The following is a 122252-nucleotide window of genomic DNA, read 5'->3' on the forward strand; positions in this document are numbered from 1 at the left end:
TAATCATTTTTTTAATAAAAAAAAAAAAATCAAGCATTCTAAACCAACCAAATAGAAAAAGAAATAATCCAAACCATCCCAACTGTACTGGGTCATGACAGAAGTTGAAAATACTGTAAATATTGACAAAAAACTTTTGACCAACCCTACAGAAAAAATACTGAAAACATAGACATGCAACTAAGGTGTTCTAGACAAACCCAACATAAAAACAATTGGTCCAAACAAGTGATTCTCAAGCCTTTTTTCAATGATGTAACCCCTGTGAAATATTTACTCAGGCAAGTGCTCCCTAACCTGTGCAGAGCATTTTTTTAATGGAAAAAAAAATGACGCGTGTAAGTGTGTAAACATGCAAGTGGAACAGGCGAGCCTTGCAAAGAACAACTCATTTTGTAAACAAAATCCACTGGTTTAATGCTCGGCTAACAGCAGAACTTCCCAGTGGAGCACATAATTAGGGTGTCCAGAGGGTTGTTGTTGTCGTCGCTGCAACGCGCATGTCAGGGGACCTTTAAAACGTAGTGCTGTGCCATCAGTGTCTGTTTCATTAAACTTTGAGTCTCTATTTGTAGTTAAATCTCTTACACTATTTGGAAGATATAGCTAAATAAAATGAGCAAGACTTATAAATATCATCTTAAAAATCTAGTAAATAATTGACATTACCTATTGTCAATGCTGAATATCAATTTTTGCGCTGAATTGTGTGATTTTCCTTAGCGAGATATTATAGTGACGCACTTGAGCTTGTGCTTCACTGATGATCTATTGTCATTCTTGGTGACAGCTGTGATCAAGCACACGGAGGTTACTTTTTAAATATATTTTGAAATCTCACATACCCCCTGACGTGCATTCATGAACATCTACTTGAGAACCACTGGTCTAAACCAACCTAACTACATTTGGTCATGATGGAAACTGAAAATACTTGACATGTAGACAACGAACTAGGAGGTTGCAAACCAACTTAACAAAAAAGTAAGCAGTCTACACCAAACCAACAGAAAAATACGCAGAATTCATCAAACAGCCAAATAAAAGATCTCAGCCAAACCAAAAGAAATATAAATGATCTAAGCCATTGCAAAAATACTTTACTGAAAACGAAAGTATGAAAAAAAAATCAAAACACATTGAGAAGGAACTGAGATGTCTTAGAGCAACTAAACTAAAAAATAAATTAGCGAAACCAACACAACAAAATAATAAACAGCACTGTCCAACGGTACCTGGTCATGAAAGAATAACAAAAGCCTTTTAGCAAGAATGCAATTATCCAAAGGGGAGCTTGACCAACAGCAGAATAACAAGCCATTATCCACAGCATTATCCAACTTTGCTAAACTTTTATTGAATAGAAAAAAAAAAAATATATATATATATATAAATATAAATATATATATATATATCAGGAAAGGCAGCGGACCGAGCTATGTCTCTCTAAGTCTGCTTTAGCTGCACTTGTTCGTATCGGCTAATTAGCCTGCCGCGAAGCGCAACAGGTCATCACTGATGCATCCCAGTGCCGCATCGTTAGCAGACATCTTTGTGAAGTCTTGCTATTTTCTGATCACTGCCTTTAAAAATGTTAAATGTTGTCGTGTTTTTTTGGAAATGGGGTCGCTGACGGGGCAATTAATAGCTAGTGACATGAAAGCACTGTACCTCTGAGAGCACAATCAAAAGTCGGCCTGGTTACACAAGCGTCATGCATGTTTCATACATGCGCTGGATGCACATACACGAGACGGAGAGCGCGTGGGCGACGTCAAAGTTGCCGTCATGAATAAATGAAATGAAAGGCCTTCATGCCTCGTGATATACGCTCTACGAGCTGCACACTATATACAGTATACTCATTATATACCGGATGTACGATACACGCACTGGACACAGCATTAGGGACACTGTCCAATCTGTTGAAATCCAATGCAAAAAAATCTCACAAAAACACCACATTTAGATAAAGAATACTTAATTAATTGATTCATTAATTAATTCATTAATTCAATGAGACACATTTTTAGTGACAGAAATGGGATCGAAAATAATAAGGTAACCATACCAGATTTAGCTATAGGAAATGTATTCATCAATTTATTTATTGGCCCTTCATATGTATTTATTACAAATATTTTGATCTTGACTTGCCCCAACATCCCCAAATTGACTGAAATGGGTTACCAGATGAACACCAGGCCAATTAATATCATTTATTTTGGTTACCTAATGTTGCAAGGTTTAAAATATTAAATCTTAAATTCAAATAAAGTAATCTACTATGACTTATTGTGAAAAAAGAAAAAAAAACTAACAGCATTTTCCTTGATAAACTATTCACAACAATTGAACTAAAAATAAGAGTAAAATTAAATTAAACATAATTTATTTTTGCTTTGGAACTTATTGGACAGTATACTTAATTAAGTGTCCAGTGCAGTCCATTGACTTTGCATTAACAAGACATTTCCTGCCTTCTTTCAGCAATCGATGCTACATTTGACTCTCAGGTGTGAAAAGAACAAAAAAAAACAAGACGTAATACATGTACAAAGAATAACAGTGAAGAATACAAAAAGTCTGTCAGACCACCCTTTCATGCCGGCATTACACTAAACAAAGTGTTGGAGGGAACAATGCTACAGAGTGTCAGTGTTCACAATATACAGTTATAAAAAATACAGGCCTGTCGTTCATCATTTAAATATGAATAACTCAACATAGAAACACGGATAAGGCCTGTTAGTCATAATTTAAATATGATTACAGGCCTCAGTACAAAATATGATACATAAAGAAGCAGCATGTAATAATAAGATAAATATCATGAGCCCATACACCAAAAAAAGGCAGATATTTGAACCGTGTATAAATATATACTGTATTTATATGTATAAGAAAACATTTTACAAGCGTGTTATGGATGTGTATTTTGAGGCCTGACTTTAGAAAATGTTGTAAACCTTAATAACAGGTCCTAGATTTTTTTTTCCATACAGTGAAAAGGAAGAGAGTTGTTGCTTGTTTGCGCTTGACTTCACATTAAAACAAATAAAGAAAAAAATAAATGGAAAAAATAAATAAACAAATAAAACATGAGGGTTGTGGGTCAACGTGAGGGGGATTTTTTTTTCCTGAACTTTAATGGGGTGCAGCACAAATAATCACTCTCTACTATTTGAGCTTGGAAGTTTCCCTGAAAAGTAGGCAGCTGATAGCCAGAAAGACAAATTAACAAATCATTGAAATAGTTTATGCATCACAATATTAATATTAATATTATTATTATAAAGACCTTGGTGAGGAAATGTATCTGAACTTTTTGAAGCATTTATATTTGTCATGGTAAAATGCAAACACACTCAAAAGCTGAGTGTGTTTCTTTAAATAGCGGTTACAGTTTCCAGTATTGTGAACGTTTGTGAGTACTGCCACTTCTGTCTTGTAACACATTTATCAACAGTCTTGACAGTTATCATTAACTAAGAATCAACTAAGAATCGCCAGGTAAGACGCGTACCTACATTTATGATAGCTGTCATCAAATACAACCGGTTTTGTCTATTACAAGGGTGTCCTCAGTTATGACAGATATCAACAATTCTGGTACTGTCAATGATGATCGGTTCTGCCATTATGGCCCGTTATAATGGTTATAATAGATATTATCAATAATAAACATCACCAGTTAGAATGGGTATCGCTAATTAAAGTGGTTATAGTCAGTTACGAAAATGGGAGTCGTCAGTTAAGATGATATCAACGTTATGACAATTATTAATAGTGACAAATTTTTTTTCTCAATTTTGACGTTTACCATCAATTGTAACGGGCATTTCTCACCATTTATGGCAGGTATCGTGAGTTCCCTCCGTTATCGTCATGACGGTGGGTATCGTCAATTAAGATGGCTATCGTCAGTTACAATGTTCATCGTTATCTACTATGAGTATCATCAAATACATTTTTAGTTATGATCAGTCCCATTTATCAATGGATTTGCCAGTTATAAGGGGTACGAACTTTCGACGTGTATCCTTTAAGATGGTTATCGGTAGTAGTATATAATTTATCAGAGGCATCTTCTGCTACGACAGGTATCACCAGTTACGATAGGTATTGTGAGTTATCGTCAGCTGGATTAGCTGCAAACCTTTCAGCACCATCTGATACGCCAGTCCTGTATATTTCTCAAGAAGGGAAAATGTCTAAATCCGACCAGAACTACAGCAGTAACTTACTACTGGCTTCACTTCCTCATTGTGTTTTTTTGTAACCAATGGCCTTTGGATCAGATGAAGAAAAATCGTAAGAATTCCACAACAACAAAATAAAACAGACCAGCTAGCATGCTTTGGCAACACACTGAGAGGTAGGACGATAAAAAAAATATGCAAACCCAAAAAAATGATGACACGCTGTAGTCCTGTTTACAAGTGAAGGGCGTGGATTACTGCGTAGCTACGGTTCCAAAAAGCCGTGCGGAAGAACGCTGCCAAAAAGTAAGGCTGGTTCAAGTCGGTGGGGCAGGACAAAGCCCTGAGTGCAGGACGACAGTGCATGCTTCTCTTTAACTAGCACATGCTCCATTTAATAACATAGTAAATATGAAAAAGTCACACGCTCTGATACTGCATCCTCACATTGATTGGTAGTTTCATCCTTTTCCAGGCCTCAACTTGTAAACATTTATATATGGAGAGACACAATTTGGTGACAGAGGTGGGATCCAAATACAGTCTGTTCCTTTCATGCGGCTTTGCTCACACCCCTAAAACGGCTATCGTCCCCACTGTCCATTTGCGCAGCGTCCATCTGCATGGCGTTCCGACAACAGTGACCAGCCACCGTCTCAAATGCTTCCAGTGAAGATTTGGAAGAAGAAGAAGAAGAAGACGACGAGTCTTCGAAAGCTTAGATCCGGCTTACCCGTCTGGTGAGGAGAGGGTGAAGAGCTGGCGGAGGGCACAGTGTATAAGGGGGCGGCAGGGGTCCGGGTTTGATCCCCCGCGTCCGCATGTAAGACAGGAACTGGTCAGGGATTTCCGCCAGCACTTCCTTGGCCAGCCGGGCCATGCTGAGGATGTGATTGCCCCTGCGGTCGATGTAGTCCCGGAACGGAACAAACTTTAAGAGAAGAAATGCCAGAATAAACTGATAGCATGTTCACATTTGATCAACTATCCTTTTTAGCATCCGGCCATTAGGCATGTTGTACTGTATATCCTTACTTATTTTATTGAATTTATTTTGCTAAATGTTGCAAAATGTTTTTGACTTCAGGTAAAGCGCTGCTTGTACGGCTGTTGTCGTTGGATCTTGCCAGGTTTGAGCAAGATCTGCTAGCTAGCAGACTTGAGTATACACAAAGGAAAACACGGACAAGTTCTTAACAAGAATGCTAATAAAATTCCCCTTTATTTCAAAGTTCCTGTGAAGATTTTCTGCTGAGTCATACAAAACCAAGAGCCTGGGAATGTTTCATACCTGAACGATGTCCCGTTCAGCGAAACGTCCTTGGGAGGAGATCCTCTCTTCGTCACCATCCAGTTCGATCATTTCTTGGGGGGCAATTACATCAGAGAACACATCACACACAAATGTTAGCCTTTTAACCTATGCTTTATCCTCATTTGAAATACTGCCAAATTTCAGAATGAGCTATGAAATCCTTATCAATCTATGTTAGTGCTTTCTCTGCCCAGGTTGCTATATTTTAGCATATTAGCGTATTGTTAGCATATTAGCGTTTGATCCATTCGCATTACAAATAGAAACCGACTGTTAGTACATTCTCAATTTTAATTTAATAGTACCAAAATAGTGCACAATGTAAATTGTTGCTTTATGTTAGCATGCTAACTAATAACATGAGCATGATCAAAAATGCTCGCATTAGAAATAGTACTGAATTAAAGGGCAAGGGGTAAAATAGTTAGCAATCTGCCTTATCACTTTTTTTTACTTAGGTTGCTTTTTTGCTGCAGCAGACCAACTGCTTGCATTTAATCGATTCTCATCCGAAATAATGCTTGACTATAAGCATGATGTGTATTCCTCATCAATCTGCCTTAGCACTTTATGTACCCAGGCATCTTATCTACCGGTATTTTAGCATACCAATTGCAAGGAGGTTCGTGTTTTATTCATTCACATTCGAAAATAACACCCAATTAAAGTGGGAGATGTAAAATTCTTACCAAGCTGCATTTTCAGGTAACCATTGTGTTGTAGTTTAGCATACTAATCTTTCATTCTCATTCCAGAATAGTGCCTAATTAAAGGACTAAATCTAATTAATGTGCCTTAGCACATTCTGTTAAAACTTTGCAGGTTGCTAGATTGCTGTATTAAGGCACACTAGCAGTTAGCACATTTCACAACAGCCGGAACTGTAAGAAAGCGCTTTCCATATGCCGTCATATAATTAGAACACAAATTAAAACACATAAACGCAATGACAGTCTCATGTTGAGTCGAAAGCTAACGAATAAAAATGGGTCTTAAACGGGTTTTAAAAAATGGACAGTGGCTTCAATGTGAGCTCATTCCATATGGAAGGACCGGTAACAGAAAAGGCACAATCCCCCCCTGAGGGATCTTTTAGTTTAGTTTAGTTTTAGTATAACAGCTGTTTGTGTATCACTCCTTGATCGATTCACATCAGGAATAGTCTCCCACAACAGAACACGTCATGAAGTCTTTATCGATCTGTCTAAGCAGATTCCGTATTCAAGTTGCTATGTTGCTATGTTTTAGCCAACATACCAAATGTTTGCACGTTTGCGTTTAGTCCAGTATCATTACTCCTGCCCAATTCTATAAATAAAAACTCTACTGGGTGAGTGTTTTTGCAGCAATGTTACATGGGAAATAAGCAGTCATCCTCTGGCATGACAAGGGGGAATTTTCCCCTCAGCGGCGGCGTAGCTGGGAAGAGCAACAATTATCGAGAAGAGGGCATGGAGAGAAGTCTTGTGCCATGTGGGAGTGGAGATAGCGAGTATGGAATGGAGGATTAACGCCGTACACACACACACACATGTGCGCAATATGCATGTCGCTTACCATCAAATTCTGCTGGTCCGACCCCGACAATTATAATTGACATGGGCAGAGCGGCGGCCTGTGAGGGTGAGAGGAGAAAAGAAGGCATCAGAGACAACGAGGGGGATTTAGCGCTGTTTGCTATCTTTCGGGCTGCAGGCTGTCAGTGAAATAGTGCCGCTAATTACTGGCTGAGCCCATGAGAAAAAGGAAGCACCATTGTGGGGAAAAAAGACTAAAATCAATCTGCCTTTTTCTTGTCTGCTCACTTTTCTCATTTCGGTGTTGGTCGTTAAGCAGAGATTGGAAACTTCCGAAAAAGGTACTCGTTGGGCAGGGCGATATGGACTTTAAATTCAATCTAAGATTTATTTTTTTTTTCACAAAAATCAATTTTGTGAATTCACGTGCAGAAAAAAAATTAAAACAGCATCAGTTAAAACATAATTTGCTCAAACAAACAAGCATAACACACACACACACACACACACACACACACACACAAACAGCAATATGGCTTATTAATCTTTGCACAAGAACTGACAGTATAAAAACAAAAGCACTTACATTGACAATGGACTCTTTGGTCTGAGCCATGTCCGTGATGACGCCGTCCGAGATGATGAGCAGGATGAAGTACTGAGAGCCATCCGTCACTGCAGACGCATACCTGCAGGGGCGAGAGGAGAAAAGAAGAAAAAGGAAAATTCAGCCCCTAAGAACAGTTAGCACCATTAAATGTGGTTGCTATGTTTATCATGAGTAGTCTAAAAAAAATATTCCCAAAAATGCAGGAAGTCTACCATTTCGTTTTCAAGTCGACACTGAAGGTTCAGAAGTGCACACCAAAATTACGTAAAAACAATCAGCCCCTGAATCCAGTCTTAGCAGCAAAAACATTGGTGAACGTATTTCTCATGACTAGACCCACGAAAAAAGTCTAATGAAGCCATTTAGAAAGTCTAATTTTGGTTTGAAGTGGACATTTTAGGTTAAAGATAAGTGTGAAGTAATTTCAGAAAATGCCAAATAACGCACGGAAAAGATCATTTCTCTTTTGTATTTTCGACAAAGCAATCGTTTTCCCAAGGTGAGATCCTGGCTAGCGACAAACCCGCCAGTGTGATGTCATTCAAAAAACATCATTAGTGGAGCTCAACATGAAAAGTGTACAAAGCCAATCAGAAATTGACCCAGGAAGCGATATTTCAAATTTATCTGAGGGGATTCAGATGTTTCAATAGTTGGAGGAGGAGGTTGTAACTTGTTAGCATGACGTATGATGGACCATACATGTACGAACCAAATGCTCCGGATGCCAAAAATGTTGTGCCGGAACAACCGGTCATGGGGTGGAGATGAGACCCATCCAGATTGCAAGAAAGGTAAGATATATAGCCTGTGGTTATTAGCCCGGAGTTACTGTTTGAAATTGGATGATGTGCCGTGCTGTAAATTAGGCACGACTAGAGATTGATGAAGTGACTTTACAGAGAGATTGACTCGTGATTGGCAGTTTTCCAAGGAGGACGTGGCGTGGTCATTCATCAAACAAACATTCTAAGACACGACACTGTTTTCAAAATTGATTTTCATTACAACTTCCTTTTGGCAAACCCTTTATCATAAGCAAAACGGTTGAGAAAACAGACATCTTGGAAGTGCTTGTAACAAAGAACACTTCATCTCTTTTGGTCACTCAAACTTGGCCTGAATGTGAACAATGCACCGCCACACGGCACCGAGGCGTTTCACGGGAAAATGCGATAACAACGGCAAAGAGAAGTTAATGAGATACTTAACGATGTACTGCAATGGCTTTAAATGACGTCACTCGCTGGATATTAAAGAGACGAGCAAAACGGAATTGCAAACATTTGTTCTTTCTTCTTCATTGCGTGTGGGTGGAGCATGGCAATGAAGATTGATGATTGGCTATAAACCCTGAAAGACTTATTATCAGTACCTGGCCACATGGTTGATGACCGGGGAGAAGTGGGTGGGTCCGTAGAGGCGCACTGACTTGAGACTCTGGTAATAAGCCTCCATCACGCCCTCAATGCCGCTACAGTATGGATTTTGTGGGTTGCCATTCTGCACACACACACACGCACACACACACACACAAAAACGATGATGAAACAAACTAAGCAGGAATTTCTTAAAGGAGCCAGCGCTGCATTATTTAAGAGCTCCATAAGTGGGAGGCTTTCTAAGATCTGGTGTAATGATGTCACACGTGCAGCAGTGACTATAGAAAGATGACCACGTGTTCGTTCTTAGTGGCAAGATGGATGCATGTGCGCCTGTTAGAGCTAATGAGAAACATCTGGAAGGAAGAACTGACGAGCAGACACTGTCTGAATATCTGGTGCTGTGTTATGGGTGGAGATCCAGGCTTATGATTGGCATTAACAAATGACATCATACTTAAACTGCTTCTTCATCTTTTCAATTTGCCTCATGAGTCGGCCCGCAAAAAAAGGCTCATGAAAGCATGTTAGTTTTAGGTAAACACAGGAGGTTTAGTGTACCACAGAATTTTGGGAAAATTCATCCTCCAAAGGCAATTAGATTGAGCAACATGAAATTTCGGTAGGCATTTCTATTTTGAGTAGACCCACAAAAAAGTCTCAAGAAGCCCTGCCCAAAAAGACAGAGCTCAGCCTGCCATTTTGGTTTAACATGGACACTTGAGGTTCAGTACTTTACCCCAGAATGTTTGGAAAATTCCAGCCCCAAAGGCAGATTCACTTCGCAATATATCATTTGGTAGACTTTTCTATCATGAGTTGATCCACAAAAAAGTATCAAAGAAGCCCTGACCAATAAACCACAAGTCAGTCTGCATTTTGGTTTGAGGAGGACTCTTGCGGTTCAGTATTATACTCCAGATTTTTTGGGTCAAATTCATCCCCAAAGGCAGTTTGACTTAGCATAATGACATTTGGTGCCTCAGCGAGACCACTTCACAAGTTCAGCACCAACGTCTTCTGCTGAGGTGCAAGCAAAATGTAATCACAAATGACTTCTAGTATCCTCTCAAGTGACAAAGTAAGTGCATTGCATTTGTTACACATGCTGTAGTCACTGATCCAGCAAATTTGTCTTCGGGTGATTGTTTCCTTTGGGTCTTCGTAGCAGAAAGACGGCAGTGAAACATGGCAGCCTCCTGTATGGTGAGCCGCCACCCGTGTAATATAATTAGTGATTACTAGACCTATATTATATTAAAAAAACGTTGATGTGATAGAAAAATTTGGTTTAGCATATTATTGATATTAATTAAGGGTGGCACGGTGGAAGACTGGTTAGCATGATGGCCTCACAGTGTAGAGGTCGTGGGTTCGATTCCGGCTCTGGCGTTCCTGTGTGGAATTTGCCTGTGTGGGTTTTCTCCGGGTACTCCGGTTTCCTCCCACATTCCAAAAAACATGCATGGCAAGTTGATTGGACACTCTAAATTGCCCCTAGGTGTGTTTGTGAGCGCAGATGTTTGTTTATCTTTGTGTGCCCTGCAATTGGCTGGCATGATTTTTTTAAAGCACGATATTCTACACACTGTCCCTTTGAGGAGGGCACATGAAGTTCTGTAGTGTACCGCAAAATGTTTGGAAAATTCAGCCCACAAAGGCAGTTTGACTAACCAATAAGAAATTTTGTGGACTTATCCTTTCAATGAGTAGACCCACAAAAAGTGTCCGGAAAAAATGCCGGAAAAGACACCGGAAGTCTACCATTTTGGTTTGAAGTGGCGATTTTTGGTTCAGTTGTGCACTGCAGAATTTGGGGAAAATTCAGATCCCAAAGCCAGTCTCATTTACCTACAAGAAATTTGCGAGGCGTGTGTCATGAGTTCCCCCTCAAAAAAGTCTCTAAATGCAGTGCCTGAAATGTCACAGGATAATAAGACATTTTAGGATAATTTGGATGATTTTCAGAGAATTTGGGTGAAAATTCATGAGGTTGCATCCAATTTGATCTCCGGCTTAAGCATTTTTATCTGTCCCACATTATCAAAGTAGTTAATTTATTTTACTTAAATGTTCTGCGGTCCTCACCAGGGCAAATTCGTGCGAGACACGTCCATCGGGGGGTAGCTTGGCTCCAAAGCCGAGCGCCGGGAACATCTTGTCGCTGTCATAGTCCTGGATGATTTCGCCCACCGCCCGAAGCGCCATGGCGTAGTCGTTTAGCTGGTACGGACTCATGTAGTGCAAGGAGGTGGGCTGCGATGGGTTGCCTGCATGTGCATAGAACGGACACGTGTCAGCATTGTGCTGCAATTAGAATTGTACACGTCTCATACCACAGTCACATACATGCAAATCGCAAGTCAGTCTTACGTGTTAATCGTTTCAAGCATGTTCCAAGTTTCCGTGGGGAAAGTTGTGACGACAGTAAATTTCATTCACTTCCCCCCATTCTTTTGTGGAAAAACTGTATCTAAAAAATCTTATTATCCCCTGCAGTGATAACAAAGAAAAATGTTGCATTTTTCTACAGTATGAGAAATGACAGCCCCAAAAGTATCATATAAATAATCACACCCCGCCTCACACTTGAGCGCCTCTGAGTAGTTTTGTAATAAAAACTCACCGTGGCCTCTGGCCAAACTGCCAGGAATAAAACAATTATACTGCTAATATCACCATTTCTATGTGCAATCACACCAACCAGCGACGGGATGGCGGGGAGACGCACGGGCGTGCGGCCCCCAAAAGTTAATTACGTTTAATAACTCTGCTGCTGTTACGCATGTTTGTCTCCAGGCGCCTCATAAAGCTTCACTAGAGAAACATTATCAGTGCCTCAGAGTGCAAAGTTAGGCAAAACTAGGGCCTTTTACTTTTTCTTTTTTTGTGCACGTTTTTGTGATAGCGCCACATAACTTGGTACCAATTGCAAAAGAGGAAATGTAATGTAAATGATCTTTTTTTTTTTTTTATGTTTTGTTTGGATTTGCCTATTATGGAATGGAATGGGATTTAATTTATTGTCACAAGTACAGGGAAGCAAAATTCACTGAATAGTTGCAACCCATCCAAGAGACATAAATGACCAACGGAGGGAGATAAAACAGGAAGCCTGACGGGTCACCAAAATAGTGCCCTGATTTCTCAGATGAAAAAGAAAAACATAAAGAGGAGGGGAGGGTTAAAAAAAGAGCTAAACTATTTTCCACTCAGCAAACAACCAGATTGATACACAACAAACATAATTTTCTTTTTGTTCTTTTTTATTTTTTTAAAGAAAAAAAATCTAAATTTTAATTGCAATTAAAAACAGAATTAATTGTTAAATTTATATTTTTAGTGAGTGATGACTACAAATAAAAATGCAAGTTTAAAGAAAAAAAAAATCAATGTTGTTTAAATAAGACATTAAAATTCTAAAATATATTTTTTAAAGTATCAAATGTACAATACAATAAAATTCTAATCAAGCAAACATTTTTGCTGCAGTTGTGCATGCCAGAAATTTGAAACTTCAAGTCCCTTAAATCATCTTTTCTTCGCGATATTAAATCCTGTAGGCATGCACGTCCCAGTGGCATTTAATCAAAACTTTGCTCAATTTAAGTTCAATTTTCAAACAAAATAGGGCGGTGTCAATCTCAACAACGACATGTGAGTGATAAGGGAAACCCAGCGTGTTGCCTTCCAACACTTCAAGAGAGAAAACGCACTCACCATTTGATGCCGTGAAATCGATCGCCACCGTGAAATTAATCTGCGTCCTGCAAAGACAAAAAAGACTGGTTATTAAGTCAGCACCATCAATTTGTGATTGGTAGCATGTCATGCCGTTGCAATCGCCCGCAATTAAGAGGCCCGCAACGGCTCGCCTGTCTGTCTTCATTTTTGGCTTACCCGCCTCGGATGTAGTCCAGGAAGGACAGCTCAGTGTCCACCAGGCACGACAACAAGGTTACCTGTATTGAGCCAAGGCACATATTTTACGTCAAAAAATATCATTGCACACCATCAAATAGAAATGTCTTTGATTGTATGGTATGTACAGTATATTGAAATTACAATGCCGTCAAAAGTTAATTATGGACCAGCTACTATTAATGGAAGAGCATTGCATTGTTCTGCCTGTCACTTTATTATGCCAGATATATAGCTAGACGAACACAGATACAATATTTGTCATAAAAATATAATAATTCTTGGATCAATTAAGTGAATTTGGATAATTTCTTGCTGCATATTTGATGAACACTCACAGTTGGTGGCAAATGACTCATATAGAAATGGAAGGTGAAAGCATATCACTGGCATCATGCAAGAAACTCTTATGTCATAATTTGGCAGATTCCATATTTTTTTCGCAAACTTGCAGGCATTATTTTCACAAATTCTTGAGTAATCTAAAGTGTTGAATATGCATGCTCTCTTTGGCTTTTTTCCCACACACAAGAATAAAGTGTAATTGCACATGCATCCAGTGTGTGCGGGAGTATAATCAATGTTAAGTCAGTTCATCAGTAGATTCTTTTTTCTTTTTTGCTTTCTGTAATGTTTTTAAGGACATAATGTTATGCAAAGGTGCACTTAGAACAATTGTATAGAAAAAATATTCTATTCATAGCTGTGGAGGTGCAAAATATTTTTGTCTTCCAAGGGAGGTGTAATAGAAATCAATTGAGCAGCACAGTTTAATCATTTTTAGCAACCAATTCATGAATAGTTCTAACTTGTACCAGTCTTACGCCACTAAGGAATGAAATCAGAACTGTATTATCATTAGTTTATTTATACCCTTTTTATTTAGAAATTCATTCTTTTATGTATGCACTTTATGAATATGGACAAAATAAACCAATAAAGTATAATTGTTCAAATAAACAAACATAATAATAATAATAATAATAATAATAATAATAATAATAATAATAATAATTATTATTATTATAAAACTCACCGTCCCGGAATTTTGGTACTTTTTCTTCTTCTTCCCTTTCTTCTTTGGATTTAGCACCTGTGGAGGAAAACAACATTTGTTCAATTGATTATCTTATGTTGCCATGGTGACGCCTAATGAGCGAAGACTGTCAACATCCTGGTAACACCAACGGGCTGCCGTTATTTTGTTTTAATCCACCAGATGACTTCAATGTCAAACATCACTGGAATTCTTTTGCTGTGCTTCCGTTCATGTGCTGTAAATGTAAAGCGTGCGGAGCCTAACAAGCCAAGGAAACATGTTGTATAGAAGGCAGTGTCGACAAAATGCAGATGGCATGTTTGAGGGCATGCAAAGGAAGCGCCGCTCTTCTTCATCTTCTCCTCCTCGTCAGCGTTTTGTCTTGCTCTCGACCTTCGCTGATGGTATAATCAGAAAGACGAGGTCATCGAACTCCACTGAGTAATTAAGCAAGTGATGCTAGCCGTACGTACACCACCCTAATGCTGATATTTGCACTGAAGATAACACGTGTATGTGCCGACATCATCAGTTCATCACTTCATCAGGTGCACCTGCACCAACCAAATGACGACCAACACGCAATTAGGTTGTTTTGGTTTCACACTTGGGTGACATTTAAGAATGGCAAAAATGGCACTTGAAACAAAAAGTATTTCTGGTTCGTTTTCTACTGTGTGTGTTCTTTTTTCTTTGCGTGTGGGTGTGTGTGTGTACATAATACAGGTGTGTCCTTGTCTTTCTATCTTTGTGCGGGTGTGTTCTTCTCTTTCTATATTCATGTGAATAAGTGTGTGTTTGTCCTTGTCCTTCTATATTGGTTGGTGTGTTTTCTCATTTCTTATTTCTCATGATATGTGTGTGTGTATTCTTGTCTTTCTACCGTGAGACCGAGAGAGTGTGTGTGTGTGTTCTTGGCTTTCTATCGTTGTGTGCCACCACCCTCATGTGAGGACATTTTGGCTGTGTGTCTGCATGTAGGTAGGGGTGTGTGCTTGTGTGCGTGTGTGTGCAAGAGTGTGTGTGTATGCGTAAGACATTACCTCATAGATATGGAACTGTGACTGGCTTCTGGACATTTCTCTGTAGCTGGTGGTGAAGTCACCAATAAAGTCATGTCTGTTTGTGAGGAAGGACACGGACAGGGGCACACACACACACACGCCAACGCACACACACGCCCACACCCAAGCACGCACACGAACACGAGTCAACATTATCGCATTAAAAGCGTGTCATGCACCACATCATGCCAGCAGATACGAAGCATCCGCGCTAACGAGCCGATTGGTGGGTTGCATAATTGAGAGCATAGATGTTAATCGCTGCATTTGCAAATCAGACATTGGAAAATTGCGTAAAAAAATCATCAAACTTTAGCCATGTTAGTAGCTAATTGGGCTCATAAAGCTAACAGCACACTGAGTTCATATTGATCACCGCTCTGTTCTCTTTGCAACATGTCGCGTGTGTTTGTACGGACAATGAACCAAGACAAAGTGTGACAGCCATATTGGCCAGATGTTGCGTGATCTCACCCTCCGTCTCTGTCCCAGTCATACACTTCCACCTTGATGCTCCTACAAGATCAAAAGACACGACAGTTAAATGGCAAATTTTCACATTAAAACAAATTTTACACAATAAATTTAAAATATCTTTTCATATAATCGGAAGTGGAGATCAAGACTCGCACAATTCTTTCCTGACAGGTTATACAAGAACTGCCATCATATGATCTGATATTTAACCTTAAAATCATACATGAATAAAAAATGTGCTGCTGCAGGTTTAAGGTCAAGTCATTACAAATGCAAATCCCCTTTTTCTTTTTCTTTTTTCTAACAAGTGGGGGAGTCCAAGTAATCCACCACAAAGTGCAGTGTGAATGTGACACCATTCAAACCTGCTGTTCTTCTTCTTTTTAATCTCACGGGCAAAGGCTACGCTTTAATCTCTATCAAGTGCCGGATGTATGTAAATGAAATATATGACATGTACATTCTTAATATGATGGATTCCACCAGCCTGCAGACCTAAAAATATTCATCAGAGTAAAGAAGCTAAGTAACTCTGCCTTCTCCGTGACTCATTAACGAGCTAAATAGTGACCATTAATACAAATTAGAGTGCATGTAAAAGCTTTAACAATTCCTCATTCAAGATTTATTTGCTAGAAAGTCATAAGTGAATATACAAAATGATATTCTGTAATCTACTGAACTACATTAACATGACTATTAACGTCACAGTGGAAAAGCCCAATTACCATTTTATAATAATCATTGGTTTTTTTTGTATGACTAATAATTATATGATGAAATATTAAAAACACGTATTCCTTTATTATTTAGGATTTATCATTATTATTATTGTTCTGATTGATAAAACGTGGTGGTCTACCTATCGTAGTCGCCATTGCAGAGCGCCCTGACAGGAATCTTGAAGGCCTGCCAGACGGGATCCAGCGTGTTCTTCACCACTTCAGTCTTGTGGCAAATAGTGAACCTGCCAGGCGCACACACAAACACACACACACACACACACACGTTAAAGTCTATGTTCATTGTCAGAGCCACTCCGCATAGCATTTAGGCCGCCTCAGTGGACGCCAAAATGCGGACAAAAGCAGCGTTTGTTAAGTGGCAGGCCTGCTTTTGCCGCGGGGCCGACGACTTGCGTGTCACCATTTTCCTTTTTAAGTTTAGGGAATCTTTACAATGGCCACAGTTTGACCCAGGAAACCAAAGAGTTCTATTGTCATTATTCCCTACTGGGACATTTTTGTCACCACAATATCTTAGATTATTATAGGATTAAAACTATACACAATATTTTATAATCATTATTCGATTAGAATTCAAAGGATTACTTATAGTATTTAAATATTCAAATTGTAATAGACAGATTTCAATTTTGATGATTTTACATTACATTTTCAAATTAATGTTCATTATTTATTATTGAAGACATGATTTATCATTCTTTTTGTTTTTATATTGTTGTATTGCTTTTGTATGTTATATTTTCATATTTAAAAGAGTCATATATTATGAGATTGCTTACGATAGTCATGATTTAATATTGTGTAGTCATTGTCATTCGTTATTATTATTAACTTTTAAAGCACTAATGCACACCACACATGAATATATATACATCCAGTATAGAAGATTATATAAGAACAACGCATTTAGTGTTTAAAGAGTCTACATGGCAGCTTTCTGGAGCGTGAACAATCAGCGTCTACATTTGTACGTGTGCTTGCGTGTATGTGTGTGTTTGTGTGCGAGCGTGCGTTTGTGTTGTTAGATGAACAACAGTGGAGGCGAACAGCATCTTGTCAACTCACGATCCGTCTTCATTACTGCGGTAGAAGACGAGGAAAGGGTCCGACTTGCCAAAGAAATCCTTCTTGTCCAATTTGTTACCGCAGAACTGCAGCATGACCGACTCCTGCCAACATCACACACATGCGCACGCACACACAAACAGTGTGATGGCTGCCATGGTAACAAAGTACTTGTATGATGGGATGTTGTGAGGAGACAAGGAAGAGACCTGACTCTCTCTCGCTCTCTCGACTGAGAGACAAACTTTGTTTGCCAGGAAGGGTTTAGGTCAAGCCTGGGTTGGCAGTGAAGGCCAGGAAGAGTTTTTGCCGCATGCACATGGGTATTTTTTTTCAGTGTATTTTCCCCAATCATCTGAAAGCCATTTATTTTAAAGGATAATGTTGTAAAATTATTTTGAATGATAAAAATTGTAAATATTGCTTTTTTGGATACATTTAAATAACAGGGATTTGTTAACATTTTACAAGAACAAATTAGAATTGCTTTTCAATAATTTGATTATATAGATCACATTCCTGAGTATTCAATGAACATTTTTTTTTTCCTCATGATTTTATTAGTTCTGATCTTAACTATTGATATATAACACCACTAAACATGATTGTTCAACAACGTACTTTTTTAAACCCATAAATATTCACAATATAAATTATTAAAAAAATCGCACCTGAGGCCAAAATTCACAGACTCTTGTTACCAAGGCAACTAGCAACCAACTAGAACATAGGGAATTACTGTAGCTGCTGTGGATGCCATTACAGCGTCATTGTTGAATGCATCTATAACATACTGTAACAGAATGTCGAAGAGAAGCTGAATATTCCCAATAAAGAAACACTATACATGCTGACTTCATCATTTCTTCTTGTGCTGTATGTGGCAGAAGCAGCAGTGAGGGGCTATTTTTAGAAAGTCCACTTTTGGACACTCGCCTTCTAATTTTAGTCCCGTTGGGAGGGCCTACTGACAAACAAACTATCTCTGTGCTGCATTTAGAACATGAAGGACGTTTGCGTGTCAAAACCTAGCGGTGCCATGCATTCAGGGCAAATAGAATGTTTTTGTGTCATTGTGTCTATTGAGATACCCTTTCTGTGTGGCGTGTTTGGGACACAGGACATTTCTGTGCTGTGGCATCTTCTGACAAAGACTCCGTGTCGTGCATTGAGGTCACGTATGAGGTAGGATGTTTGTGTGTCATAGCGTCTCCTGACTAACAAACCTAAACAGTTTGGTGCATTTAGGACACAAAGGACATTTAAGTAAAGGCACATCTGGATTAATAAACATATTGATTATAACATATTGAATAATAAATCATCTCCTATTGAGGTGTGTTTACAACATGTCAGACATTTGTACGTCACGGGGTCAAGTGACAAACACTTTCTCTCTGGAGCGTTTAAGACAAGCAGGTTGATTGCGTTTCAAGTGTCTACAAACAAAAACTGTGTGGTGCATTTAGGAGACATCTACATTAAATTTCATAAAGTACATTTAACTCTTAAAAAAAACTATATTAGGTCATAGTAAACTTTGAGAGTGAAATATTCAGCGTAAAATTTACTCTGAGACTGCGATTAGCTGGCAACCAGTCCAGGATGTTACACAGCTAGGAGAGGAAACACTCGCGAGGAGAAGCCGATTGGATAATGGTTGGAGAGATTTACTGTCAATGTTACTCGAAAAATGTATTTTTAATACTGGGACCAAATGTAGTCTTTTTAGAGTAAAATGTACTGTATGAAATTTACAGTGTAAGACGTTCGTTTGTCTCACCCGACAGTTGCTCAATTCCTCGGCTCTCACAATCAACGTTCCGCATTTCTTCCCAGGAATACCCCTGCAACGCAACACACCGTAGCTTAGCTTAGCGTCACAAGACACTTTTTTGTTCCTTTGTTTTTCTGAAAAGTGGATCAATATCATCTCATGGGAGTAGATATTAGACAGCTGAGTTGGCATTAGTTTAGCATGCTAGCAGATCTTAGCTGGCTAGCTAGCTTACATGGCTGTCAGATGTTTTTTTGTCATTTGTTGACAATAGCATAGAATATATCAAATGGCTGGCGAAATGGTAAAGAGCAATTTGACATTGGAATCTTAGCAGACTGCAACAAGCTGTCTGAGAAAAGTAATTTCACGTTACTGTGCTAGAGGCAATAGCTGGCACACTGACAACCTGCAGTGGTCGTTACGCTTAATAAAAAGAGTTTAAATCATCACTATCCCTTTTATTTTGTTTTATACAATACACTTCTATTCTTCTTTAATGAAAATAGAAACAATTGTGATGAAATTTATTTGGAATATGTGCCAATTGATTCGTGAGCTTATTCACAAATTAAAGTTATAAGTGAAGGCCGTAATAGTTAGCAAAGCGCTATACATGTGAAAGACCATTAATACAAGTAAAAGGTTCCAGTATTGTACAGTCCATGTTGTTTTCCAACTCACATCAAAGCTTTCTCCAGACGGCTTCCCAGCGAGCCCACGATCTCGCCCAGCGTGCAAAAGGCTTGGCCTAAGAAGTCCTGGGCAAATAAAACCAACAAAAAAAAAAACATGTTACGCCACCAAAATCTTATAATTTACATACAAATATATCATGTTAAAAATTAGTCCAGTCAAGACCTTCACACTGTTCATGTGTTTTTTTTCATTTGTGGTATTGTTTGACTACTTTTCAATCGAAGCATGCTCACGTTAATTGATTCATTACCATGTATCAAGATGTGTTTCCAAAAAACAACATGCCCTGACATTGACTGGCAGTCCAGCTCCGGCTGCTAAAGAAAAAAATGGATGGATGGAATTTAGTTTGGTGCTTTAATGTATTTTCTCTTGTCTAAAGCCTTGAAATTCCCAGCTCTTTTGAATGCGGCGTGCTAGTTTTGACATGAGGTGGACCATTCGTAGTGTCCTTGTTCATTTCTGGGGGGCCTCCACAAGAGGATTGGCTTCAGTAGCGACAACAACAACAACAAGTGTGTGCAATGATATATACACACGCACACACACAACGCGTGTTCACGTCCCGCAGGCACAACTCTGCTCCAAAGACGCTGGCTAGAACGGAGCCACAACACAGCAAGGTCCTCCTCCTCTTGACGACTAAGAAACATGACAAAAAGCTGCGACCTTTCCAAGAGGGGCTCGCTGGAAATCAGATTCAACGACAAATGCACGGCCGAAAATGACCACAATGTATCCACTACGCACCTTGTGGGTTTTTGCTGGCTGACAAAAATCAAATCTTAAAATCTATGATTTAAAAAAAAATTTATTCATGAAATAAAATAATTCAACGGGTGTCAATTATGCATGGATTTTCGCAATGCACGAGCCTGCCGGGTCTCCATCCCTCGTGAATAGCAGGGGTCGACTGTATGGCCGAATTGAGTATTTTTTTCCCTTTTATTTCAATGCCTGGAGAAAATGCATGAGTTCATGAATTATTTTTTTTACAGCCATAGTGCAAATGTAAAAAAAAATGTGTGTCCAAATTGCTGGCATCAGGCTGAATTGTGTTATGTCATAATTTTGCACAAGCGAATTGTATTTTTTTTCCACGAAAAATTACAATTGGTTAGTCCACACGTGTGGTTGTTAATGACATATTACAAAACAATCTCAAGTATTGAAAACAGTTCGCGCTCTTTAATGATGCAATGTTAATGGTTGGACAAAAATGACATTTTTAGGTTCTAGGGCCTGAAAAGTGCTGAATTTGGAAGTACGAGGACTCCGGCCAACAATCGCGAAATGCTAGTCCACTCCCAGAAACAAGTAAAAAAAGCGGCAAAACTGGCTTTTGTTCAAAAAGCAATGACATGACCTAATGCTGGACATCTCATGAGCATTTCAGCATTACTTTGCAAAATAAATGAGATTGAAGTAGTGTTGCTATATGGTAGGACAAAAGAGAAAATAAGAGCTCTTAATTGCAAATTAGTGTATGTTCTGTCAGCACACGCGTACCCTGCAGCCATATCTGCACAAGGTACGTGATTAAAGCATATGGGCTGGAATAACTGAGATACTGTACTTGTCATCTCTGATGAAAAACATGATTTTTTTTGTTTGTTTGTTTTTTTGACGATAGTGTTATTTATAGCCAGGCAACTGGATAGGGGCACGTTTGTGGACAATGGGGCCACGAGCCCGATCTGCAATCCCACACATCCACAGCGATGACAGGACGCATCCAAGCATCCTCGGCCTTCATGCAGCGCTCAAATGGAGCCCCGGGGCATTATGGGTGGTAAAATATGTGGAAGGGGCTGAGAGGTTAGCACTCTCGGCCACAAAGATGATGAGGAGGAGGCGTGAGGGTGTGGAAGCGGGGATTCTATTTGGACAGGAATGAATAGGTGAGGGTGATAAAAGCATGTACAGTATCTCCTAAACTTGCAGTTTATTCTTGTAAATAAAATGCATCTGTCAACAGTTTTTTCTTTTTCCCATTTTATCGTAACTATCCGATAAAACGCATGTGCTGTGTCTCCAAATTTGGGATATCGTGACCATCCAATAGAAAGCATGCGTGTCCAAGATTTGCATCATTTTGTTTTATGGTTACTGTCCAATGAATAACACAATTCAATCATCATTTTTTTCATTTGATTGTCACCATCCAATCTAAAGCATATATTTGTAATTATTATTTTAATAGAACAGACATGAGATTAGACGTGAATGAAATAAACAGACAAACTCACATGTTTGGAGAGATTGTCACTCTTGCAGTCCAAGTCGTATCTGAGCAGAGAAGAGTGCAACAACAAAGTTTATATACAACCATTCCAATTGGATTTTGATAATGCCCCCCCCCCACACACAAAGTTTAAAACTCAAATGTTTCACAATTTGACATGGCCCATCGGTCTCGTATATGTGAGCCAATTTTGGTCGCAAAATGTCACCTGGAAATGGCCCAAATGAGCCTCAAATGACCATTTGAAACCAAAATGGCTGCCTTCTTGTGTCTTTTCGGGCACGGTTTCTGCAGACTTTTTTGTGGGTCTATTCGTAAAAGACATGCCTACCAAATTTCACGTTTAAGTGAAATTACCCTTTGGGGCTGAATTTCTCTTTTGGGGGAAAATAACTACAGTGTTTAACTTAAATTTTATTTCCATACGCGAGACATGAAAACAAACATACTAGTGCGCTTGTGCGTGTGTGTGCGCGCGTGCGTGTGACTGAGCGTGTGCTGGCGGCACAAGGCACAGGTGCGCTTTATGCGTTCTATTCGCCTCTGTCACTTTGGACGCCTCATGAATCATTCATGTGATCCCGTTTCATAATGAGACACACCGACAAGTATGCGCGCACGTGTGTGTGTGTGCGCTTGTGCGTGTGCACGAGAGAGAGAGAGAGAGCGAGAGCGAGAGCGAGAGAGAGAGAGAGAGAGAGAAGAGTGAAGGGAAGGGAGGCATTAAAAACAACAACATGATGGATGTATGTTGATTCGACCATGCTCTCACACATACGCAGATATCCCGCGGCACCTCGTGAGCACAAATTTGTGGATGACATCACTCGGCACCGCGCCAGAAAGGATTCCGCTTCCTATGCTGTCTGTTTTCTTATCAGGGGGCGGTGGCGTTTACCGACACACAAAAGCGGTAGCAAAACAACGCAATGGCATACACAAAGCTGTTTAAGCATTTATTTCATATCCTTGCGATGGTCATTCAAATCCATGTACCAGGACAGTAATCCCTAATTTCTTGCTGTTAATGGCGCACCCATATTTAAACCGCAGTAATTCTTTCTGAAAAAAAAAAAAAAATTAAAACGATATACAGGCCGCACCAGACTGTAAACCGCAGTTTTCTATGTTAAAAAAAATAGTTGTTCGAGATTTATTTAGCGCATTTTCTGAACTATAGAGTGTCCCCACCGGCGAAAGAAAAATCCACAGAAAAGGTGCACCTTTGTCTTAGCCGCATGGTTCAAAATCTAGGAAAAAAGTAACGGTTTTACGGTGCGGAAAATACGGTAGCTGTCCTGTTAGTACACTAAAACTGTCCTATAGGACCAGTATACTGGTGTGCGGAATACACGTTTATTCAATATCTTTGATGAGTCCCACTGCTCATTCATACTCTAAATATTCGGGAAAATAACATAAAACAACAACAAAAATACAAATGAATACTCATTAAGTGATTAATTTTGAAAATTGTATTTGCCATGTTTTTTATTTGTTTGATTTCTAGCATTTTAATGTTTAAATTTGTAAAATATGAGTTCAATTCAATTTTGTTTTGTGTTTACTTTGTTAAACTTTCAATGTTTTTCTGGTGGCTTTTATGCATAGACAGAGGATGGTTACAATTCCATCCATTATCGGTACCGCTTCTCCTCACAAGGGTCGCGGCATGGTTACAATCAAAAAATATATATTTAAAAAGGTTTACGCCACATGAAAAAAAAAAACTATTGAGAATTCATTTCCGCCTACCATATATTTGGTTCATTGAGTTTTGTCATGATGAAACTAACGACAATGATGAGTGGAGCTTGAAGTGTGCCATCTCCTCCACAAGATGTGTTCCTCGTGATGGACACCTCGGCATTCCCATCACCGTCTACACAAAACGCCTTCAAGACAAATTGACTTATTTTTCCTCTTCCGAGAGCAACCAAGCAGAATGAGAATGCTCCTCGGAAAAAAAAAATGTGACAAGAAAATGTGTCTTTTATTTAAAAGGCGGAATAACGTACATCTCCCTCCCGCACACTGCATGAATATTTCACGCTTAGCTTTGCTCCAATGCATGGAGAGCAGTGCACACACACGCACTCACACCCCCACTCGCAGACACACACACACACACACACGAATCAATGGTTAACTCACAGGTCAAAACGTAGATTCTGCCTCTCCTCAAAGAAATAATCCAAGACGAATTTGCGCACAAAGTCAGGGTTGAGCGTATTGTCGATTACTTCGGTCCTGCCAAACTGTTGGACAAAAAAGACAAATATATTGCATATTGTATCACATATGCAAATAGACAAAACTGCTAAATACAGTGGCACACTGCAAATTGGATGCTCAGATGCTAATTGTGACAGAAAGTGGTTCCAACTAAGAGCACTTTGTGTGTCTGAAATAATAATGATTACAAATAAACAATTCAAAATTGAAGTCTTAAAACAACAGTCAATTTAAAAAACATCCATTATTCAAGGCACTTCTTATCATGTTTCAAAAAATTTGATATTTTAATGAAGATTACATCATCAAACTGTTAAATATTAAACAAATAAAAAAATAGCTATACAAAATGTGAATTTTGTAAATACACATCCCTTGTCTGGACACCAAAACCGCAGGAAAATATTTGCGATTTTTTACTTTTTATGTTTTTAAGAAACCATCAACATGATTAATGGAATGAAAATAACACAATTAAAAAAAAAGAACTACAAAATGAATAACAAAATAAAATATACAAATAAATATATAAACTAAAAATAAAAAAGTGAGAATTTAAAAAAAAAAAAGTAATTTATATTTGGGGGGGTTTAGAAAAACAAAATAAAAATGTTAAGAAATTGCACTATTTTTCAATAGATTTATGATGAATTTAACAAATAAATCATAAAATTATAATCACAAAATTAAAGGGGAAATCAAGACAAAAATGTTCATTTCAATAATATGTTCTAGGTTGTCCCACTAGGGAATTCTGAATAATGTTGCATTTGAGGAATATGAATTAAGCAGCAAAAGCCAGCCATTTTCATCCATCTCAGGGCCCGGCCATTTTGCGTTGTATTGCCATTTGCTGTGGACTGAAAATGACGTCACAGTGCCTAAGGGGTCATCTTATGAACGACTCATGTCGAACCCATAAAACGAGGCAAAATGGCCGCGCATTAAAATGAATAAAAACAGGTGAATTTTGCTGCTTAATTGATATTCCACAAATACAACACTAATCATGATGTCCTAGTGAGGGTGCATAAAACGTATAAAGAACAAAGGAACATTTTTTACTTAACTTCCCCTTTCAATTAAAATTAGAAAGAAATAAGGCAAAAAAAAAATCCTGTTTAGATTTGGGGGGTTAAAAAACCTGTAACAGGGAACGTAACAATTTTTAATGAAAAAAAACCCCTTAATTTCTGTTTTAATTTTAAAATTTAACAAATAAAAAAGAAAACAAAAAATATTCCAAACACATAATACAAACATGTTTAAAAAAAAAAAAAAGATTTATAAAAATCTAAAACAATTTTATCTCCAGCATTGTACTAAACACGTGTTTTGAGTGAAAGTCAATCCAGTAGCCAGCGACTGTAACGCCAACGCATCCCACTGGGATGCAATTACACTAATACGGACTTTGCCCATTAGACGGCATCAAAGCAGCGCGTTAACCTGCTCGCTGGCATTTGGGAGCCTTCCCGTATGTGATGCATAAAACATTTGTTGACAAGAAAACACCACAAGAAACATTTCATCCTCTTGTGGCATAAAAACTGTGAAAACAACAGTCTTGTTCCTATTGTCAGCGTCTCAAAACCGTCAGCCGCCACCATTTTAGAGCAAAAAAATGCCATTTGTGACTCACCTCTCTCCATTCCCTGTTTGCTATCCCCTGCGTGTACAGCACACAGACTGCGGAGAGAAGGACGAAATGGAGAGAAGACTTGCAACAGAACATTTCAACAGTGACAACTTCATGCTGACGAGCTGAGAGCTTGTTTTCCCCCGGACGCCGTTGTGGCGGGAAAACTCCCTAATTAAATGTCACTAGAAGTTTGCCTTGCAGCGTGATGATATGTCAGTGGGGGGAGGATGGAGGGAGAAACGATGAAAGGGGGGGCAAGGTTGTTGTTTGCGTAGGTGGGAGAGGAAAAACGAGGTTAGAGTGCAGCGGAATGTCCTCCTTATCGAGTGAGGACGGTCGATATTATTGACATGTGAGCGTTTCCCGTCCCTAGGGGGGAGTCTCCGTGTTTTTTTTTTTTTTTAACCTCCCCGTTAAGACAGAGTGCTGGTGGAAAGGCAGAGCGAGGCGATCATCCGGCACTAAAGTGACATTTCATTAGCATTCGCGCCACCGCCGCTACCACTAACGTACTGGAGATGTGCTCGTCTCACCAAGTGCGAGGAAATGATGTCATAGAGAAGAAGGTTTGAGAACAGATTGCGATCATTACTTAGAATTCAGGGGTGGGCAAACTTTTTGATTGGCGGGCCAAAATGGGTTCTAAAATTTGACAAAAGGGGCGGACCAGGAGAGGATGGAAGGAGTGTTTTGGTAACCTCACCTCATCGGAGATAAAAAAAACATCTAATTTTAAATGAAAGTGAACAAAAGCGTTACAACAATATATGTCTTTGAAAAAACACAGTATTTAGAAAACAAAATATTAACACGGTTTATTCATTTAATTTTTTTCAAGTTAGACGGGCCGGATTAAAACGTTTAACGGGCCGCATGTGGCCCCCGGGCCGTAGTTTGCCCACGCTTGACTTCGATACTCTGAATGTGTTGATGCTCCATGTGTCGTAAAGTTGCAGTTCTTTGAACTTTCTGACTCATTTGCAAATCATTTGCTTTATTTCTTCCTACTCCTCCTTCTACAAACTCCATTTTGAACAAGTACAAAACAATTTTGCTTTAATTTTACTTAATGCTACTTTAATTTTTATCAGTTTTGTCGAACATTTATCGTCATTTTTACACGTTCAAAATAAAGAAATATGATGAATTCATTCATCAAGTGTGCCACAAATACAGAAAGGGCTTTACTCAAAAGTACCAACTGTTATTAATATAAGTACCAACTCTTATTAATTTAACAAAAGTACGAGTGGTATCTATACTTGGTATTTGTGTCAGTGAGTACTCAAAAATGAATACTCAAACTAGTATCAGTCTTGAAAAAAAGTGGTATCAAACCTCACTAATCATATCAGAGGAAGACTTTGCGTATGAATTAAAAAGCATGGCTCTCCAGGAAAGAAACATGAACGCACACAACATTGTGGAGTGAACTAGTCAGTCACTTGTAATGCTAATTGTCACTAATAAGATCTGAGCCTAAGCAGAACAAATAAGACATGTGGTCTAACTGCCAGTCAAACGGAAGACTAATCATCATTCACGGCGTCTTGATGACATAATGAAAGATCTGACGCAGACTGGGTGGAACAAATAAATTGCTAGAACATAAACATGAGGGGCACACAACATTGTGGAGTGACCTCTGCAGTTTACTGGAATGTTAAATGCTGTTTAAGACATTGTGCTAATTGATTTTTGGATGGAAAGATCAGAGTGTTTCCTTTTACGACTTTGGTCTCAGAACAAATTCAATTTGTAAGTCAAGGTTCCTCTTTTTGGGGAAGCGAGAGAGGAGGAGGAAGGATGAGCATCCTTGCCGGGGCCAACGTTTATACAAGGAGGCACTTGTGCTGCGTCCATGTCTCTGCTATGCTGACAGTCACTGGCCACAGTCACACAGCATTAGAGCGCCTCAGCACACACACACACACACACACGCATACATGCACGGCCACATATTCAGGGCCTTGGGCGCACACTGGCGTACCATATTCATATTAGCTTATAAAGCCGGATGAAATTCCACTGTTTGTGCATATTGCCCCTCTTATATACGCACACGTGTGCGTGGTGTGTTGAGTAAACTGGGCGGGATGAAATGGGGGCTATGGGAAAGGAAATATCCCCAAAGTCCAATAGGAATGATGTCACGGTCGCTTTTTATTTTGTTCAATGGGATGGCCCGGGCTCCAGTACAACCGAAACCCTCGTGAGGATTGATGCTTGGAATTATTTCTTCTAATAATAAAAATGGACTAACATTACGTTTCAGTTGTCTGGCCCTTGTTAAAGGGGACAATTCATAGTTTGGGATTGAAAAACAGCTTGGTGCCACACCTGGAACTTTTCGGACAGACCTTTTGGACCGTTTGGACAAATTATATTTGAGTGCCATAATTAAGTTTGAAGCGTGGTGATTTCACGCACGCGCACACATGTAAACACATAGCAATACAGATAGCACGTGTATTCTGATGTTTCATGTTGGATTAAAGGACGACGGCGCATATGCAACCAGATGAGACCCCAACATCCACAATGCAACATCAAATAGGAACATGCAACACTGTACATAAAAAGAAAACGCTACAAGAGTTGACTTGGTCTCTCCACTATGCTGTGCGCGTCTGTTTGAGTCCCAGAGAGCTATAGTATGCAATTGATGAATTCGACTCAGTTGGCCTTAAATTGTCAATTGTGTCAATAATGTGAGTTCGAGCATTTGCATCAGAGGTAATGTTATGGATTCATGGTGTTAACTACAATTTGGGTTCCAGTAGACTTTGACATGTGGTTGCTCCACGATGTTGTGTGTTTATGTTTTAGGGAACTACACGATTTACGAGTTCAGGAAGTATTTTTAGATCATGTGGAAATGGCTTCAATAAGTGTTAGTGTTCATGCAGACTCCGACAATCGCGCCACAATTTTGTGCGCATTCATTTTATGTTCCGTGACTTATTTGTCCAGCCCAGTCAGTGTCAGCTCTCACATTATGAGGAGACAACATCCTAAATGGCATTTAAGTACAATCTGACGAGAAGTCACTCCACAATGTCGTGCGCATCCACTCTGTAAAAAACACACTTTGTGTTTTGGTGGAGGCTAAAACAGTCATTTAAAATGGAAAACTGTCAAATGTAAATTATTGACATTTTTGGCGATAATGCTAGTGAGCACAACAAAGCAAGCAAAGCGAGTTGTTTTTACTTATATCTTTAGATTGGGGTTGACTCACATATTCCTTTTTCCACCCAGTCTGCCTCAAATCTTACACAAAGTGTAGATTATGCATGTTTGCTGATAATTAACATTCCGGTCGATTGAAAAGGTCATTTCACTATGTCGCGTGCATCCATGTTTGTGTTCCAGGGAACTACCTTATGTAAATTTTCTTAGATTATGCAAAGACTGCATCTTGATGGTTAAAGTTCCAGTAGCCTGTCAAGCGGTCACTCCACAATGTTGTGTCCATATTTATTTTAAGGGAACTACATGAATTAGGTATGCCAGTCGGCCAAGGATCTTATGTGGAGACATTTAAATGGGGGGGTGTATGCGCGTGTGCGTGTGCGTGCGTGTGTGTGTGTGCGTGTGTGTGCACGTGCATGCGCTTGCATCTTACTAGGATCCGATTTGGAGAAGGTGTCTCGGTCCAGCAGATTTCTAAAGAGCAAGAAAACAAGAGACAAACATTAGCGCTAATTGAAAAGCATCTTAATTAAGCATCCTCAGCAAACGCCAACAAACAAACAAAGACTCCTTTCTGACCGCCGGCCTTTGATTGGTCGCCACTGAGGCAAGAAGAATTAAAGAGACTCCAGAATGCAACATAAAGTGGAGCTTATTAAATATTTCAGGCGTAGGCAGCCTGTTTTCTCTCTCTTTTTGCTTTCCCTCAGCGCCATCAAATTTACATGACGCCGCCATCTTGGCTCTGCGGGACCGATGGGTTAGGACGATGAGGAGGAGGAGGATGAAGACAAGGAGGATGAGGAACACCCGACGCCGAGCAGCTGCTCTGAACTGAGGAAATCAATTAAAGACGAGCTTGGAGGGAAACCCAAAGTGTTGTGTCACATAGAAAACCAAAAGGGTTCTGCCATCACACAATTTGAAAAAAATAGGGTACTGATACGGCGGTCGACTGGTTAGCACGTCCACCTCAAAGTGTGGAGGTCATGAGTTCGATTTCAGATACTTTTCTGTGTGGAACTTACTCTCCATGTGCCTGTGTGGGTTTCCTCCCAAATTTCAAAAAGATGCTCGGTAGGTTGGTTGAAGACCCTAAGTGCGACTGTGAGTGTGAATGTTTTTTTTCGTCCACAGTATGTGTGTCCTGCAATTAGATGGAAACCAGTTGAGGCTGCCTCGAAGTCAACTGGGATAGGCTCCAGCATGCCCGCAACCCTCGTGAGGAGAAGCGATTCAGATAATGGATGGGAACTGATACGTGCAAATGAAAACCAAAAGGTTTCTGTTGTAACACAATTTAAAGCAATTGGGTGCTGATATAATGCAATGAAAATAATAGCCATATGACAATAAAAAAAACCAATAAGCTCATGATACAACACAATGAAAAATTACCGGGTTCTTGTGGAACATAATTGAAAATGATCTGGAAGCAGCATTATGTCTCACAGAAAGTAGCACAAAATAATTATGGACATCAGGAAGCAATGCAAGAATTGGCAGAGGAAGATATATTTTGCCAACCTATATGTCAGTCTACTGAACAGGAGCCAAACACAAGAAGTTGTGTTCTGGCTAACAGGAGATAACACAGAAAGAGGAATTATGGCCAGCAAAAGGCAGCACAGGATGTAGCACACCATGGAGAAATACATCTGACAGGAATTAGCACAGGGAGTAGCATAGAATGTACAAAAAAACTAAATCAGGAATTATCACAGCAAGTTGTATTATAGCCAACAGGAAGGAGAGCGGTATTATTTACGCGGAACAGGAGTATTGAAAGTGGTATTGTGGATGAAGTAGCGTGGGAAGTGGAATTACATTCAGGAGGAAGTGGTAGAGAAACGCAATTAGGCGTGACAGGAAGTAGTACAGGAAGTAGTATTGCAGTCGATAGGAAGTAACGCACGGGAGCACAGGAAGGCGGATTAAGGCTGATTGGAAGTCGTAGGGGGTGTACAATTACGATCAGACGAAAGCAGCACAGCAAGTCGATCAGAAGGTAGAATTATGGCGAACGGGAAGTTGCATTACATCTGACAGTATTTGTGTCCAAAAGGAATTTGTACAACGTCCAATGTAACACAAAGCATTAACATATCTCAAATAAAAACTTACATAGGGTGTCATTTTCCATTGACAGAGTGTGCGCGGATGTGATGTGCCAATGCCAGCAGTTGCTCTAAATTGCTGCAGGGGCTGTGAAGGGCTGTTTGGTGGGGGCGTCGGGGTTGTTTGGATGATGAAGCTATCATGCTAGCTGGGGGGCGAGCGCGGTGTCGCTCGTGTCCCGTCCTGTCCCGTCCCACTTGACAGGCGGCGAGCGCCGTGCAGCCGTTGATGTCAAGTGATGTTTCTGGATCAGGCTCACGGCTTCTGCTGATCCCAGCGTGGCCCAGATGGTACCATACCACCCCTCCACTCCCACCCCAACCCAATCCCCAAAACTAACCCTCCCTTAAATAAATGATAATAAGCCGACAGGATGGCATCCAAGAGCTTCGCGAGTGTGTGGGAGTGAGAAGTGGGAGACTTCACCTGCCAAACCAGATAAATGGCGGATAAAAAGCCAAGAAATAAGGCAGAAAACAACTACAATCAAAGTGTGTGTGTGCGTGTGTGTGTGTGTGTGCGTGCCTTTGTGAGTGTGCAGGTGTCCACCGTGTATTGGTTGAGACGTGCGTGTTTGTGAATACACACGTATCCGAAGGTGTCAACCAAGTCTTGGTAAAAGTGTGTGTGTGCGTGCATGCGTGCGCGGGGGTGGGGGGGTGTGTGTGTGTGTGTCTACACGTGTAAATGTGTATATCATACAGTACATGTGTGTGTAGACAAGTGTACCTAGTTTTTTGTACAAGTGTATTGGGGTGTGTGTGTGTGTGTGAAAATGTGCGTGAATATGTGTATAAGTGCACGTGCAGCATGTGTCATGTGTATTTGTTCATGCCAACCCGCTCGCTTTTGAAATGTAGCTAAATTAAAAAATGAAAAAAAAAAAAAAAAAAAAGAACTAGTGTCCCCTGGTGGGAGGCCCCGGCTGAGTGGCTCCGCGCTCATCAAACATTTACGGCAGTGTTCCCTCCAGACACCGAAATTACACTTGAATTACATTTGAACTCCCACCAGCGACCTGTCACGTGCTCGCCGCAACATGGCCGCCCGCTGCTTAAAAGCTGCTTTAGACGCAAAGCCAGATGAGACCAGACTTTCATTTCCATTATTGCAAAATAAAGTGCAAATTGACATACTACTTTTCTAGGTGAAAGTCTACAAATACACACATAACAACGGCGATGTATTAAAAGACTCAACTACAGTCAGAGGGAGGCATTAACTGGATGCAACATGGATGGACACAACATTGTGGGGCAAACCACCCGTCAGATTCTACCGAAATGCTAATTGTTGCTGAAGACGCCGTCTTCCGCACAAGATCCAAGGTAGACTTGGCAAAATTTTGAGTCATTCAAAAATGATGAGCTGCCGCCTCCTTGTAACGTAAGACTCAAGGGACACTTAACATAAAACGTGGAGGAACACAACACTGTGGAGCAACTACACGCTGGACTCTAGTGAGATGCTTACTGCCTGGAAAGATGCCGTCTCCATGACATAGGCTCCGAGGCAGACCGGATGGAACTAATAAGGAGCCTAGATCCCCAGAACATAAACATGGAGGCAGACAACATTGAGGAGCAACCACCTGTCACTCTACTGGAACATTAATTGCTTAAAATGACAATCGAACTCGACCTAAATACAAAAGGATGTCAGTCTAAACACATCTTAATTGTCTTAAAGACAGAAAGACTTAAGAAGAAGTAGAAGAAGACTTGGAGGCAGTCCAAAAGTTGCTCAAGCTAATTTGGAGTTCCATCATTTATGACGGAGAACACGGCACCGTGCGGGATAGAAGTGCGGCGGGAAAGTGGGTCAGACTGGAAAACAACTAACTCATTTTGACTTGAATGACCACAAGGGTGCCATTCGGTCCTAAGGTTTTAAAGACCCTATCAGCCAAGCTGTTACACTGAGCGTTTTTCTGCGTTTTCCAAGTACTTGCTCTGGATGAACTACACACAACACTGAATCATGACGTCAATATTTCACCTTTTGGAGGTGCTAAGAAAACCGTAATGACACTTGACACTCGCCTGATGTATTTTATACATGGCATCCAATCACGTTAAAGGGCATTCTGATTCTGATTCAGACATAGGCGCTGATGTCATTTACTGTCTTGGAATGAGAACACGCACAAAGATATGGAAATATCCTGCCTTTGCTGGGTTCTCTGTGAAAAGACTTTGAGGTGATTTGTGCAAAAGGCTTCAATATAAGGACACTTTGACATTGCTATCTGTCTTCGCTCGGTTCCGTGTGAAATGACAAAAGATTCAGCCATCTTTGGCATCTCTATGTGAAGTCTTAAACTCAAATTTTTTCTTCCCTGAGAGTACCCCTTCTTTCGTGTGGCTTAGCTGAGTTCTGTATGAAAGGGACCAAATATGATGTGCTCTGAAGAGGCAAATTTGCCTGTGTTAACGTCACAAAGTCTTAGACCCCATTTACCAGTCTGTGAAAGCATCAGTTTTGTGCCGCATTTTTTCCATGTTGTTTCACTGCATTCTGTGTGAAATTCACAAAAATACGTGATCTCCATTTATGGATCGGATGCAGCAATTTTGTGAAATATCTGTGTGAAAGTCTATGTTGTAAACCCATTTTAAACGGCCTGGAAAATCATGTTTTTTTTTTGCTGTTTTTTTTTTTTTTTTTTAAGTAGTTTTACTGAGTTCATATGAAACCCAAAATGAGGTATCAACTGTTTCGATTGAAGCAGTTTTGGGGGGAGAATGTGTGAAACACAAAGTCTTAAACCACTGACTATGCTAAAAAAATAAATAAAGCCACATGGGCTTCAGTGGCATCTCTAGGAAATTAATCATCTGTTGTGGCTTGGAAGTTAAAATTTTACAGGATCTCAGCGTGAAAGTCTAAGACTTAACCCCCCTTCAAAAGTGTCATTTTTTGTTGGAAAGAAAGACAAAATATACACCTATGACTTTTTTCAGTCAGAAACTCAATTTTACAATGCCTGTGCAACTGAAAATTTTGGGCGTGAAAGACATATATGCTATTTATGCAGTATTTTTTTGTTTGTTGTATTTTCAGTAATGTTCTGTGTGGGCTGCAATGCGCTGTATGAAAGACAAAATCGACAACATTTTTCCAATACATGTTCCTCGTACTTTTGGTGAAAAAAAAAAAAAACGCCAATACAGTAGAGCATATTGATTCCATCCCTTAAAGGTTCTTCCTCAGTGCTGTTGTTGCACGTATGGTGTCTCTTTTTTCACAGATGCGAGAAAAGCGCAACATTGGCACTGACACATCGACCCACCTCGCAGCGGGGTCGGCAGGGAGTCTTCAATGGAACTACATCTCAACGCGTCAATTCCTCCGCCTCGCCTTTTGTGGGCCCTAAATGTCACACGGCTCCAACTCCACAATGCGCTCGGACCCTGAGACAGGCGGCGGTCGTGAGATCTTTGACGCTCTGACTTTCCCAACATCTGCGTGGTTGCTCAATGGCGTCTGCTCGCAACACGCTGTCACTCAAACGTGTGTTTGTGCGTGTGCATGTCAGTCCTTCTGCTCCGATGTAAATGTGAACCATCTTCCAGACATTACGCACCACAGCAAAGTGAGAATATCACACCGCCTATCCAGCACATGCAGAAGGGTGGGAAGCCTGTGACTCTTGCCAGATAGGCCTCATCGTCAGACACGTGACATTCGTACATTTCATTTCAAAGAGCACTTTGACTTGAACGGTTCTCTGGAAATGGAAAATTTGGCCGCTTCAAATATGGCAGACTACAGGTGTCTTTTCGGGCATGGCTTCCTGATACTATGTTGTGAACCGATTTGTGATGGACCAAATTTCATATTAAGTGAAACTTTCTAGGGTGCACTACGACAGCCGCTTATACTTCCTGCGTCTTTTTGGGCACGGACTGTTGGTACTTTTTTGTGGGTCTACTTATGGTAGACATGCCTGACAAATCGTGTTGCCAAGTGAAATAAGTTTCCGGGTTCTGATTTTTTACTAACGTTATTGGGTGCCTTGTTGAACCAAAAATTGCTGCATCCTGTGTCTTTGTGGTCATGGTCAGTTTTTTTGTGCTTATCTATACAGACGTGCAAACCAAAGTCTTTTTCCCGATGAAACTGGTTTTAGGAGTTGAAATTTACAAAAATGAGAGGTTCCCTCTTGAACCAATGGCAAATGATAAAATTTCAACACCCTGCTCCATCCGCAGGCGATGACAAAAACTGGAAGGCTTCACGATTTATCGTCCGCCCATCTGTCTGGTATTTGGGATTCAAATTTGGTAGCAATCTGACAAAATCCATAGGGTGAGTTTGTCTTTGAGGAACATCTGCAAAATGACGGGGACTTCATGTGTCTTCAGGCATGCCTTCTTGAGACTTTTTTGGGGGATCTACACATGATATGCATTCCTACCAAATTCCCTGATGCTGAGTGAGATAAAAGCTGAAGGTGACTCTTGTCTACTGGCGTTAATCAAGCAAGCCAACCAAGCTGTCACTAATCGTTTGGTCATGTTTAGCTCATGTGAAACAGTCGCTGATAAATTTCAATTCCGTTGGCCAATCTTTGAAATATGAATGAAATTTACACACGGCTGGCCGGTACTACGATTTCTACTATGCTCGATGATAATATTAATCATTTTTTAATGTTGTGAGGATACAGTAATTTTTATTTGGTCCCCCTCGTGCCCAGTTTCCTCAGCTGCAACCGTTGAGGTGCTGCTGTATTGGTGAGCGACAGAGATTATTACCATTACTCCCTTTTTTCCCCCCAAAAGAGGAATTTTATTTTTCATTTGTTTTTCTTAAGTGAACCCGGTGACTAAACTGGGACGCAGACGCCGTCACAGAGGGACGCCCACTCTATTCATTGTGGGAGGAGGGGAATAAATCCATGTGCATCATGATAAACAATCGGGAATATGTAGTAGTTGTCTAGCACCATCTACACAACCTGGACACTTCATTAGGAACACCATCTCGTCAGATCCAATTAATAAAAAAATAAAAAAACGTCTGCCTTTAATACGGTATGCTGACTTTCAATTCAATCATACTGAGAGCAGTTTCTCATATTTTTGTGAGCCTGTTGAGCTGCACCAGAGGGTCAAAATATTAGGAACAGCTCTCAGTGTGACACATTGCTGTACACAACTAATAGCTAACACAATAATATTGAAATATAATATGACAGGTACAACACCTCATCAGATCGAATTAAAAAAAAAAAATCAACCTTTAATACAATACAGCTACAGTGGTACCCTAGTTAGCGTATCAGTCCCCCCAATGTACCGGTTTTTAAGAGCCTTCACTTCCAATTGTTTACTGAACAAACTAAAACATCAGCCACTAAAAGCTGCCATGAGCCACGACTCACACCCAGACACTCACACGCATGCCAACCGGCCAATCCGACTCAATTTGCCACACCCCTTGAAGGTACACACCCAACACACGGATTATGCGCCATAATATTATTCTCTTATGTCTTATACGATACAGTGTTATTTTCCCCTTATTAAAAAGGTCTAACCTAATTTTTTTGTGGTCTGGACAGAGTTATGGCATTTCAATTCTTTTAAACTGAGTTGTAAGCATGGTCACGGAATAAATCAACCTAATAAGTCAAGGCAGCGCCGTATAAAATTAACAATAATAAATAAAGCACAGTCTTGCCACCAATGTGAAACATCTCCACACGTGTCAGCTCACACACACACACACGACAGCTTCGCCCAAATTAAGCATCACATGCACACATACACATGAGAGTAAACGAGGCATGTTCTGTACCTGCATGACACTGTGAGTTCAACTTTGGTGGCGGGGATGGCCGCGGTGAAGGGGTCCGCGTCCCCGATGCACGCCATGCTCCAAGCTGCAGAAAAGCCTCAGTGGCGGGCATGAGAGGGACAGAAAGGAGCTGGATGATGATGATGGTGGTCGTGTCGCGGGGGAGAAGACGAATGGGAGTTGGTGGTGGTGGTGGAAGTGGTGGGACTGAGGACGAGGAAGGAGGAGGCTCCTCCGTCCGATGCTCCCGCCCGAGCGCCGACGTGTGGAAGCTTCCAAGCGCGGGAAAAGGATGGGAGTGTGTGACAACACTGAGGCAGAGAAAGAAAGAGTGGGGCAGGGAAGGGGGGGGCAGAGAGTGAGGGAAGGAAGGCTTTCAATTGGCTGAGGATTAAAGCAACTGTGTGTAATAATTACATTCATACCTGTAATATAGCACTCACGGTGAGAATGAGAGAGGGGGAATAAGGGAAGTCGAGAGGGAAGGTTAGTGCAACTCAGGGAGGGAGGGGAGATAGAGATGCTGAGAGAGGGAGAAAACAAGGAGAGTCAGAGATGGAAAGAAAGAAACAGAGAGAGTGAATGAGGCAACGTGAGTGATAGAGCAAGAGAGACAGAAAAAGAAAGAGTGGACACGAACAGAGAGGGAGAGAAGTTCAGAGACAAAGTAACGAAATACGGAAAAGAAAGGGAGAGGACAGGGGGGAGGGAGAGAAACAGAAAGAATATTGGAGAGAGAGGGATTGAGTGAGAGAGGGAAAGAGACAGAGAGAGAAGAGGCAGAGGGGAGAGGAAGAGAAAGAGAGAACAGGTGAGAGGCAGAGGCAGGGAAAGCACAGGAGAGAGTTAAGCGAGGAAAAGGGGAAGAGGCGAAGTGGCCAAACAGAGAATGACAGAAAGACAGAGGAAATTCACAATTCGCTAATGAGGGAGAAAGAAAAATAAAAAGAGAGAGAGAGAGAGAGATAAAAGAAGGAGAGAGAAGGGGCTTGAAGGTGAAAGAGGTTTCCATTTCAAGTGTCTGGATCAATATATGTAATTGATTGCAAGTGTAAAAATAAGTGAAGCACTCAAAACAAAATTTGACAAAGAGTGATGATTTACATGTGACATCACTTCCAAAAAAGCCCAAGAAAAAGCCGCACCTTGGAAAAGAAAGTCGTCAAAGTCACACTAGGGTGGTCCAGCCCAGCTGTGATTCGGCAGATGGTTCGCCATCGGGTACCATCTTGACCACCTCGGACACGCCCGGAGCAAAATGGCAGCGGTGCAACGCTAACCACTGTTAGCATCCATGCTAACCTCTCACAGAGAAGCCTTGTCTAGCCGACTGGGGGTTTCACTCTTCATCACAATCAGCAATAGCGACTCACTTTGGGGCACGGTTCCCAGTGTGACCAAAACAAAGATGGCGGTGAAGCTCTCTACATGATCTAGATGGCTGCTTGAGCAAGACAACGGTAATTAGCAAGCCCAGCATGAAGCTGAGAGGCAAACACTGGACATCTGTTAGTGCTAGTCAACATGGAGGTCATATTTCAGCAAAAGTCCCACCCATGAAAGATGCTGCGTAACAAGTGGCTTTTTTTTTTCGACACCATAACCTGAAGCTTATCATGACATTTAAAAAAAAAGCCAAAAGACACCAATTCCAAATATTCCAAATACATACAGTGAAAATATCTGCTGAGTTGACAGGAATGCAGCAGGCAGGTGAAAAGTCTCACATTTAATTGCATCAGGCCTTGAAGACAAGACAGTGAATCCACTTTATTATTAAACACAATGTAAGAAAAACATCAGTGACATTTTTGCATCAGCTGGACAGGTATGGGGGAAACCCCCCCATAATTTTCCTCATTAAAGATAGATAAAATAAGTTAACTACAATAACATTAAAACTGCCTTAACTTAGCATAGCACACTAAACAAAAGAAAGTAAGGTCTTAAATGAGAATCCCCGTGCCCTGAATTCAAAGGGTGTTCCCAATGAAAAGTTGCGCTGAGTTGGCATCTCCTCCCACATGTGCAATGCTGCAAAAAGGTCCGCGTGCTGCTGCTGCTGTTTTTAAATTAGGATGAATGAACGCCCGCGCTTTAATAAGCATCAACGTGTTGCCGCCCGGGAGGCTTTGAGGAAACAACAAGGCAAGTTGGACTGAAAGTTTGCAATGATACTTGTAGTTCCTGAACAGTAATATATTTGGTTCATTTAAAAACATTTGAAAATCAACCCTGAGGGAACAATGCAACTGTTTTTAACCCAATGTCTCTCCCCGATGTCTGTTTGTATTAGCTTGCCCGTGTAATGTCTACTGCTCTTCTTCACTTTTCGGAGTGTCAATTGTGTAGTGTGTGTCCTTGTTGTCTTTTTGTTTAATCTGCAGTTTTCTGCCGTCTGTCTTGGCTAAGAGTCCCCGTGAGAAGAGTAACTGTAACTCAACGGGACCTTTCCTGGTTAAATAAAAGAAACAATGAGATCCTTGTGATGCTATGGAAGCTCGCTGCGAATCATTGCTTGTGACAAAAGACGTGACCACTAAAATGTTCGTAAAAACCCACGAGAACCGTTTCATGTTATTAGAGGTAAATCAGAGGCATTTTAAATGGAGGCACTTGTGTGCTAAATCACACAATTTTGAATGGGACTGGTTAATTCCTAACGCTAACACAGTCATACCTCCCGTTATTAGAAGGTGCATGTGCACACCTGTGCTTCCAAATGAGCGCACTCGTTTATTTTTACTTACTTTCTCTTTAAGATTTGATTGAGTTTTTTTCCCAGTGGACTTGCACAGGTTAAACAATGTATATTAATGGCGGCTGATTTGTCTTTACCTCTTTTTTTAAATCACAAAACCTTACATTTTAACAGGGGTGTGTAGACTTTCTATCCACTCTAGATGTAGTGAGCAGGGACTATGTCAGCATACAAATAGCATGTGTAGAAGATGTCAACAGAGCATGGGCCATAATCAATGTACAGACACACTATCACATAGTTACATCATGCCTGTTGACGTGTTCTATGAGTCATGTCAACAGACTTGGCAAGCTTGTGACCATACTTACGTGGTAAACACAGACCAACTCAACATGCACGCAGAAAGTGTAGACCACAATCAACTGGGATGAACTTGTGTGACGTGTTTAGCTATTGAGACGCAGCACTGCCACTGGGTTCATTTTGTCTGCCTTAGCTGCTGCTGCCACCTGGTGGCTATGTTTGGTAATTTTTTCACAGGTATAGTACATCGCGCAATGTCATGGGTGCCTCTTCGGAACGTTAAATCTCCGAACCTTCATGGCACCATTGTTGGATTAGGCCATCAGGTCAAGGAGCTATGAAAACGTGCTTCCTTTCCTTGTTTCAATTGAATCCGACTACACTTTTCCTAACTAAGTCATTGTGAGTGTAGTAGGACATGCGTCTGACATGTTTGCAGGCAGTGTTGGATAGGTTTCCATTGTTACCATTTTTGGAAAATAGTGACAAGGGGAAGGAGGTAGATAAACAATAGGGGGCCTGGGACAGAGCCTTGGGGCACATCTGAGGTGACTGGGTGGGACTTAGATGAAAACGATATAAGAATTCAAAGAGGCCCCTAGTTTTGAAGAATGTGTCCTGTGGAAAGCAGGAATATTTATTTGTTCTCATACAGATTTTCACCCGAGTAGTTTGAGAGTATAAAAACTAAATTTGATGAGGGGGGAAAAAACAACAACAGTGTTTTGTGCAAAAATGAAAGCACGTGGGATCAGTTTTGTTTTTTGACAGATGGCGTTTATTCTCACGGGGCATCATCTGACATTAGAATAGCTACAGAGACGGACGGCCATTAGGAAGATGGCTTCTACAATTCCAAAAGGAGAGGGAACGTCCGGAATTACGCTGAACCAAACTGTTAACAACAAAAATAATCTAAGCGGGAATTAATTAAATAAAATCAGAAAGCGTTCCTAGTGGTGGTCCCAAAAGAAAACATTATCACATTTGCGTCGTCATCACCAAAACATTCATGAAATCTGAAGGCCTCGCCTCTACAAAAAGGTCTGTGACATAAAATGACATAAATAGCGATTTGCTATGCTAAAGAGTGAGCCTCACTCATAGCTCACGATAAGAAGCCCTCTGATAAAAGTGAGCAAGGCGAAAACAAGGGTGAGCATGCGGTCAATGCACAATAAGTGAGTGCAGACCACATCCATAGCCGTGTCTCCCGTAGGTGGAATGAGCACGGACCATGTGGTGTACTCATAATGAGCATGAAGCCTTTCCATATAAGCGTGATCACAGACACGAAGAGAGCGCAGACCATGACAACATGTAGTGAGAGTGGACTATATCAACATACACAAAGTGAGAACAGACCATATCAACATGGAGTGAGTCAATAACAATTGCACATGAAATGTGCATGGACCATGTCACATATACGTCGTGAGCACTAACCATGTCAATCTACATGTAGTGACGGTGTAACAACATTCGTGGAGGGACTACAGACCATGTGATCATCTTTGCAATGAGAACATAATCGCATCAACACGCGATGCGGGCATGGCCCATGTCAACATACGGTACATTAAGTGTTGTGAGCGTGGACTCAGACACAAAGGACTGAGCGGGCCAATGTGTGTATGAAGTGCAGAGCATGTCACCGTATGTAGCCTATATTGAGAATACATAGTGTTAAAGGCTTCATCCTTAAAAAAAAAAAAGAAAAAAAACCTCACTTTTAAGACTTACGTGCCAAGAAAACCAATTGCATTGCATGGTAATTTGAAGCCCGCACAACAAACAATCAAGCGTGGTCTACGTTTACATAAATATGACACATCCAGCATCGTTTTTCACATTTGGACACTTAATTAACAAAACCATGGATTTAAAAAGAAGAGTTAAGGAGACTTGTGGCTTTTTTGGGTCACATGAAGACACTTTTACAAGTGACTTGACTTGAGGACATCCAGCAACAGGAAGCGGCAGGGCTGGGTTGTTTAGACCGGCTAGCAACCCGACACCTTCCATCCAAGAATTCAGAGCACGAGCGGCAGCCATGTTGGACCACTATAATTCTTAAAGAAATCGCTAATGTTTGGAAAATGCACTTAAAGCAACCTTGATAAGTAGTTATCACTTAGTGGCCGTGTGTGTGTGTTGGGGCTTAGTACGGGCATAGAGATTAAGCATCAGGGGAATCAAAGTGCACATCATAACCGTGTCCATCAGAAGGTGCCTAAATGCCTTCAGTTCTCGCCACCTCGTCTGCTGCATTGTCAACCGCCTCCAAAGTGCCGTCCAGTCCGCCGCTGCGTGCACGCCAGATCTTCACTGTATGATCACTGAGGGACAAAAACAACCACAACAAAATCAAGCATTTGTTCTCATTTGAAATATCAAATGCACCCTCCTTCTCGAAAGAACACTCCTCACCCCCCCAAAAGAGACGTTAGCGATGATGTGTTGATAAATTTCCTCGTGCGACAAGTCCCTTAAAAGGTAGACATGGCATACTGTAACCACCATACAAGTCGAGCACGGACTATTATCATTCCTAAAGACGTATTTCGGTCTTCAACCCCAGATATTTTTTTTTTCTCAAGTGTTAGGGTAACGGAGGTTCTGAAAACTGCTGGCATTGAATAATAACTGACGTCGCTCTGCTTAGTGACTTAATCTAATCTGGACAAACCTAGAACAGCCCCACCTTTTTTTTATGCATTTCCATATAAAACAATGATAATGAAATCTAATCCCGACCCAAAAAAAAAAATTAAAAAAATGTTGGTTTTGTGAAATTTTTCTTTCTGCTGTAATGTTAAATTCACTATACAAAGCAATATATATTTTCAAAGTAATTGGCCACTTAATTTGTTATTGGAATTCTCCCCAATATCGGAATCAGCATTAAAAAAAAAAAATCCTCATCAGTTGTTCGCAAATGAATATGCAAACTCACTCAGAGGCGGTGAACAAGTGGCTGGAGTTTGTGGAGATGCCGTTGATGGGGCTGTCGTGACCCTTGAGCTCGCCCAGGCCAGCCAGACTGTCTGTGTGCCAGAGTTTGAGCACGCCTCCACGACAGCCACTCAGGAGGGCTGGCGAGCCGGGGACCACCCCCAGGGCACATACCCAGTCGCGGTGGGCATTCGGGACTTGCTGATGGGACAAAGGTTGAAGGGATTGATTAAAGAATTGGATCAAGGAGAGTTAAAAACAAAAATAATTATGATGAAATGTAGAAAAACAATGAAAATATGTAGCATAACACAACACTGTGGAGCAACCCAGACACAATATTGGATTGCTAATCATTGTTAAAGGCAATGTTTCAAAATAAATTTGGAGGTAAACTGGGTGGAACATAAACATGGACACACAACACTGTGGAGCAACCACACCTTTCATCAACTTTGACTCTAGCTTGCATTTAAATTTGTGTCTCCATATAATGCAAGGTTTGATGCAAGCTAGGCGGGAAGAAAAAAATATCTGCGCGGTACCTCACAGGAACACAAACGTGAGTGCCCACAAAATTGTAGAGCAATCGTGTCAGTTTCTAATGTACCACTAATCATGTGCCATTACGCAAGCAGCACCTGCAGCAAGTCCTTGCGGTCCAGGTCCCACTTCTTGATGCCGTTGTCGCGTGAGCCGCTAAAGAAGAAGTCGCCCTGGATTACCAGAGACTCAATCCCGTCATAGTGGGGGGGCTCAAAGTTGTGCGTTGGGCTGATGCTTCCAAGGGAGCCTTCAGTCACGTCAAAGAGCTACACACAAACATTAACACAAATGCAGAACCAATATTGAAGCTTTCATAGTGAGGGATAGAAGTGATTTGAGTGATTAAACCTTCTTATTTGACATGTCAGTCGACAGCAGGGATAGACAACTGGCGTCCCAGAACCACACTGATTTGCCTCTTGATTAATTTTAGAGGGAAAACAAATAAAATGAAAAATTGCTTCTTTTTTTTTTTAAACAAACTTGAAAAACGCTGAATAGGCAACATCTTAAAAACATTGAATATAGTTTTCCACACAAAACAGAGGGAAGAGGGAAATGGGAAAAACCAAAATCTGAAAAAATATGAGGGGAAAAAAAAAGCTTGCAAATCTGCGATTCCTGTTGGTTTCTTGTTTAGCAATTTTGTGCCAACCTTGAACGTAATTGTCACGCAAGAGAACCCTTTGCACTGAAAAAAAAAACGTATTTTGTCGTTTGCTTCAAAGCCTTTGTTGTTGGATTATAGGTTAGGGGATCTTTTATACATGCAATGGAAAAAGTAAGATGAAAATGTTTATATTTTAAGAATGCATATTTTGCAATACAGCACGTATTTTGTTTATATTAAAAATATATATTTTTTCATACATCTAGTTAGGAAGTGTGTGGTCCTATCAGTGCCCCCCAGTAGCACTGATGAAAAATTGTACCACCTGTCCAAGATTTAAGTTGACCATCCCTGGTTTACTGGAATAACAAACCTTGACATAGTGGTCTTTGGAGCCAGTGATCACCACGTCCTGGTTGTTCCCCGAATGGCCCACAGTCAAACACATAACAGGACCCTGGTGGCCAATGAGTTTCCCAGTGGATGCAAACCTACAGAAATAATTGATCATGGTCAATACATTGTATATTCTTAAACGGTATAGAGATGCAAAGAAAGGAACGGGAGTCGGGTCCCAAACCTTCGTAGATCCCACACCCTGACCGAGTTTCCGGCCGCGGCGTACAGGACCGTCCCGTTGGGGTTCAGTGCAATCTGGTTGATCAGGTTTTCACCCGCCGGGATGGTGACTGTACGGCTGGTGTTGGATGCACACACGTCGCCGACATTAATCTGACCGGAGGAGCTGTAGACAAAAAGGGGTACCAGTATATAGTGTTACAGAACACACACAACACTGTGGAGTGACCATGTCAGTTTACTGGACGAATAAGAGCAAAAGAAACTGCTCCACATATCGGAGGTTCTGAGATTCACTGCGTGGGAATGATGTGTTTAGCTTTCCAGAATGTAGTACTAGCACTCCACAATGTTGTGTGCCTCCATGTTTAGTGGGTTGAAATGCTAATTGTCGGAAAGAGTGGTAATAGTTCAGAAGTCATAAAGCTTTGGAGAACCAAAACATGGACGCACACAACATTATGGAGTAACCTCAGCAGTCTACAATAGTGCAAATGGGAAAATGAACTTTCCTCACATCGCGTAGCTCCCTGGAAAATAAATGTGGACACACGCATAACTCTGTTAGTTGACTGGAAGGCTAATTGGTGGCAAAGTCTCCAAAGAACGTACAACCTGAGACAAATGGGCAAAACTAATAACCAGGTTAGTCCACCATGTTGCGTGTCCATGTTAATCAACTAGAATGGAAATCGCTAGAAATGACTCCACGTGATGTCAACTCTGGGGCAAACCTCTATGAGCCCAAGTTTAGTTTAATTGCAGGATAAGCCTCAACTTAAAATCCGAGGCCTCGAGATGATAAGGTGTGCAGGTCGCCAGAACATAAACACGGACGTACAAAACATTGTGGAGCACCTCTCCCCACCCTTCCCGCTCACTCACCAGAGAGTCCTGATGCACTTGGCCGAGTCGCGGATATCCCACACTTTGATGTAAGAGGTAGAGACGGAGAAGACCAGGCTGGAGCTATAGCGCACCGACACCACGTTGTTGGGGTGTCCAGCCAGCGACATAATTTCTTGGCCCGTCACTAGGTTCCACACCTTGCAACTGCGGTCTGACGGAAGATGAGGACAGAGAGTCAGCATCTGGCATGGCGGGAGTTTGAGCAAGGCATTGTGGGAAATTAAGGCCCAAGCACCAGGCAGCGCAAAAGCCCTTTTGCAAACTGCAGTCTTCCTCTGATTGGGACTTGCATATTTGGAAGTCTCTACACACGTGAAAACACAAATATTGACAAGCGTGTGTATCCGGATAAAAATGTAAGATATATTTAATTCCTGCAGACTGCCAGGACGTTCAGTGCTTTAAGCGCAGGACATTCAGGATTCATAGAATCGTAGTTACAGAGGTAACTTTTGAAAGAGGCAACCAATCAGTTGCACCCCCTGAAAAGCCAGGAAAAAAATTGTCGCTTAACTATACCTTTGGATCCGGTGAAGAGCAGGTCGTCGGTGCAGTCGACGCACAACACGGCTTTGCTGTGTCCTTCGGCCACGTGGACGCACTGCAGCAAGGAGGCCGAGCGACTCTTGGTGGACGCCACCGGGTGGATGACGCCCCTGCGGAATGAAACAAACATCGCCGTTTGCGTGCCGTCTAACTATCGCCTGGGCGACTACCTTCAATGGGACACTCACACTCGAGTCATGCAGCTCTGTGGAAAGTTCAGATCATTAAGAATAAGGTGGACACAAAAGGGATAAAACACAAAAAAAGAAGGGATGAATAGAAACGGTCTCTTCCCGTTGACATGCGTTCATGTGACATTTTAGCAAAAAAGGTGGTGCCACTGAGATGAGGATGTTTTTGTACACTCACTTATTCTTTACCACAAAAATAATCCAATGGGACACAAAGTCACATTGATGACTGCTATGTTATCATTTCATGATGTGGAGGGTACGGTAGTCGTATAATGAACAAGGGCCAAATACAATTAAGCACGGAAAATCGACGTCAATAAATATGCAACCTATGTATTAACCTTTTTGCTGAGTTTCTTTTGCACTAATGCTGTGTGCCATTTTTTGCGAGTGTGACTGGCCCCTCCCCCTCACACATAAACCAGCGACGTGCCACACACTTCTCCCCCACTCACACTCACTTGGATGACGAAAAATGTTTTTCGAACGCCATTGTAAGCTGTGACTTTAGAAAACAATATATCATGAGAATTTTGTTGCTCGCATACACAAGCGGCTAAGGCACGAAAAATACTTTTGTAGAGCATATTACAGCATTTTATAATTGTTGGCGCTTTTGTGAAATAAAGATGCAGTGTATGCAATTGTTAATTCTCACGTGCACCATTATCTAAGACTATTTTACACAGCGTTTTAAAGTTGTGTGAATTATTTTTGGGAGATATACAGTGTATGAAACTGTTCATTCCCATAGCCGCCATTATCTAATACAAGAAATACAGTTTACGGCCCTCATGTTGTTTTGCACTTTGTCTTAGGTGTTCATGTACAGTCAATTTTGGCTACATTAATGTTTTTGTTTCATTTATTGGCTAAAATAGTGGTCATCAGATAGTATATTGGCTACTATGAGTCGGACGTTTGATGACATGCCATTGGTTCGGCCCCTGAAAGTAGTTTTGCTTAGCAACATGAATTTTGGAGTAGACCCACAAAAAAAAGGATTGAAAAGCCATGCTTGGCTCATTTTGTCAGGGGGTCTCCAAGGACAAAGTCCAGAGATGTTTGTCAATTTTATTGGACAGCTGGTTGGCATGAACTTACTAAATCATCTGTTTGGCAAGATAGTCTCTGATGACTTGTCATTTGACTCCAAAGCCAGTTTCATGTAACAAAATGATTTTGTGAGTCTCAGGAAGCAATTGCTGAAAATATTGGTTCCATGTTGGTTTGAAAGAGCCGAATCAGGCTGTTTTCTAGGGGTCCTTCCAAAAGGATCCTTTAGCGACGTCCTAGAGATTTTGTCCGTTGGGTACTAAAATTCAAGCACAATCAGACACATAGCCAACACAAAATTGCAAAACATTTGAGTTTATGCCATTGTTCTTGGGTGGAGAATGACGGCAAGTTTTGCTGAGTACTGTAAAGGAGTGATGGGAAGCAAGTAGAAAGAGGTCAGAATTTGAAAAACTGCTCAATTTAGTTGATCAATTTCGTGCCATGCTCTCCAAAGCTGGACCGGATTAGTGGAGTTACTGTAGCCTTTTGGGTGTTACTGTTAGCTCTTACTGTTTAATCTCCTTGAGCTTTGCCCTGCTGTCTGCCGCTTGGGCCTTGTCATACGTCTTCCTGCGAGAGAGCGGCGAAGGTGCCGGCGAAGCTCGCTTTTCAGCAGCCGATGGCTTTCTGGGGCCCGAACTGATCATCGGATTCAACAGTTTAAGGGGACAAATCAATTGGAAAACAACAAAAAATGGGGGTGAAATGATGATGAGGCGCATGCAGGTCAACACAAGGAAATTCAACAACTTACAAACTGTACATTTTGGAGGAGAAGCTGGGTGAGAGCGCCGCAAAGTCCCCGCCACCGTCTGGCGTCTCTGCTAGTGGCAAAACAGGGCCGGAGAAATCGGCCGTGTCGGGCGCAGCCTCGCTGTTCGCATACAGGAGCTCCATCTGAGTGGTGGTCCGCCGGCGGGCCTGCAAAGACACGAAGCGAATCCACATACAATAATCATGCTGCAATATAGCCTCAACGTCCAATCAGATTGCACTGTTGTCACTTTTATGGAATGGACTCCAACAGCTGTATTTGGGAATTCACATGACTTTGATATCAATGTATAATTAGATCAAAATCTCTATTTGAATATCAGAAAAAAAACTATGCATGGTCGGTTGGCAAAAAAATAAATAAAAAGTGCATACAACTTTGATAAAAATCAGATCATAACAAATAGAAAAATGCTACGTTGACAAATACCTTATTCCTGGACTTGGTCTCACCACAGATCTTCATGAAATCCGGCACCGTGCTGAAAGGACAATACAAACAGCTTTCTTCGTGTGGTATCATCTTGTCGATAGTCATAGAAACAGGAAGCGATGCCACAGCAAACTTACTTTCCGTCTGCTGACGGGCTGGCGGCCGACTCGTCGCTGCTGCTGTCGTCGCCATTTTCTGAGGAAAAAGAAAACAGGTGTCAAGAGACACTTTCACAAAAAAAAAAAAAAAGTCAACACAGTCACTTCCAGTGGAACCTCCAAAGTGAAACATACGCCATTCGTGGTTGGAAGTAAGGCAAAGTAAATTTATCAGCTCCAAGGTTTAACTGTTGCCATAAATAAAATCTTTATTCACTGTACACAAAGACTGTTATTTTAATGGAGGTAACGCAAGGGTGAAGACCACTCAATGGCCGTGTAAAAGTAAAGTATAACTGTTAGGAGAACTAAAATACTAAACCGCTCAATTTGGTTCAAACATGACTTTTTTTCTAGTGAAATTAAAGCTTTTATCTTGTACGTACGTATATTATTTTTCTATTTCTATTTTGCGGCTGACTAAATGGTCTTTCACTTGTAGAGCGCCTTTCCGCCTATTAGGGTCCTCAAAGCGCTTCACATCTACTGATGACATACCATCAGGTTCAATTTCTAGCTCAAGGATACTTCGACATGGTCACAACGGTAGGGGATCGAACCCACAACCTCTAGCTTGGGAAATGGCCACTACCAGCAAGCCATGTCATCCCCATGACCTTTTTTTCCTCAGCCTAGTAAAATTAATAAATAAATATCCCCCCAAAAAATAACATCAATAAAAATAGATATTCTTAAAAACTTTTCATGGAATCAAAGATCATATTTTCCTTGTTGAATTTAGAGTTTAATCTCTGAATATTAAAGGTTTGTTTTACCCACCATTTTTTTCTTCTTTGAAGTTAAGGAAAAGTAAGGAAAATAAATATACCATCTTTTTTCTTGGGATTGAATATATAATACTTAAAAATACAGTATAAAAAAATGAAATTTTCTTTTAAAAAAACAAATAATAAATTGAACTTATTTTGACAAAATGTCCCCAAAAATGACATTCTAAAAAATAAAAATTTTATCCTGAAAAAAAATTAGAATAATAAATTTAAATTACACCCTCAAAAACCTACAATGAAAAATATCTAGGGGTAAGAAGCCCCCTTTTTCTTGAAAAAATTTATTTTAGGAACACAAAATATTTCCTTAAAAAATGCATTGACTGTTTGAAAACAAACCACAACTGTTTTTCTTGCAAAAAAATAGGAACTGAACTTTATACAAAAAAATAATAACATCTAGATGGATTTAATAAGTCTTGTGTATTATTTTTGTTAGCACCCGTAACATCATTTGTGCATTTGCGTTGATTTGTGGATACAATTGACATTGACATTTATTGTATTGCTGAATTCTATGATAATAATGTTGCACATTGGAGGCACCGCTGTAGTGAAAAGCCGAGGAGAATGGATTTCAGGAAGGTGAATGAGGGAGGTGGATGATGGCAGGCGATGTCAACGCAGCGCCATGCCGCTTCAACGGGAACGCCTTCTTCGCAGAGATTGGTCAGAAAAAGAGAAGGGGTTGAAGGAATCGTTAGATTGGGGCTCCTGGGGATGACCTACAGAGACGGTCACGTGATCCATGAATGCTTCCTGTGTGTGAGGGTGTGTGTGTGTGTGTGTGTGCCAGCGGGTTAGCAGGGTGCTAAAGCATGGAGGCTGCAGCAGGTGATGAGCTGGCGGGGAAGTGGAGGAAAGAGAAAACTGGCTGCACCTCATGCACCTGTTCAAGTTAGTTCAATAAAGTGCATGCGCTCAAAAAGCAGACTCTGATGATGTCGATCCACTTACCAGCTGGCACATTACCTAGCTCTGTAAGAACACCACAACACAAAAGGAAATCGTGTGGAAACAGAAAATACGACAAAATGGACAAATCAAAACCACAGTTGGGGGGGAGGAAAAGGAAAAGAAAAATGGAAGGAAGTAAAGATACTTTAGAAAGCATCCCGCTGAACACACGCTGGCAAACTGTACTACAGGTCTTTAAGCACTATTCACAATACACTGTGGACAAAGGTTTTAAGGCCAGTAAAAAAGTACTGCATTATATAAATCCCTGTTTTAATTGCTGATTAGGCGGCATTCAGCACTGCTAGAGGGACAAAAGCATTGAGACACAAGCTATAGATTCCTCAAACGTTTGTTTCTCAATAGTTTGAAAAGGCCCTATTTGAAAACAGTTCATAATCAGCAGCAGGTGATGGGAAATTGAACAAGTCATGCAACAAGCAGCAACCTAATGCTACCTGACAAGTTAAGTGTCAAAGTCAAAATATCGCCCTCTACCTTGCAGGGCATTGCCGAGCAGCGCATCCAGCTCCGGGTTGAACTCTGCCTTCTCCTTGAGCATGTGAAAGAGGAGTTGGTTCTGAGTGGCGCTGGTGATCTCCGTCTGTTTCAAGCGGCCCTCCATTACTTTCACCTGGGACTCCTTCTGGGCCGCCTGCAGACCCTGACACAACCACACACAGAGGTTCACATCTATTGTAAAGTCTGGGAGCATAAGACGAAGTGGTAGGGATGCACAATATCTGGAAAAAATATCGCGATCATGATAATGGCCCATTCAATATGCATATTGCAAAGACGTGCAATAAGTTTCATATGTGGCACGCTAGCGGCACCTTGTGGTACAAAATATAGAGAACGTGAAATATAGTACAGCACCTAAATTTCTGATGACTATGCCACCTATGCACTTCCCCCCCATGCTCAATTGCTTAAGAGTGGTGTATTAGCAGACAAAATCTCGGTTATGACGTCACTTCGTCTCATTGACCAAAATATTAGATTTATCTAAATTTGCAGTAATGTTTTTAGAGAGGAAAGTCGTGTGCTGCTATGCACAGTTTAAATATAACTATCATGTTAGAATATGTCTACATTTTTTGACAACATCTAGGTAATGGTAAACATCTATTAATTGTGAATTTTTCAAAAAGGTATTTTTGACAATTAAGGATAATTTTCTTGCAAAGAAATTTGCATATTAATCAAAGGAAATTAGGGACCATATATACATACCTTGTTTATAGCCATAGACATAAAGTGATCCAGCAGGAAACGAGCCTCCGCAAGAGTGCAGGAACCAATCACAGCAGAGATGTCCACGGTGTCACCTTCCTCCTAGATACCAACACAAAGCTTGATGAGCGACAAATCCTGACATCTTGTCATCCATCTATTAAATTTCCTCACCTTAGTCTCCTCCATCTGCATGATGTTGGCCTGACAGTCTGCAATGCTGTCATTGATGTAGTCAATGTTGGCAGCCAGCGCGTCCACTTCCTCGTTGAGCGGGACCACCGCCTTCTCTGTTTCGGAACCTTCCTTGGCCAGTCGCTCTCGCTTCTTCACCACCTTCTCCTTGCGCTTGGTCAGCTCCTCGCGTTGCTATGGAAACAAGACACTTGACTATGGTGACCGTTCATATAGCGGCCCGCTGAATAAACGCTGACCAAATGCACCCGGACATGTTTTGTTTAAGAAACTCCAATCAAGATGTGCTGCATGGACCAAAATATTAAGATGTATGCTAATTTTGGGGGAAATTAAAATGTAGAATTTTATTATGTCATCAAATTATACAGATATGTTTTAATGAATGATAAGAGAATTACCAGATGTGTCAAAACGAATTAACCAAAGTAGTCACCCCAGGACTCCAATTTTAGTTTAATTAAAAATGGCATTTCGTAATAAAGACTTTTTTTTAATTTAAGAAATAAAATAAAATTACTTTTGTTTGTAATAGGTTACGTTTTCTGAAAAAAAATGCCTATTTAAAAAAATATGTTGTTGTAAAATATCCTACTTCAGTCTAAAAATCTATGGCCATTTCCAATTTTTTTCAAAGACTTTGCGTCCTCAAAAAATATTACTGAAAAAGTAACGTTATTCTTGAAAAAAATATGACTAACACACATTTTTCCTCTATTCTCAAAAAGTTTACTTTAAAAATCTAAATGTTTTTTCTTAAAAAAAAAATCTAACTTCAGCCTTAAAAAAATAACAGAAATTTTATTTTTGAAAAACAGTAAGAGTATTTTAAAAAATATTTTTCCAAGAAATATTTTTAAGACAAATGATAAAAACAAAATGAGGAGGTGACAGTTTAACAAAAAAAAAGCAGCTTATATTAATATGTCACTTCATCGTCCTGACCCTCATCTCTAGCGCTTAGTCAACTCCTCGTGTTGCTCATTTCCATATGTGGACATTTTATAGGATCGCCACCTCGCTTCCTTTTTGCCTCGTATACAAACCTACCTTGAGGAGGCGGTTCATGTCATTCTCCATATTGGAGATGGTCATCCTCTGCATGATCACGTCAGAGATGCGGCGCTCAAGAGACTGCCACTTGTTGCGGGCCATCCGAGTGGAGTAAATGCCACCGGCGCGCCTGGGGGAGGACCTGGACACAAGAGGAATGGATATATCTGGTTTCATGTGGCTTCAGGACAAACAAAGTCATTGAAAGACAGAAAATAATCAGTGTTTCAGAGAATGGTGTTGCTATGTACTACTGTGTATGTGCAATGACAATATTCAAATCAATCAATCAATAAAATTTTCATGATGAAAATTTGCCTTGCTCCGCCCAGAAGCAATCATGTAAACTCGAAAGTTTCACAATTTATTGTTGCCTACCCGTCTTTGTATATGACGTTGAAATTTGATAACAATCAGACAAGTTCATCTTTAAACGATACAGTGAGTAAGGATAGTATAAAAGACAATTTGAAAATGCGTTAAAAACATAACTAATAAGAGTCGTCGTACCTGGTGCCATTAGGAGCGCCATGTCCAGTGTACATACGTCCAGAGGGGGGCCGGTGGGACGAGTCCTGGTTGGGATCTGGCAGGTTGACTTTTCGAATGACTTTCCCCGAGGTGGGCCTGGCCTGCCTCCTCAGTGCCGTCACCTGACCACACACATGGAGGACATAGGAATGCAGCGTGCGAAAAAAAGAAAAAGCGCCACCAAGAGGATTAAGCCCACCTCCTCCGTCTTCCTCCTGAGGATGAGCTCCTGCTGCCTCCTCTGAGCCTCCAGTAGCTTCAATTGGTGCTGAGGAGACATAGAAAAGACGACGACTGTACATCATCGGTTCAACCGAGAGAGGACGAGGACCGTGGGCGGTCCACTGACCTCTTGTTTGCGCTGGTCCTTCTTCAAGGAAGCGATCTCCCGGTTACGGCGGGACTCGTTCATGCGGTTCTTCTCCTGCTGTTCCTTCATCTGCTTCATGAGGCGAACCTGAACAAAACAAACAATGTGAAAGTCAGATCCAAAAACCTTTTCATTGGTTCTTATTTTGTGACACTTTTTTAGGGGGATGATGTCACCATTGAGGGAGAGAATGTGTGATGATAACACCATAGAAAAGGAAATTTACCTTGTAGGTCGCATTTGGCTACTTTGTCTCACATGATCCTTACCTTAACTAGTAATTACTTAGACCTAGCATCACATTGCATATTTTAAGTATGTATTTCATTTATTTAATTTTTATTAGCAAGTGATTCTGATTCTGATTTGCAATGCTGACCTGGCAACAGACAGCAGATTAAAACAAAGTAAACACATATGTGATTATCATGTCACTGAACAGGTAATGACTAGCATAGAAATGACCAAAAAAACTATTCATCGCTCCATATCATGCCAAGTCTGTTCAAAGACTTTATTTTAGTTTAACGATAACACAGGTAATTTGTTTTTACACTTGACTGGGGCAGTTAAGAATGTTAAAATGACTTAAAAGAATATTGTCCAAAAATTAATAGTTTTATTTTATTCTATCCCAGTTCCCAGTGCTGAGGAAAAATGTTCTTATCGGACTAAAAATATGGAAGATAAATTAAAAAAAGCATTATAAAATTTAAATTGTATTCCTTTGTATTTATTAGATAAGATATCCTTTATTGGTTCCCAGATGGATTTCGGGTGTAGACCAATAGAAAAAATATTCATATGAATAAAATATTGATGATAAAAATACAATAATGGTCGGTGACATGTAACAGATACTACAATACTAACAGTATTTTCTGTACATTTTATGCTTGGAATTTGTTTTTTGTTTTATTTTTTTAGCATGCTTAATGATCTGTTATGTTTGATATGATATGTTTAAATGTGTTTGAAGCATGCGGGAGATGTTTAAAAAAAAAAAGATGTTCTCACTATAACAAAAAACAGGATTTGACTTAATCTTAAGTGCCATTATTTGCTCCATGGAAATTCTCATCCATTTTGTTCCACTTTGTGACGTTTCCTGCGTATGAGTGTTACCTTGGTCTTTTTCATTTCGGCCACATCCATCTGGAGCTTGCGTAGCTGCTTCTCGTACTGCGACTGGTTTTTGAGCAGGCGGGCGTGTTCCTTCTGGGCCGACTGCAACTTCTGCAGCTCCTTGTTCATCACGCTCAGCTTCCTCTCATACTCGGTCTTGATTTTGCGAGCCTTGTCGTCTGAGCCACTTTCCACAGAGTCTGAAGAACATGCACACGGTCAGAAGTGGGAAGCAACAAAGTACAAATACTTCATGACAGCACTGAAGTAGATTTTTCAAGTATCAGTACTTAACTTAATTGTATAGAATAGAAAATGAGAAGGATTTACATCAGCAAGTACTTTCTGATGACATCTGTACTTATTAAGTAGCGACACTTCTATTGCCACCTGTGCATCCATCCATGATGATGAATGGATCCAAACACTTACTCATGTTCTGGAGGACGCGGTCTCGCTCCAGCTGCGTGTCCCTGATCTTGCACTGCAGCATCATCAGCTTCTGCTCATACTGCTGCTTGAGCGTGTGCAGACGGCGCTGGCTGTTCTCCAGCTCGTCAATCAGCTTCTGCTTGATAGCGATCTCGCACGTGATGTTGGCCAGGTCTGCCTGGAAGTTCTCTGCGGAACATCCATACAAATTTAGGGATGTAGCAAGAGATAAAACATCGTGAAAATGTCCATCCGTCTTCTGTGCCGCACATTCCCTTTAGGTGGTTGCGGGTGAGCTGGAGCCTATCCCAGTTATGTGGGGTACACTTCGGACTAGTCAACGGTCTGTGCATTGCTGGGCATATTCACATTTACACTTATTGACAGTTTAGAGATGTCAATCAACCGAACAGGCATGATAGATGGAGGAAACTAAAAATCAAATCAAAAGTAAAAACCCCTACGAATAGAATAAAATCCCCAAAATACTGGATGGAAAATACAGACACACTGAAACTATCGTTTATTGACAAAATCGAGGCTCAGTTCTGCCATCCTTTGAAACATTTCAAAATATACAGCTTATATATAAAGTCTGCACATTGACATTCTTTACAAGATTGAGACCGGCAAAATGGGCTTTATAGTTAAGTGTTAAAGCCCAACTTGCTGCTCCAGGACTAGAGTATATATACTTGACGTGACTTGTTGATTTTACCAGAATGCTCACACCTTTCTCATCCGACTCAGAGTCAGAATCCTCTGAGCTGTCCTCCACTTCCATGTCCTCGTCCTCCTCTTCGTCTTCCTCCTCTCCTTCATCATGCTCACTCCCATCCTGCGCGTCCTAACAGGTGATGAGCAGTCAAAAGTTTAAAGATAAATTAGTTCTGGTTATTTTTGCATCATGAAAACAATGGGAGCAAGATACCGAGGGCAATAAGAAAATTACTTTAAAAAGAAGAGTGTTTTTAAATAAGCATTAAATTCAAATTCTGGCATTGCATATATATATTTTTTTAGATATTTTCAACTTTTTTTGTTTAATAGATTATGATGGTGTTGATATAATTAGTATTTTCTTTATCAATTATTATTTTAGATCATGCATGTTTGAACACTACACTTTGCATTGGTTCTCTATTATCAAGACAGTTGGTGTATGTGGGGCAACTCACCATGTCGGCATCATCGCTGGCTCGCTCAACGTTGTTCTCCTTGTCACTGCTCTTCTCCTGTTCGTTGTCGGGAATGTCCTCTTTGCCTACACTGAAAGATGGAAGTACATCATTTTTTCTTTTATTAAATAACACTCTCATTAGTATTATTACTCAAAATTACATGAGGATAATCACTGTCTTTTCAGCACAACAATTTATCAAGCGTTAGTTTCCATAGTGTTTCAGCAATGTTTCTGTTAACATTGGCCACACGACATACGGTACATGCCCCAGTTGGGCACATTAGGTACACATGATGACATTTTAGTTTTCACTGTCAAGGCAGCGTGATGAAGAAGTCAAATCATTAAAAAAATAATATAGTGAGCAAAATGATGATATCACAAAATAAGTAAGAAAAGCGACGTTAGAGATTTGTTAACAACAGTACAAGTCAGAGCATTAGGTACACTTGAGCAGTGCAACAAAGAGCAGTGAAACAAATAATGCTCAAAATATTGTAAAACTATTCAAATATATATTTAAATACATTCCATGCATTATCTGAGCTGTTTGAAATTAAAAATCTATATTATGGAAAAGATAGACAATATTAGGTGGAAAAATATGAAGAAATGAAAAAAATTCAGATGTTACAAAATTCAGTTAAATAAATTAAAATGTTCCAAAAAATAGAAAATAATTATTACACCAACGATATTAGACAAATAAATTAAGACACATTCAGACAAAAAATATATTCAAATACTCTGGAAAATTATGGGTGGGAAATATAAACATATTAGAGGAACAATCGAAGAATATTACACAAAAATACAACTGGCCCAAAAATATGATCAAATATTAAAAGAAATACAACAAAATATAGACCAAAAAAATCCAGAATATACAAATAATATTAGACAAAAATATTACAAACGCAGTAATTTTGAAACAGCTGTAATGGTTGTCATGAAAACAGGCAGGTGTACCTAATGTTTTGGATGATGAGCAGTGTGTGCTGTCACTAGCTTGTTGGTAAAAATACAGAATGTGAAATAATGAAAAGAAAAGAGGGACAATGCAATGTAAATAATTGGAAAAAATGGCAAAAGAATTAAAGCTATTTTGGATAAATGCTTCATCCAAAGTTGGCAACCAATGTTATTTCAAATCTATGCCAGATGTTTCACAGCTTTAGCATCACAAAAGTCCAACTTTATATGAATCAAAATAACTTCTTAAATGACAAACAAGCAGCATTGATGGGCGAACTATAGGCAAGACTGAGGCTTGTGTTTCATGATTATGATGAGGATGAGTTCAAAAGTGAGGAGCAAAAGGGAAAGCAGGAGGGTGGAAGCCAACAAACCTGACGACAACCTCCTCCTCCCTCCTCTCTCGCTCCTCCAACAGCTGCTGTAGTCTTCATGGGAGGGAGTGAAAAGTTAAACGACAAGTGAAGAGAGATGAAGAGAGGAAGGAAGAGTGCGAGAAGTGCATCTTTTTCCAGAACTCAGGGGTCTATTCATTCCTATTTCTTATTGCACAGTAGCACCGTCAGTGAACACCTTTAATCTTAATTTCAAAAGTATCTAAAGTCAATCCATACTGCTTTTGTCCTTCTGTTTTGCTTTCCTGGTGCTACAACTCGAGCAAGCTGCAGAATTACTGCAGTAGGAAGTATGGGGAAATTGTTCCTCATCGGAACAATCGGTTCAGGGGTGACGGGGGAGGATGGATCCTGACGAACTTTTTCTCGATTGGCTCATTGGGTATAGTGACGTGACCAGTCTGCGATTAGTTAAAAGTACGTGAATAATTGACGGCCATTGTAAATTCATAAAAAATAACAATAAATCCCCCCAAATTATGGTCTTTGTAACGCGTCATAGTCAGTTGCTAATATACACAAAGTGTAGAAAACAAAAAGTTGTAATTATAGAAATTTTTGAACGAAAAACACTTGTAGGCCGTATTAATTTAAGAGGGATTCTGCAGATATTAGCAAATCTAATTCAATACTTTTTAATACAACTTAAACCAAATTTAATTATTCATTAGTCACTCGTTTTCTATCATTCTTAAATTTACAATAAAATATTTTTTAAAGGTTTACATGTGTAATATATGATTACCTAATAAAACTATGGCTGTATCTTTTAGTTCATTGACACAGTAATTTTCTAGTAATTTATAGCGATATGAAGTTCAAAAGATATATTATACAGTACAGTTAAAAAGTTAAAAACTGAGTCAGTTTTGTGTACAGGTAATTTCTTTGCCACTAGATGGCAGTAGCGTTTCATGTTAGTGACCAGAAACGCAACATGCGTCTTTTCAAATTAAAAGCAACTTTATTGGATTTCCTGCAAACAAGCCAGAAATAACACAAATGAATAAAATAAGCCTCACACCTATAGAGCAAGTGACTTGGAGACACTCCAAGTGACAATCCAGGCATACATTCGGCTCTTGGTTCTTGAACGGGTCCCAGAGCTGGAGCAACCTAGGAACCTAGCTGGGTGCTAACTGCTACTTGGCAACCTACCAATGGAGTTTTAATTTACTTAATGTTTCTGAATATCATAGTTAATGCCAATTATGGTTTTAATTTTCACCAAATCCATTTAATGACTCTTAAAGATCCGCAGAAACGCTGCCAAATAACAAAGGAACAAGTACGGCACTGTCCCCAAAAACTAGTTCATTGTGCGGTCGAAATTTTTATGCTGCCACAAAATGAGACAATTAATTAAAAAGTAAAGCCATTTAGTGTGGCCAGTTTTTTTTATTTTATTTATTTATTTTTAGCATACCTGTTTGTGAATGGGCGCATTCGGATAAATGCTGTAGTTGGAGTTCGACAAAGTACAAGCACTAGAATTTTCCCCAAAATGGTTGCTTCAAATCGAAATGGCTGACTTGTTTCTCAAATTCAGACACAAGCCATTGGGCTTTTCCTGGGATGTCATACTGTATTGATGGAAATGTCTAGCTAATTGTGTGTCAATTGGTCAAATGGTGCAATTTTTTTCTAACTTTCACAAAGACCACTGAATGACTTTTCAGATCCCAACATTCAATCTTTGCTCACCTTTTCTTCTTCTTTTTCTCTCGCTTCTTCAGCTTTTCCAAGTCCTTCTTTGCCATCTCGATGATGTCGGACGTCTCCTTCTCAGGGGCAGAGGAGGAAGAGGAAAAAGAGCCAGGCCCGCCGTAGAAAGCCTGGCGGTTGGAAGCGCGAGAGAGGTTCTTGCGCAGGCTCTCGTTCACCGCCTCGCTCTCCAGAAGCTTGGCTCTGAGGACCAGAACAGTACGTAAGCAAGACAAATCAGGAATTGAACCTGCAACATGAACCAAGTACAAATACATTACCAATGGTACTAAGTACAAAATGTGACCCATTTAAAGTTTTAAACTCCAGCTGTGTTGCTTCACCCCGGGGTAAAGACTAACGGATAGCATCAGGCTGTGTTTACCTGAGGTCTTCAATTTCTTTGATGTAACCCTGAATCATGTTGCCAATTTCCTCTGTGCCTGCTTCACCTGAACAAGAAAGAAAAGAGGTTCATTATTAATGCTACAGAGTCAAACATATTATTATTATTAATATTAAAAATGATGTCCATCTAAATGTAAACGTTTTCCTTTTTTTAACAAAACAGCTTTAATGTATTTTTGAGGAAAATTAATGTGTACTTACTCCTTTACCTTTTTTTTTTTTTTTTTACAGATAGTGCTAGTTGTAAAACATTTATTTGGCATTATGGAGGTAAAGAGTGATATCTAATTTAACAACTCAACTTAGTACTTAGTGTGCCTTTGGTTGACTTGACTGACAAGTTCAGCGAGTTTGATGTACTGCCAAAAAGCATGACGGTTAACCACAATATCCGTGAGTCAGAGCTTGAGATGCACTTCTTCTTTTTTTCCCCCGAAAATCTGAATACGATGAACTTCTTGCTGATTCGCAAATCACCATTTTTTCAACTTCCTTTCTCAAGATTATTTTTGGAGAACCTAGCCCCCTTTTTGCAGAAAAACAAACCTATTCGCACCTATCTGCATATTTCAGTGCAGCTTCTGGAAAACCCGCTCTGCTTGTTCAAAGACGCCATGTTAGCGGAGGAGTAGGTAGCATTGGCCACCAGCTGACAGCCAACCGGATTGACGGGCAACGGAAACGTGACGGAAGATGCCAGTAGGGGACCCACAGAGAGGCCAGTGGACAGCAGGGCGTTAACTTCTCACGATGATGCAGAGAAAGGTTAGCAGGTTAACGTAAGGTAGAGCAAGTGCCCAACTAAAGATAAGGGTTTTTTTGTGACATACAGTTTGTATTAAAAAAAAGCAATAAATCTGAGCATGAATGGATCACTGAGTCGTGATAAAATGACTAATAAGAAAATAGTTATTGGTATGTTTAAAGGGTTGTAAAGTGCCAGGATGTCTGCACTTCCGGGGTAGTTTGAAAACATCAGCTACTGTAAGCCACTTATTTTTTAGAGTAATGTTGTAAGATGAGTTTGAAGTCCTATTTAAGAGTATGCTAGGGTTTATGGTTGAAACTAGTAATAAGGGCCATTAATTTGATCAAAATTATCTTTATTTATTTTTTATTTTTTTTATTTTTTATAATTTTCTCTTTTTTGCTCTCCGCATTGGGGCTCGGCCCAAACTCAATGCAAAGAAGAGGTTGTACTACACCATGACTAGCTAATCAGCGGCTGTGTTTGTTTCCAGAAAATCCGAATGTGATCTTTTTCTATCTTGCTGCAGTGTTTGGAGGTACCTACCTGCTCTGGCGAGGGTTTGGTTGGCCTGGTCACTGAGCAGCTGCATGAGTCTTGCCCGCTGGGCGTCGATGGTCTCCTGCATGGCCTTCACCCGCACGCGAAGGTTGCCATTCTCCGTCTGCAGCATGACGTTTTCATGGAACATGTCGCTAAAGCTCTCCACGCCATCCTCGCCGGCCAAGCGTTTACCCTGAGCATGGGAGGATGGCAGTCAGTACTTTTTCATTCTTTTAAAAGGGGACAAGTTATGTAAAATGTCATTTTTATTCTTTGTACACAAAGAGCAAGGACTATGGAGTTCCTGCCCACCCATCAAGAGTGAACTTAAACAACCAAATTTTCACAGACTCCAATTTAACAATAGATCAAATGTGACTGATTCATACTGAACACAGCCACATCCCAGTTATACACACACCGTCTTGTACTCCATTAGTTCCATCTGCAGCCTGGCGATCTCCGTCCTAAGTGCGCTGATCTGCTGGCTGGCTTTGTCCTGGTTCACCACTACCTTGTTCTTGATGTTGCGTGCGCGGTTGGCGTACTTGAGTGTGTTGAGCGTCTCCATGAAGTCGCGGTCGGACGGGCTGATGCACGCGATCATCACTGTTTGGCTGAGACACGTAAGGATAGGGCTATAGTGTGTGATTATGGTGAAAAGCAAAGAGCAGTGTGTCTCCACTGACCTGTTTCCTCCCAAGGAGTCCTGCAGAAGTCGGGTCAGTTTGGAGTCTCTGTAAGGCACATGCGAGGACCGCTTGCTGCGGTCGCCCAAAGCGCTGATAACATTCCCCAGAGCCAGCTTTTAAGAACAGAAAATGAATGAATGAAATAATCAATCAATATACTTAACATAGTCTATTATGCTGGACAACACTATTGAAAAGCCTCATGTGAAGGTAGTTGTTTTTTGTTGAATAATTCATCTACTGAATATAGTAATTTATGTAAGATGGGTTCATGATTGTGTACATGTTAGATGCATTGCAACATTTAATGCTTCTCGTTACTTTTTTTGGTGGTGTTCAGAAGCATTTATCACAATGTGATTAAAAAGCGTGTTTTAATTAGTCTAAACGTTCTAAAAGGGAAAGGAAGAGTAAAACATACACACATATTTCAAATGGTGTCCATCAGATGTCAGTACAACACTATTCTCACTCACCAGTCCACAGTTGATGGATATGCCCTCTTTGGCTCGGTCTCCCGTGGCACCTGTCCTCTTGAGCCTCTCAGAGCCGGCCAGGTCCACAAAATGAAATTTAGCACTCAGCGTCTCGTACTCATCCATGTCTCCGTTGCCATTGGAGACTCGATTGTCACTGTCGTCGCCGTCTTCTTGCTACATGGACCAGGAAGGAAGACACAGCAAGTCTTACCATCAAATGAAGCAATGTCTTTACAATTGAAACAATTTACATTTAACTAATTATTTTACAGTTTGTATACATTTGTTTAAATACATTCATACATTTATTAGAAATGTACTCAAAAGCCATGTGCATTTTTTTACACAAATGGATTCATAATTTTAAAAAAAGTTAATTAATTTGTATTTTTAAATTGAAAATTGAAAAAATTATATAATGTCATGAAAAAGAATACATTTTGCGTATTGTGGTGTGTGGCTCACATTGTTGGGAGAGGCACAGACTCTGACTTGGCACAGGTGGATGGTGAATATGGCGTGTGAGCGAGAGCTCTGGACGTTCATCTGCGTGCTGGCGGTGGTTCGAGACAGAGCGCCCAGCTTCAGGCACTGCATCATCTGAATTACCGGTGACAAATATTAGTGACGTCATTGAACTGGAAATTGTCCTACTCAAATGTCGTACCTCGGCCTCGGAGGACACAGTGCGTGTGGTCACACCCACAGTGTAGATCCCCCCATTGGCATCCTCATGGATCTTAATGTGAGATTTCTGCTTCCCGTCCCGCACAGAGTCAAACAGATCCAGAACTTCTTCATTGTAAAGCTGAGCCAAGACACATAACACAATGCAAAAATGTCAATAGGTCGATAGACATGTTTGTCATAATTGGGCGCATGAAAAGTATTAAGGACCCATGCCCTATATTGAACAGGAAATCCGTCATTTGGGTTTGAAGCAGCCATTTTTGGGCAAATTGCGGAAATGTTTTCACCTAAAATGACTTCCCGTATCACGAGCAGATGGGTGACACTAAATTGTACTAATTTTATGCAGATGCCATCTTGTAGAGTAGCACTTGTAATTTAGAGGAAAGCGTCAAAGTTTGATCATTTGGGTGAGGACAAGAAAAAAAAAAACACCAATTTTACTGACACTAAATTAGGTGGACATAATCATCATGGCAGACCTCCAAAAACGTCTCAAGGACCCAAGTATAAAATGGAACTAAGTGGTTTGAATTCCAACTAGAAATTTGATCAAATGAGCCCCAATTACAAGCAGGTAATCCAGAGAAATAATCATGGAAACAAGAGTTAGGAGTTCAGAACATTCAACGATGCTGAAAATAATACATATGAATTTATCACAAATGTTCATCGTTGGCGATTGATGACACCCAATTAAATTGAATGAATACAACCCTTATTTACATAAATGCAAATTATTCAACAGAAATGTTGGGTTTTAACTGGTATTGCTTTGTGTGTCGGTTTCTATTAAATGTTAGTGAGAATTAACATATTTGTGACTAAAAATAAATAGAAAAGCATTCAAGTAAATACATTAACATGAAAAAAATGTCATATTATTCCATTTTAATAATGAATTACTTTAAAATATTTAATAATTCATTATAGGTTTTTTGTGAACCTAGCTTCCGTACTACCCCCCGAAAAAAATTTTTATTTTAGTTTCTGTGTTGTTCCGTAAAAGAAAATGCAACAAGATGACGCAAATACCCTTACTAATATAAGACTCGCTATTTGTTGCCATCTTGAGGGATCGATAGGCAAAAACAACATTAAATTAAAAAAGAAATAATTAAATGATTTCATAGAACCATTGCAAACCCATATGAAACTCTCTTTTGTTGTTTGGAAAAAAAACACAAATAAAATATAGAGAACATTTAATTACTTTTTATGGGACCATGACTTACTTTTCACGTCACATGACTTCCGTATTTTATCTAATCAAACATCAAAGCCTTGGTGTTGGTAAAGATACAATACTATTGATTCTGCTGCGCAGTCTGATTTGTGGTCATCCATATTTTATCACATCTCGGGTTGCGGCTCGCCTTTTTCGGTATGCGAGCGCTGTCAAAGTGTGACGGAACCGCACAAGTGCCTCCCAATGTGGCCCCTTGTTAACTCCTCCATCGCCACCTCCTAAACTCCCTCCTCCGCCCCCCTGCTGAGAATGACAGCTGCCGTCGGGCTGGTTACCTCCAGGAACTGAGCGTTGATCTTAAACTCTGGCGTGGGGCGTCCCTGTTCCTGCGCGGCCTGCCGGCGCTGCTCGATGCCACGGAAGAGGTGATGGACGGCGCGGGGGATGATGCCCAGTTCGTCGTCTGCGATGTTGACGTCAAAGCCCGTCCCCATTGTGTACGTCTTCCCGGAACCAGTCTGCGCATGCCGGGAGGCAAAACCAAATCAACACGACGCAAAGTTAGAGCCGGAATAGTCAAGACAGTGCGTGATATGCTGCTACAACGTGTGTAATTTCCCATCTTTAATTGTTGTCACATTCATCAGTGTGAAAGGGTATTCCGCAATTCGGCGACAGGGGAATAAAGCTTAACAGCTGACACTCACTTCTCCTGCGCTGTTGTATTTAATGCAATGTTCCTATCCAAAAACTGTATATTGTACACTTTAAAAAAGGTAGTAAACGTGGTGTAGTAGAGCAGAACTGTGCATGAGGGTATTCTGCAATAAGGAGACTGGTGCGGGAGGAAGTTTAAAACCCAACACACAATTCTCCCAACCTGTTGTGTTGAAAGCTGTACAACAACTATTTGCTATTTACGGGATACTGTGAAAAAGGAACAGGAAATGAAGGATTTGTGCGGGATCTTTGCGCGAAAGAAGTTACGGCATCATTAATTGAAGTCATCAATCTGTGACTGGCCTGTCCGTAGGCGAAGACGGTGGCGTTGTATCCCTCGAAGCAGCCCTCGATCAGCTTCTCTGTGCAGGTTTGGTAGATGTCGTCCTGCTGTGAGTCCATGTCGAACATGTAGTCGTACGTGAAGGATTTGTCTTTGCCCAGGATGACTTGAGGCTCGCCGGTCATCACGTAGGTGCAAATGTGGCATCCTTCGATCTTCTCCCGTGCCAGTTGAGGACGGATCCTGAGTGGGAAAAAAAAATACATAAATAAAAAAATCATATCCATCAATTTGTAATTGTATTTCTCTTGTCCTCTATTTAGCTGGATCTCTGTGTGAAAGGTTTGAAGCTTCTGTGTGAAAGAGGACACAATGGTGGCTTATGACACAAGCGCTTGATTCTGTGTATAAGACATGGGACAATGAATGCCAAATTTACTGTTACATGTCAGGACCACTTTTGTGTGAAAGACTTGAAGTCTGTGAATGAAATACACAGTGGCTGCGATAGCTTGCCATTGTTGGGTTCTGTGTAAAAGGTACAGGCCTATAATACCGAACTACTATTACGTCTCTTGAATTTGTTGGGAGGAACTACTGTTTCATCATTGCAAGGTTCATTGAAGAAAATGTCAAAGGTGCATTTTGGATCAACTGTTTTAATTTCTCTGTTTTAAACTCACTTTAATAGCCCCCCACCAATCATCAATGGGAGTGTTCAATTTGAAAGAGGCACCTGCCCTGACCTGCAAGTCCTCAACAGGGTTGAAAGGCACCTGGCATCATTTCGCATCAAGTGTGGATAACGGCCTCATTGTGCCTCCAAAACAATGTCTGGGGGTCCAGCACAGTGCGGCCATTGTGCATCCATAAGTGTGACACTGGACCCTGGCACCGAGCGCACCAACACCGTGGGACACCTCCAAGCTGTTTTGGAGTTGTTTGCAGTGACAGTATGTAACATTTGTAATCCGCTGCTGTGAGAACAGAAGGCTCTTTGTTTCAAGAGACTGAACTATGTAATCCAGTCAAGAATCTGAACATTTATGTGACGTCTGTTGGCTAGTTCAAGACCATTTGTGAGGCAAGACCCCTGTAAATGGGCATTGTCCCTGAAAAAAATAATATGTTGTGTCAATTGGAGTAACTGGTGGTATATAGTGATATGTTTCAACACTCTAGGGGGTGCTAAACAACACCTAAAAGCGTCACCGATAGACACACATGAAGAAAAAAACAGTTGCAGTCTATTTTTGGGGATACGGAGTCAGGGGGGTGAGTTAAGGTTGCAGGCCAGGAGAGGTTGAGGGTTGAAGTTCACCAGAGTGCTTGTACTGAGACATGTCTGGTTCTCATCAGCCACTGAGTGATTTGACAGAAGATTCACAAAGAGGACACTTTCTAAAGTGACAACACACCGCACATCCAGCAAGTGATTAACAGCGCTCGCTTGTTAGGTGCACATTAGTTCCCGGTGTTACCTTTCTGTATCAGGCTTGAGTCAGACTTTAGTCACAGAAATGAAGAGGCGTCAGGTTACTTAGTCGTGGGATTCCCTTTTATTAATTTCTATATTCTCTCCTTCCCACGCTAACCTCTCTCTTCTTTTCACTTGCCACACTAGTGTACGTCATATGTCACATAGCTATTTGGTTTGGGGCACACCAAAGCTCATTTCTTCACTTCTTTGTAAGCACCAAAGAGGTGAACTCTGGTGGAAACAAATAAAGTGAATCCCTAGTGTGCATCAGGATCGAATTATTTTGATGCGCAGCACACCAGGTCAGGTTCACTTGTTTGGTGCACACTAGAGTTGAACAACAAGTGTAGCTCTGTAAATACCGCAGGTTGCTTTGCGTGGTAAGCATCAGGTGTGACTTGTTTGATGCACCCATGGTACACCACAGGGTACATACACCTGTGTATACCAAAAAGGTGAACTTTTGTGCATTCCTAACAGATTAACCATGGAACAAACCTAACCGGCAACCTGTGGGGCACACCAAACAAGAAAACGCTGGTGCATGCCAAATGAGAAAACTTAAGTAGACTAAACTTCAGTGCGCACCAAACAAATTTACTCTTTCCTGTGGACTAAACAAGCAAACCCGAACATCAGTACGCACTAGAAATGTTTAAAGGAGTTCTCCAGGTCATGCCACACCCAAAGCATTCTAGTACAGTGTGGGTGCGTGACACAAAGGATGGTGTTGCCATGGTGACCGTCAACAGATGAATTAAAATCCTAATCCCGTGCAGAGAGGATATCAAAGTGGTTTGGTCCACTGGAATACAGAGAAGAGAAAGGGGGGAAGGGGGACTATTTTAAAAATAAAAATAAAAATAAACTAATTAAAAAAAGGAACCAAGCTCAGCGTCCAGCCAAGCTCCAACCGCGACCTAAAAGTGGACATCGCACCACAAATAGGACTAGGATGTAACTCCAGTGGGGCTCACAAATAGGACGCAGATGCTCTCAAATAGATTCACACGCCTCATCATCATCATATTTATATCAATGAGGTCTGCATTTCCTCTCTAAACTAATGTGCACTCGGGCTGGACAATATGGCCAAAAATTCATATCACAGTATAAACTGAATCAGTTAACAGTAACAGTATACAGTAGATCATGAATGAGGTATATAGTCCCAAGGCATTGATTCTGATTTAAAAAATATTTTTTTTTTATTTATTTTATTTTGAGAACATTTATTATTTATTTTGAATTTTAGTATACTGTATGATTTAAGAAAAAAATTAAAGAACAGGAGAATACATGTAAATTAGAAAGCGTTTTTAATTAAAACTGTGGGGGGTGCGGCACATGCACACATATCACCTCTGCCTCAATTTAAACTGGGAAAAATAAGACGTTTTCTGATTTTGAAGGATATTCACCTTATGCTAATTGAAATAGGTGAAATAGTTTTTTTCTTTTTTTAAGCGAAATTGCTCTAGGACTGTGAACACGGTGGTCTTTCCTCCCTCAATCTACAACGCCATCAGATTGAACTTTGACCTGCAGGAAGCAGACAAAACCATTATCAGCGCACCACGCGGGGACTTTTGACCCACCTTGTTTGTTTGAACGCCACTTTTTCCAAAAACAACTGACGGGAGGGGATCAGGGATCAGAGGAAATTCCCCGTCTGTGAGTCCAATACATTATTAGCAGAGGAAGTGTCAAAGTACTTTAAACTTCATTTTTCACACTGCTATATTTAAAAAATACATATTTAAAAAAAAATCTGTCCCAATAATCAACTTTTGTGTTTTTTAATAAAACAATTGTGGGATATGATGGAATAATCAACTATTTTCTTTGAATAAATAACAAATAAAATACAATTAAAAAAAAAATCATTTATACGTATATAAATAAAATATAAAGATTATATTTGTGAAAGCAGAAAAAAATATATATTTGTGTATGCGTGTGTGATATCTCATAATATTCAACTTTTTGTGTTTTTCTGTTTTATTATTTTTGTAATTTAATCGGGTTATGATATGCTAAAATTTTAACTAATATTTTTGAAATAAATTTAAAGAAAAAAAAGTATACATCTCACCATTACGTTATCAGCGATAAAGTAAATGTTCAACTTAAGTACTTTAATTTAAAAATAGCTGGTTTATTCAGCTTTCTCGTTTCATTACCACTTCATTATTAACTATTTAATTTTACTTAAACTTAAAAAAAAAATTTTTTAACAGTAATTCAATTGATTTTAAGCAATGTCTGATTAAAGTTCATAAAGGTCTTTGAGACCAAAGGTTGATGGGATGAGCGTTCAAACCATTAGAGATTTTTGGAGTAGTTCTGTCTAGGATGAATCCAATTGATTTTAAGAAACATCTGACCCAAGTGGATAAGAACTACTAGTTTTTTTTTCCCAGTCAGTCACCCTCGCAGGGGGCGGCGCCAATTACAAACATGGCGAGCTAGCGGCGGAGCTACTGAGGGAATGCTTTGGTTCAGTGGACATGAACAAAGAGGAGGCTTCACGGGGGCTTTGGGCACCGCCAAGACTGCTGTATTTGCACTACTGCTCCTCTTGAGCCCAAGTCTTCAACCTCATCAGAATACTTTGTATTTTTTGTTTGGATTAAACTAAATTGACATAAATGTGACTATTAACAGCTGGCTAACATTAGCTCAGAAATTGTGTAGGAATCCTGATGCAAGATTTTAATTGAGAAGCATAACGCTGGTTAAAGATTAGATGCAAATGTATTGGACAAAAAAAGACAGTTGGGCAGTGATTTTTTTTTTGTGTGCCACGGGAGATGGCCTGCATAAGACACTTTGACAATCAGTAATACTCCATTGTCAGTTTATTGGATCATCTTTTCAGTAGAAATGGCAAAACTTTAGCTACTTGGGACCCCCCTCCCAAAACAGTATTTTTGGTGTGTGTGTGTGTGTGTACTTTTTAATGCCTAATCAATCACTATTACCGTAGCCAAAATCTATCAGCTGTTGTTCCTCGTCAGCTGACTTCAGGTTTGCTTAACTTCCTTATCCATTAGCCTGCGGCTCACAATGTTGGATCCACTTATACGAGTAGCAGCATGCCTTCCACTCATTACACTGAGCTGACTAAAGCCTCCAGGTCTTTAAGGATCTATTTAATGTCATTATGATGCCCTGCCCAGCAGCATGAACAGCAACAAGCCCTGGCAAGACATTGATGTGAACTTTGTGGACAAAGATTTAGACGCAGCTCTCTTAATGAATTCATCCATCCATCAGAGGTTGGACTACAGAGACTTATTGTTTTAATTCATATTTCATATATCTATATCTAGCGAGAGAGAAAGCGAGAGGGAATGCAAGAGAGAGAGAGAGAGAGTGAGAGAGAATAGAAAATGTGTCAGTGCATCAAAGTGGACAGATTGTGTCCAGTGTTTATTTCTGAGGCATGAAGGGGTGTGCGCGTGTGTGTGTGTGTCAGAGTGCATTCGTGTGCGCATGCGTGAATGAATATATATGTGTGTCGTCAAGCAATGGAAAGAGTGTTGCAGTCACCACGGAAACCATCCTTTTTTCTTAATCCCCGCTTATCTCAACAGAGGCGGTCTGTTCTTTTAGCTGTAGCTAGCTAGTATGGCTAGTGCTGCGGTGTCTGCAATCGGTATTCTTTACCACAGCGCCAAGACGCAGTTATAATGTTTTGAAGGCCTACGCCGATGGGCGGGGCACAACATACTGGAAGGCAGATAGACTTTCTTTTCACATGTTTATTATTCTAAACATGTTTAATATAAAATGTAAAAACATTAGCCTGTGTTCATGTTAATGACGAATACAAAGTCGATTGGCATACTGGATACACCACAACCACGCCGTTGACATTTAAGTTATCTGAGTGTTAAAAAAAAGTTCATTTATTAAAACTAAAAACTCAATCTTAACTTTTTGTGCACCTAACATTACAACTTTCTTAATTCCCAAATAAATGTTAAAATAAGCCTTCATCTCACTTTACATTCCCTTCAAGCACTATCGAATGTTAGCCTTCGCATGACCTGACTTGACACTCTTTTGTTTCTAATTGCAAGTTGACAATAGGGTTCAGCATCTCTGCTTGACTATATTTAAGCTCCATGAATTTAAAAAAAAAGGGCAAGAAAATGTGACAATGAATGAGGAGGAGAAGCAGCCCACACGTTCTCTCCTAATTGCATCCTTGTTGGGGGAAAAAAAGAACATAAGTGAAACAACTGCAAAATTCAAGTGTTCCTCCAATGGCAGGGAAAAAAAGAACAAAGTGCTACTTTACTGCTCTTTTTACACCTTGATAATAATGTCATGTCTTCAGAAAACATTTTGAAAAGCATGCAGCATTGTATGCACCGTTGATAAGCAGACACATGGTAACAAAAAACAAAGGCTAACAAAGAGGGCCCCCATATACTTCCATCTCAGCGTGTGACTGTTGCCAAGCAGACTTAGCTCAAAAAGACAGCAAGAAAACAAGCCAAGGCGGCAAAGTGGAGACTGTGATGGTTGGATGGATAAATAGAACAACAGGTAGATTGACAGAACAATAGACAGAATGAACACCAGAATGCATTTGAAATGTAATGAAGACATGTCTTCACAGCAGACTTTCATCTTTATTTTTAGGTTATTTACCTACCGTACATCCAAATCAGTTGCATCAGTTTGTGTGTCTCGGACTCTCTAAGGGACTAAGCGTGATGTGACAAATTAATCATCAGAAATTATTTCATAACTCAACTATGGTTGCAAGCAAGTTCATTTCATTTCGAATCAATTTTACTGCGTTTACAGCCAAAAAGATGAGACTTGTGTTGACATCCCAATATTTATGAACCTGATTGTATATGGAACAACAGATAGAACACAATGCATAGACTACGAATTACTAGAAGTGAGAATTCTACAAAGTTTTGCGGGTTCGTCATTTGACATTTTTCGTGACGAACTCAAGTGTAATTGTCAGTCAGTGGGCCAGTTAAGTTCATTGACAGTCTGTCCCTCAAAGAAACATCACAAAAGCAGGCGCCCGCCAGCGACAGATGCATATAGTGATAATTACACTGATGAAAACCAATTTCCATCATTCATCAGGCCATTATTTTTAAAAGCTGTCCCATCATTTGTCAACTGTCAGCAAAATTGGCATTTGTCAGTGACGGACTGACGCGCCGATTTGTCAAACAGACGGAATGACCACCTGTGTGAATTACAGTGTATTATTGTTAATACTTTTCTGTTGTATGTTGAGTAAAGCGCTTTGTTACAGCTGCAGCTGTTGTGAAAGCGTTACATAAAGATGCATTGTATTGTATAGCTAGGTAGAGAAAGAGTCAGAGCGAAAGAATGACAGATAAGAATGATGGAGCAATAGAATAAAAAATAGATAGGATGATAGAAAAACAAAGTGATGATAGAATATCAGATAGAAAGGCAGAAGACAGAACAATAGATAGAACGATAGCTCGATAGAACGACAACAAAAGGACAGCACGGTAGTGACAAAAAGAACGAACAAAACGTAGTGTGATAAAAAGATAGATAGAAAGTGACAAAATGATAGAATTATACAAAGTGCCAAAAAGACATAACAACAGTGAAAATAGGATGGATTGATGGATGGATGGATGGATGGATGATAAACAGACGTGGGCATTTTACTTAATTTTGCTGGTCCGACATTCGTCAGTCCATAATTTTTCAAGGTGAACGGAATTGTCATCGTCAATTGGTCAGTGCGTCAATTAAATCCATCAATTAATCTGTCAGCCCGTGCACCCCCCCAAAAAAAGTCAGCAAAACTGCCGTCCGTGGTTAGTGATGATTACTCTGATGGACGAAAATCCACTTGTGTCAGTGATTAGTAAGCCATTTCTAAAAAGTGTCCCGTTACTCATTAGCCGAACGGGTGTCCGTCAATAACGGACTGACGGACGGCCCGTCAGTCGTATGTAATGCCCACCTCTGTAGATTAATGACAATAAAATAGTGACAAAAGATAAAACAATAAAAAGCAGCGATAAAAATGAAGACAAATAGTGACAAAAAGACAGAATTAGATAGATAGATATAAGATAGATAGATAGAAAGAACAACGTCATGATGACGATGTCACAAGAGGTGCGCGACACTATTACGTCACAGTCTTCAATCGGTGATTTGACGAGCCTATGAACGCACCTAGCTGGCTAGCTAACTCCCGAACCCCCAAATTCGGTGCGTTCAAAGACACCGGGACGTCACTACACAAAGAGTCAGGTAGCTTCACCCGCGACCGTTACACCACCACCCTCTCGTTCCCCGAGCACCTGCACCCCCGGCCACATCACAGGATGACCGGCTGCAGCTGTAACTATACAGGCCCACACGGGAGAGCCGTTAGGCCGGGTTCCAAGCCGGTTGGTGACTCGGCGTTACCGCGCAGCTGCTATGTAGGGCGAGCTAGCTTGACAGGTGTCACATACATGTACATAGAACCGGGCTCACCTCAACGCCACACGAACCGAACTTTCATCTTGGCCGGACGTCATGGTTCCTCACGTAATCCTCTCGAATTTGGAAAGGGGGAAAAGTCACCGCCAGTCGGACGCCGCCATGTCGGAAAGAACGCCAAAAATAAGACGGTTTTTTTTCTACCTGCACCAAGGCAGCGGATGCATCCACGCGCGTGCGCAAGCCACAGCCAGCAGCAGTACCAGGCTACCAGCACCAGCACAGCCAGCGAGAGCGCGCACGCAGACAAACGTGTGGTGTGCACGCAAACACGCGCACGCACGCTCAGTGTGGAAGAGCGCCGGTGTCGTGCCAAAGTACTTACCCCCGAAAAAAATCTGTATCCCCTCTCGCGGGAGCGCGCACGCATTGACTGAAGTCGGCGCGATGTTACTACGTTTGTTTTTATTGAAAGGCACGAAGAATGTATGATTTTGTGTTTTTGATTTGCTGTAATTTAAACTAGGTTTTCCATAAAAGTGGTAGTCTTCGTCGAAGTGGTTTTCAGCGCACCAAGTACTTTGGCACCACACCGGCGGGCGGGGAGGTAACCGCAATGCGTCACAAAGCCGCGCCCCCTCTCGTGTAATTTATTTAACCAGGTTGTTTAAAACCTCAAAGATCTACTATATTTCTTGAAATAAAAATACATGAACGTAATTACGAAATCAAACGTCTATTTCATTATGTACACGATAAATGCAAAGCACGTCATTCCAGGAGGTGTGTGATCAACACCGCTTATCCTCTGTCGAGGTTCGAGGTAGCCTATCCCAGCAGACTTCGGGCGAAAGGCCGACTACACTCTGAACTGGTCGCCAGACAGTCACAGGGCACACACAATCCAATCAAGTGTACCACTACACCCCCGCCAGCTGTTTTTAATATTCTTGAAGGTTTGTATTTGTGTTTACGCGTGCGTTTTTGCTTCTTTGACGTGCACATTGTCCTGACAAGATGACCTTCCCTGCGGTTGCTTGGTGCTGTCAGAGGCATGTACAAGCACGCACGAAGTCTGGTACAGTGCAGGAGTTTGGTGTTTCTACGGTTTCTATTCAGTAAAAGGGACAAATTGGAACTTTGGCGACATCTTGTGGCTACAACGCGTGACGCCGATTCAAAGAAATTGAAAAATACCCAGAGTATGGTAAAACGTCGATTATACATGGCAGGGTAACCCCCCCACTAACAAATAAAACATTAAAAACAGCGACGAAAAAATTCACACAACATAGGAGGTTACATTATTTTATTTCCCTTGAGGAACGAGAACTTTTTTTCAAACAAATTTTAACATGAATAATTCAACAACATATCACACTGTGACTAAATTCGATATAATGAAATCATTCTGTCGCTAGCCAATGAAAAGTACTCCTATATTTAGTAAATATTTGTATCCAAAAACAGGAAAAACAAAATTTGGTGCAATTTATTGGACAGCGACAATGTATATAAATATTATTTAATTCAAAATCAATAACAAAACTATCAGAATATACCATACAAAACTGTGCAAGTCTTAGACCAACTCCCATATAATTCTTTCCTAATAACCTCGACTGTGCTCAGCGATGTGAGCCACGACATTATCAATATCGGCCATTTAATGAGTACTGTAAATAGAATCGGTACAAAACTTGTCAGTCTCTTTCACAACAACTTCTTCACTGCCATCGATGGCTGTAGATGCCAACCAAATACGCACTGCACCCGGTGAACGAGTTAAATAAAAAACATACAAAGACAAAGATGATCAAAAATTGGAAGACATTTTCACATACCACTTCAGTTGCAACGTTTGAAAGAAACAGGACCACCTTCATCACATGAGTGCGCAAACTATCAGGATGACCATGTAGTGCTTGCTTAGTTTCTTAATTGATGTCATCAAGAGTCCAATATTTGTTGTATTAAACTGTTCACCCTAAAATGGGTTAATAAAAATATATGTAATTAAAAAATCAATTGATTTATTGCAATAAAATAGTATATTCATCCATATATATTTTTAAAATTAATTTGATTGGTTAATTAACTATAGTTAAATTAATTATTAATAAAAACATGAAAATGATTGTCTAAATTATCCTTAAAATAAACTATGTATGCATCCATTTTACCCCAACTACCTCTATGAACAATATTGACCATATGTCCCCGTTAAAAATTAAATGTGGCCCTCAAGCACAATACTTTGCCCACTCCTGACAAAGTCTCGTCTCCTGAGTCCGACTGGAGAACCAAAAGGTGCTCTTTTACCTGACTGGCAAAAAGGTGCTCAGTACAAAGTTGGTCATTTCAGCTGTGGAAATAAAAAAAATTAAAAAAAGAAAAGAAAAAAGATACATTTCAGAAAAGCGGCAGAGCGAAGAAATTAAATGTGTTTCTACCTTTGCCAAGGTGCGTACATTTTTTCTTTTTTACTTACAGTGATATAGGCTATGTCATTTTCCGAGCCCACCTTCCCGTTGTCCACTGGGTCAAATTCCGGACTTTTCTAAAAACATTGCAGCCACTTTTAGTGAGGAAATTAAAGCAGTAAAATGAAAATAGAATGGCTTTGGAAAGTGCACCACCAAGCACCAAAACATGAGCACAACCCAGGAATGTATTCCAAAACAAAACAAAAGCCCAATTTCCACTGAGGAGTAGGTTCAGTTCTGTACGACACTTTTCTGTTGGGGTTCTGCATAAATTCCAAGAGTGTGGCAAACTTTGTTTTCTGTCTCTTTCCTGTTGCGTCCGCCTGCCAATCAATTCCCTCAGACGCCAAATATTGCCAGGTGCAGCCGTACAACACTCAACAGAACTGCTTGTGGAAATGCAGCTAAAATAAGGCCGTGGTCCAAAAACATACAGTACTCTTGTCATATAGGAGTGTTCAGGGATTAAGTAATAGTGTTTGTGTCTTAACACTGAAACTGAAACCTTAACTGTGACTTCAACCCTATTTTAGAAACGCGACTAAATAATAAGGCATTGTTCCAAAACATACAGTACTCTTGCTGTGTGGGTGGAGTGTGCCAGTAATAATCTCAAGAAATAAAGTCATAGTTCTGTGGCTTTAGCAACCACTGTCCCGCTTTGTTATCTCAAGTTTGAGAACCATGAGTTATCCTCACTGTGAAAGAACCATAATGACGTGGTGTTTGTCAAACACGTTTTGTTGAAAAATTAAACAGCACATTTAGGTGGGGACTTGAATCACGTCACTCTGGACAAGACACTACCTGTTTTTCACCAGTATGTGGACTGCAAAGTCAGGGGAAACTGGAGGACTGACTGACTCGATGCAAATGTCAAGGATGCATAAATACAACCATCTCACTGTCTACATTGACGAAAACAGAACCCACCATTAGAAACCAAGGGTGAGGAAAATACCTGCTCATTCTGGAACAAGAGCAGTCTCTAAAATACAGTTTTACAACAACCGGCAGAAATGTACTTCATGGCTATCACTGTGGGAACATGCACAACCGACTACACCAACTTGTCTGGATGTTGGACTTCCTTAAAGAAGTGCATTCCGGAACTGGTGTCACCAAGATATATTTCAAACGCAAACCTTCAATGAGGGCCAGATGATCAATCAGCAACATCCTCCAGCATTTGCTTCGTTCAAGTGCGCGAGATGGGGCGCCTGACATGTTACAGAAAGGAAGATGCTGAACAGGCATCATGGACAATCCAAAATATCGACTGCACAGCATTATCTTATGGCAAAAGAGCAGCTTTAGCGACAAGCTGCTGTCACTGGCTTGCTCCACGGACAGGTCTGTGCTGTCAACACCTTACACAATAATCACTCTGAATCTTAATGTTGGACTTTCATAATGCACTAGAACTATCATTAATTTTATTTCAGTATTTTAAATAAAAATTGTATAGATATTTCTCATATATTTGATAAAGGCAATTTGGCATGCTGAGCGGCACGGTGGCCGACTGGTTAGCACGATGGCCTCACAGTGAGAGACAGCATCGGGCGTGGGTTCGATCCCGGCTCCGGCCATCCCGTGTGGAGTTTGCATGTTCTCCCCGTGCTTGTGTGGGTTTCCTCCGGGTACTGCGGTTTCCTCCCACATTCCAAAAACATGCATGGCAGGCCGATTGAACACTCTAAATTGCCCCTTGGTATGAGTGTGAGCGCGGATGGTTGTTCGTCTTCGTGTGCCCTGCAATTGGCTGGCAACCAGTTCAGGGTGTCCCCCGCCTACTGCCCAAAGATAGCTGGGATAGGCTCCCGCTACCCTAGTGAGGAGAAGCAGTACAGAAGATGGATGGATGGAATTTGGCATGCCTACTTTGCCTCTCATGGTAAATGGAAAGTTTGGAACAATTTCCTTGAATTAAGTATGTATGTACGCATGTATTTATCTAAACAGAATGTTAAGAGGAAAGTCGTACCCAGGTGAAATGAAGCCACAGACTGATCAGAGTTGCCTGAGTAGGAAGGTGCAAAAAAAAAAAATCAACAGGTGCAAATTTTGCTCAATTTATGCTCTTCACCACCAGAGGGCAGCAGGTGATTTTCCTCGTAGCAGTAGCAGTTTTCACAAGAAAAAAAAAAGCCAGGCAAGGAAAGCCAGAATCCCCGCCGCCACAAACTAGTCTACATCAGAGGCATCATTGTCTGATGGGAGGTAATTGTTGCCCTTTACCCGGATGTACTGGATGTTCTGATTGGTGAGGTTCGAAGAAGTGCCGCATGAGCAGAAGGGGCCCGTGAACAGGTTCTCGATGTCCTCCAGCTGCAGGCCCTGCGTCTCGGGCAGGCACCCCAGCGCGAAGATCAGGCCCAACACGGTGAAGCCCATGTACACGAAGAAGATGCCTGAAGGGGAACACATTTGGTCAATTCTAAGCGCCATACGCCGCCCTAAATCCAATTTGAACACCAAACAAAAATGTACAGCTCCAAACCCTAATTTGAAAACCTTCCCTTCAAGCTCTGGCCCTTGCTTTAGATTATATATTAAAACTCTTGATCAGGCTTGAAACCCCAAGCCTTTTTTAAATTATAACCTGATTTTAAAAACCCAAATGTTACCTTTTAACCCTGGCTTCAAACCCTCATTTGATGCACTAAGCTTGTCTTGAAACCCTAACCCTTGTTTTAAACCCAAGCCCAGACTTGAAACCCTAATTCCAAATCCCAACCTTGGCTTCAAACCCCAATTTGAAACCCCTAACTTGCTTGAAACCCAAACTTCAAATTCAAACTAAATTAAAACCATAAATTTGAGTAAAGACTTTAATTTGAACCCCAAACCTATGTGGAAACACTAACCCTAGCTTGGAATACTAATATCAAACACTTACTTGGGCTTTTAATTCATTCACTACCAGCCAAGTAAAAAAATGGATCTTTGACATCTTTAGTCAATGGCGGTAAATGAGTAAAACCCTCATTTTGAGGGGGAAAAAAACAACCATGACTAATCTGAAACTAAGACTTGCTTGAGACCCGAACCCTGGTGACTTGAAATCCTAATTTGAAATTGTAACCTGTGCTTCAAATCTTATACAAGGCTTTGAGCCTTTATTCAAAGTCCTAACCCTGTCCGAAAATCTAATTCTAAACCCTTACCCTGGCTTGTAAGCAAAATTATAAACTAACCAAGACTTCAAAACCTAATTTGAAACCCAATCGCTCGTTGAAAGGGTAACCTGAAACGCAACCCTTGTTTGAAAGCTCTCCAGTCACCTTGATAGGTGATAAGCTCTGCGATGTGAAGAAAGGTGAGCGAAAGGATGACGTTGAAGATCCAATTGACTCCCGCTGAGCAGGCATTTCCAGTGCTGCGGGCCCACAGTGGGTAAATCTCAGAGTTGATAGTCCAAGGCATGGGGCCCATTCCTGACACACAAGTCACATTCAGCGTTTGGTTGCTTTTGCAACATAATTTGATACTTGGTTGACACTCATTAGTACTTTTTAATGAACCTACTTGCCTTGGTCATACGACATGTAAAATGGGTTGGTTACTTTTGAGAATGCTTGAGCTTTTGCCACCAGCAAGCACATTATGTGACGTCATGGTGAAAAGGTGTATTGTTTTAAAAGTTTGCTTGCAGACCTGGAGCAAAGAAAGTCAGATAGAGCAGGAGGCCCATCAGCACGATCCAAGAGTAGGATGTGGGGCAGAAGTTGTAGGCCCAGAATGGACCTTCTTCTGTCGCCGTCTGGTTGGCACACCTGTGAGAGATTGAGATTATCTATTACATTACATACATTATCTCTTCAAGCAGAACATTTGTCAAATCCATTAGTCACTAAATAATTAAATGCTGTTTCTTTAGGAATGTATATATTGCGATTACGCAATACTCAACACCCATATTGCATATTTTCCAATATCATGTAGTCCTATTAATAACAAAATAATATGTCGCAAAATAATAAAAAATGACAAATAAAGCTGTTAAATACTTAAAATACCTGTAAGCAAATAATTTTTTAAAATTATGTTAAATAAAAAAAATAACGTGAAAAAACTTGCTATTAAAAATGACCAATAGTAAAAATATCATAAATATAAAATCTATGACATAACTAAATCACTATCAAAGACAGATGAAAATGCCCAAAAAATGAATTCAATTCAAGTTGCCAAACAACTTTCAAACCGAGTAGATGAAAATGTAACTAAACGAAATAAATGTGCATTACTGATCAATGAATACCGCTCTTGACAGTTTCAATCAAAAGTCTGCATTATCTTCACAACCTACCATCCCCATGCTGAGTGGTCGGTGGACGTTGGATTAACGGGCAGGCACGAGGAGTCAAAAACGCCGCTGCTGTTCTCGTGGTAGCAAAAGCCACAAGTGGGGTTCAACATGCAGTCTCCACAGTAGCTGACAAGAGCAACCACGCATTCATGAATACCAAATGTATAAAATGGGAAGAAATGAATATTATTGGGAGCAGAGGATGAGTTTCTACCTGTATTTAGCGCAAGAAGAGTTGTGGGAGTCGACTGGTTGCAAGGTAACAGGTGGAGAGAACTGCGCCGACAGCAAGAAACCGACTGACAAAACGTTGAGACTCAGAGCAGTACCTACAAAAAAAGATGATTAAAAGAAATTTCTAACAGTATTATAATTGATACAAAGAGTCTACTCCTAAGACCTATTGTGTTACCATATGGTAAAAACTAAAAACATTTTTTTTTTTTGGTGTCAGGAGGAATAATGCACAGCCCAGAAAGCAAAAATAAAATAAAACTTCTTTTGGATAATCTCAAATGACATTTGCTTTTTCTTGTTGCGCTGCTGGCGTACTGTTTCGGAACGCAAAGATTTGCGAAGACTACATTAGCACAGAATGACACAAACGTGAGGGTGAGGCTTTTAATTTTGTGGCCATATTGAAGTCCTACTTAAAAATCTCCCATGTGCTGTTTTCCTTCTGTGTATTTTTACCCTACAGGAATTCAATATAGTCACACTAGCCATCAGATGGTTGGACAACGAACTAGCTTATATATATATATATATATATATATATATATATATATATATATATATATATATATATATATATATATATATATATATATATATATATATATATATATATAAAACGCATTCATTTTTAATTTTTTTTCTTGGTACCAAATAATGACTTTGACTTGCATTTTTGAAAAAATATAGGACTTCTCTGTCTGTTAGCTCTAGAGTAAATCATTTAAAAATGTTCTGACATATCATCAACATGTTTTGACTCAACACATCAAAAGCCTTTGCTTGCTTCTGCAACATGGGTGACATCTTTGGTCTGCTGGAAAATTACCACAGGCCTGTTCCTTAAAGACCGACAAGTCGTGACAAGTTTGTTTAGTTAAAAATGTTGGCTTTAGTGCTAGCAACTATTAATGTAATTCATAGTGATCTGTTATAATAGTTCTGGATGTTAATTATAGTTAGTTTTTATTAAGTTTTGACTTTCGCTTTTTAAATTCAGTGAGTTTGAATAAGTTTTAAGAGCGGGTTTGATCATTTTTAATTTTTCAAAAACACTTTATTTTAATTTTGTTAATATATGGCATATTTGTTGAGTTGAAGATTAAAAAGAAAAAAAATGCACCGCCAAACGGTAATACTAAAATAAATACATTGAAAATAATAATAATCTTCGGAAGCACATATATGAAATGAAGTCTTTTTTTCTTGAACTGTTCTTAATTTTTCCAATTTCAGTTTTAGTTGTTTTGTAAATGTTCATTTACTATAATCAACTTGTCAAAAAAAAGGATCTTCCAATTATATATTAGCACGGTTAGTCATAAATATTTTTAGAATTGATTATCCTATTGATTATTTATCTGTAACAACAGAACATATTGCAACAGGTCATATGAAAATACAGAAAAATATGAACACTTGAAGAAACTTTTGTTCTTGACAAAAATGCCACTTATTATTCATTCAAGTGCTCTATAAATAAAGTTGAGTTCATTTGATTAGTGTAATGTGACAACTGACCAGTGAGGCTGGCCAGCGTCAGCTTCCTGCGTCCGACTCTGTCTACCAGCCAGATGCTGAGCGATGTGCACACAAAGTTGGTCCCAGAGGTGACGGCCGACAGCCAAATGGCCCGCCTCTCATCGCGCACACCTGACATCTGCAGAATGGTGGCACTATAGTACCTAGAAGGCGGAGAGGAGAAGCTCACACAAGGTGCCAGAAAGCGAGATCCATCACAAAAAAAGGAGAAGACCTACATGACGGTGTTGATGCCCGTCAGTTGCTGGAACATCTGGAGGCCGCAGCCAACGATCAGAGCCCTGCGGGTGGGTCCGCGGCAGAGAATGCGCAGAAAAATGAGCCCACCTGGACAATTAACAAACATTTACACTTCACAGACACAAAGAGACACTTTACATATCTATTTTCTACTTCCATATTTCATTTCATACAATTTCAACCCATTAAAATGGCAAAATGTCATTCCAGAAAAGGAATTTTTCACAGTGTTACATTTCTATGACAATATTCCGAAACCAATCCAGCAGACATTTTACATGAGTTTGAAATTTTAGGATCATAGTTTGGGATATATTTGGGGTTCAAACCAATAATATAAAACACTGTAAAAAAAAAAAAATCTAATTAAAATTAAACATGGGTGGGCATCTGTTATTTGCGGTAGATTTCGGTCGCAAACTCCTATGAATATTCACTGTGAATGTAAAAACAAAACAGACACAATGCTCCCATTGCCCCTATCACCTCCCCGCAGCTCCTTCTCCTCCTCCTCGATGCTGGTCCTGATGTAGTCAAACTCCTCATCCACGTCCTGGCAGCCTCGGATGCGACTCAGGACCTGACGGGCCTCCTCTTGGCGGCCCTTCTGCAGGAGCCAGCGGGGGCTCTCGGGCAGGAAGAGGAAGCCCACGAACTGCAAGATGGAGGGCAGCACCGACAGACCCAACATGTACCTTGACCAATGAAAGATATTGAATAAAAGGTGGCAGGATCCACAAAAATATTAATCAGATTTTTTTATTTCGGAATGAAACTTTTCTGTTTGTAAATTCTGTTAGGTGTTGTGTTTTAGCCAGCAAGCACAAAAACACTACATAAGTTTGTTGGTATCAGGATAAAAAAAAAACTCCTTCAGAGAAAAAAAATACAAACAAAACAAAAACAAAGCTCGTAAAACTTGTTTTGAATATCACAGTCACTTGCTTTTTCTGCAGAATGCATTCTTAAACAATGGCATGTGTGGTCCCACACCTTTTTCCGGTAAGCAATTACTAATTACTTTTAAGCGAGGATTCATCTGCTACGTAAACAAGCAAATTGTTAGCCTAATATCTTATTTGGGAAAGACATTTAGCTTCGTGTAACACTACAAAAAATGTGCTTGTTGAAAACAATTTGACCTTAGCCACAAACAAATGTCAAAGGGCTTAACAGAACCATAGTTAACACATATTAGTGATATCCCCTAATCTAAACCCCACAAGAGACTCTTCTCGTTCTTTGAATTTGTTGTGTTTGGTCTTGTTTTGCAAAAAAATGTTGAATATGACTTGGGCTAACAAAGCAAGTTTTATAATGATGGTGCTTCCGACTGGCGTTCAAAACAGATTGCCTACAGCACATAGCACAAAGTCATGCGTCATGAGATGTTTTCTAAAATCGACATTGAATGGAAGCTGCCCCTGAGGCAGTCTCTTGCGTGTGCAGAGCCAAGTGAGACTGACAGACGGTTGCTTAACAATGTCGTTTGCATCCTTGTTTATCTTACGGGGAGTAGTTCAGCCCAATCACTTACGTTAGGTGAAGACGTACGGTGAATTCAGATAGCACTGCAGGAGCCTGACGTTGTTGCTCAACAAGGTTGTTTTTGTCAACATTACTTACCTCCAGCCATCGTGTTTCATGTAGCTGAAGGCGCCGTCCACCACGCAGGCGATGAACTGTCCGGCGGTGATAAGGACGGTGATGACGGTGACTAGCTGGCCTCGCATGTGAGGCGGTGACACTTCGGCAATGTACACGGGAAGAGTCATGGAGGCCACACCTAGTGGGGAGAATCCCTCTCTCAGTAGGCTGCAGTAATATTGGTTGTTTTTCCAGAAACTAAATATATAAAAGATTCTTAAGAAAAATATGTTCGATGCAGCCCCACTCATCTAATCATGTCATTCTGATTAATATTGCATTTGTGGAATATGAGATAAACAGTAAAAGCCACACGTTTTTGTACGTCTCAGGGGGCGGCAATTTTGCCACTTGCTGTTGACTGAAAATTACATCACAGTTGGTCAGGGCGCAGTTTATAGGCAATCATGGATGATCTTTTAAAAAAACTGGTGATTGGTCGTCACCTGAGCACTTAGCAACTGTTATGTCATTTTCAGTCGACAGACGTGACAAATTTGGCGCCTCCGAGATGGATAAAAAACAGGTAGATTTTGCTGCTTAACTCATATTCTAGAAACACAATATTAATCAGAATGGCGTGTTTAGACCAGTGGAAGCAAAATTCCTTTAAGACTTCCCCTTTAAGAGTTACAAAAACTCTGACATCAGTGCTAATCTTTAGCCCCGTATATAGTCTTTTCCATTGCGTGTTAGCATGAAGCACTTGTATCGAAAATGTTTGCTTGCAAGTCAAAATCTAAAAAAAACTCAATATTAAATCGGTGAAGAGACAGTTCATTTAGAAAAAACTCACAAGTCATGAATCACTGTACATTGTGAAAGAAAATGAACAATCCTAAATTGCCAACTTGTAAATTAAGTTTCTATATGTCCTTGCATAAGGATGATTTTTTTTAAGTTAGGATTATGTGAATATTGACTGCCTTTAACTATAGTTAAGATCCTCAAGAGGAACCAACATATATATATATATACACATATATATACATATATATATACACATATATATACACACACATATATATATATATATATGTTATTTTTATATTATTATATATATTATTTTTTGATTCATGGTTTCTTCTAAAAAAAAGAAACACAAAAAAACATCACATGGAAAGTCTCCAACTTTGGAAAATCCTGCAACTCAGCAACCCTAATAGTTGCCAACAGAAACTCACCAATCCCGAGGCCGATGATTATTCTGCCCACCAGGAGCACCTCCTTGTTGGGCGCAAACGTTAGAATTAACCCGCCGAAAGTGAAGATGAAGCTGGCCAGCAACGTGCACTTCCTGCGCCCAAGCAGCCCATTGAGGAAGCCACCGCTGAGGCTAGAGATGGCCGCCGCCCCCACCGTACTGGACACCACTAGCTCCTGCCACATAGTGTTGAGGTTCATCTCCCGCTTGAGGAGCAGCATGGCTCCCGACACCACGCCGGTGTCATAGCCGAAGAGGAAGCCACCCAGGGCTGAGAAGAAGGCCAGCACGTAGACAAAGGGCTGCGTGGGGGGGTTCTGGGACAGGGGGTCTGACGATGGCGAGTTGATGAGACGCCGCTCGCCCTCATCCTCTGCTGCAGTGTCATTCTTGATGCCCATGTTGATGATTTTGCTGTTGCTGAAGGGCGTCAAGCTGTACTCATCATCCTGCCTGTCGCACATGGGAAGCGGGGAGGGGGGTCAAAAACTCAGCCGGAAAACAAAAACTTTTCCTTGCTTCTCCCTCACTTGGGAGCTGTCAAGTCTGCGTGGGCGTACAACAAAGACCTCCAATCTTCACCTGCCACTTGTCGGACATTATTTGCGAACCGTCTACCTCGCCAAACACGCTTTTTCGAGAAGAATCAGAAAAAATAATTCTGCTCATTTGAACGACCTAACGTACGTCTCAAATGTTTTTCCCGTCTGCAAGAAAAAACTCACGCAGGCGTCCTCTCATGCGTTAGGGGGCGAAAAAATGAGGGGAAAAGGCTACTTCGGAAGAATTTGTTAAATTATTATTGTCGCGCAGCTAAGAGTTACTCCCAGAGTCGCTGTTCCGCCATGTTTGCGCGACGTCACCATACGACCCTCCTGACCCCCCACCGTCCGTGACGTCATTTACATGCGTCGAATGTACAGTATAAAAAAAAGTGGAACTTGTGTAGAAATTGTTACCGTCTACTATCATAACAGGCTTCTTTTTGTACTGTCAATTACATCACCTTTAGATAACTTGGTACAACAACTCCCCCTTTTAATTGCAATAAATAAATAAATAAATAAATACTTTATTAATACTATATTACTTTTAGTTTGATGTAATATCAAGTAATTTGAACTGAAAACAGTTGAGAACATGCAAATTTCAATCTTTGATTGTCAAACCATACTGTAACAAGACTGCCATCACTGGTTAGCTTACATTTTTAATTACGAATTGTTCAAAGCAAAAAATACTCTACCTGCATGCTTAACGTGCCTGTCGTAATTGTTGTTTCCCATGGTAATAATAGTATTATTGTTTTTTTATTTTGTTGCATCACTGTTTTATTTCACTTTGGGTATAGGGTGATTTTCCGTGTTGACACCATGTCTATATGCGGAAAGTTGTTAATGCTTCGTGCTGTTGCTTCTTTTATAATGCAATTTTGCCATGATGTGGTCATGGCAATATGTTACTATCCCAGCTGGGCCTGCATCCCGGGCAGCAGACAACATACAACACTGCTACTATGTTGTACTTGTTAACTCTTTCATCAATCATAGGGGACAGCACCGACAACAAATTCACATTATTTAATCCAATTAATTTAGGAGGCCTGATACATAATCACCATAATGATAGTAAACCCAACAAATTTAGGCAAACGGTCAGCCCACAATGATGACTGAAATCATTTTGGAATAAAGTTCAAATAGGAAAGTAAAGTTAAGTGAAATACCCCACATTATAATTTCTCGTAAATTTTCATTCTGTACAATCACATTTAAACAGTAAATTTCCATCAGTTTAGGCCTTTGCGGGCATATAGCAAGCTTGTTGGACTTGTTTGGCAACATCAAATTACAATTGGTAGCAGTAACAGTATTCCTAATCTCATTTGAACAAGGCTCCAAACAGTTTTTATTCATTAGGACTTGTGATGTTTTGTTGTATGTATGTATTTATTTATTTGTTTATTCATTCATTAGTTCAGTGACGTCTATTATGTTTATGTTTATATTGATCTGGTTTAGTTGTATATGTTATCTTTAAAGAAATGTATTTTCACTGTGCTACTTAAATGCATTTGGAAGGCGATTAGTGGTATGCTGTTGATCTATCTCTGCGTTTATAACAGTGTCAGAACGTGAGGGAAAATAGTGTAACACACCCGGAAATCTATCAATTGGTATAACAATGAAACATATTCGTCGATATGTGAATTTAGACACGCCGAATTAAACCAGCAACATCAATTCAGCTAGACCTCCCGTTACGGTGAATCATTCGCACCCTTACCATTCACACAACCAATAGCGAAATAAAAAATAAAGGCATTTTCCAACGCAGTACGGTGCCACGGGCAAATCCCGATGCTTTACATATCGCGGCTGTCACCAGACACCGACTTACGTAGAAGAAGAGGGGGGCACCGAGGGGGCAGTTCACATGACAGTTTTAACGGTAATTTACATAATGACACCAAGAAAAAGCGCCGATTATTTCAAGCAAACTGGTCACTCACCGGATTTAAAAGACGGATAAGTGACCGGAGAGGAGAGACAATCCTGGCCCATATGCACCGCTTCTTTTCAGTCCGGTCCCGAACAGGAAGTTTGTTTCCTGTTACTGCGTGGAGTCATATGATGTGATCGACGGAGGCAAGAACACGCCTGGCTGCGACTGTCCGTCAGAGAGAAGAGGAACACTGCGCACGCACACACACGCACGCGTACACCAAAAACAAACAAACAGCGAAGACAAAAAAAGAGGAAGGCGAGCGAAAGTTGACTCAGTTTCTCGGTGAGGAATGCGTGCCGATGCGGTGACTCGCAGCCCCCAGCGCAGTCCCTCTTGCCCGCAAGGCTGCGGCGGCCACTCGGCCCCTCGGAGCCTCTCCCCGAGGCTGCCATGATTTGACCGCCCGGAGCGCGTTTGACAAGATGGACAACAAAGAGGAGCTGGAGGAGAGGCTGAGGAAGCTCTTGTTCAGGCTCAGGAGCCCGCAGGAGGACAGACAGCTGTGCACGCTCATCCAGATCCTCCAGGATCTCCTATTCCTGTCGCACACCAACCATGGTAGGGGTCAACTTGTGCCTGCATGTGCATCACGTTGAGCATCACGTCCAACTAGGACTTCCCTATAGAACCAATGTCCAGCATCCTTGGCTGTCCAACTAGTGCTTAACATATAGGTCACCAAGTATCCACCTAGTCCTTCAATTAATCTTTGACAGATTCAATGTCCAACAAATTCTTTAATTACTGCCTAATTATACCCCTAATAAATCCAAAGTTCAACTAGTCCTTCTGCAACTTCATCCCTTATAGAACCTATGTCTAACTAGTCATCCTCCTAACAGATTCAATATACAATTTGTCCTTCAACTACTCCATCCCTACTAGATCCAGTGTCTAACTAGTCATTTCCCAGTGTATCGAGTGTCCAACTTGTCTTTTAACTACTCATCCCCTATTAGATCCATAGTCTGATGAGTCCTTCACTTGTCGGTTGATAACTTAACCCAGGAGATCATCTGTCAAACAAGCCCTTCACTTTGAAGTCCAACCTTTCATTTAAATACTTCTGATCTAATAGATGAAATGTCCAGATACCTCAAATGTCCGACAACACTTTCAGCTGCTTCTTTCTAAATAAATCCGATGTACTAAAATTATTCAAATACTCCTTTCCTTTTACATCCAAATGCCCATCAACTTCAAATGTCCAACAACTCCTTACCTAATACAGAAAATGTCCAAAACACCTCAAATGTCATGTCCTACTAACATTGCACTTGGAGATGCAATGTCCAACTGGTCCTTAACTTGAAGCTCATCTACACTCTTCCGAGCATTCCAAATGTCCAGCTAGTCTGGCTTCAACTACTCTTTCCATAATAGATCAAATGTCTAACTCATTTTTCAATTGAAAATTGGTTGCCTTCCCTTGTAGATGCAATGTCTAAAAACTCTCATTTGCAGGTCACTTGTCCAACTAGTTCTCCAATTACTCGTTCCCCAACATATCTAATGTCCAACAATTCCTTCAACTACTCCTTTTCTAATAGATCAAATGTTCAACTGTCCCGAATGTCCAACTACTCCTTCAATCGTTTGTTAATGACTTCCCCTTATCAGATGTCATACAACCTTCACTTGTTGGTTCCGAGTCCAACTAGCCCGTCACTGGTAAATTAAAGACGTCTCCTCGTCGATCTTAAAAAGGATGTCCAACTAATCCTCCACTTATATTGGCCCGATTTTCTTGAGAACAAATGATAAATATTTGTATCTTCTTCGTAAATGACACTTTCAGAAAAGTAGTGGGGCCACAAAGCAAAAAAAGCACAAAACTGAATTGGTGTGAAGAACTGAAGGCTAACATGCAATCATGTGGTGTCTCTTTGCGGCAGCGTGCCAGCTGTTTGCCGACAAAGACATCCATGAGCCGCTCATGGCCGCACTGTCGTCACACATGGACAGCAGAGGAGTCCAGCAGGTACTTGAACACACCGCCACTATTCGTGTGCTATGTCAACCGGAGGAAATAGACGTCTGTCCCTAATAAAGGCGCGATAGAAAATATCGTGATATTGATTTTCTGTGGCTTGGTCAAACTTTTCTTGTCATTCTACGTTGAACACTTTCCCATTCCGACGTAAGATTAGCGAGTTCCTTTTAGGGAAAGCATTTCCAGACATATGATAATAATGTCATTGTTGCTGCCTCTATTATATATTGTCCTGTATCATGGTTCATCGCTGCCCGCTCTCAATTTCATAGATTTTGGGCATGAGTGAGTGAAAACATCAGCTTGGAAATACTTTAAAACGTGTACTTTAAGAAGTTTAAGGATGTTATGATAACTTGAAATGTGTTGAACGCATCTGGGCTAGCCAAAGTTTTTTTTATATCGTCTATCTACTGTATAACACATATATTCATTTATGGCTGGTGGATCTAAATAATAATAAAAGGCAATTCTTGCTACACTCTATGTGATGATGTCATCCTCTTGCCTCAGGTGGGCTGGTCACTGCTGTGTCAGCTGCTGGAAACGTGTCCACGTATGCTGGAGCACTTGAACGCACCTCACCAGTAAGTAGCTGCAACCTGTCCATATTGTGATGTGGTGGTTTTCTCCAATAATGTCATAATGTCATCACCTTCATCGTAACACGATTGCACGCTATCATGTCGCTTAAATCTTGGCGTTCAGTGTTTCGCATTGCCGCTTGTGCTAAATACTTTCAGCAACAAAAAACAACTCAAAGCGTTTTAGCACAATCATCTTCATATTGTCTTTACAATTGCATTTAGAAAACAAAATATCCATCTACCCATCCATTATCTGAGCCGCTTCTCCTCACGAGGGTCACGGGCCTGCTGGAGCCTCCCCCTGCTGTCTGTGGGCAGCAGGCGGGGCACACCCTGAACTGGTTGAACTTGTTTACCGACCACTGCCTATTACACAGAGTGTTCTACTCATTTGTTGACTACTTTTTTTTTATTTGTATGCAGGGATTGCCAGTAACTTTTTTTCTCACCACACCACTTGGGAAGAGATCGAATTTTGATCCCATCGCTCACTTGAGACATAACCTGCGAAATAGCATAAAAATATAACTTAACCTAAGAAGCAACTTTTTCTTCTTTTTTGGGGGGTGTTTGTGTAACCATTTATGTATTAATGCTCTGATTCGTGGCATTTTTCCACCACCCCCCATTTGTTTACATTCATGGGAAACACCAATAAACAACACCAATTAAAAGCACGTCGTGGGCCACAATTATCTCTCAGGCCGCACTTTGGACATCATTTTGCTCCTCTGTACAGGTTATTCATTGAAAGCGTGTCATGCAGTGTAATATAGTTTATTCCTGGCTACTGTACTTTTTAATTATATGTCTGTCAAGTGAACACATTTAAATTATGCCGTTATGTGTTTTTTATTTAAAAAGAAAAACACCTTTCAATTCCCTTTTCATTTAACAGACAGTGTCACACTTCTCCTTTGCAAAGCTGCTTTATGACATTTTGCGTATTCCAAAAATGCTCTAAGCCTGTTCTGATGAATACATGTCAATACAAAACAGGACCATTTGAATTGGTCTAGTCTTAATTATCGGCTTGTGTGCGTGTGAATGTGTGTGTCTCTGCGTGTGTGATTATAGACAGATCCTGAGGGTTCTGTCCCAGTACCATGCAGACAGCCGTGTGGCCGTTGTTGCGCTCCAAGCTCTGTCCCTCCTTCTCCACTCAGGTACTTTCCAGCAGGGGCGGCTACTGGTGTCTTTGAATAAATTATTTTCAGTTTTGGTTTTAAGTGCGCTCATTTTTGCTGCAGCATTTATAATCATAAGTAACCACCATGAGCTTTTCTTTTTTTTTAAACTGGTATCATTTGCACAACTAAAATAGTGCAAATATTCCTAGGAAGTTAAACAAATTTGCAAGACAACTAGGAAGTTGCAGAATGTACAATATAAGTGAGTCGTGCCTCGTAATAACTTGTATCTTGTAGTACTTTGAGCCAGGACATTACATAGAAAGTCATTGTACTGTACATGTAGGTGGCTTGTACCAGACTGAAACTTGAGCTAAGCGGTAACCTAGGAAACAACAGTAGCAAGTACCAGTCAGTAAAGTGAAGTAAAACATAATCGAGGAAGGACCTATAGGTGCAAGTAACTTGCACTTGGAAGTAACTTAGGCAAAAACATAACCAAACAAGTAACATAGAAGTAGATTGTATTTAGAAATAACAGACGCTAAAATGTAACCTTAAGTTATGTATACATAAAGTTTATACGGTAATAATTTGTATCTCGGGTACAATTAATGTGACAGTGAAATTTGGCATACTGTAATGAATTAATTATAAATTAGTTTTGTTTATGATTGAGGTCAATTGTTTAAATTTGTCTACACTAAACAACGTAAAATGTTGCTTATTGTCATTAGTATAACGCTTCCGATCAAGATATTTCCACACACAAATATTCACATAATGAATATAACATTGTCAACATTATGCCTCAGGCACTGTCATTAAACCGCACAGTTAAGACGCTTTCCAAATGCAATTAGCTAACATTAAGTTCGGGAAGCCGCTCAATTTGTACAGAAATGTACAATTCTCTCAGTGTCTGATGCTTTTCCTTTGTGGAGATAAAAATGCATTTTTGTGGGTCATGCATCTGCTCAGACAATTGTTGCTAAGCAGAGTTTAGGCCTATAATAATTTGGACCAATGACAAACTAAGATGCACGGTCAAAACAATATAAAGTGATAAGCATTGTTCGACATGGCTATTCGAGGTGGGATTCAATGCTGCACAATTATGAGCGTGAATATTTTTTTATTCATGTTAAGGAAAACACCCATATTTTCATTAAATTTTTAAATTAACTTGACTTAAGCGCGAGACGTCATCTTCTCTGTCTCACGCAGATGGCATCGCTCTGCAGCTGCTGGAAGATGACGAGGACGTGTTCGGCCTAGCGGTGCAGGCCATGAAGGTTTTCCCCACCAGTGAGGAGTTGCAGCTCCAAGGCTGCCGAGCTCTGCAGGCGCTCCTTCGTCGAGGTGTGCCTGGGGTGGTTGGTTGTGCTCACTAGACGTGTGATAACATATAATTTTTCATGTTTGGCAACACAGTGTAATTTGACAGCCAAACAAAACATGTTTTGGACCGTGCAACAGTTCTAAGAATCAAGCCAACCAATATAACCTTCTGCAGATAAATTATTATGCAAGAAGTGTTTTTTTCTATTGTTATGAACCTCCCACTTTTCTAGTAGCTAGTGAACCGTCATTAATTAGTTTTAATTGACAATCAACAACCCTTGCACTCAAACATTCTGTCTTAAGCAGATGATTGGCAATAAACTGTCTGGTATGTTTTGTTCTTGTTTTCGATGGCACACTATATTATTTCCATTTCGAGTTAGCTGACCGTTATGACTTTGTTTTAATGAACTAGTTATTGAAATAACAAAGGGTCATTGACTTTTTTATACTGGACATATCGAAGTTTCTTCAGACTGTCATTATGGAAGTATTTCAAGGAAAAGTACATTTTGTATTCAATTTATATTACGCTTTTGATACTTAATGCATCACAGTTGATTTTTTTTTTTCTTACAAAACTAATCGATTGTGATGGTGCAGTGAGTGACGAGCACTTGGTGGAGTTTGTGGAGAACCAAGACCATGTAGTGGTTCTTGCTGCCCTGCACGGGTTCCCCAACAACCCCATGCTGTTGCTGCAGGCCATGAAGGTTCTCATCCCCCTGTCGAGACCCAGTAAGATCCTTCTCCGTCATTATCACCACAATACTATCAAGTATACAAATTATTTGTCTAGTGCAGGGGTGGGCAAACTTTTTGATTGGCGGGCCACAATGGGTTCTAAAATTTGACAGAGGGGCCCGGACCAGGAGCAGATGGATGGAGTGTTTTGGTAACCTCACCTCACCGGAGAAAAAAAATGCATTTAATTTTAAATGAAAGTGAACAAAAGTATCACAACAATATATATGTCTTTGATAAACGGCAGTATTTAGAAAATAAAACATTAGCAAGGTTTATTCATTTAATTCTTTTTTCAAGTTTGACGGGCCAGATTAAAACATTTAAGGACCGCGTGTGGCCCCCGGGCTGTAGTTTGCTCACATCGTGTCTAGCGGGTAGTCTATTAGTCTGTCAGATTGTCTGTGTGAGATTGTCAAACGGTCTGTCATTTTTTGTTTTTTTGTTGTTTTTTTTTAGACTTGGCTGACAATACAAAGCATTCTTTCCGTTGCCAACTGGCATCCGTAAAGAAACTCTACGGAAACCAAACATCAAAGGCAAACACATAGGGCTCTTCTGTTGTGGCAAGCACATTTGCAGGCATTGCGCAAATGTGGCAGAACCTGATTTTCATATGAGCACAAATGTTTGCAAATTTGGGAGAGCCGTCACCGGCAATCGGGCGTTCTGGTTTGACTCGACTGGCTTTTGCTGGCATTTCAGTGCCTTATTGGCAATGTCACCGCTGCCTTACATAGACTTTAAAAAATGGAGAATGATATTTATTGGGGTTTTTTCAGTCAGGAATTCTAAGTACATTTTACAACCGGAGTTCTTGCGTAAATTTTACTCATTTATTAAATTGTCATTATCCACACCACTTATCCTGTACAGGGTTGCGGGAGGGTTCTGGAGCCTATCCCAGCTGACTACATTACATTACACCCTGAACTGGTCACCAGCCAGTCAGAGGGCAGACATAGACACCGTCACTGAGTGGGAACCAAACCCATGCTGCCCGCACACAAGTCAGGCGAATGTACCACTTGACCATCAGCGACACGTTTAGTGACTCATTTACTGCCATTGACCGATCCTTTTTTTTTTCTTTTTTTTTTTCATTCAGCTGGCAGTGAATGAGTTAAATAAAAAAAAAAAGGCACGCAAGGGTTGAGGAAAGGTAAGCCAGTTTTGTTTCTACGTAGCACATTTCATACACAAGGCAACTCGATGTGGTTAAGTATTGAAACCACAACTTCCAGGTTGGGAGACAGCCACTCTACACCTGATCCATGCCACTCCTGCTGTGTGTCAGAATATCGCTAAAAATAGACCAAAAATGTTTGGAGATATGAGAATCCCACTTCACATAGTAGGAGCAGCAGATGCTCACGAAGCCCCATCCTTTTCCTGATGCTTTTTTACTTTAAAGCCTGTCCTGTTGGCCTGCTAGGTCAAGCAGAATGAAGCAACAGTGAACTTTCATATGCTGGCCCTGCGGACGTTTGCATTATGATGGTTATTTATTGAAACTTGCATGCAGACAAATCAAGGTTTAAGAGGGTCGCAACAGATAAGAAGAAGCGAGAGGATAGATGAAGTACAATATATTTTAAAGAAATCATGTAAAGCTGATGAAGAGTCATCCATGCTGTTATCAGTACTGCTGTTCCATTGCTACACAGCATCAAAGTCACACCAACAGACAGTTTTAATTTAGAACACATTTTGCAATATGTATTCATATTTTTATTGGACACGCCATTTACATTCACAGTGCTGTATAAATCGCATCTGAACCCCTCGGATAGGGATCTAAATTAAAATTGTTGCAATGGATCTCTCAAGGCACAAAGGTCTAAACCTCATGATGCTTCAGTTTGCTTAGCCGAGCCATCAAACAATATTAAAATGGCAAATTTCCTTTTACTTCACACAATATTAGTTTGTAGCTTTGACAATATCCATCCATCCATTATCTGATCCACTTATCCTCACGAGGTTCGCGGACCAGCTGGCACGCAAAATGGCACAACAGTTTTTGGCTGCTTCTTCCGCATGAATAACCTCAGTCTAATAAGAATAACAAATATTTTAACAGGATGGAAAGTAAATATGTACTCAAACACAATTGAATATTGCTGACGTTTTTCTATGTTTTATTATTAAAATGAATGAATGAGTCCAGCACTTGGAGGCCGGACTCTCTCCCTCCTTTATGCACCTGTAGACATGTTGAAAATGACGCTGGGACATGTGCTGAGACAAGGGTGTGGAGGCACATTTATCTGACTTTCCTAACGCCTAATTATTATCAAGGTGGTAAATATGTGATTACTTTTTTACAGAACAACAAAAATAACTGCGACTTTACGTTAATACTCAGTGCGGAGCTAGGAGCGCACATGCCAAGCTAATGCTAATGCTAGCTGAGTACGCCTGTACTCACCTGAAGAAGCACGATGAGATTCTTATTATGGTTGAAGCATATTTCAATCATGTATATTTCGTGACCAACCCTCATGCGTGTGTAATATAATTATCGTTAACGAGCTCCTCCATTAGCAACTCTTCTGCCTCTGTCCTCATAATGACTTTCTTGGATGAATTATTACAGTATATTCCGAGAATACATGCTCTTAAGAGCGAAAGAGCGGGGAATTTTTTTCTCCCCCCCTCACTCCACAGTGGAAGTAATTTCTATTTGTCCTTTGTTGAATATGTTTGCGTTAACATTGCTTAGCTGTGTGGAAGCACATCTCTGCTCATGTAATGCAGAGACTTATTTAGCCTCCACACAAATGTGATTATTTAATTGTCTGCTGGTAGCGATTGTGCATGACCAGGATTATGACACAGTGTGGGAAGGACCCACGCCGATGTGTCATGGCATTTATTCCATAACGATATTTTCCCACCAGCTTTCTATGAAGTGACAAAGGATTAAGCTACTTGGAAGTTATCCAGAAAGTTGGCCACATGATAATAATACACACGGAACATCTTGAACCGCGACAAGCACAATCGTGTAAACATTATTTGTACGGTATTGGGAACATATTCCCTATCTATTAAATATGCAATCTGACACAAATATCTTGTCAAAATAATGCAGAACAAAATAAGGCAATTATAGAAGCTTTGCATTTTAGCGTTGCCCATTGTTCCATAATAATTGCTATGGATTGGGCTTCACTTGGGGAAATTCCATAGTTGGAGTTCATGAAAGCAGTGGAATATGCCCAAAATTGCTGTTTCAAATCAGAAGGGCCAAGTTCCACTTCCATTTTAGGCATGCATCTATGAGCCTTTTTTATCTTGTCTCAATTTCCTTGCAAATTTATTGACTCACTATGAAATATGGGTTTGTTAGAATGCAATGCAATGCAATCTCACAGACGTCCTCCAATAACATTGGCATTAGCAACCGGGGCAAATAACAAAGGTGGGGCACCGCCAGCATGTAAGGAAAGTCGCAAGTTTAACACCGAGACTGCCCAGTGTGTGTCATCTCCGATGAGCACCATGCCACAGTTGAGAAACACTGTTCAAGTATGTGCCTGCTCTTGATTGGGATTCATTTTGGATGAATTCACAAAGTACACACTCCGTAACTAACTCAAAATGACTGACTTGCTGTGCAATTTCAGGCATTGTGTCAAGGTAGACACATTCACACAAATGAATGTTGATTAGGAAGTTCTCAGTGGCTATTTTTTTTTTTGGACTTCTGAGTGACTTTTGGGTGGGGTTGGTGTTTGGGACCATTAAAAAACATTCATTATGGTGTGAACACACACGCTTGCCAGAATTGATATGTCAATTACCTTCTTCCAATTGGGGCTTATTTGGGCAAATTCCCAAAGTACAAGCCCTGAAATTCACCCTTAATGTCTGCTTTCTGACCAGGATGGCCAACATCTGGTTCAATTTTGGGCATAGGGACTTTTTTTTTGGTGCTTATTGTTAGGGTGTCCTCATAGTTTTATATGGATCTGTGACTTTCGACATACTTCCTAATCAAATAATGAATCAACAAGAGGTCTTAAGTTCCCCTCTCAATCTCAGTTGTCCATCTTATCAACATATTTTGGACAGTTTTCCAACTTTCTGTGAACAGTTTGGGAAAGTTCATTTATTTTGTTGCAATTAAAGAAAGCAAGTTAGCCTAAAAAGAATGCTTGAATGGGTTTGGTCGTGAAGAACCAGGACATTAACAAATATTCCCATAGAAAGTCATCAGGGAAAAGTAGCCATGAGAAGAAAATTTTCTTCACTTTTCACTTGTTCAATGTGTGTCACGATACTTCCTGACAATGAATAATGTTGCTTAAAACATTGGCTACTAACTTGAATTAACTTTTTAAAATTGAAAAAAACGTTATTAACATGACTCTAATCGAAATGTGATGTGTTATTGCAGGCAGTAACGTGGAGATTTTGATGTCCGGCAACTCTCGCTGCTATTCTGCGCTCATCTCGGCCATGGACTCCTTCCCGCACGACGAGGAGCTCCAGGAGACAGCGTGCTGCCTGTTCCGCAGGTTCACTTCAGGTCAGGAGAATAATGATGCTTATTATTGTTTTCAGAGTAAAGATAAGTAATCCTCGGCAATCAGCATGTCCGTCACGCCTGCTTTGACAAGAAGGCATATGATAAAACGTGAGTTGTTGTTGCTGCATACTGTGAATTCTGTTTATTTTAAGGAATACGGATCATTTCCAGACCAAAGACAGAAGAGAGAGAGATTGTGTAAACTTTTTTTTTTTTGAATGTTAAAGATTTTTTTTACCGCCTGCATAACACTGTTAATGTATTTCACCACAAAAAAATTACATCTCAAACAAAAATAAATGTCTGCTGTATAGAGGAATCATGATGAGACGTTATAGAGTGGAATTACTGAATAATGTTACATGAAGTAACTCCCAGCTACATTACCAAGGAAGTAACTGATAACTTATCAATAACTTGCACTCAGATATAACTTGGGGTAACAAGTATCCTAGGATGTAGGAAGTAACTACAAATAAATTGAGATAATTGAGATAAATTAAAATGTAATTAGAGGTACAATGTAACCAAGGCGTGGCTTGGACTTGGCATTAAATTAACATGACTTAAGAACGCAAGTAACCTCAAAGTAAAAAAAAAATACAGAGAAGTTACTTGGGATAGGTAACCTAGGAATGAAACAAGAAGTTACTTCAGCAAGAAGTAACTTGAGACCAAAAGTAACTATAGGTAGGCTGGAAACGCTAACCTATAAGAAGTAACACACAAGTAACTTGGAAGAGGCAATCAGTTGTAAATAAAGTCTAATCTAGATTCAACCAAGAAGTAACTTGTAGGTAGGGCGCAATCTTGAAGTAACGAAGGAAGTAACCTCAAAAGAACCAGAAGGAACTTTTAAAGAAAAATCACTTGAAGTACTTGTACAAAGTAGCGTGTTCCAGGCAGACTTGCACCGAGAGCTAGCGTAAAATTAAGAAATTGCAAGCATAAAATGAACCAAAAGAAATACAATGACTAAAAATAAACACAAAGACAAAAAAAAAAATCCACTTTTTTTTTTTGGGAGGAGGGTGAGTTGGGGTTGGTTTGTAAATGAATAACTTGTAGTGCGAACAGTGTTTAACAAAAAGATCAAGTATGGAAATGGTAGCTTCTTTGTTTTGATTGTGTCAACTATGATAACATTGTGACAAAAAGTAGATGTCAGTTGATTAGGCAGGTCAATGTGATTGATGTGTTTGCGTGTGTGCTCGCCTGTGTTTGTGTGTATGTGCGTGAATGGTTGCATGTGTGTGGCCACTCAGAGAGCTACTACAACATCCTGGTGCTGAACGGCGTGGCGAGGGTGACAGTAAGGGCCTGTCAGACATTTCCCCACAACGCCACGTTACAGGCTGCCGCCCTCTCCTGTTTGGCAGACCTCAGTGAGGGCACACACGCCTACATTTAAAATAAAACACAAAAATAAAACACATCCATTGAGAGAGACAAAAACCAGAGACACTCCCTCTCACAAAAACACATTCACTCTTAGAAATCCAGAAGAATCAAATTATCATTGCACTTTATAAAAAAAAAAAAAACAATTATAACTCTTTAAACTCATTGGTTGCCTTTGACTTTAATTTAAAGCTGTACTAAGTTTGGTGACATCCTAACTTGGAATTGAGTTTCTTCGGAACAAATGACAAAATTGTCTATGAACAAGTTTATTTTCTTACTCTGACGGTCTCTCATCTCCTCACGGAGTTGAGAAAAAGGTATTTCAATTTGCTGCTGCCCCTGCATGGAAATTTTCACTCTTGACAGCTTTATTGTACCAAAAAAATGCATTGGGCTTTGTCACAATTTTTAATTGAAATGGCATACTTTTAGTATCTGTTAAATTTTTTTATTTTTTCATTTAATTTTTTTTTTACTGAAGTTATGTACTGTAAAAATGCATTTGAAAAATACCTGGTTAAATGCAGCTCAAATAATAAAACATACAAAACACTGTACCAGAATACACACAAACCATGGACAAAGCAATGCCCAAAACACTAAACACACAAATTCCGACACACACAAATGCTCTTTAGCATCAAGTATGGTGCAGAGTAGAGCGGCGGCCGAGCTGGGTTTGGAGGACGGCGAGGAGGAGGAGAACCGTGGGGGTGGCTCGGACCATGTGGAGGACTTAGATCTGGGCTTGGGCTGGATGGGGGTTTGCTGCACTGCACTGGATCTCCATGCCGCGGAACCGCATGTTCAGGTCAGGCTTCGCAAATCCATCATAGAAAATAAATAAAATGTAAAGAATTCCAATGACCCCTCGCAGGAGGCTGCATGCTGGGCCATTCACAGTCTCTTGGTGCACGGAGCTGGAAGGAGTCATTCAGAAGATGAGCAGGATGATCGGTACTCTTTATCAGTATCACATACACTACATGGACCAATGTAATTTTTTATTTGATGGATTAGAAGATGACTCAACACTTTTACTAGTAAAGTAATAGTTTATAAACATTTTGTGTTCCAAATTGTTTGCGAGCGTGTCTTTGTGTGTGCGTATCTTTTTAGGACTCCTGTTCACAGACAGCTGATGGCGGCCATGTTACTTCACTCCTCCTCGCCCCGCGTCTTCGAGGCCGCCACCAGCGCCATTGCCATGCTGGTCACTCGAAATCGTAAATAGGCTTCCTGGCACACACGTGCAATCACACGCACACTAGCCATATTCAAATGCACCCCAAAAAATCACATATATAAATACTCAGACAACGCACATACTGTAAGGTGAAAATGACCCAAATGCAGATATTAGAGAAGAAAACATCAGATTATGATTGTTATATATTTATTGTGTCATTCCAAACATGGTGCGGGTAGCTGTGGGTGAAAGAAAACCTTTCTCAGTTGGTGGCTGGTGTTCGTGTGCTGAGTCCAAGCAGGCAAGGAACAGGATGCAAAGCTGGCGTGCAGAAAAAGAAAACAGGAAACAGACAGGAGACAAAAATGCGTGGACATGGCAGGATAACTATTACAAAATCAAGGGGAAAAGGAAAAGTGGTTGGCTGTATCAACTCGACATTAAGTGTTGACCAACCCTGTGACAGTGTTACACATAAAATGCTCGACTCACAAACACACAAAATAAATGAACACACTCATATATAGGAAAACACACAAAATAGAATTCACACAAACTCACAAACCACAGAGCACTAACACACACAATGCACATGCAAAGAACACAAAAAACAGATAAACACACAAAAAAACAAACAAACATACAATGCACAACATACACAAAAAAGTCTACTTGCGGAAGTCAGGCTTGTCCATCGTGCAAATCTCGGAATAATTAAAACCCATTCAATTGCGTTTGTAAATAAATACATAAAAAAAATAAAGTGAATTAATTCTATTTATGTATTTTTACCCAGATGACTCGTGAATAAGTGGGCATATATAATGCACCCCCTCAAAAATTAAAAAAATGTTTAAAAATGTATAACTTCAGAAAATCTGCAAATAGGTGAAGCTGTTGGCCGAATGTATGCAGGGGTCCACTCTACCTGGATGGATATCTTTTTCTTACTTCGTATTTAACGGAATTTCATCCCTCTGTTTTGAAGCTAAGATGCGCTCCACACTGCTGTCCAGCGGCCTCCATGTCAACGTGGCTGAGATGATGAAGAGGCACCCGACCTCAGTCCAGGTGTCGGTCAGCGCCTGCCGCCTGCTCAGCCTCCTCTTCCAAGGCCGGACGGCCGGCCTGGACGAGCTCAACATGGCCGTGGGACAGATCCTGAGCGCCATGAAGGTCCATAATTTCCAGCCTGAGGTTCAGCTTGAGGCCCTGAGGGCCAGCCTGGTCTTCCTCTGTCCAGGTACCACGGTGGACCTGAAGTCAAAATGCCCCTGTTGACTTCTTAGAAGGTAGAATGTGGCATGCTAAACTTTCCCAGACCGGAGTTTACGAGAGCATGGCACCTCGGTGGCAGACCCCGACATGGCTGACGTGTCACTGAAGGTTCTAAAGAACCAGTGTGTGGTGGAGGGAGCTCACGCCGTCTACCTGGAGGTCCTCAACAGGGTACAAATGCTGCAGCGTTATGGCCGTTTGACACAATAATATGGTGGTGCCTCGATATTGCAGTCCGGACTAACTCTGGGACTGGTTTATTGTGTCTGTGTTTAGTTTATCAGGTGTCCGACCATTCAGGTGTACGGTTTTAAGGTGCTCTCCGCTCTGGCTGACTGCTCAGGTGCAGTGGACCTGCTCTGCCAACAGGGGGCCATTGACACGGTGCTCCACACGCTGCAGATGTTCCCGCAGGATCGAGGTGTGGTTGCGCTAAAATTCCTGATCTTTAAAAAAAAATGATGAAGATTCATGCTTCCTTCTTAACCTACAGAAATTCACTACTGGGGTCTGACCCTACTTAGCTACCTGGTATCTAAGAAGAAACTCTCCAGGATGATTGTTCCCGTCCTGGCCTCAGTCTTGGTAGCCTCATTAGGCCAGTACAAGGAGGATTATGACTTGCTGCTCAAGGTATGAACCATAATTTAGAGTTCACATGCTGTCGAATGACACAGATTTTCAATTAATTTCAACTCTGGTATGCTAATTGAATTCTGGCAAAAACAGACTGAAAATGGGAAAATTAATGAAAAAAAGACAAAGTAGATGGTGGTGCACTAGCTTCACCCAAAAGTGCTCGAGATCCCTGCTGGGAATGCACACAACTTCAAGTGTAATGTGGGAGGAAATCGGAGTACTCCACTGTCGTAACGATCTAGAGAGGCTGGACTGTTGTAACTCCAGCTCCACCACCTCCTTCTCTTTGTGGGCGTTCCATTTCGCAGAGCATTCCTGTTTTTACTGGTGTTTCCTCCTCGTTCATAAAGTTTACTATTTACAGTTCTGTTAGAGCTCACCTGTTGGTTGAGTCACCATCAAAAACTGAAAGACTTAAATTATGTCCGTTATGAGGCCAAGACTAGGAAAAGACTGTTTTAAAATGTTGGGGATTACCACCTTACACTACACAATCGAGGAGCACCCAGAGACTCCACTAAAACTCTAATATTTAGACTTCCTAATCATAATAATAATGCATCAGATATATACAGCGTCAGTTTTTAGTCTCAGACTGAAAATCTTTAGGTGTAAGCCCAGCATTGGACGACAGCAATGATGTTCCGGCTTTTCTGAATTCTTGCGCTGCCCGCGGTAGGACACAACAATTTTCTTCTTGAAAGGAGGGACTGTCGGAGTGCGGGAGTAAATTCTAAACTAATTATTAAAACATTTCTACACACTATGGACTATATAAGGCACATATATAATAAAATATGCAATTTAATATTCATTGAGTCATTGAGGGCGCAGGTGGGTGGCAAACCTATGGGTGAGGGTGGTGGATGCCATCCCTAGCCACCGTGTAAAAAAAAAAAAATAATAATAATAATTATTATTATTTTTTACAACTTGTCTCTGCAGTGTTTCCAGGTCGCGCTGAGGATGCTGGATGCCTGTTCAGGATCGGCTGTGGAGCTGCAGAGGGAAGACTTTGACCGGCAGATATTCCAGCACCTTCGAGAGTCTGACATTCCCGTGCACGGCAAAAATCCAGTATGTCACACCACAGGGACTTGAGTAGAGCAAGGTTATTTTAGTGAATTAAAACCATAACGAAATAACATTTCTGCGAACAAAATGAAATAAAAATGAAAATTTAGAAAGAAAAAAAAGTCACTGAAACTTAACTTATCATAATAAAGACGTTATTAATAAAAAAAATGGAGCTATAGCAAATGTGTTTAATAGTTTCTCTGTTTATACTGGGTATAATTTAGCCAACACATGAAAAACCACAACACTCTGAAAACTAATTCAAACAAAATTCTTAAAACGAAACTCAAAACTAACTACAATGAAAATTCAAAACTTTTCCCACCCTGGGTTAGAAATGACATTTCAACACTGAAATGGATACTCCCTCCCTCCCCTCCCCTCCCCTCTCCCATCCTGTTTCTTTCGCCACAGCTCCGCCGGTCAGCCTGCTTGGCTCTGTCCAAGATGTGTGCCAACTCGGAGCTGCACTACAGCATGCTGGAGAAGGCCTGTGAGGATGGCGACACCGTCATGGCCGAGTGCCTTATCGAGCTTGGGGCCGATGTCAACAAGAAGACCAAAACGGAGTCCCTCATCTACCAGGTGTGCACACCTGTATATTAGGGTCCGTAATCAAACTTCTCTGCCCACAAATAATATCAACTATCGTGATACCAACTACCGTTTATCGGCATCGATTGATTCTTGACCTACCCTCTATAGGTGAAAATCTATGATACAGAGACCCAAATCCTAATCTTGACTCACCCTTCCACTGGGTGTGTGTTCCAGGTGTGCGAGAAAGGAGGCCCCCTCGAGCTGATGGAGCTGTTGTTGAGCCAAGGCGCCCACGAACAGCACCTCCGCCGGGCGCTTGCTGTGAGCGTTAAGCGCGGAGACGGGCCGATGGTCATCCAGCTGCTGGGCCGTCTGGGCCTGGACCACAACAACAACGCCTTGTGCCTCGGCGGTTTTCGTCTGGGCCGTCTGGACGCGGCCTGGCTCTGCCCGCTGCTGTCTCAGAGGGGCAGGGCGCACAGTCTGCGCTACAGCAGCAGTGAGACGGCTTCTATATCTCTTTTTTTTTTTTAATCTTGATTGCTTTTTTAGCAAACGGGGTGTCCTAGGTGAAATTAAGACAGTAGTGGTGGCATTCTTGTCAATGGTTTTTAAATTATTTTTCACTGACTTTCGATAGCATTCATTTCACGACCCAGCGGAGGTGTCCAAAATCCATCCATCATCCGATCTGCTTCACCTCACAAGTGTGTGGAGCTTATCCCAGCTGTCTTTGGGCAGTAGGCGGGGTACCCTGAACTGGTTGTCAGCCAATCGCGGGTCACACAAAGATAAACAATCACTCGCATTCTCAGTCACACCTAGGGACAATTTGGAATGTCATGCATTTTTTGGGAATATGGGAGGAAATCCGAGTACCCGGACAAAATCCACACCGGGGCCGGACTCAAACCCCGCACCTCCGCTGTGAGGCGGACGTGCTAACCAGTCGTCCACTGTGCATATATATGAGTTTATATATGTATATATGTGCATGCATACGTAGCCAAAGAATGGCGCCACCTAATCAGATGATAGGTTTCTTGATGTTAGAGGTTTCGATTCAATGGCAGCCCAAAATTAGGTGGAAGAAGTCGTCTCCACATTTTAAACGCAGGAAAACCCCGAACAAAAACATCATTTACTAGAAATCTGTTCTTTTTCTTGAAGGTAAAGGAGCCAGCTTAGCGCGCTACATTCACTCTTTGCAACGCTCCAGGACCCAGGGAGCTCCTCTGAAGTCTCTGGGGGACCCCTGTCTGACGTCCGGATACATCTCGGACGAAAGCGACGACTCCAGTTTCAGCTTCCTGTCCATGGATGACGGCCTCTTCCTCGACGACTTGGAGAGTGACGGTGAGCGGGATTTATTCACACCATTTTGACGTGTTATTGATCATTTTCTGTTGATTAGGGAGCGATTCACTGACAGGGGTCTCTCGGAAGCCACACAACAACTCCACAGAGGAGCTGAGGGGGGGTTCGTTCAAGAGGAATCACGGACGCCGCAGGCACGCCAGTGCTGAGGTACTTGAAATATTAAACGGGTGGGTCTGGAACGTTACTCCCTGTATAAATTTTTACATTTAAGTTAAATTAAGCAGTTCAGAAAATGGATGAATAATCTTTGTGGATAACAACATTGTTGAACTTCCCCCAGAGTGGTCCAATAGACGGCGAACACAATGACCATGCACACAGACGATATGGAAGACATCAAAAAAGTATTTGTACACATTCATTTTCATCAAAATATGTCCCAGTATTAGAATTTTTAATCATATTGTCACGACTGAAGACCGGTGGAGTCGGATTCAAAACTCTAAGATGTTTTCGTTTCTAGCGTTTGGGTCTCTGGAGAGCTCGTCAGCGCTTCCCAAGGAGAAGGAGAGGATCCGCCTGTTGGACCTTTCGGGGAACGAGTTGGATTGTCTCTTGTGCCTGATGGACCACGGACCGGTTCAGCAGCAGTTAGCTTACCTCCTGAGACTGGACTTGAGCCACAATGTCCTGCTGGAGTTTCCCCCTGCGCTCTGTCAGGTGCCAATAAGACTAACTAAAAATTCACCTGCATAAGCTCAGATTTGGACCAAACTTATTGTTATTGGTGCAGAGCTTAAGCAGCCTGACCCGACTGGACCTGCAGGGCAATCAACTGCAGTCCCTTCCGGCGCAGCTCCTAGCCTTGCCGGCACTCGCCACGCTCAACGTCTCACGCAACTGCGTGGGCCCGTACCTCGCCTTAGACGGGGCGGTCCCCTTTGCGTCCCTGCGGCAGCTCAACTTGTCCTTCAACAAGCTGACCGCCTTCCCTTGCCAGCTGGGCCATGCCACCCAGCACCTAGAGGAGCTGCTCATGGAAGGGTAGGACCCTCCAAAGTGTCGTGTGCTGACCCGCCTCTTGAATGTCAGAACGACGTTGACTGTTGGCTGTGATCTTCAGGAACAGCATGACCGAGCTCTGTGAGCCCCCCCCGCACTTCCCCGAGCTCAAACTGCTGGACGTGAGCAAGAACGCAGTGAAGGACATCTCGCCCAGCTTTCTGACTGGCTGCCCCAAGCTGGAAATCTTCAATGCCTCCTCCAACAAATTAGGTGAGTGACTGGATGTGACAACACAAAATTAGGTACACCTGTTCTACCTTTTACTGAGATAATTATCGCCTGCAGGTTCCTTGGAACAGCTGCCGCCGAAGCTCACCACTCTGAAACTTGCCAACAACAATTTCTCTGCTGTTTCCAATGCCATACTCCGCCTACATAAGTGAGTGTGTATGCGGTAGAAATATTTACTTGACCTTCTGACTCATGAAATGATTGTTTTCCTTTTTCAGATTATTTTTTATTACTGTTATTATTATTATTATTATTTCTTTTCACTCAAGACACTTTTTTTATTTTAATCAAACTGTTTATACATAACCGTGCAGCACTGTGTGGGTATGAGATGAATGCTAAAACAGACAAACAAATAAGTTTCAGTCCTCTGCAATCCTGTTGATCGTAAATTGGGCGGGTAGATGCAAGATTGGCACATGTCATGCGGTTATAATGGCCTTGCAATGTTGTTTTATTATATGTTATACGCAAACTCACCATTACATGAGTTGGATGTTGGACCACATTTATTTTTTTTTCAGTTATGAATTAAATACTTATAATATTTGTGTTTTATTTAAAATGAAAAGTCCAAATTAAATCCAATACACATCGATATTCTATATATTTTCATTTTTATGTTTGTCTTGTTAAATTTTAAATTAAATAATATGTGATTAAATGATTGCAGGCTACCAAAGTAAGGGGAATGTTCAACATAATCAATTTGAGTGTTATTCACTTTATTATTACTTTTTTATCTTTTTTTTGCATTGAAAAAGTACATATATATAAATGAAATAAAAAAATTTTTTTTTAAAAAGTTCAAGTTACTTTTACAAATGTTAATTTAAATACTTTTAATGCAATCTTATTAAAATGATGGGACTACAGCATCCATTCAATATTTATATATATATATATATATATATATGTAACTTTTTAATTTTATTGTTAATTATTTTTCCCATTCATTTGTTTTCATTATTTATTTGATTCCTTTGATTTTGTTTTGAGTGATTTAATTTGTATAATTAAATATGTATTTGTATCTATTTTGTTTTTGCTTAACTATTACATAATTGTATTTATTTTCCTTGTTTTATCATCATCATCATCAAACAATCATCAGTCATTTAACATCATTATGTAAGGTAGTGTATTTTTAGGCTGGGGTAAAACAGGATCAATTTGCAGCAAATGTTTTTTTCCCCTTCAGTGAAATACTCTTTATCGTGTTTTTATTTTATTTTTTATTTTTTTTTACCTCCAGTTTGAGATCAGTGGACATGAGGACCAATCACATTGCGGTATTACCGGACCCGGGCTTGTGGGCATCCAGTAACCTGCGTGAGATGATGTTCAGCGACAACATCATCGCCACACTGGATTTAAGTGGTCCCGTCCACAAGTGGACCCGACTGGAAAAGCTGCACTTGAGCAACAACAAGCTGACTGAGGTGAGCTGAACGTTGGACAGCTACAGCAAAAGATCCAAAAATGATGATTTTTATGTACGATGGGATGTCAGATCCCACCGCAGGTCGGTCTGCTGGAGGGTCTCACTTCCCTGGACGTGAGCCGCAATGCTGGCCTACGCTCCTTCCCCGACGAGATGGGCAGGCTGAGCCGACTGTGGGACCTTCCTCTGGACGGCCTGCGACTTCAGCTGGACCTCAAACTGATTGGAAGCAAAACCAAAGACATTGTCAGGTAGGACCTCTCCTAGGTTATGGACTTGCTTATGTGAAAAGGGAGTGTAAAGTGAAGTTCCCAGCATGGCTTTCGGATAACATGGGACATTATTGATCCCACAGTAGGGAAATTCACTATTTACAGCAGCAAAAGAGATTTCAAAGGCGTCTAACTTAATGAATACAACCCCTTATCAATAATCCAGATCGCTGGGGAATTATTTAATTGTATTTGATTTTTTTTTATTTAATTTTGGAATTTAAAAATGTTCTTTCTCCTAATTCAGATACCTGCAGCAGCGTCTCAAGAAGGCCGTTCCTTATTACCGTATGAAGCTCATTGTGGTGGGCAATGCCGGCAGTGGGAAGAGCAGCCTGGTCCATAAACTGATGAAGATCAAGCGCTCGCAACAGGCCTCCTCCAGGCGGATGGCCGGGGCCATCGTGGACGTACGTGACTGGACCATCAGGGAGCGGGACAAGAAGAAGATGGTGTTGAATGTCTGGGACTTCTCAGGTACGTCTGTTCTAGCGATTCTGGGTCAGGGTCAGCAGCAAGGCCTTTTCTTAAACACTTGTATAGTTATATAACATATATATCTAACATTTGTTCTGAAATTGTATTAATTTATTCCTAAAACTATATTCCCTTCATTTTGTAGAATTTCTCTTGACTGCACTTTTTCCAGTGCGTATGTGTATTTGATTTCAGATTTCAGACTGCACGTGATGCCATGTGAATCTGACCTCTCAAGGGCCTTCAGAATTAGTAGTGCTGGCCAATGTCAACGATTCCTTGACTTATGACTTTAATCCTTTCCGTGATCACGCTCTGAACTCAAAGCATCTTTTTCGTGTCTTTTTTTAATAAGATAAGTAACACTCTACCGAATAGTGTTGTAATTTATAAAAGCATACAACAGCAGCGACAATTCAATAGAATTTACAGAACAGTTGGTGTGTCATAATTAAATGGGCACATTGCTCATTCTTGTATTTTGACCTTGGCCACAAGGGGGCAGTATAACACTTACAGACAAGCTACCGATTAGTCGTTTTTGGGAGAGGATAAGAATTGTATGCATGTATGTATCTTTGTGTCAACAAGTGTTACCAAGACTTTTCATTTATATTGAATTTTTGTATATTGATATTTTCTATCACTGCGATATGACAGTGCTTGTATTAAAAGGTGAGTAAATCCCCAGCAAAGGCCCATTTACCAAATGAAGTCCAAACGTCTTACGTGTGGTCATTGGTCGGCAGGCATTTTATTTTTGTGACTGCGCCCCCCTCAGGTGGTGACCAGGTGTGCGGCTCGCAGACTCATTTCCTGTCTTCCAGAGCACTCTACCTGGTCGTGCACGACCTGAGCAGAGGAGCCCAGCAGCTGGAGGCGCTCAAGCCCTGGCTCTTCAACATCAAGGTAGCGAGAATAATATGAAACCACGAACCCGGACCTCACCTTATCCTCGCCCCCTTCTTTTCCTTAATTATTTTATTTATTTATTTATTTTTTTTACAGTGACGCTGGTAACAGAAAAGCATTACTGATTTTTGCAGTTACTTTGCAAAGTCACAATTTGTATATTATCAATGTCGACAAATAGATAGATCTCCAGGGTCACTGAGTTGCGTTTAATTCTAGTAAAGAGTAAATTAACTTGCTATTAAAGTCAAGTAATCAGTAAAGTAAGTTTCTTTTTTACAACAACTGCGGCAACACTACTTATTAACACTCACCCCTGTCATAACTTTGCTCTTACCCAATAGCACTAAATTAAACTAACCCAACATTAACCCAACCCTAATTCCCATTAATACTAAACCATACGCTATGTTTCTGGCGGCCATGACAGTTACGATTCAGGCCACCATAGACAAACCGAGATGGTCATCTGACAACAGAGGGGACGGGGTGGGCAAACAAAACAGGCCATGATTGCCGTGGATGCCAGGAAAAATATTTTAAAAGTGTCATTCTCATCCTGTTGAAGGCGGTGGCTCCTCTTTCTCCGGTCATCCTGGTGGGAACACACATGGATGTGAGCGACGACGTAGCGTTCCAAGCTTGCCTTACCAAGATCCGCGAGGACCTGCTCAACCACCAGGGCTTTCCTACCATCCAGGACTACTTCACAGTGTCGACCTGCGAGGACTCAGACGCCGTCGTTCGGCTGCGCAAAGCCATCGTCAAGGAGGCCACCGACTTTAAGGTGGATTAACACCGACGACATTCCCACTGAATCGTTTTTTTCTCACACCTCGTGTTGTCGGCTTGCGTTTGGCAGATCCAGGGTCAGCCCGTGATGGGCCAGCTGGTTCCTGACAGCTACGTGGAGCTGGAACGCAGGATTCTCCAGGAGAGGACCAGGGTAGAAAAGGAGTTCCCTGTCCTCATGCGGCACCAGCTGCTGGAGCTCATCCAGGAGAGTCAGCTGCCACTGGAAGAAGTGGAGCTTCCCCACGCCATCCATTTCCTCAGCCAAGCCGGTCAGTGTTACGTCACTTCTAATTAGCACATTAGTTATGATTTTTTATTTTTTATTTTTTTACAATAAATCAACCAATGATTGAAGCGAATTAAAAAAAAAAGCAAAAGAAAAAATGTTTTTATCCATTTTAAAATAAATTTTACATTTTACATTGGTAATAGAGGTTTAAAAAGATAAAAATTTTTATTTGTAATATATAACTAAAATAATTGAATAGAAAAATATTGCATTCTTTATAATTTAATTATAATCAGTTTATAAATTTTAGAATCAAATAAAACAATGGAAAATCCTTTATTTTAATGATATTTTCATTTTATTTGCAGTTTGTCAATTTACATATGTAATGTGAAATAAATTTAAAAAAACATAACAATTGACTGGACCAATTTTAAAAAACATTTTTATTGGACTCTTGGCTAGATTCAAGAACAGAAACTTACATTTCCCACCCCTCGGTAAGAGTGTGGTAGAGCACATTAGTTGATCGCTGAATTTGAGCTTTTTTCTTTCTTTTTGTGTGTCTTCAGGGGTTTTACTGCACTTTGATGATCCCACTCTCCAGCTCCATGACCTCTACTTCATCGACCCACAATGGCTATGCAATGTCCTCTCGCAGGTTTGGCGCAATTTGATTTGGCCTGTTATTAACCTTGGATTGTAAGACAATTTTCCTTTTTTTTTGTTTCTAGACAAAAATATATTTATAAATATTTTATTGGTGTTTTTTTTTATGTAGGATACATTAAAGCACATTAGCATATGAGAACTTTTTTCCTTTCTACATGTCTGGGTGATTTCCTGTTCTGGCCAGCAGATGGTACCACTGTCCTTTCTTTCTTGTTTGCTTTGTGCACAACAATGAGGAGTTTGTCATCTAGAAGTGACCCTTTAGTTATAATTGGGCGTCCCTTTGCAGAAACTGTCTCGCATGGATGGCTGGAAGCATTCTCAAGGAGTGGTTCAGCGCTCGGCTATGGAAAACTTTCTGCTTGAGACCAAATGTTTTCCCGCTAGTCATGCCACGCACTACTTGAAACTTTTGGAGAAGTTTCTGATCGCACTGCCCTTTGGACAAGACCAGCTGCTTGTGCCCAGCAGGTACATGCTGTTAGTTAGGTGCAAACCACACTGGATACATCATTAGGTATACCTGCACTGTCTTCAAGAAATATACGCTCAGAGAATAAGGTCTAAGAATTAGGAGAACGCAGAAAAAAAATACTAATGCCATTATAATTAGCGTATTTAAAAACATTATTGTTAAACACTCATAAATGAAATTGTTACAATTAAAACAAATACAGTTATGATCGTACTACAAAATAAACACCATAAGCACTCATTCACTACCAGCCGAGTAAAAAAAAAAAAAAGAATATTTGACGTCTTTATCCGTCAATGGCAGTGAAGGAGTTAAAAAAGAAAATAAATTCAGGTCATAAAGTATTTTTTTTTTGGAAAAAAAGAATTACAAGAATATAAAGATTGAAAAATAAATACAAAAACATAAAATATATATATTTACAGCTAATAAAGTATATTAAAAAACAAGATGTATTACAAGAAAAAATATAAAATGCTATATAAAATTATTACAAATAAACATTTTTTAAAAAGTACAATGATGAATATACTATAAAAGAATGTAAAATGATTACAAGATTAAAAAATACAAAATTCTACATGAATATATAATAATATATAATAACTAAATGGAAATGCAGAGCAAAAAGTATAGCAAGAGATGTATACAAATAAATCTACTAACATTACATACCAAAATGCAAAATACAAAAAAAATATATTATTATAATGATAAACCCAAATAAATGATCTAAATTAATGTAAAATAAAAACGACAGATCTTGAAATAATATGTAAAGATGCATAAAAAGTGCATACATGCAAATCCTATGTTTTAATCGATAAAAGATCCAAGAATAATAAATAACAGTACATTATGTAAAAAATCGTGTTGTATTTAAAAAAAAATCTCTTTCCGAAATAAAAATGAACTTAAAATATACAAAAATATTGGGAACTAATATATCGAAAACAAACAAAATAATCCAGCTAAATCTACAAGACTGTAGCCTACCTTATGTATGATTCAAAAAAAAATTTCACCCCCAAGTTTATCAAAAGAGAAGCCGAGCATCGAGCTGCCTCACTGCGAGAACTCGGAGGTGATCGTGCGAGAGTACGAGATGCCGTACTTCCCTGCCGACTTCTGGTCGCGACAGATCAGCCGCTTGCTGGAGGTCTCCGCTTATTTGCTCCACGGGAGAGGTAACACCGATCATGTCTTTTCATCACCCTCTTGCACCCATTCACCCGTTTGTTTGTGTGTTGTCCCAGAGAAAGCGTGCCCGCCTGAAAAAATGTGCTGGAGTCGAGGCGTGCACCTGAGCTGGTCGACCGAGGCCTACTGCTTGGTGGAGGCGGCGTGCTGGCAGGAAGACGTCTCCAGCGTGCTTCGGATTACCGTTCCTTCCTCGCGCAAAGGTAAGCGGTGGAAGCCAATTCGTCCAATTGAGACAAACCGGTATTCACGTTACCAACTCCACCGTGCGGCTGTAAGTGTTGTCGATATTGTGCAACTTTTGTGAAATGTGTTTCAGAAAAAGATCTTTTTAAAATTTTTTTTTCTTTTTAGTAAAACATTTTTAAATATGATTGTAGTAGTCATTGTTTCACTCCCCACCAGGACGGGTGCTCCTGGGCCAGGTGGTGGACCAGGTGGACTCCCTATTGGAGGAGTGGTTCCCGGGCCTGTTGAGCACGGACGTGCACGGCAGCGGGGAGGCTCTCCTGAAGAAGTGGGCTCTCTACAGCTTCCAGGACGGACACGAGTGGAGCAAGATGCTGCTGGAAGATCTCTTCGCCCATTTCGATCAGGGTGTGGCCAAACGTGTAAAACGTGTCAAAAATCCTGACGCCAAAGTGTAAGAAATGCTTGTTTGTGTCTTCAGACTTTGTTCTGGTGAACCCCGAGGACCCTCGCTGCACCATTCCCATCGCACAGGTTGCCCCGGATGTGGTCCTTAGCGACCAGCCGGCTTGGACCATCCTGGACAGTGACGAGCTGCACGTGGACCTCTCCAACGCCAATCTTCTCGGTGGGAAATGCGACTTGATAAAACTAACAGTACTTTGAAAGTATAATGTGAGCAAAAAGTAATAATGAAAGTTGTCAACACCTTTATAGTCATCATCAGTCATTTTTAAAATACATAAAAATATTAGTTTCAAATATGGGTCACCAACCCCAACTGGCCCACGGCCCGGTATTTGGTACTGGGCCACCCATGTAGATTGTGGGGAGAATTTTAGCACTGCGTGTGTTGTACTAACAGGTGACGGCGGCTTTGGCACGGTGTACCGAGGCCTCTACAGGAACGAGGACGTGGCTGTCAAGTTATTCAACAAGCACGCCTCAGAACTTTACATCTACAGACTCCTCAGACAGGTACATTCGCTGTGATTGATTACCCAGCATGCATCATCTGACTTTCATCATTTTCCAGGAGCTGGTTGTACTGGGTCGCCTGCGCCACCCCAGCCTGGTGGGCCTGCTCGCAGCCGGTTCGGCTCCGCATGTCCTTGTGATGGAGCTGGCCATGCGGGGCTCCCTCGACTCCCTGTTCCAGCACAAGAAAGGAAGCCTGAACAGGAAACTCAAGCACAGGATCGCTCTGCACGTGGCCGATGGATTACAGTAAGCCGGCACATTCAGCTTCTTGTTCATGCAAAGACCAGGCAAAAAGAACCATGACAAGAGAGTTACTATAATTGAAAATTAATTTTATTCTCATTGCACATGTCACAAGTGCAACTCAATGAAATTATTATTTGTTTCAACACGCCCATGAAAACATTTTTAAAAAAGTAATGACCAACAAAGTGAGACAGGATACAATACAATGCAATACAATTTTATTTATATGGCTGATGGCCCCCCTCAGGTGTCGTGCAAATTTTCTTAGAAAGATGAAAACAAGAGGAAGGAAGTCCCAAACTAAGCCCTATGAGTATAGTGAGGGATCTGGAAAAAAAAACTCAGACAAACCGAAACATGAATAGGAGACATAACAACAACAATCACACATTGAAGGGGCCTCGCCCCCTTTTGCCAACAATGTCAAAATTTGGTGGCCCGTAGCTCCTGTGAACCCCTGCTCTGATTGACCAAAAATGTGTCTTTTAGTGTTTTGCATTGAAATCAAAATCTGCTTGGTTAAAATTTTAGAATTTTTGGGGGTGTGATTTAGCGTGGAACAACCAAACAGTGCTTTTATTCTATAAACCAGCTAAAACAACATTTAGCTTTTGATGGCAATATAAAGACAAATTTAGTTTTTTGTGGGGCGAGATTTCATTGTAGAGCAGTATCAGACCATCCTCTGCCCTCACCCAGTGAATAAACGTGACGTATTTGGAACTGAACATTTGAAAAAAAAAAAATCGTCTTTGCCACTGTGTGAGTTAATATTGCGAGGTGGTCTCCTGTGTTCCGTCAGGTACCTCCATTCGGCCATGATCATCTACCGTGACCTGAAGCCTCACAATGTGCTCCTGTTCAACCTCAAGACGGACGCCGACGTCATCGCCAAGATCACAGACTACGGCATTGCCCAGTACTGCTGTAGCATGGGCGTCCGCAGCTCGGAAGGCACACCAGGTTGGATAATAATGTCTAAAATGTAAAAATAGCTTGAGAACTTAACTCAGAAAATATAAATATATTTTGGGCGATTCCCAGAGTAATGGGTGGCATAATCGATTGGATAATGGATTCCGAAAAGATTTGTTTACGACAGCCCTGATCTATAGAGCGGGGAGGTCTGGAAAATCTTCCCGCTGCGATAAAGGGCGTTCCCCCCCACCCCAAAAAATTGGCAATCTGGCGGTTATGTGAGATGAAAATCAGAGAGGGAGCACTTTGAGGCTAACTGCAAAGTTGTCCTACAGGATTCCGCGCACCCGAGGTCGCCAGAGGGAACGTGACGTACAACCAGCAGGCCGACGTCTTCTCGTTTGGGCTGCTTCTTTACGACCTCCTGACGGGTGGCGAGCGCATCTGTGACGGAGTCAAGTTCCCCAGCGAGTTTGACGAGGTGGCTGTGCAGGGAAAGCTACCGGGTAAGCAAAAAAAACCCAAAAAACATGCAGGTTAAGATTTGAATTCTATTCTAATCAGCACATCAATAATTACAAACTCATTGAATTATTGATGAAATTTACCAAGCACTTAATTGGAGACACAATCCAATTGGATTTGGTTGATGCTGGATAGATTAAAAATTTGTATTTTGTAGGACTTAAATGTAATGAACATTCTCCCCACATATATTTTTAAATTTAAATTTGAATTATATCAGAAATTTTATTTTCCCTAAATTTGAGACTCTCAAAACAAACGCGGAGGTGAGGTAACAGGTGCTCAATGTATAGAAGAAAAACCCTAAAATAAGCATTGGCAATATAATAAAACAGTATATTTTTATATTTCATCATCTGCATGTATTTTGGGAATTGATTAAATGATTCTATTTTTTATTTGTGAATTTGTTTTATTTTTGCCTTTACAATTTGTTTTGTTTCATTTTTCTTGTAATTGTATTCTTGTATCAATTTGTTTTATTTATTTTCCAAATGTCTGCAAATGTTCCCATTAAGTTTTGTTTTTTCAAATGTTTTTTCTTAGTTTTCAAATGCATTTTCTTTTCACTTTCCTTAAGTTTTTATTTAATTAAAAACAAATTATTTAAATTCATTAAAAAAATAATTTCCATTATTTATTCAATTGAATTTTATTTTTACATTATTTTGATCATTTTACTTCTCTATTTTTTCCATATTTTTTTCCTTAGCACCCATTCTTATCCTTCATCTATTGATTTTCTATGGTTTGTTTTTTTTCCTCAAATTTTCTTTCTTTTTTTTCTTTTACGATTTTTTTTCTTTTCCCCTTTTTTTCCCAATTATGTTGTTGTCTTTATATGTTCTTCAGTCTCTCTAAATTCCTCCCCTAAATATCCAGGTTTCTAGATGGAATTTCTAAAAAAAACTCTCAACCGGCCCCTGTGCAAGCATCATTCCAGCTTTATGAATGCCATCTTCTATATTGTTCCTGTAGATCCGGTGAAGCACTACGGCTGCTTGCCATGGCCTGGCTTCCAGTCTCTGATGAAGGAATGTCTGAAGGTTAATCCTCACGATCGACCGACATCTGCACAGGTGAGGGCCCCTAGAAAACGTTTCAGGTCCACCACGAAGGTTGAACGCAAAACGGGGACAATATATTCTTGTGAGTACTGTACTTTTTAAATTATTTTTTTTATATGGCTCAATTTAACAGTAGACGTGAACAAACGAAGGGTGCAGATTGGGTAATGCTATTAAATAAATATATTCTTGTATAGTGTCCCTATGACGCATTTTTCACGTATAATGGGTTTCGGGTCTGGAATGAGGGTACACATTTGAAACTGTTGTGTGTTGTAATCAGGCGTTCGCCCGTCTCAACTCGGGCGAGATGTTGTGTCTGATGAGGGAGCTGCCGCTGCCCAGGGCCGTACATGCCGAGTGTGTGGTCATGAGCACCGACGCGACCTGGCTGGGAGGAGGCAGCAGCACCCAGAGGACGGGAACCGTCACCGCCGTGCACCTGGATTCCAACCGCGCCACCACGCAGGTAATCTTCACACGTGTACCGTGCACACCTCATGACCTTTTACTCCAAATATTTTGCCTTCTTATGGATTTTTCTATTCTGTACAAGTTATGGAAAAGCGCAGACATCATTTTCATCACATTTTTATCTCTATATTGCAAATATTCCTTCAATTTTAACATATGAAACGTGTCCAATCAGGAGATCGACAGCAGTCCAGTCCTGTGCCTGGTGAGGATCCAGATCCCCTGCGAGGCTTCTGATTGGCTGGTGGCCGGCACACAATCAGGCTCACTTGTGGTCCTCAGTGGCGAGGATTCGTCCATGTGGTACCGCCTGAACAACGTCACGGACGCCGTCACCTCCCTCTACTTTCACGTAAACGCCCCACGCCTGTGAGTGCCTTCGAAACTAACATCAGAAGCTGACCGATTTTTTTTAATACAGGACCACCTGTGATGAGAAACCTATTAATGTTGGACATATACTCAAAACAATAAACCTTCAATTTTAAAAACATGACCCTCCTCTAGCCTTAGCGACTTTCGTGTCAACAAAACATTGCTCTGTCCATTTCTACTTTAAATGTTAGCGTTATTTCGTATATTTCCTGTTTGCGCTGTTACGTCAATTTAATACTTCCTAATGGAGTTGCAAATGTACCAGGTCAGACTTGTACCCGCCATGTTTTTCGCTTGTTCTTCTTTTCTAGCTTCCAGGGAAAACAGAAACGCGTATAATGACGTCACAAACATGCGCTGTAAAGACGGTTTGTTCCCACATTTCAGAATAAGTGTTTTTATGTACGCTGAACGGATTATCAATCGACTTAAACCATCCCTCTTGTTCGGGCTAAATTCTTGATCAAAGTGAGCTTGATCGGATCAGAATATTCCAAATAGGGTGTGTGCACGGATATTTATTCCGATCAGGCACCAAATGTGTCCAGATAAAAATAGCCATTGACTGTAAGAATCGAACATTCGTTCAATTGTGAATGTATTCTTTAAATATGCAGTAAATCAATGATGCATCCATTTTAGACAAAGAAAGAACTACTTGCTGGTTGGCACGGCAGATGGCCTTCTCACCATTTACGAAGATTCTGCTCTCAAGGTTTGAACGTGAATCTCCTTTCGAAAATGTTTTGATCATCTAACATTATTTCTATTCTCCCTGTAACACCCCCCCCCCTTTTAACATTCCATTTCTTCCTCCCTGTGACACTTTTTTTCTCCTATTATTTTGTCAGGAGTTTGGTCAGCCGGTGAAATCTGTGGTCCTGGGCACCGTCAACACTCCCGTGGTGTGTATAGGCACGTCGTCGTACTCTCTGGATGGCCGCTGCGTTTGGGCCGGCTGCGGTACCAGGATCCTGTCCTTCAGCGCCGACTACGACGTGAGCCGGAACATCGACACCCGGCATGCCGTAACGCTCCCGTTAGTTCGGAATACTCCACACTCGTCCACGGCATGTGCTAGAACTCAAACTCTGGCTCAAGTTGAAGTACTGATTGGACAACCTTGCTCTTCCTTGCGTAGGCATCATCCCAGCGGCGAGGCCAGCGTGTGGCGCATGGCGGTGGATAAGTACGTGTACCTCAGCAAAGCCGGCATGACCACTGTCGAGGTTTGGGACAAGAGGAGCGAGCGCATGGTGGACTGCATTGACTGCGCTCAAATTATTAGGTAATGCAAGAGAGAATGACAGAATGAATCTGAATCTAAGAGAGGTGTCAAACTAGTTTTTGTTGCGGGCCACTTTGTTTTTGCAGCTTCCCTGAAAGAGCCGTTGTGAGTTACTGTAAAAAGGGTGACAAAAAATGTGTGCAAAATGTCAACTTTATTGTTTATTACACATAACAATTTGACATTTTGGTGCAGATTTTAGCAAGAATTATGAAAGTTGACATTTGCTTTCGCAGGCCACACAAAATGATGTGGCGGGCCGAATTTTACCCCCGGGCCTAGAGTTTGACACATGGTCAAAGACATGACAACTTATTTATTTAAATTTATGACCATGAAAGTTGAGTGGTATACACTCTTCCGAGACTAGACAGCTACCTAACACTGTAGTTCAGGTTCTGAGCAGAACAAAGAGCATATTAGGTCCTGCAGTTGTGAAGTTCTAAACACTAGTTACCCATCAGCTGTAAAATTGAATTAAAATAAATCATCAAAGAAATCACTGAATTGATCAGCTCCTGAATACATAAAAATCATTGTAATAAAATATAAACCCAGTCAGGCACCGATGGTTTAGAATTTCAGGCAATTAGTGGAGTCTAGAGTTGAAAGCAAACATGGTGAAGCAGCATTTAGCTGTTATGATGCGCAAGTCAAAATAAGCTGCCAACAGAAATGAAGTCAGCCGCAAGTGGAAATGCTTTTAAATCCGAGTTCCAACTGTTTTTCCCCATACCTAAGATTAAGATCTTTTCAAAATTATTCTCGCTTTTTGTTCAGTTAGTACTTTTTTGTCTGTAATATTTAGTTTTTAAATGCTTTTGAATGTTGTACTTTTACTTATGTGAACCACGTTCACCCTCCTCGCAGACACGAGTGCGGCTCCATCGAAGGAGGCCCTTCCGGAGAGACAGACACGCCCGCCGACGGCTCCCCATCTTGGGCCCGATGGGCGCGGGTCAAGTCCCTGCTGGTTGGCCAGGGGTCGGCCACGCTGTGGGTGGGCACCCGAGGGGGCCACCTGCTGCTTCTGGAGCTGGGCAACAAGCACCATACGCTGCAAGTCATCCCACCTCGATGCCACTCGCTACGATGCATCGCTTCGGCATTCATAGGTGGGTCGTATTATTGATTATTGACCGATTCAAACCAATTCCACTTAAAAATACTTTTAGGACCTTTCAGGAACAGTTTATCACCATCCCAGATTTTTGCTATAATATCCTAAATTCAGAGATATTGGACATATTAGCATCCATTTTCTCAACCAATCCAAACCATATCGAGTTGAAGTCACACATTCCAATTCAATTAATTCTACACCTTTTCATTTTCGGTGTAAACTCTTTGGCATTCACATGCAATTCCTACCAAAATGATGTTCTCTCATTTTTCACTTATTTAATCCCTGCTTTCTCAGAGACGCTGAACTGGAAGAACGTGGTGCTGGTGTTGGGCAGAAGACTCCCGCAGGACAAGAGCGAGTGGGGTGGGTGAGGATGCCTTACTCTTGGCGGAATTTCAACGTGCACTCTTGTTAAGTGCGCTTGTTTCGTGCGCACCCAGATGCCCAGTCGGTGCTGATGGTATGGAACAGCACGCTGCCCTCTGAGGTTAAAGACTTGGACAAACACGGTGAGAGGAGAGAACACATTGCGGCCAGGATGAGAGAACAGCTACACAACCACGATTGAACGCAAAGGTTGATTTATGTCTTTTATATAGTCCTACTCTTGATGTAAAATTACTATAAATCTAAAAAAACAAATCTTATTTTCCAGAACGTTGGTGGGAAAGGGATTAAGTTGACCTCAGTGATCTCTTGGATGTAAGAGGAACCCTAAATTCGGAACAAGTCAATAATGTCGAGGAGTCATGCTGGAAAAAATGAAGACAGGAGGGGTTGATTTTTAAAGGGACACAAATGTTGTACATCAGGGCCCATGAACAATAGCATACTTGAAGCTGCTACACAAACGCCAACCACAGGTGAAAAAAAAAAAGGAATTATAGCCACAATGTTAATTATATCACCTATTTCAAGTCATGTGATTTCCACTCAAAATGATTGACTGAATAAACACTACACAATTTTTATTGCAATCGTTCATATGGTTTCCATCAGTTTTTTTGCCAAGTGTAAAAATAACTTTACAATTGTTAAATTTTAATTCAGACAAACTATGGCATGCTCCCAATATTTGCTCCTTTAAATGTTAAAGTAAACTATTTTTAATGTTATTATTTTCAACTTGAACTCCCAGGAGTCATCATCAAAAATTTATATAGAGACATCGAGTCTTGTTTTTGGGTCATATTTGATGTTTAATGTGGAAGAAGACGAGGGGGAAAAGACATTTCTCTGCTGCATGTTTTTAAGCCATTTCATGGATAAAAACAAAACTATTTACAAGGACTAGGACTCGGCCCTCACAAACACATTAGTAAAAAAAACAACAATGACGTTAATAATAATAATTTGATGACTGAACCTTTAAAACATGTATCCAAACAAGGCAGATAAATATATTTATATGATATTTACAGAATACTGTAACTATACAAACGTGGCGTATTCTATAAATACAATACAATGTAGGCACTCGTTAGCCTCAAACGATCGTGGAACTTTTTCAATGCAAGCAGACGCACCTTGCGGACTACTGCTTCTTTACGTATGCTTGGTGGCGCATCCACCTTATTGCTCACACTTCCTTCTTCAGGAGCAAGGAGAGGGATCCAAAGATCGACTAAGTGGGGCGGGGGCGAAAGGGGAGCCGATGGGAAAAGTCACACGTTTGCCAGTCACTTCTTTAGGCACACCTGCTAATGCAGGGGTCTTCAATCCTGTACCTCGAGAGTCGCTTTCCTGGATGTTTTCCATCAATCCCAGCTGCAACACATCAGATAGTGAGCGCCGTCTGCAGAAGCTGGATAATGATCCTGATCATTTGATTCAGGTGTGTTGCACCAGGGAGGGATGAAAAACAGGCA

General features: G+C 40.6%; 4 protein-coding genes across 18 annotated transcripts; 1 reads left to right on the plus strand and 3 right to left on the minus strand.

Moving 5' to 3' along the window:
- Positions 1-1413: 1413 nt before the first annotated feature.
- Positions 1414-37351, minus strand: LOC148335270 (copine-8-like). The gene is made up of 20 exons (XM_088298834.1): positions 37055-37351; positions 29565-29605; positions 25937-25983; positions 24214-24317; positions 22064-22103; positions 19800-19876; positions 19122-19185; positions 17339-17442; positions 16390-16494; positions 15525-15566; positions 15030-15105; positions 13984-14040; positions 12927-12988; positions 12747-12793; positions 11115-11296; positions 9020-9147; positions 7621-7723; positions 7075-7132; positions 5494-5567; positions 1414-5133 (listed from the first exon to the last, which is right to left on the minus strand). Exons 1-20 carry the CDS (start codon positions 37129-37131, stop codon positions 4921-4923), a joined length of 1701 nt encoding a protein of 566 aa, XP_088154960.1. The 5' UTR covers positions 37132-37351; the 3' UTR covers positions 1414-4920.
- A 3465-nt stretch (positions 37352-40816) lies between these two features.
- On the minus strand, positions 40817-73816 carry kif21a (kinesin family member 21A). Of its 9 annotated transcripts, XM_088298072.1 has the most exons (36): positions 73670-73762; positions 73520-73581; positions 65544-65766; positions 64856-65038; positions 63309-63449; positions 63107-63241; positions 62639-62815; positions 62160-62275; positions 61892-62087; positions 61474-61663; positions 60157-60223; positions 59772-59975; positions 58047-58100; positions 56693-56783; positions 56247-56361; positions 55515-55703; positions 55083-55282; positions 53937-54044; positions 53787-53855; positions 53567-53709; positions 53054-53198; positions 51983-52177; positions 51809-51910; positions 51071-51236; positions 50573-50593; positions 48804-48861; positions 48664-48715; positions 48214-48380; positions 47970-48098; positions 46180-46316; positions 45637-45811; positions 44753-44917; positions 44546-44663; positions 43658-43828; positions 43018-43217; positions 40817-42400 (listed from the first exon to the last, which is right to left on the minus strand). In XM_088298072.1, exons 2-36 carry the CDS (start codon positions 73561-73563, stop codon positions 42295-42297), a joined length of 4752 nt encoding a protein of 1583 aa, XP_088154198.1. In that variant the 5' UTR covers positions 73564-73581; positions 73670-73762; the 3' UTR covers positions 40817-42294. The 9 variants fall into 9 exon arrangements, with proteins under 9 accessions (XP_088154198.1, XP_088154199.1, XP_088154197.1 ...); XM_088298073.1 differs by having other exon boundaries at positions 48223-48380; positions 73520-73816; XM_088298071.1 differs by having other exon boundaries at positions 73520-73815.
- A 1737-nt stretch (positions 73817-75553) lies between these two features.
- LOC148335272 (proton myo-inositol cotransporter-like) lies at positions 75554-87873 on the minus strand. Of its 3 annotated transcripts, XM_088299013.1 has the most exons (13): positions 87646-87843; positions 85114-85586; positions 83909-84068; positions 82769-82977; positions 82261-82369; positions 82022-82185; positions 80481-80595; positions 80267-80392; positions 79612-79730; positions 79239-79391; positions 78193-78365; positions 75957-76025; positions 75554-75830 (listed from the first exon to the last, which is right to left on the minus strand). In XM_088299013.1, exons 2-13 carry the CDS (start codon positions 85532-85534, stop codon positions 75822-75824), a joined length of 1827 nt encoding a protein of 608 aa, XP_088155139.1. In that variant the 5' UTR covers positions 85535-85586; positions 87646-87843; the 3' UTR covers positions 75554-75821. The 3 variants fall into 3 exon arrangements, with proteins under 3 accessions (XP_088155139.1, XP_088155138.1, XP_088155140.1); XM_088299012.1 differs by having other exon boundaries at positions 75554-76025; positions 87646-87873; XM_088299014.1 differs by lacking the exons at positions 75554-75830; positions 75957-76025 and having other exon boundaries at positions 77352-78365; positions 87646-87845.
- Positions 87590-121361, plus strand: lrrk2 (leucine-rich repeat kinase 2). Of its 5 annotated transcripts, XM_088299009.1 has the most exons (51): positions 87590-88199; positions 89537-89622; positions 90148-90221; positions 91299-91387; positions 92579-92713; positions 93299-93433; positions 97845-97976; positions 99242-99361; positions 100019-100191; positions 100258-100337; positions 100500-100606; positions 101558-101812; positions 101891-102018; positions 102124-102268; positions 102341-102480; positions 103432-103563; positions 103978-104148; positions 104338-104602; positions 105274-105459; positions 105518-105630; positions 105764-105827; positions 105947-106143; positions 106217-106467; positions 106547-106698; positions 106774-106867; positions 107975-108161; positions 108233-108414; positions 108683-108912; positions 109694-109821; positions 110393-110611; positions 110687-110888; positions 111421-111509; positions 111810-111991; positions 113028-113182; positions 113252-113398; positions 113601-113792; positions 113866-114012; positions 114250-114362; positions 114421-114611; positions 115414-115574; positions 115865-116035; positions 117033-117133; positions 117405-117590; positions 117771-117964; positions 118613-118685; positions 118822-119009; positions 119112-119258; positions 120129-120373; positions 120679-120747; positions 120825-120960; positions 121040-121361. In XM_088299009.1, exons 1-50 carry the CDS (start codon positions 88064-88066, stop codon positions 120950-120952), a joined length of 7587 nt encoding a protein of 2528 aa, XP_088155135.1. In that variant the 5' UTR covers positions 87590-88063; the 3' UTR covers positions 120953-120960; positions 121040-121361. The 5 variants fall into 5 exon arrangements, 4 of the variants coding, with proteins under 4 accessions (XP_088155135.1, XP_088155134.1, XP_088155136.1 ...); XM_088299008.1 differs by having other exon boundaries at positions 113028-113398; XM_088299010.1 differs by lacking the exon at positions 93299-93433 and having other exon boundaries at positions 113028-113398.
- Positions 121362-122252: the final 891 nt, after the last annotated feature.

The sequence above is a fragment of the Idiotropiscis lumnitzeri genome, chromosome 6 (genome assembly GCF_059441095.1).
Source record: "Idiotropiscis lumnitzeri isolate Australia: NSW breed Sydney's pygmy pipehorse chromosome 6, RoL_Ilum_1.0, whole genome shotgun sequence".
Lineage (NCBI taxonomy): Eukaryota > Metazoa > Chordata > Actinopteri > Syngnathiformes > Syngnathidae > Idiotropiscis > Idiotropiscis lumnitzeri.

Excerpts from the sequence above, each read along its gene's own strand:
- LOC148335270 (XM_088298834.1), bottom strand. The coding sequence starts at position 37,131 with ATGGCGTGCATCGGGGACGCGGACCCCTTCACCGCGGCCATCCCCGCC. Across the intron at positions 19,186-19,799 it reads CGTCTGGAGAAAGCTTTGAT|GGGTATTCCTGGGAAGAAAT; the intron begins GTGAGTTGGAAA and ends GTTGCGTTGCAG. Across the intron at positions 14,041-15,029 it reads CACAGTTCCATATCTATGAG|GTGCTAAATCCAAAGAAGAA; the intron begins GTAATGTCTTAC and ends TTTCCTCCACAG.
- kif21a (XM_088298071.1), bottom strand. The coding sequence starts at position 73,563 with ATGACGTCCGGCCAAGATGAAAGTTCGGTTCGTGTGGCGTTGAG. Across the intron at positions 51,237-51,808 it reads TGTCTATGGCTATAAACAAG|GGTCTGCAGGCGGCCCAGAA; the intron begins GTATGTATATAT and ends TGGTTGTGTCAG. Across the intron at positions 42,401-43,017 it reads CACTTGTTCACCGCCTCTGA|TGATCATACAGTGAAGATCT; the intron begins GTGAGTTTGCAT and ends TTTGTCCCTCAG.
- LOC148335272 (XM_088299012.1), bottom strand. The coding sequence starts at position 85,534 with ATGGGCATCAAGAATGACACTGCAGCAGAGGATGAGGGCGAGCGGCGT. Across the intron at positions 78,366-79,238 it reads AGAGCTTATCACCTATCAAG|GCATCTTCTTCGTGTACATG; the intron begins GTGACTGGAGAG and ends GTTCCCCTTCAG. Across the intron at positions 76,026-78,192 it reads AGAACATCCAGTACATCCGG|AAAAGTCCGGAATTTGACCC; the intron begins GTAAAGGGCAAC and ends CAATGTTTTTAG.
- lrrk2 (XM_088299008.1), top strand. The coding sequence starts at position 88,064 with ATGGACAACAAAGAGGAGCTGGAGGAGAGGCTGAGGAAGCTCTTGTTC. Across the intron at positions 110,889-111,420 it reads CCATTTCCTCAGCCAAGCCG|GGGTTTTACTGCACTTTGAT; the intron begins GTCAGTGTTACG and ends GTGTGTCTTCAG. Across the intron at positions 119,259-120,128 it reads GACTGCGCTCAAATTATTAG|ACACGAGTGCGGCTCCATCG; the intron begins GTAATGCAAGAG and ends CCCTCCTCGCAG.